At 44.4% G+C, this 144,179-nt stretch overlaps 1 protein-coding gene across 1 annotated transcript; it reads right to left on the reverse strand.

Moving 5' to 3' along the window:
- Positions 1 to 16,318: 16,318 nt before the first annotated feature.
- Positions 16,319 to 86,803, reverse strand: LOC120045045 (zinc finger SWIM domain-containing protein 6-like). Its single transcript, XM_038989872.1, has 14 exons — positions 86,362 to 86,803; positions 54,941 to 55,297; positions 52,998 to 53,146; positions 52,721 to 52,871; positions 45,953 to 46,123; positions 45,222 to 45,419; positions 44,935 to 45,081; positions 39,146 to 39,292; positions 31,335 to 31,595; positions 31,084 to 31,219; positions 28,265 to 28,422; positions 27,965 to 28,128; positions 21,503 to 21,584; positions 16,319 to 21,139 (listed from the first exon to the last, which is right to left on the reverse strand). The coding sequence occupies exons 1-14, from the start codon at positions 86,786 to 86,788 to the stop codon at positions 20,277 to 20,279; spliced, it is 3,411 nt and encodes a 1,136-aa protein (XP_038845800.1). The 5' UTR covers positions 86,789 to 86,803; the 3' UTR covers positions 16,319 to 20,276.
- Between the last annotated feature and the right edge of the window lie 57,376 nt (positions 86,804 to 144,179).

Genomic DNA, 144,179 nt, shown 5'->3' on the forward strand with positions numbered 1-144,179 from the left:
AGGAGTTATAGACCAGGTGGATATTCATATGATCAGGAGTTATAGACCAGGTGGATATTCATATGATCAGGAGTTATAGACCAGGTGGATATTCATATGATCAGGAGTTATAGACCAGGCAGATATTCATATGATAAGGAGTTATAGACCAGGTGGGCACCATACTCAAACCCTCTAGTTCTGCATTCCTGCTGGTTTCTGTCTCGCCCTGGTACTCAATGGAGGTTCCTGATTGGCTGGCCAAGCAGGTAGAAATCAGTAACAGCCATGAAGAATGGTCTCATGCAGAATACATCCATCAACACCCAGAGATGTTGGTAGAGAGAAAGAGAGATTTTGAAAATGCAATCCAATCTCTTTTACTGGTCACAATGCTACAGCACCAAAAAATCTTTGAGCTGGCGATCTTTTGTCCTCCCTCCCTCCCTCCATCCATGGTACTGCGTAAGAGGTGCAGAGGCAGGGACATGTTATAATCAAGCAGATGTAATAAGCAGGCATTAAGACGGTGGTTTTAGGGCCATTAGTCAGAGACTGGGGCACAGTGAGAGGTGGTTTGATTACAACAGTACTGTGGGGTATTTTTCCCTCCAGACCTCACTACTCCTCTTCTTCATTCATATTCTACTCTTTAAACAACCCATTCACCAGTTACCACTGCTGCAGTCCTACACACACTGACAATATGATTCTCTCACACACACATGCACGCACATACGCGCGCTCCTGCACACACACACTCTTAAGAACATACCCATAGTCGCACACACAAATGTGTACAAAAATATAGACTACAAACAAACATATTCACATTTGTATTTCTCATACATACATACACTATATATACAAAAGTATGTGGACACCCCTTCAAATTAGTGGATTCGACTATTTCAGACACACCCGTTGCTGACAGGTGTATAAAACTGAGCACACAGCCATGCAATCTCCACAGACAAACATTGGCAGTAGAATGGCCTTACTGAAGAGCTCAGTGACTTTAAAAGTGTCACCGTCACAGGATGCCACTTTTCCAACAAGTCAGTTTGTCAAATTTCTGCCCTGTTAGAGCTGCCCTGGTCAACTGTAAGTGCTGTAATTGTGAAATGGAAACGTCTAGGAGCAACAACGGCTCATCCGAGAAGTGGTAGGCCACACAAGCTCACAGAAGAGGATCACCGAGAGTTCCAAACTGTCTCTGGAAGCAACGTTAGTACAAGAACTGTTCGTCGGGAGCTTCATGAAATGGGTTTCCATGGCCGAGCAGCCGCACAGAAGCCTAAGATCACCATGCTCAATGCCAAGCGTCGGCTGGAGTGGTGCAAAGCTTGCCGCCATTGGACTCTGGAACAGGGGAACCACGTTCTCTGGAGTGATGAATCTCGCTTCACCATCTGGCAGTCCGACGGATGAATCTGGGTTTGGCAGATGCTAGGAAAACCCTAACTGCCCAAAAGCATAGTGCCAACTGTAAAGTTTGGTGGAGTAGGAATAATGGTCTGGGGCTGTTTTTTATGGTTCGGGCCCCTTAGTTCCAGTGAAGGGAAATATTAACACTACAGCATACAATGACATTCTAGATGATTCTGTGCTTCCAACTTTGTGGCAACAGTTTGGGGAAGACCCTTTCCTGTTTCAGCATGACAATGCCCCCATGTACAAAGCGAGGTCCATACAGAAATGGTTTGTCGAGATCAGTGTGGAAGAACTTGACTGGCCTGCAAAGAGCCCTGACCTCAACCCCATCGAACACCTTTGGGATGAATTGGAACGCCGACTGTGAGTGCCCAACCTTACTAATGCTCTTGTGGCTGAATGGAAGCAAGTCACGGCAGCAATGTTCCAAGATCTAGTGGAAAGCCCAGAAGAGTGGAGGCTGTTATAGCAGCAAAGGGGGGACCAACTCCATATTAATGCCCATGATTTTGGAATGAGATGTTCGACGAGCAGGTGTTCACATTCTTTTGGTCATGTAGTGTACATACATACAAGCACAAAGGGAAACACAAAGCAAGCCTCTTTCCTTCTCCCACCCACCCACACATTGCATAAACATAAACACAGACACTTACACAGCTATTGCACAGAGCTTCTCAAATCCTGGCACACACACATACACTCACACACACACAGCCCTACAGTGAAGCTCTCTTTCTATCTGACTCTTGCTCTCTCTCCCATAGGAATTATAGATACTCTTTTTCACACATGCATACATGTACACAATGCAGATAAACACACACACACACACACACACACACACACACACACACACACACACACACACACACACACACACACACACACACACACACACACACACTCACTCTCGCTCTCTCTTACTACAGTACTGTACCTCTTTCTTTCTCTGTCTGTCACTACTTCTCTCGCTCCACCCTTTCCTTCTTGTGTTTGTGTGTGCCAGCAACTTGAGTAGATGTTTATGTGTCCAAAAGTGCGAGAAACAGAACATATGATATTCCTATGCAAGCTGTGAGAACATACATGCACAAAAAAAAGAGTGTTAGCTAGTGTGAGCCACATAGCTAGCTACGTGTGTGGTTCATTCCTGTTGTCTGGTATGCAGGAGACATTAACATATGCATGATATGTACATGAGGGATGGCTGAACCCTGCAGGGCCTTGCCTGGTGCTGTATTAGTATACATTATGTGTCACACCCCTCATTGACTTCACAAATTGGATTCTGTGGGATGGTGTTGTTGAGCTGTGGCCGCTGTACACACACACACACACACTCTCTCTCATTCCTATGTCTCGTGGTATATAGCCACATTCCCTGAGATGAAAGCAATGTGTGTTAAATGTGTGTATAATATATTATAGTGACTGGAGGTGGCTCAGTGAATAGAAGAGAAGAAAGTGAGGAGAGGAGGAGAAAGGAGAGGAGAAAGGAGAGGAGAAACGAGAGAGCCGAGTGCTTGTTCTGCAGAATGAAAAAGCAAAAGCTCAGACATGAGTGAGCGACAGAAACAGGGACGAAGAAAGAGACAAGGATTGATCTATTCCAAAGCAAACAGTAAAAGTCACAAGGATTAGAGAAGAGGGAGGAGAGGAGGAGAGAGAAGAGGGAAAAGAGGAGGAGAGAGAAGAGGAGAGAGAAGAGGGAAAAGAGGAGGAGAGAGAAGAGGAGAGAGAAGAGGGAGAAGAGGAGGAGAGAGAAGAGGGAAAAGAGGAGGAGAGAGAAGAGGAGAGAGAAGAGGGAGGAGAGGAGGAGAGAGAAGAGAGAGAAGAGGAGGAGAGGGAAGAGAGAGGAGGAGGAGAGAGAAGAGGGAAAAGTGGAGGAGAGAGAAGAGGAGAGAGAAGAGGGAGAAGAGAGAAGAGGGAAAAGAGGAGGAGAGAGAAGGGGGAGGAGAGGAGGAGAGAGAAGAGGGAGGAGAGGAGGAGAGAGAAGAGGGAGGAGAGGAGGAGAGAGAAGAGAGAGAAGAGGAGGAAAGAGAAGGGGAGGAGAGGAGGAGAGAGAAGAGGGAGGAGAGAGAAGAGAGAGAAGAGGAGGAGAGAGAAGAGGGAGGAAAGGAGGAGAGAGAAGAGGGAAAAGAGGAGGAGAGAGAAGAGGGAGGAGAGGAGGAGAGGGAAGAGAGAGGAGGAGAGAGAAGAGGGAGGAGAGGAGGAGAGAGAAGAGGGAGGAGAGGAGGAGAGAGATGAGGGAAAAGAGGAGGAGAGAGAAGAGGGAGGAGAGGAGGAGAGAGACGAGGGAGGAGAGGAGGAGAGAGAAGAGGGAGGAGAGAAGAAGAGAGAAGAGGGAGGAGAGGAGGAGAGAGACGAGGGAGGAGAGGAGGAGAGAGAAGAGGGAGGAGAAGGGAGAAGAGGAGGAGAGAGAAGAGGGAGGAGAGGAGGAGGGAGAAGAGGAGGAGAGGAGGAGAGAGAAGAGGGAGGAGAGGAAGAGAGAGAAGAGGAGGAGAGAGAAGAGGAGGAGAGGAGGAGAGAGAAGGGGGAGGAGAGAAGGAGAGGAGGAGAGAGAAGAGGGAGGAGAGAGAAGAGGGAGGAGAGGAGGAGAGAGAAGAGAGAGAAGAGAGAGGAGAGAGAAGAGGGAGGAAAGGAGGAGAGAGAAGAGGGAAAAGAGGAGGATAGAGAAGAGGGAGGAGAGAAGGAGAGGGAAGAGAGGAGGAGAGAGAAGAGGGTGGTGAGAAGGAGAGAGAAGAGGGAAAAGAGGAGGAGAGAGAAGAGGGAGGAGAGGAGGAGAGAGAAGAGGGAGGAGAGGAGGAGAGAGAAGAGGGAGGAGAGAAGGAGAGAGAAGAGGGAGGAGAGGAGGAGAGAGAAGAGGGAGGAGAGGAGGAGAGAGAAGAGGGAGGAGAGGAGGAGAGAGAAGAGGGATGAGAGGAGGAGAGAGAAGAGGGAGGAGAGGAGGAGAGAGAAGAGGGATGAGAGGAGGAGAGAGAAGAAGAAAAAAATCTGACGTCTCACACTTGATCAGGAATTGTGACTATTGGTCTCCATAGCAACTGAATAGTAGATATGGCTTAATTTGCTCCCTGAAGCTATGAGTATTTGTATTTTTTGCTGTTGTATTTATTATGGATCTCCATTAGTTCCTGCCAAGGCAGCAGCTACTCTTCCTGGGGTCCAGCAAAATGAATGCAGTTTATACAATTTTAAAAACATTACAATACATTCACAGATTTAAACTACCAACGGGACATTCAAAACTGTAAACCATCTTATGCTTCACGGAGACGTGGCTGAACGACGACACTATCAACATACAGCTGGCTGGTTATATGCTGTTTACACCTCCCCCTCTTTTACACCCCTGCTACTCTCTGTTGTCACCATCTATGCATAGTCACTTTAATAACTACCTACATGTACATATTACCTCAACTAACCGGTGCCCCTTCACATTGACTCCGTACCGGTACCCCCTGTATATAGTCTTGTTATTATTATTTTACTGCTGCTCTTTAATTACTTGTTACTTTTATTTCTTATTCTTATCTGTATTTTTTTAAACTGCATTGTTGGTTAGGGGCTTGTAAGTAAGCATTTCACTGTAAGGTCTACACCTGTTGTACTCCTAAGTCCTTTTTTGTGGCACCTGACCACACGGTGAATGAGTACATGCACGTAAGTGTGCTTGTGTGTGTGTGTGTGTGATGTTAGAGGTTCTTTTCAATTCAAAGCTCATTTCAGGAGACGATTCAAAGCAGTGTCGGTGCTGCAACTCACTACAAAGAGTGTTAAAAGTCTGTCTTCATCATGAAGTTTCTCACCCAGTCCACTTCGGTCAAGTTTCCAACAATGATTACTCACCAGTGATTACTGTGTTCCCGTGTTCAAATCAGACGATTGGCCCGTGGCAGGTGCTGACGCTAACGTTGCCTTCTCAAAGCTTCTTGTCTTCTTTCCCTCCTATGACACCGAATGTTACCATGAGCCGCTCGCTCAGAGCAGATGGGCGCTTCCGTCCATCTAGCCAAAATCCCACGTATTTGTCTCTGTGTCGTTGTCACAAAGGATTTAAAACCAAACAGGCATGTCAACATGTGTACCATCAGCAGCACCACTTGTTCCATGGAGAGTGTCATGATTGATCTGAGGTAAACAAAATACTTTAGGGGGCTGGTCAAGGCGCTGCGCACACATACGCTTCAAGCCCCCGAGCCATGCCCGAGCCATGCCCGAGCCATGCCCGAGCCCTCTCTCGGCTCATGACATTCCCATTGCTAATGTGAATAGAAAAGCTTATGTACATATTATGTTAATTGACATTTTGTCCAGATATTTCCACTCCAAGTCTCTTCAATGAGAATAGCGCCTTTCTATCTCACCAGAGGGGAGCCAGGATAGTTTAGTGGTGGTATAATCTAACCTAGAGACATACAGTTTATTATCCCTCCATTAGACACACTAAAATGGTCCTGGATCCCCTCTGGTAGAAAGGGCTCTGCTTTAACTAAGCTTTGTCAATGAACTTATCAATGTATGAATGTCTTTCTCCCTCCATCTGTCAGCGGAGAGGGGGGGTCTAACGGTGTCTGGTGGGGAGTGGTGGGGGGCCATTTTGAATTTAAATCCACCCCTCCTTTCTTTGTGTGAGATAATGAGTTGTAGAGGCCTGATCTGTTAATCATGGTGGCGAGCTGCCTATAGGCTCCTTAGGTTACTTCATAAATGGATGAATGGGGATCAGAAATCATGGGACTGGAGAGATTTGTAATAAGGCATGCTGCAACCCGGCACTAAAGTTATTAATTAGTATTTAATTATAAACCCTTCACTATAAATAACAATAAAAGTGAGGGATTCAGCAGGCTTTCACTGGAATACACTGGGGATGAGAGAGAGATGGGGGAGAGAGAGAGATGGGGATGAGAGAAAGATGGGGATGAGAGAGAGGAAGGAGAGTGGAATAGAAAAATAAATCACAGTTTGTTAAGTGGATTGCCTCATTTGTTTGTAGTAGAATTAGGTTTCATGAATTGAAAAGCAAAGAGGGAAAGTGTTCAGATAAAGCTCAGACAGTACAGTCAATTTGAAAGTCCTTTGTGTCTTTGAGGCAATACATCACTAATAAAATATAAATAAAAGGCTGTATCTCACCTAGGCTACTAACCTAGATAGGCCACCGGTCTCCACAATATTGTATCTCACCTAGGCTACTAACCTAGATAGGCCACCGGTCTCCACCATATTGTATCTCACCTAGGCTACTAACCTAGATAGGCCACCGGTCTCCACAATATTGTATCTCACCTAGGCTACTAACCTAGATAGGCCACCGGTCTCCACAATATTGTATCTCACCTAGGCTACTAACCTAGATAGGCCACCATATTGCTTTCACCCATTTGCTCCAGGATTGACCCTGGCCGTGACCCCACTCTCCGAGGGGGCTGGGATATGCAAAAAATACTTTCCCCATGTGAAATAGGACAAATATAAGCACCCACCAAATGATTACTACTGTTGCTTTCACCCATCACGTTCTCTAAGATCAGTGCCTATGAAGGAGGAGGAGGCAAGGAGAGGATATTTAGCACTCTTGAGGAGGCAGCAGCAGAAGGTACACCACAATCACCCCCACACCTTGTCAACACCCATCAACACTCTGGGAGGCCCTCTCTGTTGCTAGGTAACAGCAGAGGAGAGTTTCCTGCCTCACCCCCAGTTGGGACTCTGATTGGACTGTCATTAGTGTTCCACTGTGGTACACTGATAGAGACACTTTTCCACCATGTTCCATTCATGCTATCCGGAATCCTTGGGACGTCCCAACGTTACCCCATTTAATATGAAATGTAAAATAATTAAGGGTTAGGATAGGTGAGGGTTATGGTTAAGGTTAAGGTAAGGGTAGGAGTTAAGGTTAGGGTTAGGATTTAGGGTAGGGTTGTCCTAAGGATCCCAGATAGCACTAAGCTTTCTACCATCAAAGATAATTCATATTCATTATCACAAGTGCAATTGAAAGAAAAAGGGGGAAATATTTCAAGAGAAAGAGCTGACTTCCATTACTTAGCAGTGCTACTGAGACAAAGGAGCATCTTTATGAAGGACTTTCATAGTTGGCCTCAATCTATGCATCTAAAAACTCTAAATACTTTTGCTTTTAAAGACCTTTTCAAAAATAAAATATTTGCTGTTGCCTATTTCTTTCAAAGTAACATTTATGAAAACTATTGACAGCACTGTTCCAACTTGTGATATTTTAGATTCCATTTATAAATGTGAAATAGAAGGTTTCTGACTTTAGAGGCCAAGGACCCCCTAATGAACATGACAGTGACACCATCCCTTCGAGCCCTGTTGGTTCAGATGAAAGAGGGATGAGAAAGAAAAAAGAAAAGAAAGAGAGAGTGATGGGGCGATTCATCTTTAAGAAGAAGGTCACGAACGGCGTGATAGGCTACACTGCGCGAGATACTGGTGGATGTTAAGGATGTGGCAGAGAGATACTCGCCTGCTGGGGTAACAGCAGATCTGTGGAAAGGTTCAGGATGGATAGGAAAGATTGACACGTTTTAAATCTTTGAAACTTTTAAGCTTGAAGCTTTTTTGCTTGAAACCTGTTTTTCCCTTTCAAGTCCTATTCAATCAACCGAACTGCTAAAGACTTTTCTTGGCGTAGACGTCTGTCTTTCTCCATCTTTGGGAAGAGGATGCTATCTGAGGGATAAGAGATTTGAGGTCTGCTTTGAAGCCTTTTGAGGAGCTTGGGGGGAGATGACATTTCAGATTGCAGGTCGATGGGTGAGTTACATGGGTTCTTGAGATACATTAAGAACCCATGTCCAAAATGGCACCCTATTCCCTATGTAGGACACTGTGTGTGTGAGAGAGTGAGTGTGTGTGTGTGTGTGTGATGGTATGTTAATTCATAGCTATCCCCCCAACCCAGAGGAGGAGCAGGGATTAGGTAGGCCTATCTCCCAAGGACACCCTTTCAGGTGTGCGCGCGTGTGTGACTCTCTCTATTCCCCTTTGCGTTCTTTAATCCTGTGAGGAGCGATAGTCTCATCACCCCGAAACCTCCTCAAACAAACACACAATACAGTTTCTCCTTTGTACAACCCTTTGAATTTACCATCAGATGCCCTTCATTTCCCCCAGCCCTGAGTTGTGTCAGCTACCTTAAAGCGTCCTAAACAATGCTGTTTGAAGACTCTGTTCTCTATCTGTGGGTGAGGATCTGCTGCAGGATGGATCTACTGTGATATTATACAATTACCAAAAATACAATATATACATTGAGTACACCAAACATTAGGAACACCTTCCGATTATTGAGTTGCACCCCTTTTGCCCTCAGAACAGCCTAAATTTCTTTCGAGGCATGGACTCTACAAGGTGTCAAAGCGTTCCACAGGGATGCGGACCCATGTTGACTGCAATGCTTCCCACAGTTGTGTCAAGTTGGCTGGATGTCCTTTGGGTGTTGGACCATTCTTAATACACACAGGAAACTGTTGAGCATGAAAAGCCCAGCAGCATTGCAGTTCTTGACCAAACCGGTGCGCCTGGCACCTACTAACATACCCTGGTAGCCATTATTTTGGCTACCATGGCCATGCCTCATAGGATGACATTGTTCCCATCCATAGAGCACGAGTGGTCACTGAATGGTTTGATGAGCATGAAAACGTGTAAACTATATTCCACGGCCGTCTCAGTCTCCAGATCTCAACCCAATTGAACACTTATTGGAGATTCTGGAGCGGCGTCTGAGACAGTGTTTTCAACCACGGTCAAAAAAACACAAAATTATGGAAATTCTTGTGGAAGAATGGTGTTGCATCCCTCTAATTGAGATCCAGGCATTTGTGGAATCTTTTTTAAAAGCTGTTTTGGCTTGTGGTGGCCCAACATGTTGATGTATTTTGGTAGTTTTATTGTCACATACACCAGATAGGTGCAGTGAAATGTGTTGCTTAACAGGGTCAGCCATATTAGTACGGCACCCCTGGAACAAATTAGGGTAAGTGTCTTGCTCAAAGGCACATCGAAGGATTTTTCACCATCTCGGCAAGGGTATTCGAACCAGTGACCTTTCAGTTACAGGCCAGACGCTCTAACTGATATAATGTAATATTATAGAAGTATCACAGAGACAAAAGAAGAAGAAGGGTTGGTCTGTTAAATGCCACAGAAGCTGGACACTACGGGGCGATTTCGCCAACACATATTACGCCTAATCCAAGACTAAATTGCACTTTTAAACTGGACTAACTGAAACTGAAATGGTTGAAAATAGTCTCAGATCTGCCCTAGTCTAGATTAATCGTCCTTCTGGAAATCAGACTTTTTCAGAGTTAATCTAGATCTATTAAAAGGAAACCTGGCCATCTGTTGGGGCGGTATGCGAATTGGAGTGGGTCTAGGGTGTCCGGAGGATGCTGTTGATGTGAGCCATGACCAGCCTTCAAAGCACTTCATAGCTACCGACGTGAGTGCCACGGGGCGGTAATCATTTAGGCAGGTTACCTTCGCTTCCTTGGGCACAGGGACTATGGCGGTCTGCTTGAAACATGTAGGTATTACAGACTCGGTCAGGGAGAGGTTGAAAATGTCAGTGAAGACACTTGACAGTTGGTCCGCACATGCTTTGAGTACACGTCCTGGTAATCCTTCTGGCCCAGCGGCTTTGTGAATGTTGACATGTTTAAAGGTTTTGTTCACATCGGCTATGGAGAGCGTTATCACACAGTCATCCAGAACAGCTGGTGCTCTCGTGCATGCTTCAGTATTGCTTGCCTCGAAGCGAGCATAAAAGGCATTTAGCTCATCTGATAGGCTCGGTGTAACTGGGCAGCTCATGTCTGGGTTTCCCTTTGTAGTCCGTAATAGTTTTCAAGCCCTGCCACATCCGACGAGCGTCAATCTTGATCCTGTATTGACGCTTTTCTTGTGTGATGGTTCGTCTAAGGGCAGAGCAGGATTTCTTATAAGCGTCCAGATTGGTCTCCCGCTCCTTGAAAGCGGCAGCTCTAGCCTTTAGCTCGATGCGGATGTTGCCTGTAATCCATGGCTTCTGGTTGTGATATGTACGTATAGTCACTGTGGGGACGACGTCATCGATGCACTTATTTATGAAGCCGATGACTGAGGTGGTATACTCCTCAATGCCATTGGATGAATCCCGGAACATATTCCAGTCTGTGTTAGCAAAACAGTACTGTAGTGTAGCATCCGCGTCATCTGACCACTTCCGTATTGAGGAAGTGGTACTTCCTGCTTTAGTTTTTGCTTGTAAGCAGGAATCAGGAGGATAGAATTATGGTCAGATTTGACAAATGGAGGGCGGGGGAGAGCTTTGTATGCATCTCTGTGTGTGGAGTAAAGGTGGTGTAGGATTCTTTCCCCTAGTTGCACATGTGACATGCTGGTAAAAATGTGGTAAAACTGATTTAAGTTTGCCTGCATTAAAGTCCCCGGCCACTAGGAGCGCCACTTCTGGGTGAGCATTTTCTTCTTTGCTTATGGCCTTATGGAGTTGGTTGAGAGCGGTCTTAGAGCCAGCTTCGTTTTGTGGTGATAAATAGACGGTTACGAATAATACAGATGAGAACTCGCTTGGTAGATAGTGTTTCTACATCTTATTATAAGGTACTCTACCTCAGGCGAGAAATACCTCGAGACTTCTTTAATATTAGACGTTGCGCACCAGCTGTTAGACACAAACCCCCACCCCTCATCTTACCAGAGGTAGCGTCTCTGTTCTGCCGGTGCATGGAAAATCCAGCTAGCTCTATGTTGTCCGTGTCTTCGTTCAGCCACATCTCGTTTAAGCCACATCTTAAACATAAGATGTTACAGTTTTTAATGTCCCGTTGGTAGGATAATCTTAATCGTAGAGCATTTTATTGTCAAAAAATGTCACGTTATCGAGAAAAATGGAAAGCAGTGGGAGTGGGAGTTTACTCGATGCCTGAACTTCGACCCCTTTTCCGGCGTCTTTTCTTCACACGAAAGGCGTGGATCTGGGCCTGTTCCAGTGAAAGCAGGATATCCTTCTCGTCGGACTAGCAGGACTCGTTAAAGGAAAAAGTTTCTTCCAGTCCGCAGTGAGTAATCGCTTTTTTGATGTCCAGAAGTTCTTTTTGGTCATAAGAGATGGTAGCAGCAACATTATGGACACAATATGTTTAAAAGTAAGTTACACAAAAAGCAAAAAAAAAAAAAAATAGCACACATTGGTTGGGAGAATGTAAAACATCAGTCATGTTCTTCGGTGCCATCTTCATATACGTTAAACCTTTAAACAGGTCAACATTCACAAGGCCGTAGGGCCAGACGGATTACCAGGACGTGTAGTCCAAGCATGCGCTGACCAACTGACACCTCTCCCTGTCTGAGTCTGTAATACCAACATGTTTTAAGCAGACCACCATAGTCCCTGTGCCCATGAACACTAAGGTAACTTGCTTAAATGACTACCGACCCGTAGCACTCACGTCTGTAGCCATGAAATGCTTTGAAAGGCAGGTCATGGTTCACATCAACACCATTATCCCATAAATCCCCAACAGATCCACAGTTGACGCAAACTCTATTGCTCTCCACACTGCCCTTTCCCACCTGGACTAAAGAAACACTTATGTGAGAATGCTGTTCATTGACTACAGCTCAGTGTTCAACACCATAGAGCCCTCAAAGCTCATCACTAAGCTAAGGATCCTGGGACTAAACACCTCCCTCTGCAACTGGATCCTGGACTTCCTGACGGGCCGCCCCCAGGTGGTAAGGGTAGGTAACAACACTTCTGCCACACTGATCCTCAACATTGGGGCCCCTCAGGTGTGCGTGCTCAGTCCCCTCCTGAATTTCCTGTTCACTCTTTGTTTACATATTGTGTCCCACGGTGAGGTGGGTGTGGATGTGGGTGGGTTTGGGTGTGGGTGAGGGTGTGTGTGTGTCTGTTTGTGTGTGCGTGCGTGTGTCTGTTTCGATAAAGAATTAACACAGCATTGTACCACCACATCTAATGACCTAAATTAGTGTGACGGACATAGTGCATTAGGCCAGTGGGATTGTGAATAGAACTGCGTCGCTTCCAGCTCTGACATGGATTATAAGGAAGGCTGCTGAAACATTACATCTCTCTCTCTATTCAATACATTCACACCAAACAGCAGTATGTACTGTAGACTGCCTCACCATTGATCCAGGGTCAGCTGTTTATCCATCTACCTAATGGTTAAGGTTAGATGTAGGCGAGAGAATCTGACCCTAGATCTGTGGTTAAGGCCAGTGTCGATCTCGAGCCACAGATAATGATGGTACTGAGGACAGGTGTGGTGTTCATTTACAGCCAAAATCAGATTATCAGGACATGATGTATTCCAACGACCTGAGCATGATGGATGCAGTCTAATCCCCTCCAGGTAGACAGGGATGGAGGGATAACTGCAATTATGTACTAAAACTAAACCAATTAAAACTTTGTGTAATTAAGACATCAAAGTCAGTGGGAAATGTCTGTGGACATTTGACTTCCAGGACATATATCTCTAGAATTCCACACCTAACCAGCAACTGATTTTGACAGAGTGACCATTCTTCTGTACCATGACAAGAACTCTTAGAAATGAATGAATAGAGCAAGCTCAAATCTGTCCATAGAAGACATGGAGACATTGTGAGATAAGCGACACATTGATTAGAGAGGAGGACGTGTTGTTGTTGTACGAGGAGAACTGTGGAGGTTAAACTACGCCAGGAACAGAGAAGGAGCTCCACTGTCCACACAAGCATTCAAATGTAGAGTTCACAAGGTTTGTTGGTGGTAGATGAAATCAAATGCAGATCCTTTATACACGCACAGAGGAATCACAAACAGTAGCCAGTCTCTAAAGCGAGTGCATCGATCAGAGAATATTGCTTTAGAATATGGAGGTGAGGGGTAAGGGAATAACAGATGTAGAATCAAAACATTGGGGTCAAGCCAGCTGAGAAAAAGTATATACATTTTAAATTACAAAAGAAAGATCACACATTCACACTTTTGAACAATCAATGGTTATGCTGCTTTGTATGTGTATTTTTTGCAGGCAGGTAAAATTGCTCTCAGCTCCTGGTTGTATACGTACGATTAGAACGGCTTCTCTTTCCTACCTGCAGTATCCTTAGATCTGACATGATCAGAGAATGCCTTAGAACTGTCATGATCAGAGAATGGCTTAGAACTGTCATGATCAGAGAATGCCTTAGAACTGTCATGATCAGAGAATGGCTTAGAACTGTCATGATCAGAGAATGCCTTAGAACTGTCATGATCAGAGAATGGCTTAGAACTGTCATCAGAGAATGCCTTAGAACTGTCATGATCAGAGAATGCCTTAGAACTGTCATGATCAGAGAATGCCTTAGAACTGTCATGATCAGAGAATGGCTTAGAACTGTCATGATCAGAGAATGGCTTAGTTGAGAGGGAATGTTAAAAGGAGAAAATATTCCACAGCCACGATGCACAACCGATAGAATCATACTCAAAAGTCTGAACAAGCAGCACAGCTCCAGTAATGGCAGTAGCAGTCTCACAGTAGGGGCTCCATTCCACCTTTGCTAAACGGCTCTCCGCCTCGTTCTAGAATGTTGTGTTTAGGGGCTGGCTGTCTCCTGATAAAGTATCAAAGCACTGCCGTGAAACAAATCACAAAACAAGACGTGTCTATCAACACCAGACTTTTACAATGGGTCATTTCCTGTCCAGAGAGGAAGTGGAATGCAAACATTCACTAGTGCAGTGGTCGTTAGACTGAAATGGATACGGAGTCTCCTTCCTCTGGAGTCTGGACAGTCTCTGTGGTGATGTAAAGGAGTAGGATAAAGTTGACCCTTGACAGACAGATCAAAGCTCCTCTCTCCTTACCTCTCTGACCAGCTGTTTCTGTAGCAGGAAGGAGACGCATCACCATGAGAGACAGGATGGGAAGTGACTGATGGGTGTGACGGCAGACACAGGATTTGAACCAATTTAAAGAGAGGAGTTAGTGCTGGATCAGAAATGTGTGCACCCTCAGGATCCCCCAGGGATAAATGGAAAAACAGTAGATTATTTGCCAGTGCTGAGTGGTGATATTACATCAGCTATAGTTGCCAGTACTGAGAAGTGATATTACCTTAGCTATAAACACAAACTCAAGGCTGTAACAGTTTGTTCTTCCAGAGGTAATGAGAGAACAGAAATCTGGAGAGAGAAAGACAGATGCAGAGAAAGAACATTGCCGTCCCAGATGGACTGGGAACCATGTGGCATTCCCGGGAACGAGAATGGGATCATGGTCTGGTTCAGCCAGGATGTGTGTGTGTGTCCCAGCTGATCTCTGGTGCCAGATATGGGGTTACAGAAACTCCCCACTGCCTGGCTATTTATACAGGAGATACACTCACTGACGTGGATACTGTAAATAAAATCAAATGTATTTAAAAGCCCTTTTTACATCAGCATGTCACAACGTGCTTATCCATAAACCTAGCCTAAAACCCCAAACAATGAAGACCCCCAGTCTCAGTTTCTCTAACACTTTCTGAGAAGGGGGGGGGGGTCTACAAACCCAAATAGACAGGGAACACTACATCTTGGAGTAAATCTATATAATAGTGCATGTTAGAGTCCTGACAGGGGACAGCGCAGTCCTGACTCTGGTCCTGACTAGTCAGGTGCAGACCTTTCTCCCGGTTTCAGGGACATGAATAAGAGGTCAGTCTTATCTTGCTCTCCCAAATACATAGGAAGGCGGAGATATATAGGCCTAATCTCAACCCCAACCTTTTTTATCTGGTTCCTGTTTAGTAGAGTTCATTGTTAGCTTGGGGATTTACTGTGGCCAGTACTGATACATACAAAACACTTCACAGGTAGTAAATCCAGACAGTGGTGATTGATTTGAATGGAACGACTACTGGGGCGAGGGGGTCAAAACATTGTTAACAATAAGACAAGCCATAAGGCTGCTGAATAACTAATCAAATGGTCACCGGTCTATTACATTGCCTGCCCCCACCATTTGTTTTGTACACTGCTGCTACTCGCTGTTTATTATCTATGCATAGTCACTTCACCCCTACCTACATGTACAAATCACCTCTAACCTGTACCCCCGCACACTGACTCGGTACCGGTACCCCCTGTATATTGCCTTGTTATTGTTATGTTACTTTTTTACTTTAGTTCTTTTGGTAAATATTTTCTTAACTCTTCTTGAACTGCACTGTTGGTTAAGGGCTTGTAAGTAAGCATTTCATGGTAAGGTCTACACTTGTTGTATTCGGCGTATGTGACAAATAAAGTTTGATTTGATATTGTTTGGAGTAATTGGGGCTGTTCCTGTTCCTCCATCCCCCTCCCTTTGTGGTTCCAACTCAAACTTCCTGTACCCTCAACAGCCCCCCTGGATGCTGTTAACGATAAAAGACAGGAAGAGGAAGGAATCTTCCTATCGTCATCTAACCAAGTAAACTAAAGCGTCCAGCCTGTATCACAAAAAATATCTAGGGGAAAGACTACTTTTGAATTCCACAGAATCATCTGGAGTGGAATGTATACATCTCTCTATTAGAAACAGCATGGACTATCAGGAGTGATAAAGAACAGAACACTTGGAATACTCCCCAAATACACCAAACACTTTAAAACACGGTTTCCAGGAAACAAATGAGCAGGAAAAAACCTTGACATCCTTTCTAGTACTACTCTCAGTGGATTCATCATTTCCCAGGAGGTCCAGCGTTTCACTCACTTACATTCTGGCATAAAAGAAAGGAAAACATAGTGTTTCTCCTTTTTCCACTGATGATGCGGTGTGTAAAATAGCAGAACTAGGAACCTTCAGAAATAAATGCAAATAAACACTAAACAAGATTTCCTCTCAAAAAACAAATTTTAATTCAAACAAAAAAGTTCAATTATTAACAAGTTTAAAAAACAGTGATTTAGTTACATAAATAAATTGATATTGGTGTATCAAATCTGAATTTTAACATCATGAGCAATGTTGACACGGTTGAAGAAGTACAATCGTTTACCTATCATAATAAATAAAATGGAACGTGAATGATATGTCTCTGGACAAACCTCTAGAGGAGGAGGGGACAAGAGACACTAGACAATGTTTCTGCACCCAAAAACAAAAACAGAGGAGAAGGGCTTTTTAAAGCACAAAACACAGAACCATTCAGCTAAAAATGAAAGACACTAAAAGTTGTAACCAAAGTTGGTTGGCTTTTTCATTTCAATGAACAAAGTTTGGTAGTCAGAACTCCCGTTTGGTTGTTTTAAAGCGTTAAGACAAGGCAAGAAAGAAGGCTGTTCTCGTTGAATAATTCTAGAGAGATAACTAAAAAGTTAAAAAAGGAGAAACATATAAAAAAGCGTAACAAAACAAAATTGAACAGTCAAGACCAACATAGCAACTTTCTGTCCTGCACAAAGTCAAGGAGTCGACAGAAGAGGCATGTTGTAGGTTCGTTGTAGAGGCATGTACATGTTTTCATTTGTTGTTGTGCATATAATGGAGATTCTTTTTTGTGACTTGAACACTGTGGAAGGAGACATGATGCGTGAACAAACCAAATTTCACCACAGAGTATTACTATGCTAATTATTAGTAAAAAGTCAGGGATTTTGTCGGATCTACATTTCACGGCTTCGTAGGCACTGGGCCGGAGTTCTCCACTTGTAATGCTAAGGCTCACTGATCGGGCTCCTGGGCAGTTTCTCTCTCTTCTCTTTCTCTCCTCTTATACCACGGTGCCCAATACAACTGTGTTCAACTGGAGGATACATATATTTTGCTGGTCCACACAAAATACAACATCCATGTCCTTTTTTGCAAACAGCCGGTTCCTGTCAAGCAGTCCAGTGGATGTCAGTCTGTCTGTCTCTCCGGGGTCGCCCAGCTAACAGTCCTACTGAGATGACCCCTAACCTTTGACCTTTGTCCTGGCCCCTGATGACGCAACGCGACACGTTTTAAAAGTCCTTCTGATATGTTTTGGTTATAAAAACCATGGTACTGCAGCTTCAAGTATTTTGCATTACATAGAATATGATTTAATAAATTAGTTAACGTATACATTTGTTTTCAATATTCAGACATATACTATCATATATACAGTACAATAAAATGCTCTCATTCTCTCTTTTTTATTTTCCTTTGCTTTTTTTGTTGAGAAATCCCTGAGAATGTATGTTGACAGTTGCTAAGTTTCCACAAGCGCAAGCACTATGACAGTATAATTGTGTTTTTCTGCAAGTGTGTGTTTATAGGTTGTTTCTGCAACTGCATGAGTTTGAGTGTGTCCGTTACTATGTGTTTCTATGTGTGTGTGTGTGTGTTTCTGCACGTGTCTAAAGCATCAGGGTAAACAACACTGCAAAGCCACAGCAGACAGTCAGCCTGGAGTTGGTGATCTCTGTTACTAAAGCTACAGCAGACAGTCAGCCTGGAGTTGATGATCTCTGTTACTAAAGCCACAGCAGACAGTCAGCCTGGAGTTGGTGATCTCTGTTACTAAAGCTACAGCAGACAGTCAGCCTGGAGTTGATGATCTCTGTTACTAAAGCCACAGCAGACAGTCAGCCTGGAGTTGGTGATCTCTGTTACTAAAGCCACAGCAGACAGTCAGCCTGGAGTTGGTGATCTCTGTTACTAAAGCTACAGCAGACAGTCAGCCTGGAGTTGATGATCTCTGTTACTAAAGCCACAGCAGACAGTCAGCCTGGAGTTGGTGATCTGTTACTAAAGCCACAGCAGACAGTCAGCCTGGAGTTGGTGATCCCTGTTACTAAAGCCACAGCAGACAGTCAGCCTGGAGTTGGTGATCCCTGTTACTAAAGCCACAGCAGACAGTCAGCCTGGAGTTGATGATCCCTGTTACTAAAGCCACAGCAGACAGTCAGCCTGGAGTTGATGATCTCTGTTACTAAAGCCACAGCAGACAGTCAGCCTGGAGTTGGTGATCCCTGTTACTAAAGCCACAGCAGACAGTCAGCCTGGAGTTGGTGACCCCTGTTACTAAAGCCACAGCAGACAGTCAGCCTGGAGTTGGTGATCTGTTACTAAAGCCACAGTACAGTCAGCCTGGAGTTGATGATCCCTGTTACTAAAGCCACAGCAGACAGTCAGCCTGGAGTTGATGATCCCTGTTACTAAAGCCACAGCAGACAGTCAGCCTGGAGTTGATGATCCCTGTTACTAAAGCCACAGCAGACAGTCAGCCTGGAGTTGGTGATCCCTGTTACTAAAGCCACAGCAGACAGTCAGCCTGGAGTTGATGATCCCTGTTACTAAAGCCACCGCAGACAGTCAGCCTGGAGTTGGTGATCCCTGTTACTAAAGCCACAGCAGACAGTCAGCCTGGAGTTGGTGATCTGTTACTAAAGCCACAGCAGACAGTCAGCCTGGAGTTGATGATCTCTGTTACTAAAGCCACAGCAGACAGTCAGCCTGGAGTTGGTGATCCCTGTTACTAAAGCCACAGCAGACAGTCAGCCTGGAGTTGGTGATCTGTTACTAAAGCCACAGTACAGTCAGCCTGGAGTTGATGATCCCTGTTACTAAAGCCACAGCAGACAGTCAGCCTGGAGTTGATGATCCCTGTTACTAAAGCCACAGCAGACAGTCAGCCTGGAGTTGATGATCCCTGTTACTAAAGCCACCGCAGACAGTCAGCCTGGAGTTGGTGATCCCTGTTACTAAAGCCACAGCAGACAGTCAGCCTGGAGTTGGTGATCTGTTACTAAAGCCACAGCAGACAGTCAGCCTGGAGTTGGTGATCCCTGTTACTAAAGCCACAGCAGACAGTCAGCCTGGAGTTGGTGATCCCTGTTACTAAAGCCACAGCAGACAGTCAGCCTGGAGTTGATGATCTCTGTTACTAAAGCCACAGCAGACAGTCAGCCTGGAGTTGGTGATCCCTGTTACTAAAGCCACAGCAGACAGTCAGCCTGGAGTTGGTGATCCCTGTTACTAAAGCCACAGCAGACAGTCAGCCTGGAGTTGATGATCCCTGTTACTAAAGCCACAGCAGACAGTCAGCCTGGAGTTGATGATCCCTGTTACTAAAGCCACAGCAGATAGTCAGCCTGGAGTTGGTGATCCCTGTTACTAAAGCCACAGCAGACAGTCAGCCTGGAGTTGGTGATCCCTGTTACTAAAGCCACAGCAGACAGTCAGCCTGGAGTTGGTGATCTCTCTTACGAAAGAGAAATAAAACAAGAAATTGTGGACTGAACTGGATAGTGAACTGTTTGTGTTGTTATTTAACTGTTAACACACACTGACTACACTGAGTGGGGGAAGGAGGGGTGAGGAAGGGCTAAGGACAAGGGGGGAATAAAGCTGGGTCCGTATGAGGTACTGGTCACGTCTGATGGAGTTGCTCTGTTTGGTTTTAAGCCTTGTTTGTCTCATTGTCTCTGAGCTGTGAGCATTTAACAGAGGGGGACAGGAGTGCTATGTGGACATCTCGCCACTGGACAACATATACTCAGTGTAAAAAGATTTTATTTTTCTCTTTAGTTCTCTCTCTCTTACACTCTTTCACACTGTCTTTATACATAAAGGGACACACACACACTTCCACAACATGACAATTTTCTTTTTTGTTTGCTTGTTTGTGAACTAAATAGGGTCTATACACATTAATACCGATGTGGCCTTTTGTTGTTTTCAGGTTTCTCTTTCACTTTTTCCGTCACTTTTTAAGTTAAAAGGGATACAAAGGCAGAATCAAGTAAAAGGGGGCGTGATCGCTCTCAATCTCCATCTCAATAGATCCATCGACCAATCACAATAGTTTTTAAGTTTAGTCTTTCGTCAACCGAACCTCTCCCGTACAAGCATCATGAGTTTCTTCTTGCCCTTGTAGATCTGTTTGAGGTTGTCTATGAACTGGGTAAACTGGATGTGTCCGTCCTGGGCCATGAGGAACGTCTCTCTGGCCTTACTGAGGAACTCTATAAACTCGCTGTAGTGGCGCGGGCTGATGTGAGTGAGGCGAGAGTGCGTGGTGTTGATGTAGGCTCCGATGGTGGCGTCCAGCAGTTGCCTGAGTGGAGCCTTGTCCAGCGACATCAGCTTCCCAGAGTTCCTGCGGCTGTGCAGTGCCACCATGCCCGGCGTGGTCAATGTGCACCGTCTCAAAATGTCTGACAGCACAGTGGCGCACTTCACACTTTTCACCACCAGGGGGATGACTGCAGCCAGCTCATTCTTCCCCAGAGAGTGACTCAGAGCACAGGCCCACAGCACGTCGTTGATAGCCGGGTGGGTGTCCTGGTTGTAGCTGAGGTTAAGGTGGGCCATGGCTAGCGTGGCCAGCTTGTATGCCCTCATGGGATATCCTCTGTGCTCCATGTACCTGGCTATCGTAAAGAGCTGTGTGTAGCTCATCCCCGTGACGGCCGCGTCCAGAACGATCTGGTAGGCCGTCTCGAAGGCGATGTGGTCCTTCTCACAGAGGGTGAGTGCGGAGAGGGAACAGTTCTGGGGGTCCTTCATGGCACACTGCAGGGCCAGGGTCCGGGCGGAGGAGGCCAGGTTCTCCTGTTGATGACAGTCCAGGTGCAGGCGGACGATGGTGGTGTTGGACATGACGGTGGTGGCCACGATGCTGGTGGCCTCGGTCGGGGTGAACAGGGTGAACCAACTCTGCATGATGCTGTCCAACGCATACACACCTAGAGCAGTGGAGAGCAGAGGAGAAGCTGGTTAGGTCATGGAAATATGTTCTACACACACACAGTGGGGAAGTCAAGGAGTTTCCTCGTTTAAGTGAGTTAACAGTTTTTCAGAATTTAGCGGGATCACCAGCAGACTCTGTCATAGCAACAAGAAAATACCTAGATTTTGCCTTCTTTATTCCTCCGGTCCATTTATTTCTCAATTGCCTAAAAAGCAGCCAATCAGCTGTTTCACCAGTTTTCCACAGTTGACACCACAGTTGACATTATGCACAATGGAAATGGGAACCAATTCAACAACAGGATACTTATGTTCTGCAGCCACACACACTGGAAAACAGCATTAGAATAGTAACTCACCAACTTCTGTGGCACAGGTGACCAGCCACCGTACCATCTCTCTCCTCCTCCAGTTCAACGTGGACAGAGTCATTCTCATCACCTTCAGGGGAGAAAGGAACAGGTACAGGTTAGAGAGGTGTGTTTGTTTGCTTGCGAATATATATATATATATATAACATAAACGCACCCCAAAAATTATAAAATGTCCCTTTTCAGGACCCTGTCTTTCAAAGATAATTTGTAAAAATCCAAATAACTTCACAGATCTTCATTGTAAAGGGTTTAACTTCTTATGGCTGGGGGCAGTATTGAGTAGCTTGGATGAATAAAGTGCCCAGAGTAAACTGCCTGCTACTCAGGTCAAGTTGCTAATATATGCATATTATTAGTAGATTTGGATGGAAAACACTCTGAAGTTTCTAAAACTGTTTGAATGATGTCTGTGAGAATAACAGAACGTACATGGCAGGCAAAAACCTGAGAAAAAATCCAACCAGGAAGTGGGAAATCTGAGGTTTGTAGGTTTTCAACTCATCGCCTATCGAATATTGCATATTGCACTTCCTAAGGCTTCCACTAGATGTCAACAGTCTTTAGAACCTTGTTTGATGCGTCTACTGTGAAGGAGGGAGGAATGAGGGCTCTTTGAGTCAGTGGTCTGGCAGAGTGCCATGAGCTGACCATGCATGTTCACGTGAGAGAGTTAGCTTGCGTTCCATTGCATTTCTGAAGACAATGGAATTCTCCGGTTGGAACATTATTGAAGATTTATGTTAAAAACATCCTAAAGATTGATTCTATACTTCGTTTGTCACGTTTCTACCAACTGTAATATGACTTTTCGTCTGAACTTTCGCATGGACTTGCCCGCGCGTCGTGAGTTTGGATTGTGTACTGAACACGCGAACAAAAAGGAGGTATTTGGACATAAATTATGGACTTTATGGAACAAATCAAACATTTATTGTGGAACTGGGATTCCTGGGAGTGCATTCTGATGAAGATCATCAAAGGTAAGTGAATATTTATAATGCTATTCTGACATCTGTTGACTCTACAACATGGCAGATATCTTCATTGCTTGTTTGGGCTCTGAGTGCTGTACTCAGATTATAGCATGGTGTGCTTTGTCCGTAAAGTTTTTTTGAAATCTGACACAGCGGTTGCATTAAGGAGAGGTTTATCTAAAGTTCCATGTATAATACTTGTATATTTTATCAATGTTTATTATGAGTACTTCTGTAAATTGATGTGGCTCTCTGCAAAATCAGAGGCAAAACATTACTGAACATAACGCGCCAATGTAAACTGAGATTTTTGGATATAAATATGAACTTTATCAAACAAAACATACACGTATTGTGTAACATGAAGTCATATTAGTGTCATCTGATGAAGATCATCAAAGGTTAGTGATTAATTTTATCTCTATTTCTGCTTTTTGTGACTCCTCTCTTTGGCTGGAAAAATGTGCTGTGTTTTTCTGTGAATAGGTGCTGACCTAACATAATGATATGTTGTGCTTTCGTCGTAAAGCCTTTTTGAAATCGGACACTGTGGTGGGATTAAAAACAAGTTTATCTTTAAAATGGTGTAAAATACTTGTATGTCTGAGGAATTTTAATTATGAGATTTCTGTTGTTTTGAATTTGGCGCCCTGCACTTTCACTGGCTGTTGTCATATCGATCCCGTTAACGGGATCCCAGCCGTAAGAAGTTAAACACTGTTTCCCATGCTTGTTCAAAGAACCATAAACAATTAATGAACATGCACCTCTGGAACGGTCGTCAAAACACTAACAACTTACAGATGGTAAGCAATTAAGGTCACAGTTATGAAAACTTACGACACTAAAGAGGCCTTTCTACTGACTCTGAAAAACACCAAAAGAAAGATGCACAGGGTCCCTGCTCATCTGCGTGAATGTGCCTTAGGCATGCTGCAAGGAGGCATAAGAAATGCAGATGTGGCCAGGGCAATAAATTGCAATATCCATACTGTGAGACGCCTAAGACAGCGCTACAGGGAGACAGGACGGACAGCTGATCGTCCTCACAGTGGCAGACCACGTGTAACATCTGCACAGGATCGGTACATCCGAACATCACACCTGCGGGACAGGTACAGGATGGCAACAACAACTGCCCGAGTTACACCAGGAACGCACAATCCCTCCATCAGTGCTCAGACTGTCCGCAATAGGCTGAGAGAGGCTGGACTGAGGGCTTGTAGGCCTGTTGTAAGGCAGGTCCTCACCAGACATCACCGGCAACAACGTCGCCTATGGGCACAAACCCACCTTCTCTGGACCAGACAGGACTGGCAAACAGTGCTCTTCACTGACGAGTCGCGGTTTTGTCGAAGGAATGAGCGTTACACCGAGGCCTGTACTCTGGAGCGGGATCGATTTGGAGGGTCTGTCATGGTCTGGGGCGGTGTGTTACAGCATCATCGGACTGAGCTTGTTGTCATTGCAGGCAATCTCAACGCTGTGCGTTACAGGGAAGACATCCTCCTCCCTCATGTGGTACCCTTCCTGTCTAGGACCTGTTGGATCGGAGGGTGAGGGTTAGGGCCATTCCCCCCAGAAATGTCCGAGAACTTGCAGGTGCCCTGGTGGAAGAGCGGTGTAACATCTCACAGCAAGAACTGGCAAATCTGGTGCAGTCCATGAGGAGGAGATGTACTGCAGTCCTTAATGCAGCTGGTGGCCACACCAGATACTGACTGTTACTTTTGATTTTGATCCCCCGTCTTTTCAGGGACACATTATTCTATTTATGTTAGTCACATGTCTGTGGAACTTGTTCAGTTTATGTCTCAATTGTTGAATCTTATGTTCATACAAATATTTACTTATTTTGTTAAGTTTGCTGAAAATAAACACAGTTGACAGTGAGAGGATGTTTCTTTTTTGCTGAGCTTATATGCAGTTGAAGTGGGAAGTTTACATACTCTTTTGGCTGGAGTCATGGTTAGAGTCATTAAAAGTCATTTTTCAACCACTTCACAAATTTCTTGTAAACAAACTATAGTTTTGGCAAGAGGGTTAGGACATGTACTTTGTGCATGACAAGTAATTTCCAACAATTGTTTACAGACAGATTATTTCACTGTATCACAATTCCAGTGGGTCAGAAGTTTACATACACTAAGTTGACTGTGCCTTTAAACAGCTTGGAAAATTCCAGAAAATGATGTCATGGCTTTAGAAGCTTCTGATAGGCTAATTGACAACATTTGAGTCAATTGGAGGCGTACCTGTGGATGTATTTCAAGGCCTACCTTCAAACTCAGTGCCTCTTTGCTTGACATCATAGGAAAATCAAAAGAAATCAGCCAAGACCTCAGAAAAAAAATTGTAGACCTCCACAAGTCTGGTTCGTCCTTGGGAGCAATTTCCAAACGGCTGAAGGTACCACGTTCATCTGTACAAACAATAGTATGCAAGTTTAAACACCATGGGACCACGCAGACGTCATACCGCTCTGGAAGGAGACCCGGTCTGTCTCCTAGATATGAACGTACCTCGATGCAAAAAGTGCAAATCAATCCCAGAACAACAGCAAAGGACCTTGTGAAGATGCTGGAGGAAACAGGTACAAAAGTATCTATATCCACAGTAAAATGAGTCCTATATCGACAAACCCTGAAATGCCCCTCAGCAAGGAAGAAGCCACTGCTCCAAAACCTCCATAAAAAACCTAGACTACATTTTGCAACTGCACATCGAAACAAATATCGTACTTTTTGGAGAAATGTCCTCTGGTCTGATGAAACAAAAATAGAACTGTTAGGCCATAATGACCATCGTTATGTTTGGAGGAAAAAGGGGGATGCTTGCAAGCCGAAGAACACCATCCCAACCGTGAAGCACAGGAATGGCAGCATCATGTTGTGGGGGTGCTTTGCTGCAGGAGGGACTGGTGCACTTTACAAAATAGATGGCATCATGAGGCAGGAAAATGATGTGGTTATATTGAAGCAACAGCTCAAGACATCAGTCAGGAAGTTAAAGCTTGGTCGCAAATGGGTCTTCGAAATGGACAATGACCCCAAGCATACTTCCAAAGTTGTGGCAAAATGGCTTAAGGACAACAAAGTCAAGGTATTGGAGTGGCCATCAAAGCCCTGACCTGAATCCTATAGAAAATTTGTGGGCAGAACTGAAAAAGCGTGTGCGAGCAAGGAGGCCTATAAACCTGACTCAGTTACACAAGCTTATTGCACCAACTTATTGTGGGAAGCTTGTGGAAAGCTACCCGAAACATTTGACCCAAGTTAAACAATTTAAAAGGCAATGCTACAAAATACTAATTGAGTACATGCAAACTTCTGACCCACTGGGAATGTAATGAAAGAAATAAAAGCTGAAGTAAATCATTCTCTCTACTATTATTCTGACATTTCACATTCTTAAAATAAAGTGGTGATCCTAACTGACCTAAAACAGGGAATTTGTACTAGGATTAAATGTCAGGAATTGTGAAAAACTGAGTATAAATGTATTTGGCTAAGGTGTATGTAAACTTACGACTTCAACTGTATGTATGTATGTATGTATGTATGTATGTATGTATGTATGTATGTATGTATGTATGTATGTATGTATGTATGTATGTATGTATGTATGTATGTATGTATGTATGTATGTATGTATGTATGTATGTATGTATGTATGTATGTATGTATGTATGTATGTATGTATGTATGTATGTATGTATGTATGTATGTATGTATGTATGTATGTATGTATGTATGTATGTATGTATGTATGTATGTATGTATGTATGTATGTATGTATGTATGTATGTATGTATGTATGTATGTATGTATGTATGTATGTATGTATGTATGTATGTATGTATGTATGTATGTATGTATGTATGTATGTATGTATGTATGTATGTATGTATGTATGTATGTATGTATGTATGTATGTATGTGTACACTACCGGTCAAAAGCTTTAGAACACCTACATTTAAAAATAAATTCACACAGTTTAATGTCTAAACGTTCTCAAATTAAAGCATAGAACAAATAAACAAAAAAATTATAATGTAATCGTTTTGTTTAACAGAACGCAATCTACATTTTTGACTCAAAGTAGCCACCTTTTGCAGACATAATAGCCGAACATACTCGTGGCATTCTTTCTACGATGGAAATCAAATATTGTTCGGAAATTCCTTCCCAACACTGTTGCAGAAGTTCCCACAAATGTGTTGCACTTGTAGGTTGCTTTACTTTCATCCTTCTGCCCAGTTCATCCCAAACCAGCTCGATGGGGTTTAAGTCTGGAGATTGTGCTGGCCATTCCATGATTTGAAGACTACCGTCTTGTTCTTTTCTTCTAGGGTAGTTCTGACATAGCCTGGAGGTATGTTCTGGGTCATAATCTTGCTGTAGGATGAACCCCTGACCAACTAGACGTACACCAGAGGGTATAGCATGGCACTGCAAAATGCTGTGGTAGCCGTTTTGGTTCAGGGTGCCACTCACTCTGTGCAAGTCGCCGACTCTGGAATCAGCAAAAGAGCCCCAAGACCATCACGCTTCCTCCTCCATGTTTGACAGTTGGTGTCACACACTGAGGAATTATCCTTTCGCCTACTCAACGGCATACAAAAACCCTGCATGATGAACCGAAGATGTCTTCAGTCTTCAGTAGTCCACTGGCAGTGCTTCATGGCCCAGGCAAGCCTCTTTTTCATATTTAGCAATGGATTTCTTACCGCCACTCGACCTGTCTAACATTCAGCTCGAAGTCTTCTCTTCACAGTTGAAACTGAGACTTGATTACATCCACCAGTGTTAAGCTGTGCTTGAAGATGTTGTCCTGTGAGTCGCCTATCACCCAAGCTGTTGACTCTAAGAAACGTGTCTTCTGATTCTGTTGTGGCTTTGGGTCTGCCAGACCTCTTCCTGTCAGAGTTTCCTCCAGTTTCCAAGTGCCTTTTGATGGTGTAGGAAACTATACTCACTGACACCTTGGCTTTCTTTGCAATTTATCGAAAGGAAAGACCTACACTTTTAAGGGTTATAATGGTCTGTCTTCCTTTGTTAATTGCATTTGTCTTACCATTATGATAGCAATATACTACTTCCTGTAGTACAATACTGTCCAAATAATGCTTAAGAGGGTGTAGTAACAGTCTGTACCAACACCGCTTTAATACAGACACATGTAGGAATTGTTAGCACCAACTTTCAAAGCTTAATTTACTTCCATCGCTGCAGAACAGCTGTAAGTTGTTAACCCATTACTTGTTCCCTGAAAAAGGCCTTTTTAAATAACTGTGAAATGTACATTATTTTTCCGTTTTTGGTAACCTAAACTTTTTTTTAAACCTCTGGCAGTTTACCGCTTACCTTTGTACCATTTCAGGTTATTCACTGGACTTGAACTGCTTAAATGTCTATAAAAACTGGGAAAATGTGGGTGGCTAAAACATTTGACCGGTAGTGTATATGTTACCTGAAGGCCCAGCTCCAGTGAGACTTTAAGCAGTGTGAGGTCTGGCAGGCTGTCCATCAGAGTAGCGATCTTGAAGGCATCCTGAGCCAGTTTGAAGATGTGAGACGAGGAGTGGATGTTCTTCTGGATGGACTCTAACACCGTTTCTAACTTACGCCCATCGCCTGAGAGACAAAAACCCAATATAAAACCACCTATTTGCAGAAAAGATCGTAAACATTATTGTCTGAGCATGTGTGTATTTTTGTTTTTGTACGGTGTGTGTGTTTGTACATACAGTACGTTTGTTTGTGTACGTACCTTTGGCTGCGGTAAGCATGGTGGAGGCCAGTTCACATTGTTGTGACTCTATGTGAGATAGAGTGAACCAGCGAGGGTAGCGGTTAGGGACCATAGATACTATATGGTGAGGTCTGGATAGATCACCTGATGGAGCTGTGGTTTCCAGGACCGGTAACCTAAAGACACACATTTAATACACTGATGTTTAATATAACTGTTTTGCTTCTAATAAGGAAGCATGGGCCTTAAGGGGTCTTCTAAGGCTTATGGGAAATCCCGGTCTCTCTGCAAGATTCAGTGTTTCTGTTAAAGCAGAGTTCAGAAATAGAAAGTCTTCATGCCACTGATGCTGATATCTGATGCTGATATCTGATGCTGATATCTGATGCTGATTCTAGACTGTGTTGTTGAAAATAAAGATTTAAATATAATACAATTCGGAGGAGTTTAACATGGGCAAAATTAAATAAAGTTGTAAACGTTTCATAAGCCTCTCAATGGTCAGAAAGATACCCAAATGAAAACCCACGTCATAAAATAGTGTACAAAACATTATGGACACCTGCCCTTTCCATGACAGACTGACCAGGTGAATCCAGGTGAAAGCTGGATTACTGATGCCACCTGTTAAATCCACAGTGTAGATGAAAGGGAGGAGACAGGTTAAACAGGGATTTTTATGCTTTGAGACATGGATTGTGTGTATGCCATTCAAATGGTAAATAGGCAAGACAAAAGATTTATGGGCAAGACTAAAGATTTAAGTGCCTTTGAACAAGGTATGGTAGTAGGTGCCAGGCACACCAGTTTGTGTAAAGAACTGCAACGCTGCTGGGTTTTTCACACTCAACAGTTTCCCGTGTGCATCAAGAATGGTCCACAACCTAAAGGACATCCAGCCAGCTTTACACAACTGTAGGAAGCACTGGAGTAAACTTGGGCCAGAATCCCTGTGGAACGCTTCGACACCTTGTAGAGTCCATGCCCCAATGAACTGAGGCTGTTCTGAGGGCAAAATGAGGGGGTGCAACTCAATACTAGGAAAGTGTATTTAATGTTTTCTACACTCAGTGTATATCTCTCTATCAATATAATATAATATATATATATATATATATATATATATATATAGATATATATATATATATACACACATACATACACACACACACACACGCGCATACATACATACACTCAGCAAAAAAAAGAAATGTCCTCTCACTGTCAACTGCGTTTATTTTCAGCAAACTTAACGTGTGTAAATATTTGTATGAACATAACAAGACTTAACTGAGACATAAACTGAACAAGTTCCACAGACATGTGACTAACAGAAATGGAATAACGTGCCACTGAACAAACGGGGGGGTCTAAATCAAAAGTAACAGTCAGTATCTGGTGTGGACACCAGCTGCATTAAGTACTGCAGTGCATCTCCTCCTCATGGACTGCACCAGATTTGCCAGTTTTTGCTGTGAGATGTTACCCCACTCTTCCACCAAGGCACCTGCAAGTTCCCGGACATTTCTGTGGGGAATGTCCCTAGCCCTCACCCTCCGATACAACAGGTCCTAGACGTGCTCAATGGGATTGAGATCTGGGCTCTTCGCTGGCCATGGCAGAACACTGACATTCCTGTCTTGCAAGAAATCATGCACAGAACGAGCAGTATGGCTGGTGGCATTGTCATGCTGAAAGGTCATGTCAGGATGAGCCTGCAGGAAGGGTACCACATGAGGGAGGAGGATGTCTTCCCTGTAACGCACAGTGTTGAGATTGCCTGCAATGACAACAAGCTCAGTCCGATGATGCTGTGACAACGCCCCAGACCATGACGGACCCTTCACCTCCATCACCCCTGGTGAGACAAAACCGCGACTCGTCAGTGAAGAGCACTTTTTGCCAGTCCTTTCTGGTCCAGCGACGGTGGGTTTGTGCCCATAAGCGACTTTGTTGCCGGTGATGTCTGGTGAGGACCTGCCTTACAACAGGCCTACAAGCCCTCAGTCCAGCCTCTCTCAGCCTATTGTGGACAGTCTGAGCACTGATGGAGGGATTATGCGTTCTAGGTGTAACTCGGGCAGTTGTTGTTGCCATCCTGTACCTGTCCCGCAGGTGTGATGTTCGGATGTACCGATCCTGTGCAGGTGTTGTTACACGTGGTCTGCCACTGTGAGGACAATCAGCTGTCCGACCTGTCTCCCTGTAGTGCTGCCTTAGGCATCTCACAGTATGGACATTGCAATGTATTGCCCTTGCCACATCTGCAGTCCTCATGCCTCCTTGCAGCACGCATAAGGCACGTTCACGCAGGTGAGCAGGCACCCTGGGCATCTTTCTTTTGGTGTTTTCCAGAGTCAGTAGAAAGGCCTCTTTAGTGTCCTAAGTTTTCATAAGTGTGACCTTAATTGCCCACCGTCTGTAAGCTGTTAGTGTCCTAACGACCGTTCCACAGGTGCATGTTCATTAATTGTATATGGTTATTTGAACAAGCATGGGACACAGTGTTTAAACCCTTTACAATGAAGATCTGTGAAGATATTTGGATTTTTACGAATTATCTTTGAAAGACAATGGGACGTTGTTTTTTTTTGCTGAGTTGATATATAAATAAAACAGTATTATTCAACCATTCTCCTGAACTCATTTTCAGTGCTGTTTAATTATTTAATAAAGATTCCAGTGAAAGGGAGCTTTGTGATTAAACAGTACCCAGGATAGCTTCCTGTCTCGTCACAGACACACACACAGAATTTGAGACTCAAATGAGGCTGAGCTCCTTTTTCAACTGAAGTGTTATTTTCTGATACAGGTTTGTGTGTGCGTTTTGTACTCACCTCATGGCTCTCAGTGCAATTTTGTACGCCAGTTCAGCGTCGTGAGGTAGTAGGGAGGTGAAGAGATACTTGGCGAAAGTATGCATGGGAACACTCTCTCTGTAGAGCAACTCTCCTAGACCACTGTATGGACCAGCTACAGGAGACAGAATTCAGGGTTAGGGAGTAGAGGTAGAGAGGTAGAGAGAGAGGGTGTGTGTGTGTGTGTGTGTGTGTGTGTGTGTGTGTGTGTGTGTGTATCTCCCCCTCACCCTCTAGCAGGAAGACTGCTTGCTTGCGGAAGATCTTGACCAGGGCATCGTTCAGTTCCACTTCCTGGAGCTTGGCCAATAGCTGCTCTTCGTTGCGACACACCTTCTCCTGGGCGTATAGGCCGTCAGGCATCACCCTCTGCTGCCCTAAGCCAATCAGAGCCGTCTCTACAGCCAGTGCTACGAACGATTGGCCATCGTCCAGGAAGTGTTGTGCTGTGAAGAGGTGGGGCTCCAACCTTTTGGCTGAACTCACAGAGCCTGTAGACAGAAAGAAACAAAAGAACAAAAGAAACCACATTAAAAAACAGCACTTCTTTGAAATGTCACCAAATCTAATAGAGAGAAACAGCAAGGTTGTGGATCAATCTGTCAGATTCAATACAGCAAGGTTGTGGATCAATCTGTCAGATTCAATACAGCAAGGTTGTGGATCAACCCGTCAGATTCAATACAGCAAGGTTGTGGATCAACCCGTCAGATTCAATACAGCAAGGTTGTGGATCAATCTGTCAGATTCAATACAGCAAGGTTGTGGATCAATCTGTCAGATTCAATACAGCAAGGTTGTGGATCAACCCGTCAGATTCAATACAGCAAGGTTGTGGATCAATCTGTCAGATTCAATACAGCAAGGTTGTGGATCAATCTGTCAGATTCAATACAGCAAGGTTGTGGATCAATCTGTCAGATTCAATACAGCAAGGTTGTGGATCAATCTGTCAGATTCAATACAGCAAGGTTGTGGATCAATCTGTCAGATTCAATACAGCAAGGTTGTGGATCAACCCGTCAGATTCAATACAGCAAGGTTGTGGATCAACCCGTCAGATTCAATACAGCAAGGTTGTGGATCAATCTGTCAGATTCAATACAGCAAGGTTGTGGATCAATCTGTCAGATTCAATACAGCAAGGTTGTGGATCAATCTGTCAGATTCAATACAGCAAGGTTGTGGATCAACCCGTCAGATTCAATACAGCAAGGTTGTGGATCAACCCGTCAGATTCAATACAGCAAGGTTGTGGATCAACCCGTCAGATTCAATACAGCAAGGTTGTGGATCAACCCGTCAGATTCAATACAGCAAGGTTGTGGATCAACCCATCAGATTCAATACAGCAAGGTTGTGGATCAATCTGCGTCAGATTCAATACAGCAAGGTTGTGGATCAACCCGTCAGATTCAATACAGCAAGGTTGTGGATCAACCCATCAGATTCAATACAGCAAGGTTGTGGATCAATCTGTCAGATTCAATACAGCAAGGTTGTGGATCAATCTGTCAGATTCAATACAGCAAGGTTGTGGATCAACCCATCAGATTCAATACAGCAAGGTTGTGGATCAACCCGTCAGATTCAATACAGCAAGGTTGTGGATCAACCCGTCAGATTCAATACAGCAAGGTTGTGGATCAATCTGTCAGATTCAATACAGCAAGGTTGTGGATCAATCTGTCAGATTCAATACAGCAAGGTTGTGGATCAATCTGTCAGATTCAATACAGCAAGGTTGTGGATCAACCCATCAGATTCAATACAGCAAGGTTGTGGATCAATCTGTCAGATTCAATACAGCAAGGTTGTGGATCAATCTGTCAGATTCAATACAGCAAGGTTGTGGATCAATCTGTCAGATTCAATACAGCAAGGTTGTGGATCAATCTGTCAGATTCAATACAGCAAGGTTGTGGATCAATCTGTCAGATTCAATACAGCAAGGTTGTGGATCAACCTGTCAGATTCAATACAGCAAGGTTGTGGATCAATCTGTCAGATTCAGTGGATCAATCTGTCAGATTCAATACAGCAAGGTTGTGGATCAATCTGTCAGATTCAATACAGCAAGGTTGTGGATCAATCTGTCAGATTCAATACAGCAAGGTTGTGGATCAATCTGTCAGATTCAATACAGCAAGGTTGTGGATCAATCTGTCAGATTCAGTGGATCAATCTGTCAGATTCAATACAGCAAGGTTGTGGATCAATCTGTCAGATTCAATACAGCAAGGTTGTGGATCAATCTGTCAGATTCAGTGGATCAATCTGTCAGATTCAATACAGCAAGGTTGTGGATCAACCTGTCAGATTCAATACAGCAAGGTTGTGGATCAATCTGTCAGATTCAATACAGCAAGGTTGTGGATCAATCTGTCAGATTCAGTGGATCAATCTGTCAGATTCAATACAGCAAGGTTGTGGATCAATCTGTCAGATTCAATACAGCAAGGTTGTGGATCAATCTGTCAGATTCAATACAGCAAGGTTGTGGATCAATCTGTCAGATTCAATACAGCAAGGTTGTGGATCAACCCATCAGATTCAATACAGCAAGGTTGTGGATCAATCTGTCAGATTCAATACAGCAAGGTTGTGGATCAATCTGTCAGATTCAATACAGCAAGGTTGTGGATCAATCTGCGTCAGATTCAATACAGCAAGGTTGTGGATCAATCTGTCAGATTCAATACAGCAAGGTTGTGGATCAATCTGTCAGATTCAATACAGCAAGGTTGTGGATCAACCCGTCAGATTCAATACAGCAAGGTTGTGGATCAATCTGCGTCAGATTCAATACAGCAAGGTTGTGGATCAATCTGTCAGATTCAATACAGCAAGGTTGTGGATCAATCTGTCAGATTCAATACAGCAAGGTTGTGGATCAATCTGTCAGATTCAATACAGCAAGGTTGTGGATCAATCTGTCAGATTCAATACAGCAAGGTTGTGGATCAACCCGTCAGATTCAATACAGCAAGGTTGTGGATCAATCTGTCAGATTCAATACAGCAAGGTTGTGGATCAATCTGTCAGATTCAATACAGCAAGGTTGTGGATCAACCCGTCAGATTCAATACAGTAAGGTTATTATAGTAAATTAAAACTGAAACTCAACTGAAATATAAATAATTAACAAATCTGTCATTTTTTTAAATAAAAAAACACTATTATTATCTTTGACTCGAAAACAAAATAAAAACCCTCTTGAATTATGTTCAGTTTTAGTTTGCGAGGCAAAAATCGAATGGGGTTGTCAAGCTTTTTTTCTAATGGGGTTTTCAAGCTTCTGAATCTGGCGGGGCACATTGAGATTGACTTTATAATTTACAGATAGACTCATCGAGATAACGAGCAGCCACGCAGAGATTGGGCACATTTGAGTGGCAAGGCTAAAGAAACCAACTGTAGACAAAAGTCAAGGAGTGGAGTCGGGGGAGGTGACTCTGCAACAGCCGGACACTAATGTGGTTTTCTAACAGCAAGGCTCAGATCAACATGGCAGTGTTGCCACTGTTTATAAAATGTTTTTCTATATGATGTCCCACCCCCATATTACACACTGAAAACATAATATTATTATGCATGTACACCTTGCAGAATCAGTTAGAGAGAGCCTCAAATCATATTTATTTGTATATATCCACTGTACACATAAATTAAGGAAAATTGGTCCCTGTTTCAGTCATGTGTTTGGTCACGTTCGTGTGGGTCAAACAAAAACAGCCTAATGATTAGTTGACAATAGAGCCTCCCACCGTGCAGGCGATGGCTGCAGGATGAAGTCTGTGAGGAGCAACTGCAGAAACTTGCAATCGACTGCAGTCAAAACTTCACCTTTGACCACATCATTTTTGTAAAGTTCATGCAGTCGACATGTCTGACAATTTTCCCCCCCAGAATGCAACACACTTTAAAAAGGCACCGACTTGACAAAAGTGATCTGCTCCAATGAGCACGATGCAAGACCGAGTATCTGCGCATATGCACCGGTGGGCTTCACGCTGCTATAACCTGGTAGCTACTGGACCAAAACAGTGAAGAAGTTTAGCTTCGCGCTTCAACGCTCCTGGTTGCTGACCCACTACTAGTGTTTACTTCATGTATCTACGTCATCTCACTGAGTCTACCTTTAAACCTAACCTATGACCTGACCCATCACCTTATACATTACTGCCCCACAGTGGCAAGAAGTGACATCCCCCACAAACAGTGTATTGGATAGGCTTCTTTCTGTCACTAACATAAAAACTAAACAATATAAAAACTAAATACATTTTTCTAAAACTTTAAATAGAGACGAAAAAAGTGGATCTGAAAACAAACTAAAACTAAACTGAATTTCAAATAAAACCTTAAAAACAAATAGAAATAAAAACACAAAACTATAATAACCTAAAATACAGTCACCTCCATTATTATGAAATTAGCTCTGCGCTGTCCCAGAACACTACAACATGCCATTTCAGTGATGCAGAGCTACTGGGTGTCCAGGCACTAGTTTTACCCCCAGCACCAACACACCAGATACAGATATAGTCTACAGTCTGCACCAAAATGACTTATTTCAACCAAGGCCAAAGTCTCTTAGGGCTTCACAATGATCAATGTGCTGGTTCCGTAATTGAGATATATACGCTGATCAAAAATATAAACGCAACATGTAAAGTGTTGGTCCCATGTTTCATGGCTGATATAAAAGATCCCAGAAATGTTCCATACACACAAAAAGCTTATTTCTCTCACATTTTGTGCACAAATTTGTTTACATCCCTGTTAGTGAGTATTTCACCATTGCCAAGATAATCCATCCGACTGACAGGTGTGGCATATCAAGAAGCTGATTAAACAGCACGATCATTACATAGGTGAACCTTGTTCTGGGGACAATAAAAATACACTAAAATGTGCAGTTTTGTCACACAACAATGCCACAGATGTCTCAAGTTGAGGGAGCGTGCATTTGGCATGCTGACTGCAGGAATGTCCACCAGAGCTGTTGCCAGAGGATTGAATGTTAATTTATTTACCATAAGCCACCTCCAACGTCGTTTTAAAGAATTTGGCAGTACGTCCAACCGGCCTCCCAACCGCGTGTATGCCGTTGTGTGGGTGAGCTGTTTGCTGATGTCAACGTTGTGAACAGAGTGCACCATGGTGGCGGTGGGGTTATGGTATGGGCAGGCATAAGCTATGGACAATGAACCCAATTGCATTTTATCAATGGCAATTTGAATGCGCAGAGATACCGTGACGAGATCCTGAGGCCCATTGTCGTTCCATTCATCCGCCGCCATCACCTCATGTTAAGGAATGATAATGCACGGCCCCATGTCGCAAGGATCTGTACACAATTCCTGGAAGCTGAAAAAGTCCCAGTTCTTCCATTGCCTGCATACTCACCAGACATGTAACCCATTGAAAATATTTGGGATGCTCTGGATCGACGTGTATGACAGCGTGTTCCAGTTCCCTCTAATATCCAACAACTTCGCAAAGCCATTGAAGAGGAGTTGGACAACATTCCACAATCAACAGCCTGATCAACTCAATGCGAAGGAGATGTGTTGTACTGCATAAGGTAAATGGTGGTCACACCAGATACGGACTGGTTTTCTGATCAACGCCCCTACATTTTGTTTCAAGGTATTTGTGACCAACAGATGCATATCTGTATTCCCAGTCATGTGAAATCCATAGATTAGGGCCTAATTCATTTATTTCTATTGACCGATTTCCTTTAATGAACTGTAACTCAGTAAAATCTTAAATTGTTGAGTTTATATTTTTGTTCAGTATATATACACACACCTCGTGTTGTGACAAGGTAGGTATACAGGTATACAGAAGATGGTATTTTACCAAATAGGGCTAAGTCCATATTATAGCAAGAACAGTTCAAATAAGCAAATAGAAACGACAGTCCATCATTACTTTAAGACATGAAGGTCAGCCAATCCGGGAAAATGTCAAGAACTTTGAAAGTTTCTTCAAGTGCAGTTGCAAAAACCATCAAGCGCTATGATGAAACTAGCTCTCATGAGGACCGCCGCTGGAAAGGAAGACCCAGAGTTACCTCTGCTGCAGCGGATAAGTTCATTAGAGTTACCAGCCTCAGATATTGCAGCCCAAATAAATGCTTCACAGAGTTCAAGTAACAAGTAAAAGAAACCAGTACTATCAAATCAAATGCATTTACAAAGCCCTTCTTACATCAGCTGATGTCAAAAAGTGCTGTACAGAAACCCAGCCTAAAACCCCAAACAGCAAGCAATGCAGGTGTAGAAGCACGGACATCAATAATAAGAAGAGACTTGCTTGGGCCAAGAAACACGAGCAATGAACATTAGACCGGTGGAAATCTGTCCTTGGTCTGATGAGTCCAAATTTGAGATTTTTGGTTCCAACCGCCATGCCTTTGTGAGACGCATAGTAGGTGAACCGATGAACTCAGCATGTGTGGTTCCCACCGTGAAGCATGGAGGAGGTGGTGTGATGGTTTGGGGTGCTTTACTTTTCCATATGTGTTATTTCATAGTTTTGATGTCTTCTCTATTATTCTACAATGTAGAAAATAGTACAAATAAGGAAAAACCCTGGAATGTGTAGTTATGTCCAAACTTTTGACTGGTACTGTGTGTGTGTGTGTGTGTGTGTGTGTGTGTGTGTGTGTGTGTGTGTGTGTGTGTGTGTGTGTGTGTGTGTGTGTGTGTGTGTGTGTGTGTGTGTGTGTGTGTGTGTGTATATACACTACCGTTCAAACGTTTAGGGTCACTTAGAAATGTCCTTGTTTGTGAAAGAAAAGCACATTTTTGTCCATTAAAATAACTTAATATTTATCAGAAATACAGTGTAGACATTGTTAATGTTGTGTAGACTTTGTTAATGTTGTAAATGACTATTGTAGCTGGAAACGGCAGATTTTTTAAATGGATTATCTACATAGGAATACAGAGGCCCATTATCAGCAACCATCACTCCTGTGTTCCAATGGCACGTTGTGTTAGCTAATCCAACTTTATCATTTTAAAAAGGCTAACTGATCATTAGAAAACCCTTTTGCAATTATGTTAGCACAGCTGAAAACTGCTGTTCTGATTAACCTCTTTTGGGTGGAGGGGCAGTATTTTCACGTCCGGATGAAAAGCGTGCCCAGAGTAAACTGCCTGCTACTCAGGCCCCGATCCTAGGATATGCATATTATTAGTAGATTTGGATAGAAAACACTCTGAAGTTTCTAAAACTGTTTGAATGATGTCTGTGAGTATAACATAAGTCATATGGCAGGCAAAAACCTGAGAACAAATACATTTCTTCTGAAACTCATCGTCTATTATTGTTCTGAGAAATGATGACTATTCCATGTGAGAAATTGCCAAGAAACTGAAGATCTCGACCAACGCTGTGTACTACTCCCTTCACAGAATAGCGCAAACTGGCTCTAACTAGAATAGAAAGAGGAGTGAGAGGCCCTGGTGCACAACTGAGCAAGAGGACAAGTACATGAAAGTGTCTAGTTTGAGAAACAGACGCCTCACAAGTCCTCAACTGGCAGCTTCATTAAATAGTACCCGCAAAACACCATTCTCAACGTCAACAGTGAAGAGGCGACCCCGGGATGCTGGCATTCTAGGCAGAGTTCCTCTGTCCAGTGTCTGTTCTTTTTGCCCATCTTAATCTTTTATTTTTATTGGCCAATCTGAGATATGGCTTTTTCTTAGCAACTCTGCCTCGAAGGCCAGCATCCCGGAGTCGCCTCTTCACTGTTGACGTTGAGACTGATGTTTTGCGGGTACTATTTAATGAAGCACACAAACACAGTGTCTGATCTAGAAGAACAGGAACACTAGAACCCGTCTGACAGAACCAATCACACCCAATCATCATTGATGACATCACTAATTTCTTCCTCAGCCATCCTCCAAATCACAGCTCATGAATAAGAGATGGAGCAGAATAAAAGAAACTGTAGAAATACAATGAATTAAATATGCAGGAAAGAGAGAGTGAGAAAGTGTGTGCCTACGTGTACCTGAGAAGTCTAGGAAGGCGTTGCTCCCCTCCTCGTCTCCTCGTCCCGTGTCCAGTAGGGTGCTGAACAGAGTGCCAATAGGGTCCAGGGGGTGGCCCACCCAGCCCTCCATGTTAGTGACTGACGTCATGCCTTTATGGAGCAGCTCTGGAGAGGACACCGACCACATACTGTTATTACTCTATTTACACAGTTAATACACATTTTACTCTATAGTTACACAGTTAATACACATATTACTCTATAGTTACACAGTTAATACACATATTACTCCAGTTACACAGTTAATACACATATTACTCTAGTTACACAGTTAATACACAGTTATATACTCTACTTACGCAGTTAATACTCTAGTTACACAGTTAATACATGTATTACTCCAGTTACAGTTAATACACAGTTAATACCCTAGCTACGCAGTTAATACCCTGGCTATGCAGTTAATACTCTGGTTGCGCAGTTAATACTCTGGTTGCGCAGTTAATACTCTGGCTGCGCAGTTAATACTCTGGTTGCGCAGTTAATACTCTGGTTGCGCAGTTAATACTCTGGTTGCGCAGTTAATACTCTGGTTGCGCAGTTAATACTCCAGCTATGCGGTTAATACTCCAGTTACACAGTTAATACACACAATACTCTAGTTACACAGGCAATACACTCATTACCCTAGTTACACGGTTAATACCCTAGTTACATGGTCAATACCCGTATTACTCGTTACACGGCCAATACCCGTGTTACACGGCCAATACCCGTGTTACACGGCCAATACCCTAGTTACACGGCCAATACCCTAGTTACACGGCCAATACCCTAGTTACACGGCCAATACCCTAGTTACACGGCCAATACCCTAGTTACACGGCCAATACCCTAGTTACAGTTAATACACGTATTACACAGTTAATACTCTGGTTACACAGTTAATACTCTGGTTACACAGTTAATACTCTGGTTACACAGTTAATACTCTGGTTACACAGTTAATACTCTGGTTACACAGTTAATACTCTGGTTACATAGTTAATACTCTGGTTGCGCAGTTAATACTCTGGTTGCGCAGTTAATACTCTGGTTGCGCAGTTAATACTCTGGTTACGCAGTTAATACTCTGGTTACGCAGTTAATACTCTGGTTACATAGTTAATACTCTGGTTACACAGTTAATACTCTGGTTACGCAGTTAATACTCCAGCTATGCGGTTAATACTCCAGTTACACAGTTAATACACTCATTACCCTAGTTACACGGCCAATACCCTAGTTACGCGGCCAATACCCTAGTTACGCGGCCAATACCCTAGTTACGCGGCCAATACCCTAGTTACGCGGCCAATACCCTAGTTACGCGGCCAATACCCTAGTTACGCGGCCAATACCCTAGTTACGCGGCCAATACCCTAGTTACGCGGCCAATACCCTAGTTACGCGGCCAATACCCTAGTTACGCGGCCAATACCCTAGTTACACGGCCAATACCCTAGTTACACGGCCAATACCCTAGTTACAGTTAATACACGTATTACTCTAGTTGCACGGCTAATACTCTAGCTACACGGTTAACACTCTAGCTACACGGTTAACACTAGCTACACGGTTAATACTCTAGTTACACAGCTAATACACATATTACTCTAGTTATAGTTAATACACGTATTACTCTAGTTACAGTTAATACTCTAGTTACACAATCAATACACACATTACTCTAGTTACGCAGTCAATACACACAATACTCTAGTTACACAGTTTATACTCTAGTTACGCAATAAATACACGCATTACTCTAGTTACACAGTTTATACTCTAGTTACACATATTGCCCTAGTTACGCAGTCAATACACGCATTGCCCTAGTTACGCAGTCAATACACGCATTGCCCTAGTTACGCAGTCAATACACGCATTGCTCTAGTTACGCAGTCAATACACGCATTACTCTAGTTACACATTTTATACTCTAGTTACACAGTTTATACTCTAGTTACACAGTTTATACTCTAGTTACACAGTTTATACTCTAGTTACGCAATAAATACACGCATTACTCTAGTTACACAGTTTATACTCTAGTTACACATATTGCCCTAGTTACACAGATACACATATTGCCCTAGTTACGCAGTCAATACACGCATTGCCCTAGTTACGCGGTCAATACACGCATTGCTCTAGTTACACATTTTATATACTCTAGTTACACAGTTTATACGCTAGTTACGCAATAAATACACGCATTACTCTAGTTACACATATTGCCCTAGTTACGCAGTCAATACACACATTGCCCTAGTTACGCAGTCAATACACGCATTGCCCTAGTTACACAGTCAATACACGCATTGCCCTAGTTACGCAGTCAATACACGCATTGCCCTAGTTACGCAGTCAATACACGCATTGCTCTAGTTACACATTTTATATACTCTAGTTACACAGTTTATACGCTAGTTACGCAATAAATACACGCATTACTCTAGTTACACATATTTCCCTAGTTACGCAGTCAATACACACATTGCCCTAGTTACGCAGTCAATACACGCATTGCCCCAGTTACGCAGTCAATACACGGTCATTGCCCCAGTTACGCAGTCAATACACGGTCATTGCCCCAGTTACGCAGTCAATACACGGCCATTGCCCCAGTTACGCAGTCAATACACGGCCATTACCCCAGTTACGCAGTCAATACACGGCCATTACCCCAGTTACGCAGTCAATACACGGCCATTACCCCAGTTACGCAGTCAATACACGGCCATTACCCCAGTTACGCAGTCAATACACGGCCATTACCCTAGTTACGCAGTCAATACACGGCCATTACCCTAGTTACGCAGTCAATACACGGCCATTACCCTAGTTACGCAGTCAATACACGGCCATTACCCTAGTTACGCAGTCAATACACGGCCATTACCCTAGTTACGCAGTCAATACACGGCCATTACCCTAGTTACGCAGTCAATACACGGCCATTACCCTAGTTACGCAGTCAATACACGGCCATTACCCTAGTTACGCAGTCAATACACGGCCATTACCCTAGTTACGCAGTCAATACACGGCCATTACCCTAGTTACGCAGTCAATACACGGCCATTACCCTAGTTACGCAGTCAATACACGGCCATTACCCTAGTTACGCAGTCAATACACGGTCATTACCCTAGTTACGCAGTCAATACACGGTCATTACCCTAGTTACGCAGTCAATACACGGTCATTACCCTAGTTACGCAGTCAATACACGGTCATTACCCTAGTTACGCAGTCAATACACGGTCATTACCCTAGTTACGCAGTCAATACACGGTCATTACCCTAGTTACGCAGACAATACACGGTCATTACCCTAGTTACGCAGACAATACACGGTCATTACCCTAGTTACGCAGTCAATACACGGTCATTACCCCAGTTACGCAGTCAATACACGGCCATTACCCCAGTTACGCAGTCAATACACGGCCATTACCCCAGTTACGCAGTCAATACACGGCCATTACCCTAGTTACGCAGTCAATACACGGCCATTACCCTAGTTACGCAGTCAATACACGGCCATTACCCTAGTTACGCAGTCAATACACGGCCATTACCCTAGTTACGCAGTCAATACACGGCCATTACCCTAGTTACGCAGTCAATACACGGCCATTACCCTAGTTACGCAGTCAATACACGGCCATTACCCTAGTTACGCAGTCAATACACGGCCATTACCCTAGTTACGCAGTCAATACACGGCCATTACCCTAGTTACGCAGTCAATACACGGCCATTACCCTAGTTACGCAGTCAATACACGGCCATTACCCTAGTTACGCAGTCAATACACGGTCATTACCCTAGTTACGCAGTCAATACACGGTCATTACCCTAGTTACGCAGTCAATACACGGTCATTACCCTAGTTACGCAGTCAATACACGGTCATTACCCTAGTTACGCAGTCAATACACGGTCATTACCCTAGTTACGCAGTCAATACACGGTCATTACCCTAGTTACGCAGTCAATACACGGTCATTACCCTAGTTACGCAGTCAATACACGGTCATTACCCTAGTTACGCAGTCAATACACGGTCATTACCCTAGTTACGCAGACAATACACGGTCATTACCCTAGTTACGCAGTCAATACACGGCCATTACCCCAGTTACGCAGTCAATACACGGCCATTACCCCAGTTACGCAGTCAATACACGGCCATTACCCTAGTTACGCAGTCAATACACGGCCATTACCCTAGTTACGCAGTCAATACACGGCCATTACCCTAGTTACGCAGTCAATACACGGCCATTACCCTAGTTACGCAGTCAATACACGGCCATTACCCTAGTTACGCAGTCAATACACGGCCATTACCCTAGTTACGCAGTCAATACACGGCCATTACCCTAGTTACGCAGTCAATACACGGCCATTACCCTAGTTACGCAGTCAATACACGGCCATTACCCTAGTTACGCAGTCAATACACGGTCATTACCCTAGTTACGCAGTCAATACACGGTCATTACCCTAGTTACGCAGTCAATACACGGTCATTACCCTAGTTACGCAGTCAATACACGGTCATTACCCTAGTTACGCAGTCAATACACGGTCATTACCCTAGTTACGCAGTCAATACACGGTCATTACCCTAGTTACGCAGTCAATACACGGTCATTACCCTAGTTACGCAGACAATACACGGTCATTACCCTAGTTACGCAGACAATACACGGTCATTACCCTAGTTACGCAGACAATACACGGTCATTACCCTAGTTACGCAGTCAATACACAGTCATTACCCTAGTTACGCAGTCAATACACGGTCATTACCCTAGTTACGCAGTCAATACACGGTCATTACCCTAGTTACGCAGTCAATACACGGTCATTACCCTAGTTACGCAGACAATACACGGTCATTACCCTAGTTACGCAGTCAATACACAGTCATTACCCTAGTTACGCAGTCAATACACGGTCATTACCCTAGTTACGCAGTCAATACACGGTCATTACCCTAGTTACGCAGTCAATACACGGTCATTACCCTAGTTACGCAGTCAATACACTGTCATTACCCTAGTTACACAGTTAACACACTATCATTACTCTAGTTACACAGTTAATACACTGTCATTACTCTGTTTACACTGTTATTACTCTAGTTACAGTTAATACACTACTAACTCTATTACCACAGTTAATACAATCAAATGTATTTATAAAGCCCTTTTTATATGTCGGCCGATGTCAAAGTGCTGTACAGAAACCCAGCCCAAAACCCTAAACAGCAATCAATGCAGGTGTAGAAGCACAGTGGCTCGGAAAAACTCCCTAAAAAGGCAAGAACCTAGGAAGAAGCCTAGAGAGGAACCAGGCTATGAGGGGTGGCCAGTCCTCTTCTGGCTGTGCTGGGTGGAGATTATAACAGAACATGGCCAAGATGTTCATAGATGACCTGCAGGGTCAAATAATAATAATCACAGTAGTTGTAGAGGGTACAACAGGTCAGTACATCAGGATTAAAATGTCAGTTGGTTTTTTATAGCCAATCATTCAGAGTTAGAGACAGCAGGTGCGGTACACTTATTACATGGTTTATACACAGCTAATACACTGTTAGTACATTGATATTACAGTTTATATACTGTCCCTACAGTTAGTACACTGGTATTATATTGTTAACATACAGGTACAGACAAAGACAGGAGTGAGAGTGAGGCCGTCCTTTAGTGAAACAGTATAAATGAAACGATGAAGAACTAACTGACCTTTTTTGTGGTTGCGGAGGAGCTGTAGTTGTTTCTGTTGCTGCCGCTTGAGTGTGTTAACAATAGCAATGGCCAATCGCAAGGCTTCTCTGGGATAACCATGTGACCGCAGCGCGTCAACCCTCGCACACGCTGTTGGGACGTGCTCTGCAAGAGGGATGGGAGGGGGGATTTCAACAGACTACCAAAACCAAAGCTACTTCAACTAAATAAAACAAAAAATCCCCAAAATTGTCTTCTAAATCCCTCCCCTCCTTTCGTCATTGTCAACACAAATACACACTCACCGTGCCAGAGGGGCCAGCCGCGGGCGTCAAACAGTGCCCCTCCACTTCCGTGGTTGTCGTGGGGACAGTGTGTGTGTGTGTGCGTGTGTGTGCAGAGGTCATGTGTGATGACGCGCTGCAGATGTGTGTCCTGCCAGTGCAGGTCGCAGGCCTCAATGGCCCTCGTAAACACTGTCCTATGAGGACGAGACAACAAGTCTGGGAGAGAGAGAGGGGTGAGAGAGGGCGATTAGGGAGAGGGGTGAGGGTGGGTAGAAAAGGGGAGCGAAAGAGGACAATGTGAGAATTTTCATTCGAAAACGTTGCTTTGATCAGCCACCTAAAGCTAAAGCTTCCTGGGTGAAAAGCTCATTCACTGCACTGGTCCTACTCAGAAGCCTCATATACATTTTTAAAGGGATTGTATTTTCTCTAATTTAGCTCAGACAGGGACAGGGGCAGCCGTAGCTATAAGACCCCGCTTGGGTTATTGGGTTTATTCCATCAGACAGAGAAACTAATAAGAACAGAACGTAGGGCAGAGACATGGAGAGGGAGAGAGTCGATTAAAAGAGGCATGAGACCGAGCGAGGGATCGACAGAGAGAACATGATGAAAAGAAGGAGGCTTTTCTCACACACGCTCAGTGTGGTTGTCCCACCTGGGTGACAGGGACGCCCTGAGGCAGTGTGTTGGTCAGGTGTGTGTGAGATGTGTGCATGTTTTGTCTGTCTACGTGTGCGTTTTCTCACCTGGGTTGCCGTGCGGTAGTGCGTGTGTGAGGTTGGGTAGTTCGTTGCCATGGTTTCCGTCCTCCCATGGACACACATCGACGCTGTTCCACCGTCTAAGCTGTCTCAGCCACACACACTTCTGCTCCGACTTACAGTGGGGGTTCAGCACAATACACATCCACAGGGTACCTACACACACAAAGGATGTTTCTGTCATTATTATTCATCCTTGAACCATGTCATTTGATTCTGTGAAAAAGGGAAAAATAGATGCCATTAAAAGGTTTTGGACCTTGTGTTTATCTTTTCAATAAACACATGCCTACATGCCTGCCACACACACACTTTGATTACCTGAAGCATGAACTGAAAGGGAGATGGGTAATGGATGAAGGGAGTGAGGGAAGGATAGAGGCAGAGGAAAGAAGAGAGATTTAGAAAGTAAACCGAAGGCATCAAAAATAAGTATGCAGGAAAAAAACTGGGAAAAACTGACAATTATGAAAAATGAACAGAAAAATATGACAAAATGAGACACGAGGAGAGAGAGGTGAAGCTAAAGAACAGGAGGAGAGGGGGATGAGATAGGAAGGAGGGAAGGAAGGGGGGAGGAGTCACTTTATCCTCTGTCTTTGCACGGCATCAAGGACAACAGAAATAAGAGAGAGGAGAGGGGAGAAAACAGAGAGTGGATGAGATGGGAAGGAAAAGTAGGGAGTGAAGAAAATTAAGAGAAAGAATGAAAAGGAGGCAAGATTGCAGAAAGGGAGAGAAGGAAAGAAGACAAAGGGAAGAGGAGAATGTGCATCCATCAAGCAGGAGGAATCTCCAAAACATTAAAAACATGATGATGCATTCAAATGATCCAGAAATAAGAGATGAACTACCCTTAGAACAGAAAGAGAGAAAGAAACCAAAACAGACAAAGGGGGGATAAATAATACACTTCCAACAATCAACTACCATGACAACAGGGTTGTGGTTATGGGATGATGCTAGGGCATGTTACTATTGGATGTTGTTGCGAGGCTAGGGCTGAGTTCTACTGGATCTGGTTACTAGACTAGGGTCTATCTAGACTCTCCCCCGATTAGACACTAACAAGGAATAATTCCTAAAGCCGTCCTGCTTATTGTGAATATGGACAGTGTACAGTTCAGTGTTCACACACAGCTACTTCAGCTGTGGTTCATTATGACAAGAGGAAAGGAGGAGAGAGGGACTACAGAAACACATCCAACACTGTACATCCAGTGGTCTCCTGAACTGGCTGGCACCCACACACACGTCCGCAGTGAGAAATCATGGCTTCTATTTCTCCAACCTAAGCCAGATGAGAACCAGCATCTCAGACTCCGAATGATCCAACACGCACATGCATTAAAACAATATTGGGCTCAGCAAGATGGATTTATCTCCTGACACACACTCACACAGAAATCCACACACACACGCACAGACACACAAGCACACAAACACACGCCATCACACTTCACCCCCTCGCTCCCATCCCCCTTTATTTCCTTGGATGGGTCTAATTTGAGCATTCAGCCCACATTTCATCTGTTCTGTCAAAAGAGGGAAAGAGAGAAAGAAAAATAGAGGGAGACAGAAAGAGAGAGAGCGAACGAGAGAGAGCGAAATACCCAGCTCACAATATCAGAACACATTTTAGGTTGTGAAAAGCATATTTCACAAAACACCTAGCTCACACCCTACAAATACATAACAGACTGACAATACAATACACTCCTGATACATGCAAAACACTACCCATCATGCAATCAGTCGTCATATCACAATGTGCAGAGAGATAGTGCCTTCGGGCGATTTTTTTCTCACCATCTACACACAATAACCCAAAATGACAAAGTGGGAAAATGTTTTTTTTGCACCCAATGAGCACTGACAGAACTAAAAAGTTCCTTGGCTGAGATGGGAGAACAACCGTCTCTGCAGCACACCAATCTGGCCTTTATGGGAGAGCGGCCAGACGGAGTTCATAAAAAAGGCACATGACAGCACACCTGTAGTTTATAAAAAAGGCACATGACAGCACACCTGTAGTTTATAAAAAAGGCAAATGAAAGACTCAGGCAAAAGATTCTGTGGTCTGATGAGATGAAAATGTAACTCTTTGGCCTGAATGCAAAGTGCTATGTCTGGAGAAAACCAGGCACAGCTCATCACACCATCATGCTATGGGGATGCTTTTCAGCGGCAGGGACTGGGAGACTGGTAAGGATAGAGGGAAAGATGAATGGAGCCAAATACAGGCAAATCCTTGATGAGAACCTGCAAACAACCTTAGACTGGTGCAAAGATTTACGTTCCAACAGGACAATGACCCCAAACATACAGCCAAAGCAACACTGGAATGGCTTCAGAACTAGAATGTGAAAGTCATTGAGTGGCCCAGCCAAAGCCCAGACTTGAATCCCATTGAAAAATCTGTGGAAAGACTATGCGTGCTGTTCACCACCACTCCCCATCCAACTTCACCCCCCAGAGTTGATGTCCACGCCTCCGTGGAAATCTAAATAGTATAATAACAACATCCCCATTAAAATCCATCTGTTTAAACTAGAGATGTCATTTCTTTTACATGTGCTGCGTCTCAATCCCCCAAGTCTGCCAATGGCGTCACGGGACGCATCTGAAGTCGGTACCGCCGATCTGTGTCTGTAGTGTTTGTAAGTCGCTCTGGATTTGTAAGTCGCTCTGGATAAGAGCGTCTGCTAAATGACTTAAATGTAAATGTAGTGTCCGAACAGTTTGGGCGACACACTAATATTGTTTTGCTCTAGGACACCCACAAGTCTCACAAGACTCGTCTGAAGGTGGCCCAGTACCAATTTGAAAAATATACAGTACCAGTCAAAGGTTTGGACTAACATACAGTGGGGCAAAAAAGTATTTAGTCAGCCACCAATTGTGCAAGTTCTCCCACTTAAAAAGATGAGAGAGGCCTGTAATTTTCATCATAGGTACACTTCAACTATGACAGACAAAATGAGAAAAAAAATGGCTTCGTAAGAAGCATTTCAAGGTCCTGGAGTGGCCTAGCCAGTCTCAACCCCATAGAAAATCTTTGGAGGGAGTTGAAAGTCCGTGTTGCCCAGCAACAGCCCCAAAACATCACTGCTCTAGAGGAGATCTGCATGGAGGAATGGGCCAAAATACCAGCAACAGTGTGTGAAAACCTTGTGAAGACTTACAGAAAACGTTTGACCTCTGTCATTGCCAACAACGTGTATATAACAAAGTATTGAGATAAACTTTTGTTATTGACCAAATACTTAATTTCCACCATAATTTGCAAATAAATTCATTAAAAATCCTACAATGTGATTTTCTGGATTTTTTTTCTCATTTTGTCTGTCATAGTTGAAGTGTACCTATGATGAAAATTACAGGCCTCTCTCATCTTTTTAAGTGGGAGAACTTGCACAATTGGTGGCTGACTAAATACTTTTTTTCCCCACTGTACTCAATCAGGTTTTTGTTGTTGATATCTTTACAATTTTCTACATTGTAGAATAATAGTGAAGACATCAAAACTATGAAATAACACATATGGAATCATGTAGTAACCAAAAAAGTGTTAAATCAAAATATATTTGAGATTTGAGATTCTTCAAGTAGCCACCCGTTGTCTTGATGACAGCTTTAAACACTCTTGGCATTCTCTCAACCAGCTTTATGAGATAGTCACCTGGAATACATTTCAATTAACAGGTGTATCTTGTTAAAAGTACATTTTTGGAAGTTCTTTCCAACTTAATGAGCTTGAGCCAATCAGTTGTGTTGTGAAAAGGTAGGGGTGGTATACAGAAGATAGCCCTATTTGGTAAAAGACCAAGTCCATATTATGGCAAGAACAGCTCAAACTAAGCAAAGAGAAACGACAGTCCATCACTACTTAAAGACATGAAGGTCAGTCAATCTGGAAAATGTCAAGAACTTTGAAAGTTTCTTCAAGTGCAGTCGCAAAAACCACCAAGCACTACGATGAAACAGGCTCTCCTGAGGACCGCCACAGGAAAGGAAGACCCAGAGTTGCAGAGAATAAGTTCATTAGAGTTAACTGCACCTCAGATTGCAGCCCAAATAAATACTTCACGGAGTTCAAGTAACAGACACATCTCAACATCAACTGTTCAGAGGAGACCGCGTGAATCAGGTCTTCGTGGTCGAATTGCTGCAAAAGAAACCACTAATAAAGAACACCAATAAGAAGAAGAGACTTGCTAGGGCCAAGAAACACAAGCAATGGACATTTGACCGGTGGAAATCTGTCTTTTGGTCTGATGAGTCCAAATGTGAGATTTTTGGTTCCAACCGCCGTGTCTTTGTGAGATGCAGAGTAGGTGAACGGATGATCTCTGCATGTGTGATTCCCACCGTGAGGCATGGAGGATGAGGTGTGATGGTGTAGGGGTGCTTTGCTCGTGACCGTTTGTGACTTATTTAGAATTAAAGTCACACTTAACTTCTCTAGGGTAGGGGGCAGCATTCGGAATTTTGGATGAAATGCATGCCCAAATTAAACTGCCTGCTTCTCGGGCCCAGAAGATATGATATGCATACAACTGGTAGATTTGGATAGAAAACACTCTAAAGTTTCCAAAACTGTTGAAATAGGGTCTGTGAGTATAACAGAACTGATTTGGCAGGCAAAAACCTGAGAAAAATCCATTCAGGAAGTAGTTTTTGTTTGTTTTGTAGTTTTCTATTCAATGCCATTACAATATCCATTGACTTAGGACTCAAATGGCAGTTTCTATGCCTTCCACTTGATGTCAACAGTCTTTAGAAATTGTTTCAGGCTTGTATTCTGAAAAATGAAGAAGTAAGAGCAGTCTGAATGAGTGGACCCAAAAGTGTCACAGAGCTTTTTCATTTGCGAGACCGAGAGATTGCGTTTCTTGTTTACCTTTTAAATTGACGACATTATTGTCCGGTTGAAATATTATCGATTATTTAGGCTAAAAACAACCTGAGGATGGAATATAAACATCGTTTGACATGTTTCTATGAACTTTACGGATACAATTTGTTTTGACTGCGTTTGAGCCTGTGGATTACTGAAGAAAATGCAAACAAAACTGAGGTTTTTGGATATAAAGAGATTTATCGAACAAAAGGAACATTTATTGAGTAAATTAATGTCTGCTGAGTGCAACCATATGAAGATCATCAAAGGTAAGTGATTAATTTTATCTCTATTTCTGACTTGTGTAACTGTTCTACTTGGCTGGTTACTGTTTGTAATGATTTGTCTAGTGGGCTATGTTCTCAAATAATCGTAAGGTATGCTTTCGCCGTAAAGCATTTTTAAAATCTGACACCGTGGTCGGATTCACAAGAAATTAATCTTTAAACCTATGTAAAATATGTTTTGTTTTCTGAATTTTTATAATGAATATTTCTGTATTTGAATTTGGCGCCCAGCAGTTTCACTGGCTGTTGAAGAGGTGGGACGCTAACGTCTCACGTACCCAAGAGAGGTTAACCAGCCTGGCTACCACAGCATTCTGCAGTAATACGCCATCTATCTGGTTTGGCATTAGTGGGACTATCATTTGTTTTTCAACAAGACAATGACCCAACACATCCAGGATGTGTAAGAGCTATTTGACCAACAAGGAGAGTGATGGAGTGCTGTGTCAGATGACCTGGCCTCCACAATCACCCGACCTCAACCCAATTGAGATGGTGTGGGACGAGTTGGACTGCAGAGTGAAGGAAAAGCAGCCAACAAGTGCTCAGCATATGTGGGAACTCCTTCAATACTGTTGGAAAAGCATCCAGGTAAAGCTGGTTGAGAGAATGCCACTTGGCTACTTTGAAGAATTGAAAATCTATTTTGATTTGTTTAACACTTTCTTTGGTTTCTACTTGTTTCCGTATGTGTTATTTCATAGTTTTGATGTCTTCACTATTATTCTACAATGTAGAAAATAGTACAGATAAAGAAAAACCCTGGATTGAGTATGTGTGTCCAAGCGTTTGACTGGTACTGTATATGGAAGTAGTTTAGTGCCATTTTTTGTTCGTTAAATATGAGTTTTTAAAAAACTAAAACATCCTGATCTTTCTTATGTCTCACACTTTAAAACAAACTTCCTTTTGATATTTTTTGCACATGTATGAATCTGTTATTCAATGAGTTTCTATGGGACAATAGCAGTAAGGCCAAATTCAATGTTTCATCAAATAATTGTATGTATATATCTTTTTTTATACCTAAAGGGGTCCTAAAACTCTAAATCAAATAGCTAAATTATCCCTGGTATGACAATCTTAAAACAATTCCATATGTTAGCTTAGTAGAACCCAGCAAAGCTGATACAGACATACCCAAGACGACTCACCTCTGTAAACGTCGCCAAAGGTGCTTCTACAAAGTATTGACTCAGGGGTGTGTATACTTACTGTATGTAAATGAGATATTTCTGCATTTAATTTTCAATAAATGTGCACTAATGTCTAAGAACATGTTTTCACTTTGTCATTATGGGGTAGTGTGTGTAGATGGGTGCAATTTTTATTTATTTAAATCACTTTTGAACTCAGGCTGTAACATAACTAAATGTGGAGTAAGTCAAGGTGTATGAATACATTTTGAAGGCACTGTAGGTCTAACACCACTGACTAACACACACAATCAAACAGTACCAGGTTCACAGCAACACTCATATGTGTGCATGTGTATTCTCTTCAGCACCTAGTTCTTCCAAGTGATGTCGGTCCTTGTGTGTGTGTGTGTGCATTGCCTCTTACCTAGCTCATCCCACAGCTGTCTGTATTTGTCGGTCATGGTGGTTCCCTGTTGTCTCCACAGTGCCAGACGAGGGTCGCCCATAAACTGTTCTGTGATCAGTGTTAACATCCTGGCACCGTTGGAGTCACGCATCTTCAACATCTCTCTCACCTAGAGGAGAGAGGGAGGGAGAGGGGGAGAGAGCGGGAAGGAGAGAGGTCAGCAAAGAGACAAGGGCTGTGTGTGTGTGTGTGTGTGTGTGTGTGTGTGTGTGTGTGTGTGTTTTGTATATGTTACCTTGTTGAACAGCAGGTTGAGTTGTTTCCCAGAGCCGTGGTATCCTCCCTGTGAGAGGAAGAGTTTCACCTGCTCCTGGACCTGCTCCTCATCCAGGTGCCAACAGTTCTCATCATCTACACTGGCCCCTGCCGTGGGGTCTGGGGCTCCTACACACACGGAGACAGACAGAGGTTAGTCTCACACACACAGCTCATTATTTAGATTGAATGAGTTTCCATGTCTCAGCGAAAGCATTGGGCTCTCAGACACAAACAAAAAAAACAAACAAGATGAAAATAGCCCTCATATGACACCAGCTTAAGTAAAGTATCATCACACACACATTAGTGTTGCTCATACGGACAGTGAGGTGATTTGGAGGCCCCAGGCAGAGGCCAGTCTGAGCCCCCCCCCCCCTTTAATGTGCCATGAACAAAACCAGGCATGTCTTCATCAGGTTGTCAAACAATTCACTTCAAAAAGTAGGTTACATTTGCACGTTCATCCAAAACAATTCCAGCATCCGAACAGTGTAATGTGCAGCTGCCAACTTTCCATCAAGTGGCTGAAACCATCTCACCAGAGAAAGCATCCAAGCTAGCGAAACAGTGCCCATCTGTCTTACTATGTGTAGGTCATGTATCTGATGCTGTCTGGCCAAAAAGAGTCCAGACAGCATCAGATACATGGGCTACACATACACTATATATTTACATTAACATTTGAGTAATTTAGCAGACAAGTGACTTAAAGTAGTGAGTACATACATTTTCATACTTTGGGGAATTCGCCCGTGGGAATCGAACCCACAACTCTGGCGTTGCAAGCGCCATGCTCTACCAACTGAGCCACACAGGACTATAAATACAAAAGTATGTGATGTTAGTGGTGTAGAAGCAAGCTCACAGAACGGGATCACCGAGTGCTGAAGGGGGTAGCGCGTAAAAATCGCCTGTCCTTGGCTGCTACACCCACTACCAAATTCCAAACTACCTCTGGAAACAATGCCAGCGCAAGAACTGTTTGTAGGGAGCTTCATGGAATGAGTTTCCATGGCCAAGCAGCCACACACAAGCCTACGATCACCATGCGCAATACAAAGCGTCAGCTGGAGTGGTGTAAAGCTCGCCGCCATTGGATTCTGGAGCAGTGGAAACGCGTTCTCTGGAGTGATGAATCATGCTTCATCATCTGGCAGTCCGACGGACGAATCTGGGTTTGGCGGGTGCCAGGAGAACGCTACCTGCCCCAATGCATATTGCCAACTGTAAAGTTTGGTGGAGGGGGAATACTAGTCTGGCATTCTAGACAATTCTGTGCTTCCAACTTTGTGGCAACAGTTTGGGGAAGGCCCTTTCCTGAACTTGACTGGCCTGCACAGAGCCCTGACCTCAACCCCATCAAACACCTTTGGGATGAATTGGATCGCCGACTGCGAGCCAGGCCTAATCAGTGCCCGACCTCACTAATGCTTGTGGCTGAACGGAAGCAAGTCCCTGCAGCAATGTTCCAACATCTAGTAGAAAGCCTTCCCAGATGAGTGCAAGCTATTATAGCAGCAAAGGGGGAACCAACTCCATATTAATGCCCATGATTTGGGAATGAGATGTTTAACGAGCAGGTGTCCACATAGTGTACATGATCTCTGCCTTGACGATTATCAGCAGCACCTGTCTTTTTACTAAAGGAATGTGTTAACTTAGGTCATTTTTCTGTTACAATTACATCTTTCTTCTTCTCTTCCCTGCCCTGTTCTGAAAGCACCACATTGCTGCAGCTTCATTTCAATGAATGTCAAGTTTGCAATCATATCCGGTAAGGATTCACTGGAGCCAGCCAATCATATCAGCCAGGGGGAAATCTATTCCAGAAAAACACACACACACACACACACACACACACACACACACACACACACACACACACACACACACACACACACACCACCCAACCCCACTCACCATGGACCTGGTTGATCTCAGAGTTTGTTGACAGAATCTCATCAGCTAGTTTCTGAGCAGTGGGCAGCACCTCCGTGTGGTGTACTGTTATCAGGTACTGGACAAATTTCTGCAGCTGGTCTCTGTTCATCTGGAACAGTGTCTCTGAGATGGGCAGGTGCAGTTTGACCTGCTCGGGCTTCCGTACGCGGTACAAGGCCAGTGCTACCACGTGCGCGCAGTAGAAGATGTCCTTGTTGCCACAGCTGCACGTGACCGCGGTGATCTTGCAGCGGTCGAAGCTGACACTCACGCTGCAGACGAGCTCGGATTCCGACGGCGTGGCCGGTTCTGTTACCGTTCCGCTGAGGTGGAACCCTGAGAAAGAAAAGAGGAGAACCATTAGATGATCAGTCAGTCACTCAATCAAGTAGTCAATCAAATTGTATTCATGTAGCCTTATAGTTTTACACAGAAGTGCGTAACAAAGTCATGTTCGGAATATTTGAACACCCCAATGGCATTCATGTTGTTGTCATTAACCTGTGGGTGTGTGGCTCAGCATCCTATACGTGCAGAAGACCCACTGTACCAGCTAGCTACTAGTCAGATTATAATGGTAAGGGGGGAAGGAAGAGAAATAGCAGTCCCTGAAGCGAAGAGAGGGGAACATCGCTCTCTTCTTTCTCTCTCTGGGGAAAAGGTCAAACTGCTGATCTCCAGAGTCCCTCAGTGTGACGAGTGATGCCCTCCTAATGCAATAGAGTTCAGCCGTCACTCACGCACTCATAATCCCCCCCCCCCCCCCCCCCCCCACACACCTATTTTCTATAAACATGAAACATGACATTCTCTGGCTAAGAGGTCACTCATTGGTGATACAGCCCGGGATCGAACCCAGGTCTGTAGTGACACCTCTGGCACTGCGATGCAGTGATTGCTGCGCCACTCAGTCCCTGAAATAGCTACCCGACTAACTATTTAGCAGTCTTTTGGCTTAAGGAGAAAGGGGAAGTCCAAACAAAGGAATCCATTTTATTGTGGGCTTTCTCAAAGTACACACACAGACACCAGGAGGAGTGGTTCTGCTACCCAGTACTGGAGGCTCTGAATCAGGTTCTCCCCACTATGATATGCTAATGTCTCACATTGCTACTTTTCCTGACTGTCTACTGAGAATCCTCTGTGAGCCTGATATTGATGGGCTGAAATGGTGTATCTACACAACATGACCAAAAGTATATGGACACATTCTCGTCGAACATTATTATGGGCATTAATATGGAGTTGGTCCCCCCTTTGCTGCTATTACAGCCTCCACTCTTCTGGGAAGGCTTTCCACTAGATGTGGGAACATTGCTGCAGGGACTGATCTTCCGTTCAGCCACAAGAGCATTAGTGAGGTCGGGCACTGATGTTGGGCGATTAGGCCTGGCTCGCAGTCAGCGTTCCAATTAATCCCAAAGGTGATCGATGGGGTTGAGGTCAGGGGTCTGTGCAGGCCAGTCAAGTTCTTCCACACCGATCGCGACAAACCATTCCAGTATGGACATCGCTTTGTGCATGGGGGCATTGCTTTGTTGAAACAGGAAAGGGCCTTCCCCAAAGTTGGAAGCACAGAATCGTCTAGAATGTCATTGTTTGATGTAGAGTTGAGATTTCCCTTCACTGGCACTAAGTGGCCTAGCCTGAACCATGAAAAATAGCCCCAGACCATTATTCCTCCTCCACCAAACTTTACAGTTGGCACTATGCATTCGTGCGGGTAGTGTTCTCCTGGCATCCGCCAATCCCAGATTCGTCCTTCAGACTGCCAGATGGTGAAGCGTGATTCATCACTCCAGAGAACGCGTTTCCACTGCTCCAGAGTCCAATGAAGGCCAGCTTCACACCACTCCAGTCGACACTTGGTATTGCATTTGGTGATCTTAGGCTTGTGTGCAGCTGCTTGGCCACGGAAACCCATTTCATGAAGCTCCCAACGAACAGTTCTTGTGCTGATGTTGCTTCCAGAGACAGTTTGGAACTCGGTAGTGAGTTGTTTTTTTACACGCTACACGCTTCAGCTGTCCTGTTCTGTGAGCTTGTATGGCCTACCACTTCGCGGCTGAGCTGTTGTTGCACCTAGACAATTCCACTTCACAATAACAGCACTTACAGTGGATCGGGGAAGCTCTAGCAGGGCAGAAATTTGACGAACTGACTTGTTGGAAAGGTGGCATCCTATGACGGTGCCACGTTGAAAGTCACTGAGCTCTTCAGTAAGGCCATTTCGCTGCCAATGTTTGTCTATGGAGATTAATGGCTGTGTACTCGATTTTATACACCTGTCAGAAACGATGTGGATGAAATAGCCAAATCCACTAATTTGAAGCAGCGGTGTCCACATACACTGTATATACAAAATGATAAGACCGAACATCCATAGCTTAGCCTGAAAGCCTCAGATGTCCTAGAGTGTGGGTCAAAGGTCAACTTTGCCCTAAATCTCTTAAGGGTTGATGTAAGGCCTGGATCTGGCTAAGCTGATCCTAAAATCAGTGCTTATTAAGCAGTGGACAAATAGTCCTTTGGTCTGAGATTGATTTTATAAGAACTCAATAACTGTCACAGGGGAGGTTTGGCAGACAGCACACACACACGTTTCGCGACAGGTTTTTGCTCAATCAGAATACAGGAAACTCACACTCAGACGTCACTCAGACGTGACTAACAGAAGACGGGGGAGAGAGAGGGTGAGTGACAAAGAGAGCAGCGAGCTAAGAGACAGAGGTATAGACGAGAGGAGAGAGAAAGAGGGAGAACCCCCTCCCTTTACTCCTCCATTTCCTTCCTAGCAGTCAGCTGACACAACGACACAGGGGATCACCTTTTACACACACACGCTTGCGTAAGTACATCCCCCGGTTGGCAGTTGCTTGCTAATGTACTAGTTCACACACACACTAACACTGAGGGCACTCCCCTGTATTATATGGCCCAACCCGGGTCATGCATGGCCCACAGCTGAACTACTGATGTCAGAGAAGAGGGAGAGGAAGGGAAAGAGAGAGAGGGAGGAGGGAGAAAGAGAAGGGAGAGGCAGAGAGAATTCCAAAACAGGGGAGGAGACCGCTGGGCTGGTGGGAAGCTTGGAAAGCCCTCAGCTGAGTGTGTGAGGAGATATTTGGCTACGTGCCAGAGCCCTGAGCTCAGCATTCTGTAATGCACTTCCCCTCTTCTGCTCTGTAGCTTGCATAATACTGCTTAGCACTGCACGACAACCAGACTTAACCCTTACTTACTTACCAAAACAACGAGACAACCCTTAACTACCACTACCGACCATAATAGTGCCTAGCGCTGAGCGGCTACCAGACTTAACCCTTAACCTCTTAGATGTAATAGCAAAATTGAGATTGCTGCCTAAATAGACATACCCAAAAGTAAATGCTATTCATGTGTAATTGCATGATTTTGACATTCCAAAACTTGGTATATTTGGAAAGATGATATCTGGGAGATTGTGAGGAAATGATCAGAAGATAGGAGTTGCATAGTTCAGAAAACACAAGACCAAGCACACACAAAACAACTTTGTTTTTTATTTATTTTGAAAGTAATCTTTGACTGACAAGTTAAAAGGGAATTATTGAAGCCCAGAGCTGGAAACACAGATGGCTTCCACAACATGTGAACAATATCAGAAAATAAAAATGGGATTGATACACCTAACTAAACTCACCAAAAGAAGAAATGTCCTCTCACTGTCAACTGTGTTAATTTTCATCAAACTTGCCATATGTAAATATTTGTATGAACATAACAAGATTCAACAACTGAGACAAACTGAACAAGTCCCACAGACATGTGACTAACAGAAACGGACTAATGTGTCCCTGAACAAAGGGGGGGGGTCAAAATCAAAAGTAACAGTCAGTATCTGGTGTGGCCACCAGCTGCATTAAGTACTGCAGTGCATCTCCTCCTCATGGACAGCACCAGATTTGCCAGTTCTTGCTGTGAAATGTTACCCCACTCTTCCACCAAGGCACCTGCAAGTTCCCGGATATTTCTGGGGGGGAATGGCCCTAGCCCTCACCCTCCGATCCAACACGTCCCAGATGTGCTCAATGGGATTGAGATCCGGGCTATTCACTGGCCATGGCAGAACGCTGACATTCCTGTCTTGTAAGAAATCACGCACACAACGAGCAGTATGGCTGGTGTCATTGTCATGCTGGATGGAGATTCATGTCAGGATGAGCCTACAGGAAGGGTACCACATGAGAGAGGAGGATGTCTTCCCTGTAACGCACAGCGTTGAGATTGCCTGCAATGACAACAAGCTCAGTCCGACGATGCTGTGACACACCGCCTCAGACCATGACGGACCCTTCACCTCCAAATCAATCCCGCTCCAGAGTACAGGTCTCAGTGTAACGTTCATTCCTTCGACGATAAACACGAATCCGACCACCACCCCTGGTGAGACAAAACCGCGACTCATAAGTGAAGAGCTCTTTTTGCAGTCCTGTCTGGTCCAGCGACGGTGGGTTTGTGCCCATAGGCGACGTTGTTGCGCGTGATGTCTGGTGAGGACCTGCCTTACAACAGACCTACAAGCCCTCAGTCCAGCCTCTCTCAGCCTATTGCGGACAGTGAGCACTGATGGAGGGATTGTGCGTTCCTGGTGTAACTCGGGCAGTTGTTGTTGCCATCCTGTACCTGTCCCGCAGGTGTGATGTCCGGATGTACCGATCCTGTGCAGATGTTGTTCCACGTGGTCTGCCACTGCGAGGACGATCAGCTGTCCGTCCTGTCTCCTTGTAGCGCTGTCTTAGGCGTCTCACAGTAAGGACATTGCAATTTATTGCCCTGGCCACATCTGCAGTCCTCATGCCTCCTTGCAGCATGCCTAGGGAACGTTCACACAGATGAGCAGGGACCCTGGGCATCTTTCTTTTGTGTTTTTCAGAGTCAGTAGAAAGGCCTCTTTAGTGTCCTAAGTTTTCATAAGTGTGACCTTAATTGCCCACCGTCTGTAAGCTGTTAGTGTCCTAACGACCGTTCCACAGGTGCATGTTCATTAATTGTTTATGGTTGTTTGAACAAGCATGGGAAACAGTGTTTAAACCCTTTACAATTAAGATCTGTGAAGTTATTTGGATTTTTACAAATTCTCTTTGAAAGACAGGGTCCTGAAAAATTGACATCTCTTTTTTTTGATGAGTTTAGAAATGGGCAGAGGTTTTAGTAAACGGTGTCAGGTGTGGTCTCGGGATGTTTCCAAGTGTCCCTAAACCTCTCCAAATTGGCATAATGTTTGTAAATTAGATAATTCCAGTGCTATTACAGTTGAAGTCAGAAGTTTAAATACACTTAGGTTGGAGTCATAAAAACTTGTTTTTCAACCACTCCACAAATTTCTTCTTAACAAACGATAGTTTTGGCAAGTCGGTTAGGACATCTAATTTGTGCATGACACAAGTAATTTTTCAAACAATTGTTTACAGACAGATTATTTCACTTATAATTCACTGTATCACAATTCCAGTAGGTCAGAAGTTTACATACACTAAGTTGACTGTGCCTTTCAACAGCTTGGAAAATTCCAGAAAATGATGTCATGGCTTTAGAAGCTTCTGATAGGCTAATTTATATAATTTGAGTCAATTGGAGGTGTACCTGTGGATGTATTTCAAGGCCTACCTTCAAACTCAGTGCCTCTTTGCTTGACATCATGGGAAAATCAAAAGAAATCAGCCAAGACCCCAGAAAAAAATTGTAAACCTCCACAAGTCTGGTTCATCCCTGGGAGCAATTTCAAAACACCTGAAGGTACCACATTCATCTGTACAAACAATAGTACACAAGTATAAACACCATGGGACTACGCAGCCGTTATACCGCTCAGGAAGGAGACGCGTTCTGTTTCCTAGAGATGAACGTACTTTGGTGCGAAAAGTGGAAATCAATCCCAGAACAACAGCAAAGGACCGTGTGAAGATGCTGGAGGAAACAGGTACAAAAGTATCTATATCCACAGTAAAACGAGTCCTATATCGACATAACCTGAAAAGGCCGCTCACTGCTCTAAAACCGCCATAAAAAAGCCAGACTACGGTTTGCAACTGCACATGGGGACAAAGATCATACTTTTTGGAGATATGTCCTCTGGTCTGATGAAACAAAAATAGAACTGTTTGGCCATAATGACCATCGTTATGTTTGGAGGAAAAAGCGGGATGCTTGCAAGCCGAAGAACACCATCCCAACCGTGAAGCACGGCGTGGCAGCATCATGTTGTGGGGGTGCTTTGCTGCAGGAGGGACTAGTGCACTTTACAAAATAGATGGCATCATGAGGCAGGAAAATTATGTGGATATATTGAAGCAACATCTCAAGACATCAGTCAGGAAGTTAAAGCTTGGTCGCAAATGGGTCTTCCAAATGGACAATGACCCCAAGTTTACTTACAAAGTTGTGGCAAAATGGCTTAAGGACAACAAAGTCAAGGTATTGGAGTGGCCATCACAAAGCCCTGACCTCAATCCCATACAAAATATGTAAGCAGAACTGAAAAAAGCATGTGCGAGCAAGGAGGCCTACAAACCTGACTCAGTTACACTAGCTCTGTCAGGAGGAATGGGACAAAATTCACCCAACTTATTGTTGGAAGCTTATGGAAGGCTCCCCAAAACATTTGACCCAAGTTAAACAATTTCAAGGCAATGTTACCAAATACTAATTGAGTGTATGTAAACTTCTGACCCACAGGGAATGTGATGAAAGAAATCAAAGCTGAAATAAATCACTCTCTACTATTATTCTGACATTTCACATTCTTAAAATAAAGTGGTGATCTTAACTGACCTAAGACAGGGAACTTTTACAAGAATTAAAGGTCAGGAATTGTGAAAAACTGAGTTTAAATGTATTTGGCTAAGGTGTATGTAAACTTCAGACCTAAACTGTACATATTTGCAATCCCTAAATGCTATTTGTTCAGTATAAAACACAATTTCTACATATCAACCACACTCAAACATTGTGGTGGTGTTATGGGGTATCCAGTGTACATTCCAGTGTCCTTTCAACCTATCGAATGTATCTGAATGTGGTAATTGCACTGTTCTTGCACACTGGATATGCCTAAAAGTTATAGTTCACTATAAAAAATTTATTTCAACAATACCAACCTCTCTCAAACAATTTGGTGGTGTTGGGTGACATACAGGGGACATCCAAGTGTTTTCATATTTTTCATGTGCAAAGATATGGTCTCTTGGTGGACATTCAATGTTGCCATTAAGTGATACATCATCAGATAACACGCAACAGTCTAGATGTGTTCCTACCAACCTAAGGATTCATTTGATATCCCCCCCCCCCCCCCCCCCCCCATGTAGCTAACGTAAACTCACCCCATTGCGTACAAATGTGCGTAACCGCGACTATCAAACGAGGCTACAAAGAAAACTAAATGGGACTGTAGCGACTGTGTTGACTTCAAAATCGGGGGTGTGAACTAGGTTTCTATTCAAGCGTTGATCGACATGGTAATGCTCTATGGTATTGGAGAAAAGTTGAAAAAAACTGCCCCTCCGTTACATCTTGACGTGTCATGTCGTAACGCACAGCACGCATAAAGCAACTATTTATGTCTTACAATCTCTCCACCTGGTGTAGCACTTCTCTCATCATTTAAAAACAAGAAATGGACAGTGACGGGGGTAAGGGGGGATACCTAGTAATTTTTTGTCATCATCATTGCATGCGATCATCATTCTCAAAGCCGCTGTTTACTTCTAAGATCACTTTAGCACCGCCCTAAAAACCTGATTCAAATTCGACACAAACCTTCAAGTAGGTATGTAATGACACATTCACAACCTAGTTCACACCCCCGATTATGTAATGACACATTACATAAACTCTTTATAGTGTTTTATTTACATTTTAGAGGCGATAAGGTGATAAGTTGGACAGATCGAGTGAAAAAAGCAATTTTCCCACACGACATCTGTCCTTCTCACTCTCACGCATTAGTTTCGCTTCTTTCCGCACTCACCCTGCTTTTGCAGATAGGTACTACCGTTCTCATACCAAACTGAATTGAAAATAGAAAATCAAATAGGGTCCCCAAATATGGGGACTTTACATTTACTTACCAAATCAACCAGACAACCCTTAAGGAAAGTTCTTAGTAGCTAGCTAACTTTTTAGTTTGGATCCAGCGACGCAGTTGGCATCAGTTTGCTGGGACTGCTAGTCTCTATCCAGTGATCCTGCCGACCAAGGACAGGTCTGAGGAACTATTTGGCGTTGCGGCTAGCCTAGCTGCATATCAAGCTAGCAGGGCTTGAACGCAGCCCGCGACACGGTTAGCCTTTGTGGCTGGGACCGCGGATTGCCCCAGGTTTGTGGCTGTCTAGATCCCTGCTGTTTGTTGTTTTCAATCTTCCCTGTGACCTACCCTGTCTAGAACTGTGAGGAGTAACAGTGAAACATACGTTGCTAGCTGCAATGACAAAGACCAAAGCCAGCGGGAGTACCGTTGAGGACAGTGGTGTGTCTCTATCACACGTGAAGGGTCTTTTAAAAGAGCAAAAGAGTTCTACAAGCAGTTGTTACAACAACAAGAAAATAGCTTCAAGTGTTTTGTCCAAATACTGGTGGAGTCAGTTAATAAAAGAATGGACGACTTGACCAGAGAGGTCCAGCACCTGAAGAACAGTATGCAGTTCTCCCAGGGTCAGCTCGATGAATTGAAACAGGAGAACGGCAAGAGGACAACAATCTGTAAGTCATTGAGAGAGGACATCAGTTCTGTGTGTGAATCCATGAAGTCTGATTTATCCGTCATTGTTATCTCAAGGGACAATCAAGGCGGAACAACATGTTGTGAACGGAATTGCAGAATCTCAACGTGAGACCTGGACGGAGTCTGAGGACAACTTGAGGGAAATTATCTCTGAAAAATTGAAGATGGACCACAGGGTGATTGAGGACTATCCTGAAGCTGTGCGCCAGAAGAGGAAAGAACTGATCCCAGCCATGAAAGTTGCCAGAGCGCGTGGGGACATTACTTACATCCGTTATGACAGGCTCATTGTCCACCCTCCCTCCCAGAAGCCTGGAAGGGATGAGAGAGCCAAGCCTATGGGTTTGTAGCTTCTACCCCGCAGCACACACACACCAATTGATTAATGGACTACTGAATGTATATTTTTTTCTCTTGCTTGGTTTGCTCTTTTCAGTATAATGCCCATCTCTGGTAAGCTACCCAGGAAAGGGCTGAAAATATCCCATATTAATATATGTAGCCTTAGAAATAAGGTTCATGAAATCAATCACTTGCTACTGCATTTGATGATACAGCAGTAGCAATACAAGAATATTACATCCATAAAGGAGACAGAAATGCATATGGGGAGGTGCTGCTGTGTGTGTGTATATATATATATATATATATATATATAGGTTCACTTGGCACATCTAAAGCCTTTTCTTTTGGGGTGTTGCTATAGGCCACCAAATGTGAACAGTCAGTATCTAAATAATATGTGTGAAATACTTGATAGTGCATGTGATGTAAACAGAGGTCTACTTTCTTGGGGACCTGAATATTGACTATTTTTCATCAAGCTGTCCGCTCAAGAGGAAGCTTCTTACTGTAACCAGTGCCTGTAATCTGGTTCAGGTTATTAATCAACCTACCAGGGTGTTTACAAACACTACAGGAACAAGATCATCCACATGTATAATCACATTTTTACTAATACTGTAAAACTTTGTTCTAAAGCCGTACCCATTGGATGCAGTGATCACAATATTGTGGCTATACCCAGGAAGGCCAAAGTTCAGACAGTTGGGCCTGAAATAGTGTATAAGAGATCATACAACATATTTAGCTGTGACTCATGTGGATGTTAAAAATATTTGTTGGTCTGATGTGATTAATAAGGTGCATCCAGATGCTGCACTTGGTGAATTTATGAAATTGCTTCTTCCAATTATTGATAAACATGCACCTGTTAAGAGTTCTAACAGTCAGTTTCTTAAGGCTCCATGGATTGATGAGGAATTGAAAAACTGTATAGTTGAAAGAGATGGGGCAAAAGGAGTGGCTAATAAGTCTGGCTGCACATCTGACTGTCTAACTTGCTGCAAATTGAGAAATGATGTGACTAAACTCAACAAGAAAAAATAAGAAACTGTATTATGAAGCCAAGTTCAATGATATAAAGAACGATGGGAAAAAAACGTGAGCACTTTAAATTATAGGCAGAAAGACTAATTCAACTGATCTTTCATCGAATCAGATGGCTTATTCATCACAATCATTTGATGTTGCCAATTATTTATATTTGGAAAACCTTAGGCAGGAAATGCCAATGAACAGTGAGCCATCGTATTCATGCATAAAAAAAATATAATAATGAAGAAGAAAAGCATTGCAAGTTTGAATTTTGGAAAGTTCGTGTGGGAGAGGTGGAAACATTATTGTTATCAATCAATAATGATAAACCCCCTGGCATTGACAACTTAGATGGAAAACTACTGAGGATGACTATGGCCACTCCTATCTGTCATATATTTAATCTGAGCCTAGAGGAAAGTCTTGTCCTCGGGCCTGGAGGGAAGCCAAAGTAATTCCGCTACCTAAAAGTGGTAAAGCGGCCTTTACTGGTTCTAACAGCAGACCTATAAACTTGCTGCCAGCTCTTAGCAAACTGTTGGGAAAAAATTGTGGTTGACCAAATACAATGCTATTTCTCTGTAAACAAATTAACAACAGACTTTCAGCATGCTTATAGAGAAGGGCACTCAGCATGTACTGCACTGACACAAATTACTGATGATTGGTTTAAAGAAATTTAGAATAAGAAGATTATGGGAGCTGTACTGTTAGATTTTAGTGCAGCCTTTGATATTATTGACCATAACCTGTTGGTGAAAAAAAACTTGTGTTATGGCTTTTCAACCCCTGACATATCATGGATTCAGAGCCATCTATCTAATAGAACTGAAAGGGTTATTTTTAATGGAAGCTTCTCTAATGTCAAACATGTAAAGTGTGGTGTACCGCAGGGCAGCTCTCTAGTCTCTACTCTTTTCTATTTTTACCAATGACCTGCCACTGAACAAAGCATGTGTGTCCATGTATGCTGATGATTCAACCATATACGCATCAGCAACGACAGCTAATGAAGTCACTGAAACCCTTTAACAAAGAGTTGCAGTCTGTTTTGGAATTGGTGGCCAGTAATAAACTAAAACTAAGAGCATTGTATTTGGTACAAATCATTCCCTAAGTTCTAGACCTCAGCTAAATCTGGTAATGAATGGTGTGGCTGTTGAACAAGTTGAGGAGACTAAATTACTTGGTGTTACCTTAGATCGTAAACTGTCATGGTCTAAACATATAGATTCAATGGTTTTAAAGATGGGGAGAGGTCTGTCCGTAATAAAGAGATGCTCTGCTTTTTTTTACACCACACTCCAAAAAGCAAGTTCTGCAGGCTCTAGTTTAGTCTAATATTGATTATTGTCCAGTTGTGTGGTCCAGTGCTGCAAGGAAAGATCTAGTTAAGCTGCAGCTGGCCCAGAACAGAGTGGCACAACTTGCTCTTCATTGTATGCGCAATGCGCAGACCAGCTGGCTGGTGTGTTCACAGATATATTCAATCTCTCCCTATCCCAGTCTGTTGTCCCCACATGCTTCAAGATGGCACCATTGCCTTCTTGGGTACAGGGACAAAGGTAACTGAACTAAATGACTATCGTCCTGTAGCACTCACCTGTCATCATGAAGTGCTTTGAGAGACTAGTCAAGGTTAATTTCACTTCCACCTTACCTGCCACCCTAGGCCATCTTCAATTTGCATACCGCCCCAATAGATCCACAAACAATGCAATCACCACCACACTGCCCTGTCCCATCTGGACAAGAGGCATACCTATGTAAGAATGCTGTTCATTGACTACAGCTCAGCAGTCAACACCATAGTACCCTCCAAGCTCATCATCAAGCTCGAGGCCCTGGGTCTGAACCCCGCCCTTTGCAACTGGATCCTGGACTTCCTTGCGGGTCGTCCCCAGGTGGTGAAACAACACCTCGTTGCTGATCCTCAACACTGGGGCCCCACAAGGGTGCGTGCTCAGCCCCCGCCTGTACTCCCCGTTCACCCATGACTGCGTGGCCAAGCATGCCTCCAACTCAATCATCAAGTTTGCAGACGACACAACAGTAGTAGGCTTGATTACCAACAACGATGAGGCAGCCTTCAGGGAGGAGCTGAGGGCTCTGGGAGTGTGGTGCCAGGAAAAATAACCTCTCACTCAACATCAACAAAACAAAGGAGATGATCATGGACTTCAGGAAACAGCAGAGGGAGCACCCCCCTATCCACATTGGTGGGACCGCAGAGGAGAAGGTGGAAAGCTTCAAGTTCCTTGGCGTACACATCACTGACAAACTGAAATGGTCCACAGACAGTGTGGTGAAGAAGGCGCAACAGCACCTCTTCAACCTCAGGAGGCTAAAGAAATGTGGCTTAAAACCTAAAACCCGCAAACTTTTACAGATGCACAATTGAGAGCATCCTGTCGGGCTGTATCACCGCCTGGTACAGCAACTGCACCGCCCACAACCGCAAAGCTCTCCAGAGTGTGGTGCGATCTGCCCAACGCATTACCGGGGACAAACTTCCCGCCCTCCTGGACACCTACAGCACTAAGCCATAGGAATGCCAAAATATCATCAAGGACGTCAACCACCCGAGCCACTGGCTGTTCACCCCACTATCATCCAGAAGGCGAGGTCTGTACAGGTGCACCAAAGCTGGGGCCGAGAGACTGAAAAACAGCTTCTATCTCAAGGCCATCAGACTGCTAAACAGCCATCACTAGCACATCAGGGGCGGCTGCTTATAAACCGATAGGAGTCACTGGCCACTTTTAGAAATGGATCACTAGCCAGTTTAATAATGTTCCGTATCTAGCATTACTCATCTCATATGAATAAACTGCACTCCACACTATCTTAGTAACTTTTAAATTGTGTTTCCATATTGGATCACCCATTTCATATGTATATACTGTAGTGCACTCTATACTACACCACTGACTGTTAAACAGTAATCTCCAGCACATCAGAGGCTGCTGCCTATAGAGATAGATTAGGAATCACTGGCCAATTTAAGGAAATGAAACACTAGCCACTTTAATGTCTCCGTATCATCATTTTTTTCTATTATTGTACCTTTATTTAACTAGGCAAGTCAGTTAAGAACAAATTCTTATTTTCAATGACGCAACAGTGGGTTAACTGCCTCGTTCAATAACATAACGCTAAACACGTGTATGTGACCAATAAAATGTGATTTGATTTGTAATCAGAGGGCTGATATTAATACTATGCATGCCAGTCTCTCTTTGCTAAGAGTTGAGGAGAGACTGACTGCATCACTTCTTTTCATAAGAAACATTGATGTGTTGAAAATCCCAAATTGTTTGCATAGTCAACTTACACACAGCTCTGACACACACACCCACCAGACATGCCACCAGGGGACTTTTCACAGTCCCCAAATCTAGAACAAATTCAAGAAAGTGTACAGTATTATATAGAGCCATTATTGCATGGAACTCTGTTCCATCTCATATTGCTCAAGTGAACAGCAAATCTGGTTTAAAAAAAACAGATGATAAAGCAACACCGTACGGCACAACGCCTCTCCTATTTAACCTAGATAGTTTGTGTGTATGCATTGATATGTAGGCTACGTGTGCCTTTAAAAAAAATGTTTTATGTAGTTCTGTCCTTGAGCTCGTCTATTAATGTTCTGTATTATGTCATGTTTCATGTGGACCCCAGGGGTCGGATTCACAAAACATTACTTATGAAAAAAACATAAGAAGTTTCTTAAGGAACAAAATAGGAAGTTCTTAAGAGTTCGTAAATGCAATTCCTCAAAATGTTCTTAGGAATTTGTAAATATCTTTAAGATCTTCGTAAATATCTTCTTATGTGGCATTGACATTAGTGACGTGCTTGAAACCAATAAATAAACCTGTGACAGGGAAGGTAAAAACATTTTTGCGGTTATTTCGTTATTTTTCACACATTATAGCCATCTGACTAGCTATATCAAAATCAAAAATGCATAAAAAGAGATTGAAGTCATGGTGGAGGAAATAGCAGCCAGGAAAAGGTTGATGTTGGGGAGACTTGATAACTGCGGGGTCACTGCAGAGACCAAAAAGAAAGGCTGGGCGAGAGTGGCCGAGTCGGTCTCTGCCGTCGGGGGTATGGCAAGGGACAGTGACGCCATAAAAAAGAAGTGGTTCGACATCAAGTCGGCTGCTAAGAAGGGAGCTGAGAGACCATTCATGTGGACCAGCTGGAGGAGAAGGTGTCGTCCATCATAGAGATGGTGGTAGAGGGACTGCGCGGCCAGTAAGTTAGTTGGCTACGTTAACTAGCTAACATGTAAAGACATTATAGCCAACATTAGCTAACGTTAATGTCGTTAGCTAAGTCAGCCAAGTTCTTCTTTGCAAATTGACGAGATAGCGCTAGCTGTTTAACACTTCTAGAATATTGTAATATATTGTTAATTACTAGCTAGCTAGATAATGTGTGTGTATAATTTGTATTCTTGCTGTATTTAAATATCCGGTAGCCAACTGTGTCTGTAGCGCAAGACAATGTTCATGGTTACAAAAGTATCCATTTATCTCAAGACGAGTTTAGCTGTCCTAAAGTTAAAGCATTATTTTCAAGAATCCCATTTATTCTTAACTTTTTTCTTAGGAAGAAACTTAGGAAAACCCTTAAGAACATTTCCAATAACTTTATTGAGGAATAGCAACTTTGCTTAACTTTTTTCTTAAGTCTATAGTTAAGGAAAAAAATGGCAGTTAAGAAATTTCTTCTTAAAACTTCTTCGGGGTCGGTGTCCCTTCCACGGGACGGTTGAGCTAATGTAGGTTAATGCGATTAGCATGAGGTTGTAAGTAACAAGAACATTTCCCAGGACATAGACATATCTGATATTGGCAGAAAGCTTAAATTCTTGTTAATCTAACTGCACTGTCCAATTTAAGGTAGCTATTACATTGAAAGAATACCATGATATTGTTTGAGGAAAGTGTACAATTTTGAACATAGAAAGTTATTAATAAACAAATTAGGCATATTTGGCCAGTCTTGACTCAAAATTTTGAACAGAAATGCAATAGTTCATTTGATCAGTCTAAAACTTTTCACATACACTGATGCCATCTAGTGGCCAGAATGTATATTGCACTTGGGCTAGAATAGTACATTGTGGCCTCTCGCATTTCAAAGATGGTACAAAATAAAATACAAAAGAACGGTTGTTTTTTTTCTTTGCATTATCTTTTACCAGATTTGTGTTACATTCTCCTACATTCCTTACACATTTCCACAAACTTCAAAAGTGTTTCCTTTCAAATGGTACCAAGAATATGCATATCCCTGGTTCGGGGCCTGAGCTACAGGCAGTTAGATTTGGGTATGTCATTTCAGGCGAAAATTGGGAAAAAAGGGGCGGATCCTTAAGAGATTGTTAAGAAGGTTTTGTGAATCCGGCCCCAGGAGAGTAGCCGCTGCTATTGCAACAGCTAATGGGGATCCTAATAAAACACAAAAAAATACCAACTACCATTACAGAACATAATACTGCCTAGCAGTGCACGGCAACCAGACTTAACCCTCAACTACCACTACAGACTATATACACACTACCTAGAGCTGCATTAACCCTTAACTGCCTACCACGGCAACTAGACTTAACTACCATTTTAAAGGGTAGACTGTGATATGACGTAGATTCAGAAAGTAATCAGCATAGTGGGTCAATTTCCGCAACAACTAAGAGCAATGAAGCGCAAGGCTCAACCTCTGAAGAGCGTAAAGCGAACCCGTGCACATGCGCAGATGCTGTGTGAGACTGTAAGAGCAAAGTCTTGCATCTCGCTGATCTCAATATCTGCGGTGCTGCTCTGAATTAGAGGAATCAATGTTATCACTCCACATACAATGGAGTCAACGGATGATTAACTATAGGTCCAGTAAATGGAAAACTGAGAAGGGCTTTTAGTGGGGCATAATAAGGGTCAGCCCATCATGGCCTGTGAGAGAGCAGTGGCACCCTATGGGGCGGTCTGTAAGGACCCTGTCATGCCAGAGGCTGTCCAGTTGGTTGCCCGTCGAGACGGCTGGCTAGAGGGGCTATTCTGGTTCTCACAGCACTATGACAAAGACGGCCTTTAACTGTGTAGTTATTAGACAATGGCTAGCTACCCTCCCATTCCTTACCTCTGCCACACAGCCAATAGGAATAGAGCATGCTCTGTAGACAACAACAAGAGGTGTGGGGAGGGTGTGATGGGGAGGGTGTGATGGGGAGGGTGTGATGGGGAGTGCATGAGGGGGGAACAGGGTGTAGGGTGGAGAGGCGTGTGATGGGGAGTGCATGAGGGGGGAACAGGGTGTAGGGTGGAGAGGCGTGTGATGGGGAGTGCATGAGGGGGGAACAGGGTGTAGGGTGGAGAGGCGTGTGATGGGGAGTGCATGAGGGGGGAACAGGGTGTAGGGTGGAGAGGCGTGTGATGGGGAGTGCATGAGGGGGGAACAGGGTGTAGGGTGGAGAGGCGTGTGATGGGGAGTGCATGAGGGGGGAACAGGGTGTAGGGTGGAGAGGCGTGTGTCTGTGTGGAGGAGGATGCTCCACAAAGCTCTGAATTGGGTCAGTGAGGATTTGAGTAAAGTAGGCCAATCTGTGTCCCTCTGAAGACGTCTCCTCATATAGAGCGTCTCCTCACTGTACCAACACACACTCACCAATTAACAGAAGGTTATATCTGACAATGCTGCTGTCGCTACGTGTGGTGCCGTAAAACCAAGGTGCATGAACTGACAAGGTAAACCTTTCAACTCAGAGCTGCCGTCATCCCGTATACGCAATGAAAATGTCAGATTTTGTAATTGATGAGTGCCTAATGCAGTGGCTGTACAGTAACATGCTATACGTTACGTCAGAGCTCAGGTTCTGCGCTATACAGTGCTGTATTGGTTTTGACTGACAGTCGTTCTGAACTTGAGGACCGCGCGCCACAAGAAGATGCCCCCATCCCTCCAGCTAAATTGGGCTACTTTTGCACATTTGTTGTTCTCGAAGTGAGGACAATGCTTTAAATCATGAGGAGTTGATGTGTTCTGAAAGATGAGATTTGTATTTATTATGAATCCCCATTAGTTTCTGCCAAGGCAACAGCTACTCTTCCTGGGGTCCAGCAAAATGAAGGCAGTTTATATAATTTTAAAACATTACAATACATTCACAGATTTCACAACACACTGTGTGCCCTCAGGCCCCTACTCCACCACATATCTACAGTACTAAATCCATGTGTATGTATAGTGTGTATGTTATCCTGTGTGTGTGCGTGCATGTGTCTGTGCCAATGTTTGTGTTGCTTCACAGTCCCCGCTGTTCCATAAGGTGTTTTTTTATTATCTGTTTTTTAAATGTAATTTTACTGCTTGCGTCAGTTACTTGATGTGGAATGGAGTTCCATGTAGTCATGGCTCTATGTAGTACTGTGTGCCTCGCATAGTCTGTTCTGGACTTGGGGATTGTGAAGAGACCTCATGGCATGTCTTGTAGGGTATACATGGGTGTCTGAGCTGTGTGCCAGTAGTTCAAACAGACAGATCTGATGTTGAGGAGTATAATAAATATCACTTTGATGTCATACAAGCAAACCACACACCCATGAGTCTAAACGTGCACTTCACATTTCCATTTCCAGTGTCAACGTTTATGATCTCCACATTGGCAGTAGAATAAAGCTTTCAAATGATGCCCACCTGACACAGATTGCGATTTATAATGGAACTTTTTTGGATTGCGTAAACAGCAACAGTAATTGTGTGATTCTGGGGACGCAAGGCTGTGTTCCAAACAAAAAACTACAAGTGTGTTTGTTTCAGTTCCTCAATGGCAAAGCTAAGAGAGCCCAAAAAAAGCACCTTATCATTGAAGGCTCTTTCCTTGAGTCATAAAGGTGCATTCACATGACGTAGGAACTGTACACAGTTGGAAGAAGTGTGTGACCACTTGGAGACACCAGTTAGATCTCACACTCACTCCCTTCTAATAGTTTCTCCTCATCTTGCACCTTCTCCAAATATTAGTATCATGTTACTGAACGTATCCAGAGTATTCTCACATTTCATTATCAATAAATGCTGTGAAAAGTAAAGTAAATGTAAAACGCACATCAAATCAACAGTGTAATGTTTGGATTCAGCCTTGTGTCAGGTGACCTGTTGTGTCCTCACTGTTTGGTCTGATCATTTCCCCATAATGTCCAAAGTGTAATCTTTTAATTGCTATCATGGTCATGCATATGATTTGTATAGTTCTTCTGTTAGAAACATTTCAATTTGGCCATTTCCACAATGTAAGAGGTTCCCATGTGGCTCAGTTGGTAGAGCATGGCACTTGCAACGCCAGGGTTGTGGGTTCGATTCCCCCAGAGACCAGTACAAACATATATGCACTCACTACTGTAAGTTGCTCTGGATAAGAGTGTCTGCTAAATGACTCAAATGTAAATGTAAGGGGTTACTGACTACAATTCATTGGCCTATTCAATAACTATAAGGATAATTTCTTCTTGAATTTCAATGTATATGTTTTCCTTTACACCACTAAAGCCAGTAGCAGACTGTATACCTCAGAAGAAGAGATTCTTTCCAAACAGACCCTGCAGCTGTCTGAAAACAACATGAATTGACCTCAGGAAAAATGAGGAGACACCCTATACAACAAGAGACTCAAACCCACACATCAATGGTTTATAACTACCTCAGAAAAGGAGAGACCTTGGAAAAAGGAGAGAAAGAAAGGTCCTTAACAACAGTGGAGGAGGTTTAAAGAGTCTGGCAGCTCAGACTGGACACTATTGTAGCTGTGTATTTTATGGCGTCCATTTCACTGGCCACAAAAGGGACCGGTGTGTGTGTGCTGTCACACGTTAAGTTAGCTGGTGTAGGCCGCTCTCTTTTTCTCTGTTTATGGCCTCCAACAGTGACACAGTCACACACGCACACTGATCCACCAATCCACAAAAATGTACTATGCATTGGAGCACGTCTACTTATTTAGTTTCTTTCTTGTTTTGGCTGTATTTTTCTCCATCTTGTATTTCAGTTGAAGTATTCAGAGCAGTCACTGCATTGCAAACAGCACTCATCCCTTTCCTATGCTCACTGAATAAGACTTAAACAGAGAGAAGGGGATGGCGTTTAAAAAGACACTTTAGGGAGGGAGAGAGGGACAGACGGAAAGGGATGAACAGATTTTACAGACAGTACAGAAAGAGCGAATCTGGCTGCTTTTAAGTGAGAGGGGACGCACAGACAATCATAGTACAATATAGTTATCTCAGAGGGGTAAGTTGCTTTTCTATTTTTATTGATCATTAGTAGCAGTTAAGTAGCAATTAGTTGTACTTCTATAACAAACAATTGTATTTATTTCTCATAAGTGTGTGGAAAAATCAAGGAAAAGTGAAAAGGACAGAGAGGGCAAGGGGGAGAGATGAAGAGTTGATTATGATCCACAGCTAACTAACACATTCCCTCTCCTAAGAACAGCACAACACTGTAACCCAGATGTGTCACACACATACACACTAACTACACTGATTACCAGTCCAACTCCTGGAAACAAAGACCAGCTGAGAAATTAAACTGTCAGAGTATCAGGTGGAGGAGGGAAAATAAAAATGGCTGGCATTACATTTGTTCTCGTTTTAATTTCAGTAGCGTTCCCTGACGTATACTGTCCCAAATCATTTATTTAGCCTCACACACACACACACACTGCTGGGAGCACAAATAGTTATCTTTCCCAAAGGTCTCTCGTTCCCACCACTCGGATAAACAACTCCAGACAACAGATCCATTCTGCTGGTGTTGGCAGAGGGAGCATGTTAAAGAAACTAAACTATGTACACAGTTTCAAACTATAACAGATGAATGGCACCTCAGAACAACAGTGTGACCAAACTGTGCTACACAGCCAGGAGGTTTCAATGAGGCTGGGAAACATTTACTCAACAAGGATAGATACCATTCATTACTGAAAATGATGGAATTACATAAAGGTGTGAGAGAGACACAGAGAGAGACAGAGATGGGGAAAGGATCCAGCTCTGGGTTCTATTACAGAGATGTGTTTGCTAAACCCCTCCAGTGTTGAGCTGTGGAACATGATGGAGCTCCCACAGCCTCTCACAGCAGAGCAGCCTTCCAGTGAGCCAAGTTTGGTCAGCTGTTATAATGGCCAGCTGCAGAGCGGTGTGTGTTACCGTCCATAACCTCTGGTTCCGTCCTAATGTTTAAAAAGAGAGTAACACACAAACACACACACCTGCTGCACTGCATTTGGAGGAGGGGGGCACCCACATGACCGTTAACGTTTCAACTCCAACAGTTGCACATAAACAGCCTGGAGAAGCCATCCCAGTGTATGTGACGAGGGCAGCACGTGGTCTTCTACCACCTGTCAGTTGACACAGCACCTTTCCCTTGCCCCGTCACGTACTTCTACCATGCAAGCTCACACATGCTTACTTCAGTGTTAGGGTCTAGCCTCTTCCTCCTCTTTTTGCAACATTACACCAACATCCTGCTTCTGACTGGTAGGGTCCTGTTGTAGCAGAAACCCCCAACCCTAACTAACCCAGCAGGAAATTAATGAGTAACTGATTTATGGCAATGACACACTCTTACCCACAAACATCACACACACACCTTATGCCATGGTACACGACAGAGAGAGGTAGTAACACTCCTTCTGTGACTCAGACTGCTGGTGTGTGTGTGTGTAAGTTAGTGTGTGAAATTGTAAGAGTCTTAGTGTGGGGGTGGGCGTTACTGATAACTGAGGGAGTTGATGTACAGTAATGTTCAGTGGAACAATAACTGCCAGTCAGTTAGATGACATTATAACAGACAGCAGACGTGGAAATCCTTTATGGCTTTTGAGTGTGACTAAGAATAACCGCTTCAACTGTGTGTTTGTCAGGGCCATAGGCTACAGCCCTGCTTGTCTGTTCTGTAAATCAGCAGACCAGCTCAGCACTCCCTCTCCTCACTGCTTTACTCAGCACACGCACCTACTGATACGCTTGCCCCTCTGCTTGCCCCTCCCTGACTCTCTGAACTTTCCCCTACTCTCCATTTCCCTCCCCCTCACCCTGTACCAGTGAACCAGTTTCCCTTCAGGCTGGTCTGGTTTTCTCTGCTTCATTCGTTCCGTTGTATTTGGCCATCACACACACACACACACGACACACACAGAGTACGCGTTCACACAAAACACACAGGAAAGCCAGGTAGGGCATGTGTGAGTCTGTGTAGGACCCAGAGGGGGTGTGTGTGTTAGTAGTCTGGCTGCTATGGTAACCAGAGGGGCCCACTAAAGCTCCTAATCTCTAATTTGTCCGTCATTAGTCAGACACAGAGAGGGAGGAGAGAAAGAACAGGAGAGAGAGCAGGATAGGGGAGCGGGAGAGAGAGAACAGGAGAGAGAGCAGGATAGGGGAGAGGGAGAGAGAGCAGGATAGGGAAGAGAGAGGAGAGAGAGCGGGAGAGAGAACAGGATAGGGGAGAGAGAGAGGAGAGAGAGAACAGGAGAGAGAGCAGGATAGGGGAGAGGGGTAATGTAACCCAACCCAGAGAGTCCCTGAAGGAAGTGGTGCATTAAAGCAGGAAGCAGCAAATGCCTGATAATAGGTGACTGGGGGTTCAGGAGGTCAGTGAGCACACACACAGCCCATTACGTCTCTCTACAGGTTCAGTAGAAGTGTTCTATAAAACAGAGAGCAGGCCAAGGTCCAAACACAGCGTATTATCCTGGGCGCCTACCTAGTACCTACCATCCTGTCTGGCCATCCCTGTCCCTTCCCCAGGATGCTGGCTAAACACGCCGGGCATACGGCTGACACCCTGACGTGTGTGACGCACAACCAGTGTCCCACAGATACACACAGTGAGGTAGAGCTCTTGCACCTCAACATGCCAACACTATTTCTATTCAGAGATGGGATAGGCAAGGAGAAGAGGGGGGGAAATGTGTTGGTCTGTCTGACATGTCATTAAGAAAGGTACGTACAGCACATAGAAGCTCTCATCTGTAGACGAGGTATTTTCCGTCTTCTAAAGACTCTTGGACCAGCTAGGCCTCTCCTCTGCCTTTATCTGACCCACTGAAGAAAAGAAGATTTAGGAAACATGGCAAGTAGCAAAGCAGTGTGTTTTGGGTGTTAGAATGTTCTAGAAGTGTCAAGCATGGTGTGTTTGGAATGTTACAGGCAGGCAGGTAGTTGTTGGCTCGGGGGACTGGTTCCATAGCCTAATAGTTCCATGCTGCCAGAGTTTTGTTGGGTGTTGCGCTGAGCAACAGTAATCCCATGATGCTTTGGGAGCAGCAGGCTTTGACTTGATCAGAGCTCTATGGGTACAAATAATTCTTTACAGACACATCCCCTCTAAGGGAGGCCACTGGGTGTGTGTGTGTGATAGATGTGGTCTGTACGGCTGATAAGAAGAAAGATACAGCCAAATTGTGGTATGTGGCCGTTTGTTTCAAGTTTCATTAGTCGTATGTACGGGATATGCATGGTATACATCGTCCAACAAAATGCTTCTTTCAGGTTACTTCTCGACAATGTAACAACAACAATAAATGTGAGTGAGTGACAGACAGAGAGATAGACTACTTTTGCTCACGTCTGTATTTCTCCTCCTGAATCCAGAGGTAAATTATGTCGTTTGGGAATTTCAGGCAGAACTAGGCAGAACTCCAGGACTTAGAACAACAGGAAAACTAGACAGGATTTACACACGGGACATGAGAAACGACACCAGAGGAAACATTTCACCTCTACCACGGCTACCTCTCTTCCCACCCTTTACCATACCTCTTTAGTTTTCAACTACCACTACTGCAGAACCACTACAATACATTGTACAATCTTATGAAATATTTACCAATCTGTACATCATACTAAGAAAAGCCTAAATAGGCCTACATCCCCACCTCTGCCTATTGATAAAGTATGTCAGACTAACTCTGATATCTCGAAAACGCTTCATATTCATGTGGGCTGTACAGATCTGGACTTCTCTGCTATAATGTGTGTGATGGCCTTTGTGTGGTGCAGTTCTGCCTTGGTTCACTGCCTAGCCATACTGCAGCTCCAATAAAAATGGATAATGTGAGGCAGAAAAAGTCTCCATTTGCTCTCACTTTTATACTGATAAACAACGTCGAGCCCAGTAGAGAGACAGAGTGTGAGTGAGTGCACGCGATCGTTCAGGAGAACGCCGGAACATTGATTGGATTGAGGATAGCAGATGAGATAGCCAGCATTAAAATACGTGCCTAAATCTGGTAGGGCCTTGGGGTTTCACGTGCACTGCAGTGAGTGAGTGTTACAATAGCGTCAGTAAACAAACATTCTATTTGCATTCTGTTCGGTACAATTCTATTGTGCGTGTTCAACACCATCACTTCAGAACCAAACTCCCCCCTCTACCACAGTGGAATTCACCAGCAGGCTGGGCCACATCTCTCACATAACAGACATGAGTCTATAAAGCCTAGCCAGCCACCCCTTAAGGCATTGTCTGGTGTGTAAACCATAACCGGCTGTACAGAACTCTACCATATGTACAGACCCTATATTTTATGGAGAATACATATGAACCTTCACCATCTGACACTTCAAAGCACACGGGTCATGGTGTGTGTGAATATATATATATATATAGAATGTGTGTGTGTCTAACTGAGATGATGATGATGAGAGGGGAAAGGTCAACATTGGTCTTACTGAGCGACAATGGAGGTTATGAATGTGTTATTATTACACAACGTGTCATTATCCTACCATTATTACCCTGAACACTCGTCTGGTATCATGTCGGGCCTGTTCTGCCGTCCTTCGCACAACCTTTACACTTGCTTTGTCTGGAACAAAACCCCGGCCTTCTGGTACACGAGTGAACGTAGCCAGAAGTAGTGTCCTGTGCTGTAGTCTGGTTGTAAATGGTTGTAGCAGAGGGAGGGACATCAAAGCCCTGTGTGAGAGTCTGGTCTGAGGCAGGGTGAGATTTCCCTGCCTCAGATTTCCCTGTCCCCACGCCAGGACCAGACCACAGCCCTCAGCTCCAACCACTGACCAGCAGGATGCACCTGTAATGAGGAAGAAGACTTGCTCTATCACTCTCCTGCGCTCCTCCTCCTTCATGTCTCTGAAACATGAGTAGACAACCAGCTATAAGAGCTCAAGCTTAGATACTGACTTACCCTTAAGTATACCGTCTTCCTTCCCTCCCCTCAGCCCAGTGCCCCTAGAGTCTCTACAACAACAGGCCCATGCCAAGTATTCAATTCTGCACTCTGCATTCTGATGGTGAAAACCTCGGTAACACTAATCTCAGTGATGTTGTAATGAAGTTAGCCTAGGTTAAACAGAAATAGCTTTAAATGGAGGTAAACGGCTGTAAATGGCTATAAATAGAGGTAAACGGCTGTAAATAGAGGTAAACGGCTGTAAATGGAGGTAAACGGCTGTAAATGGAGGTAAACGGCTGTAAATGGAGGTAAACGGCTGTAAATGGAGGTAAACGGCTGTAAATGGAGGTAAACGGCTGTAAATGGAGGTAAATGGCTATAAATAGAGGTAAACGGCTGTAAAATCCAGAATAATAGTGACAGAAGCTCTAAATACAGAAGTAGCCTCCAGAAACACTTGACACACAAACCCTTTGCACCGTGTCCTCTACTTAATCTGTAATGATCTGAAAAGAGTTGGAAGAAAGTGAAAGTAACATGGCGGAAGCACGTCATGGCTGTCTTTCACCTGCTCAACTCTCTCATATCAGCACAGAACGAGGAGAGGAGACATAGGAATGAAGTCACTTCAGAGGACCAGAGAAACAGTTAGGGAGTTAGGCAGTGAAGCCTAGGTTCTGTAGACCTTGGCCCTGATATGCATATTCTGTCATTTCTGGGCCTAAAATGGAAGTGTGCTATTCTGTCATGCATAACTAGCAGTGTGTATGGCCTGCATGGTTATAATGAACTCAGCACACTAAACACTGCTAGGGCTTACACAAAGAAAATAAACATGCCCAGCTCCCTGTCTGATGATAGACTGGGTCTACGTCGCTCACATATCTTATGGCAGACAGTCTTAATGCCAATCATTTCTGGATTAAGTTGCAACCACAACATTCTCCTTCCTGGCCCAGTGTCATATGGTCAGAGGCAACGTTGTTGTACAAACATGACATCAGGTTATACTGGGGTGCTTGTATCTTTATCTAGCAGCATATTCATCTGTTATGTCATGTTAAATGGCCAAACTGTCCTGTCAACACTAGATACTGGTCAGTGAATGACAGAGCAAGACAGTTCACACCAGCTTACATTCTGGTCGACACAAATACACTCCGACTTCCCTCAGTAGAGAGAGTAAAACCTTTGCTGTCTTCTGGTTATGATTATCAAAGATATCATCTCTCCCATCCCCCAAAACAACACGTACAGGCAGACACACATGCATGGATCCACGCGCACACACACCATAACGGCTCACTCAAATCATCCAAAGTCCTGTCTCAGCAATAAGACACTCAAAGCTAATAGGATCAGTGTCGACGAACTCTGACCTCATAGAACAGAGACAGATGGAAACAGACAGACAGGGGGGGAGGAGAGGGTGAGATGGGGTCACCGAGGTAAAGGAGAGGGGGAGGGGTTGAACTTGACCCCGTTGGGGTGCCGTGTGGGGGGTTTAGGAGCTGCTTTACAAGCTGGATCAATGTTGACACGACACGCGCTGCTAGAGGACAGGATAATGCATTTATAAAGGGGATAATGAATACTAACGTCTAATAATGAGGTTATGAATGCATGATACATAATACACAACATTAATAACGTCTGTGAATAGAAAGACATGGTTATAAACGTGTAATAGGCCTACACCATTTATAACCAGTTATTGGAGGATGACAACACATTGCATAATAATAACAACCTTGTAGGCACGTATGAAGACATTGGTTATAAAAAAATATTATAATATTTATTTCCCTTCACTTTCCTACGTCTGCCTTATCACGGTTCTGTATTCCACATGCCCATATGGAAAAGGACTCTGCCTTGCCTGCACCTGCTTGCACAGTGAAATGTGTATTTATCCACACAGAAAGACACACACACTGCAACGTGTCAGTGTTTATAGACCGCTAACAGCAGTGATAGATCCCTGTGAGGGAGAGGAGCGCTAGCCATAGCCCGTCCTGTGTGTGTTTCTCTCTCGTCCAGGCAGTCATGTCCATGACATGTTTACTATGGGCTGGCTATCAGATAAGTAGCTTTCCAATCAGCAGGACCTGAGCAGGCTACATAGGTAGGGCCTCTAATTTGGCCTTGGGATAAAACAGACTGACTGGGATACCTGCCAGTGACAGACAGTTCAGCAGAGACATAAACAACAGTATGTTTTTCATCCAAAACAACATTGAGGAATATGATAAGTAACACTTTACTTAATACCCAGTGTCGTAACACATTCATAACCATGTCATAATAGCTAACGCAACATGGTCATAACACTGCAATGACCCATATTTTTACACCTGCTGTGACATATATTGCGTTATTTTATGACATGTTATGACACCTAAAGTAAAAAATGACATTTATTCTACATTATAGAATAATAGTGAAGACATCAAAACTATGAAATAACAAATATGGAAACAAGTTACCTTTGCTGCAGATGAAAAGTTCATTCGAGTTAACGCAAATAAATGCTTCAGAATTCAAGTAAAAGACACATCTCAACATAAACTGTTCAGAGGAGACTTCATGAGTCAGGCTTTTGTGTGTGAATTGCTGCAAAGAAACCAATACTAAAGTACACCAATAATAAGAAGAGACTTGCTTGGGGCAAGAAACACAAGCAATGGACATTAGACCGGTGGAAATCTGTCCTTTGGTCTGATGAGTCCAAATTTGAGATGTTTGGTTCCAACCGCTGTGTCTTTGTGAGACGCAGAGTAGGTGAACGGATAATCTCAGCATGTGTGGTTCCCACCGTGAAGCTTGGAGGAGGTGTGATGGTGCTTTGCTGGTGAGACTGTCTGATTTATTTAGAATTCAAGGCACACTTAACCAGCATGGCTACCACAGCATTCTGCAGCGATATGCCATCCCATTTGGTTTGCGCTTAATGGGACTATCATTTGTTTTTCAACAGGACAATGACCCAACACACACCCAGGCTGTGTAAGGGCTATTTGACCAAGAAGGAGAGTGATGGAGTGCTGCATCAGATGACCTGGGCTCCACAATCACCCGACCTCAACCCATTTGAGATGGTTTGGGATGAGTTGGACCGCAGAGTGAAGAAAAAGCAGCCAACAAGTTCTCAGCATATGTGGGAACTACTTCAAGACTGTTGGAAAAGCATTCCGTATGAAGCTGGTTGAGAGAATGCCAAGAGTGTGCAAAGCTGTCATCAAGGCAAAGGGTGGCTACTTTGAAGAATCTCAAATATATTTTGATTTGTTTAACACTTTTTTGGTTACTACATGACTCCATGAGTTATTTCATAGTTTCGATGTCTTCACTATTATTCTACAATGTAGAAAATAGTAAAAAATGTAATATATTAAAAAAATGTAATGAGTAGGTGTGACCAAACTTTTGACTGGTTCTGTGTATAGAACTATATCAGAAACATACTGTTGACACGTGGGCTATGGTGTAATGGAATGTTTTGTCTTGTGTGGTAGGTTGACACCTATGTAGATGTCATAACCAGCCATAAAATAAAACAATATATATCACAACAGGTCTAACTATATGTCGGTGTTATGACCATATTATAAAAACAGATTATGTCAGCTGTTATGACATGTTATAACGTGTTATGGGTGTCAAATTGTTATCATATGATTTTGACCGTCAATAAGGTAATAATGATTTGGTTGTTAAGCAGGCAGTTAACCTACACGTCACATATACTGTGTGTTTGTGTACTTCCTGTGTAGAGAGGGTGTGTACTGTATACCACACTGTACATATGCATGTGTGCCAAACAGATCTGTAACGGATCCTCTCCCCCAGGTCTGTTCACAACGAACCCCCCTCTCCTATTCTTCCCCCTCTTGCTGAAGCACGTGTGGGAAGATTGCATGTTTTATTTATCAATTCTTGGCTCCATTCTTCCAGTAAATTCCAGGCTGTGGTGCAAGAAGCCAAGAAACCCTCCCTGGGTTTTTTCTGCTGTCATTCCCCATTGCTAGCATGCAGATTGAGCCCTACGCACACGCTTATACACACACAAAGGAGCGAGGCATGCTCATCTCTGCCAGGAAACCCCCCCCCCCAAAAAATGGGAAAATCGGCAGCAAACCCCGTGGAAAACAAGGAGAAAGGAGAGCCTCTTGATAGAGGAGGAATCATTTATCTTCTTTCTTTCCCAATAAGATCAGAAAGACTAGAGGATATACAGCAGAGGCGGAAATAATTGACACCCTTGATAAAGATGAGCAAAAATTACTGTAAAATAAATAATTTAAATACTGAGCTATAATGTATGCACAAAGGGGGACATTATATTGTATACTAATACAATTTCTCAGAGAAAGAGATTTTATTTAACAAGTCAACAAACAAAAACATTTCTCCAAAAAAGGTAGGGGTCAAAATGATTGACACCTCTGTTTCCAATACCTTTCAATATCTCCCCTTGTGAGGAGAACGGCACTGAGCCTTTCTCTAAAATGTTTGAGGAGTTGACGAACACACTGGGAAAGATCTTAGACCATTCCTCCATACAGAACCCTTCCAGATCCTTGAAATCCTTCATCAGTCCTTATGGACTGCCCTCTTTAATTCAAACCACAGGTTTTCAACGGGTTTCCAGTCCAGAGACTGAGATAGCCATTGCAAAATGTTGAGACCAATTAACCATTTTTGTGGATTTTGATGAGTGCTTGCAGTTATTGTCTTGCTAGAAAATCCACTTGCGGACAAGTTTCAGCCTCCAGGCAGAGGCAACCAGGTCTTTGAATAAAATGTCCTGGTACCTGGTAAAGTTCATGATGTCGTTGACCTTAACAAGGGCCCCAGGACCAGTGGAAGCAAAACAGCCCCATAACATCAAAGATCCACCACCATATTTTACAGTAGGTATGGGTTTATTTTCTGCTTATGCATTCTAATTTCAACATCAAACCCAACACTGGTGTGATTGGCCAAAGAGCTCTATTTTCATGTCATCTAACAAATGTAAAAGCCTGGATATTGCTAAAACGGCATTTTGCACATATTGGAACCAGTGCCTTGGTCAGATTAAATGAAAATAGAGCTCTTTGGCCACACACACCTGTGTTGGGTTTGGTGTAGAAATTGGAATGCATAAGCAGAAAAGAGCCCCATACCTACTGTGAAATATGTTGGTGGATTTTTGGATGAAAGAGGGCAGTCCATAAGGGCAGACGAAGGATATCAAGGATCTGGAAGGATTCTGGATGGATGTGTTTTCCAACTCTTTTAGAAAAAGGGTCAGTGCCATTATCCTCTCAAGGTGTGTATTGAAAATGTATTGAAAACAGGGGAGTCAATAAAAATATTACAAAAAAGTATTTCTCTGAGCAATTGTATTAGTAAAAAATATAATTTCCAAATTATTTTGAGCATACAATAGAGCTCAATATTTTAAATATTTATATTATACAGTAATTTGCTCATCTTTATCAAGGGTGACAATTTCAGACCCGCTGTAGCCGTGCTCTGCCTATAGGCTAGATAAAGACACGGGCCTGGGTCTATAGTATAATGTGTTAGATAGTCAGCAGCCTGGAGCTCTGTTGGCACTGTGGCTAGGGCACAAAGCCCAGCCGATCCACTGCGTTCAGAGGGAGGAGGGGACAGGGAGGGATGGATTGCCATGCAGAAAATTACTTTTGCATATTGTATTACAATTCAGATTAACCACGCAGAGTAATGGGATTAGAACGCTGAACGCTTTCCAAAGGCGGGGGATGGAGAGCTCTAATGAACTCACAACAAAGGTGGCATATGAGTTGGAATATAGAGGGAGCCCCGCAGGTATCTCAGCGTCGGCGGGGGGGTAAATTACGTGACCATGCGTTCATTAGAGTATGTAAGGCTACATTTTGGTAGGCCTGATAATGATTATTACAATGACGTGTCTCAGTTATTTCCATCCTGGCGTCAGAACATTTGCTAAAATAACAAGGAAATAAGCACACTTGACCCAATTAGCAGCAAATTGGTGCATATCAAGGTCCATTTAAAAAAAATAGTCTATGTGGCTTTAAATCGCGATTACTTCCACTCCTTTCCAACATGCAGTGAAAATAAATAAAAATACGCCTTTTTTTACCTTCCTTTTGGAGTGACAGAATGCTGAAAAGACAAATGAACATGAAAATGGGAACAAAGTACCAAGGCTTTCAATGGGAATGCCTCACGGCTGTTCGATATGCGCACTGGGTAGGCTAAAATACGATCCTCGGTCAAAGCTGTGTTACCAAAACTGCTATTTCTCAGTTACTCAAATATAACATGATGTGATTGCATAACATACTCGTCTGTAATCGTTTTAGTCTACATATTTCAAGTGAAGAAACAGGATGGCACGTACGTAGAAAGAACTGTCAATTCAGCTGAGAGCTATGTTCTAGCTGGTTAAACCAGAAAACCTCCCCCATGCCTTTCACTTCGGAAAATAAACAGTCGACAAGGTTCAGCCCTGAACCTTATTACGCGACACACTAACTGCCCAGAAAAGCATCGCCTTTTTCAGTTCAAAGTATGAAAATAGGTTATTAGCCTATTTGTGGCAGGCTAAATGGAAATATGAAACAAATGTTCGAATGCGAGTCAAGTATATGGTCACATTTATTAAATCCCCCATCTACTTCCGTAATGGTTACGCTATTTTTCAACCAAGCAAACAAAAAAATGACTTCAAGCATAGCACATGTAATATGGTACATAGACATAGCCAGCTGTATATTATAATAGCCGTTATATTGTTAGAAAAATATAATTAGGATTTTTGTAAAAAGGACCATCGTATAGCCAACACACATAGCGCAAACGCAGCTCGGCGATTTAACCCTCCCCCCTTTTGTCGCCTCATTCCCCTTTGTTCAAACCTAATTCAACACACTTCCTTTTTCGTTTCTCGCTGCTATAGTAATATATTTCAACCTATGTTGTTTCGTGTTCTAGGTTTGACCATAACTCAAATAAAATATGTTATTTTTTTTCCGCTTGGGTCCTTCTACTCACCGACTTGCAATACGTTGTCCACACAGCCGCTCTCCAATAGAGCGATGCCTCGTCTGAAAGGCAGCCGCGTCTCATCACTATTTTCCCCGCTAGTTCCACTCTCCTCTCCCCCTGTACTGAACGAAGAATACATGCAGATCTCCCGTTCACTCCTTGGGAAAGACCAGTAAACGATCCGTCTCTGTACAGGCTCCGGGATCCGTTCGAAGCGCTCCTCTACCCGTTGAAACGGCCACTTCTCAGCCACTTTCCGGGCCGAGATGTCCAACAGAGACTCCGGGGTCTGGGTTTTGCTCGACCCGCCTTGTGCCGCACCCGAACCGCCACATAACGTACCCCCAGCCCGTTGTCCCTGTCTACAATTCGTGTTATAACCCGGTCTACAGCAGAGCCGTTTTGCTGGGGGCTGCTGAACGCGCTCCGCCATGATAGCACTGCTTTAACATCGACGGCGGAAGTCAACGTACCATATAAACGGGATAAGGAAGGGAAAAGGTTATGCTTGAATCAATTGTGTGCCGTGTATGGGCAAATGGACCTTATTTGGGCATGGTGGGCGGTCCGTTTACAATGTTGTCAAATCCCTTTGTGTTGACAAATTAAGAAAGGGGCGGGGCCTATCCGGTTCTAAAAAGGGAATGAAGGGGCGGAATTCCCGAACGTCGGCAAATCCTTTGTGAGGCCGCTCGTTCAAACGGGACGATTTGGGAAGGGGCCGGGAAACTTGTATATATGTTTTTTAGGTTGTACAGGGCTGGTAATGAAAATGATGGGCGACCATTGACATTTCTCTCGCGATTGACGGACTGAGAAGGCAGTCGTAGCCGCAAAACACGACAAACGGGGGTAAAGGGGGGGTTGGATCCGTTGGGTGGTGATTGTAACTGTCAGTTGGCCTGGCCTCGTGGCTCCGGGAGAGGGGGACGGGCGTGCTGGAATACAGCGACGCCCTATGTGACGTACAGTTCCAAAGGAATGTGGTGGGAATGAAAAGAGGGAAAGGTGGAGTGAGAAAGGAAAAAGAGGGGAGAGAGAGAGTCATGAAAATGGGGTAAAGGTAGAGAGAGAGAGAAAGAGAAGGGTAGAGAGAAATATGCAGAGTGGAGGTTAATTTAATCTGATGTGGGAGTCTCAGTGGTGTTCAGTAAAACCCTGCAGCCTGGAGGCAGGCTTAATTAATTAGAAAATGTGATGTATTATTGCATCTAAAATGGAGAGTGTTGTAATCTTTGGACAATCAATGCAATGTCATTCATTGCAACAGATTCAGACAAGTCAGCTCGTTCCCCCTCTATCTTAGATTTTATTCTCTTTGATTTATTTTCATAATTTTAGTTATTTTAAGAGTATTATTCCTATCCACAACATTGTTATTACACTAGGACAGATCCCCAATGTCACATTTTCTCCCCTTATTGAGAGGAGTAATTACACAGGAACAAGACAGACCAAGTCCCCCCAGCCCAGCTGCTGTCAATGGGCCTTAACGGACTGCCCTGCCTCAATGCTCCCCTGAAGGCAGGCAGGAATCCACTGTGCCAAAGAGGTCATTTCTCAGTGTGATTCATGTCTCGATAGAGTGGCGAGAGAGCCCAGGGGAACCCAGAAGTGTCCTGTTTTTTTCCCAGGGGATAAATAAAGTTGTGTTGAATTGTTTAGGTGTTGGTGACACGGGTCAGCCAAATGAAAGCCATACAGCAAAAACATTTTAAAAAGGGGGAAAGTGATTTTGATATTTTAAAAAGTGTGTGAGCATAAGTGTGTTTGGGTCCAACTCGGCCTCTGAAACAACACCACGGGCTACTGCTGGTGGCTCTGAAACACCACCACGGGTTACTACTGGTTGCTCTGAAACACCACCACGGGTTACTGCTGGTTGCTCTGAAACACCACCACGGGTTACTACTGGTTGCTCTGAAACACCACCACGGGTTACTGCTGGTTGCTCTGAAACACCACCACGGGTTACTGCTGGTGGCTCTGAAACAACACCACGGGTTACTGCTGGTGGCTCTGAAACACCACCACGGGTTACTGCTGGTGGTTCTGAAACACCACCACGGGTTATTGCTGGTTGGCTCTGAAACACTACCACGGGTTACTGCTGGTTGCTCTGAAACACCACCAGGGGTTACTGCTGGTTGCTCTGAAACACCACCACGGGTTACTGCTGTTGGCTCTGAAACACCACCACGGGTTACTGCTGGTGGCTCTGAAACACCACCACGGGTTACTGCTGGTGGCTCTGAAACACCACCACGGGTTACTGCTGGTGGCTCTGAAACACCACCACGGGTTACTGCTGTTGGCTCAAACACCACCACGGGTTACTGCTGGTGGCTCTGAAACACCACCACGGGTTACTGCTGGTGGCTCTGAAACACCACCACGGGTTACTGCTGGTGGCTCTGAAACACCACCACGGGTTACTGCTGGTGGCTCTGAAACACCACCACGGGTTACTGCTGGTGGCTCTGAAACATCACCACGGGTTACTGCTGGTGGCTCTGAAACACCACCACGGGTTGCTGCTGGTGGCTCTGAAACACCACCACGGGTTACTGCTGGTGGCTCTGAAACACCACCACGGGTTGCTGCTGGTGGCTCTGAAACACCACCACGGGTTACTGCTGGTGGCTCTGAAAGACCACCACGGGTTGCTGCTGCCCTAATCAGGTAATTGATCAAATAATCTGAGCAGCGTTGGCCAAAACAAACCCGTCTGATCTGACAAGGCCTGGCAGCATTTAAATGAAGCAGCTGGCAACATCCTCTGAGCTGGCCACTGATGTGCTAAGTGTGTTTGATTTCTTCATTGTTAGAAAGGCAGCCATGTTTGTTTACAGACCCTACCTCTCGGTTTTTCTGTGTCATCTGCCATTTTGACATTCTGTTTGACTTTACTGTCTTACTGGTACTTACTTAAAATCATTTTATTTGACTGAAGTATACCTGGCACAATATGGTCCATAGTGATGCTTATGCAATAGTTATTATCATCAATGTTGGTGTTGGCATACCTCTGGTATATCTTTGTATGTTTCTCTTTCTCCTCTGATCAGCTTAGTTGTTTCTCTTTCTACCGTAGGCAACAATTTCCCGCATATATCCATTTACACTTACATTACCACCTGCCGATGCTTCCCCATCTTCCCCATTCTAATGAACAGTAGTTGCTCCACGCTGGGTGAGTGATATGAGCCTGGTGGCTGAATATGTTTTCCATTGTCTCATCTCACCATGCAGTGACAGGCAGATACAGTCAGGCAGCCTCTGGGATAACTGAGCCTATTCTCTCAGCATGGGAGGAGCAGCGGGGGTCTGGGGAGATGTATACACTGATACACACACACACAGATACATGCAAACACACACACATACAAACACACACACATCACATACACAAACAGTACAGTACACATGTGTTGTCTAATGTATATGCTGTAAATGTATAGTGACACAAATCAAATCTCTTTAGTTCTATTGATTTGTGAAATAAAATAATAGAACCCAACATTGATTGCGAAATATTGGTCCTTTCATGAGTCACATAAATGCAGGCAAAATTACAGTTTCTACTGCAGCTGGAGAAGAAATACTGCCATTCATGTTTTAAATATGATTCTGTATTTCCATGTCATTGTACAGTCTCTCAATTTATATTTTATAACTAATTATAGTAATGTGATTCTTATCATCTATTTTCCACCCTGTATCTTTTCATCAGGCTGAAATCGCATTGAATTAACCATGTTCTCTCTCTCGCTCTCTCTCTCTCTCTCTCTCTCAATTCAATTTAAGGGCTTTATTGGCATGGGAAACATATGTTTACATTGCCAAAGCAAGTGAAATAGACAATAAACAAAAGTGAAATAAACAATATTTTTTTTTACAGTAAACATTTTACTCACAAAAGTTTCAAAAGAATAAAGACATTTCAAATGTCATATTATGTGCAAATAGTTACAGTACAAAAGGGAAAACAAATTAACATAAATATTGGTTGTATTTACAATGGTGTTTGTTCTTCACTGGTTGCTCTTTTCTTGTTGCAACAGGTCACAAATCTTGCTGCTGTGATGGCACACTGTGGTATTCCACCCAATAGATATGGGAGTTTATCAAAATTGGGTTTGTTTTTGAATTCTTTGTGGGTCTGTGTAAACTAAGGGAAATGCGTGTCTCTAATATGGTCATACATTTGGCAGGAGGTTAGGAAGTGCAGCTCAGTTTCCACCTCATTTTGTGGGCAGTGTGCACATAGCCTGTCTTATCTTGAGAGCCAGGTCTGCCTGCGGCGGCCTTTCTCAATAGCAAGGCTATGCTCACTGAGTCTGTACATAGTCAAAGCTTTCCTTAATTTTAGGTCAGTCACAGTGGTCAGGTATTCTGCCACTGTGTACTCTCTGTTTAGGGCCAAACAGCATTCTAGTTTGCTCAGTTTTTTAGTTAATTCTTTCCAATGTGTCAAGTAATTATCTTTTTGTTTTCTCCTGATTTGGTTGGGTCTAATTGTGTTGCTGTCCTGGGGCTCTGTGGGGTCTGTTTGTGATTGTGAACAGAGCCCCAGGACCAGCTTGCTTAGGGGGCTCTTCTCCAGCTTCATCTCTGTGTAGGTGATGGTTTTGTTATGGAAGGTGTGGGAATCACCTCCTTGTAGGTGGTTGTAGAATTTAACGTCTCTTTTATGGATTTGGATAATTAGCAGGTATCGGCCTAATTTTGCTCTGGATGCAATTTTTGGTGTTTTACGTTTTCCCCGGAGCATATTTTTTGCCGAATTCTGCAAAAAGTCTCAATTTGTTGTTTGTGTCACGCACTGACCATTTTTAGCCTGTAATCAAATGCTGATGCTCCAGTGTCACGCACTGACCATAGAGAGCCCTTGGGGTTCTCTATGGTGCAATAGGTCAGAGTGTGACTAGGGGGGGTTCTAGTCTTGAATTTCTATGTTGGTGTGAGTATGGTTCCCAATTGGAGACAGCTGATGATCGTTGCCTCTAATTGGGGATCATACTTAGTGTGGTCCTTTTCCCTCCTGCGTTTGTGGGATATTGTTTCATTTTGGTTTAGTGCTATGTGCGCTACGAACTGCACGTTCGTTTATTCTTTGTTGTTTTTTGAAGGTTCACTTTAATAAATATGTGGAACTCTACTCACGCTGCGCCTTGGTCTGCTCATTATGTATACGACGAACGTGACAGTTTGTCCCATTTTGTGAATTCTTGGTTGGTGAGCGGACCCGAGACCTCACAACCATAAAGGGCAATGGGTTCTATAACTGATTCTAGTATTTTTAGCCAGATTCTAATTGGTATGTCGATTTTTATGTTCCTTTTGATTGCATAGAAGGCCCTTCTTGCCTTTCCTCTCAGATCGTTCACAGCTTTGTGGAAGTTACCTGTGGCACTGATGTTTAGGCCGAGGTATGTATCGTTTTTTTGTGTGCTCTAGGGCAACGGTGTCTAGATGGAATTTGTATTTGTGGTCCTGGCAACTGGACCGTTTTTGGAACACCATTATTTTTGTCTTACTGTGACTTACTGTCAGGGCTCAGGTCTGACAGAATCTGTACCAAAGATCTAGGGGACAGAAGCAACAGATCATCAGCAAACAGTAGACATTTGACTTCAGATTCTAGTAGGGTGAGGCCGAGTGCTGCAGACTGTTCTAGTGCCCTTGCCAATTCGTTAATATATACAGTACCTAAGGAAAGTATTCAGACCCCTTGACTTTTTCCACATTTTGTTAGGTTACAGCCTTATTCAAAAATGTATTAAATAAAATAATTTCCTCAGCAATCTACACACAATACCCCATAGTGACAAAGTGAAAACAGCTTTTTAGAAATGTTTGCAAATTTATTTAAACCAAAAAACAGAAATACCTTATTTACACAAGTATTCAGACCCTTTGCTATGAGACTCGAAATTGAGCTCAGGTGCATCCTGTTTCCATTGATCATCCTTGAGATGTTTCTACAACTTGATTGGAGTCCACCTGTGGTAAATTCAATTGATTGGACATGATTTGGAAAGGCTCACACCTGTCTATATAAGGTCTCACAGTTGACAGTGCGTGTCAGAGCAAAAACCAAGCCATGAGGTCGAAGGAATTGTCCGTAGAGCTCTGAGACAGGATTGTGTTGAGGCATAGATCTGGGGAAGGGTACCAAAACATTTCTGCAGCATTGAAGGTCCCCAAAAACACAGTGGCCTCCATCATTCTTAAATGGAAGAAGTTTAGAAGCACCAAGACACTTCCTAGAGCAATGGGGGGAGAAGGACCTTGGTCAGGGAGGTGACCAAGAACCCAAGAGTCACTCTGACAGAGCTCTAGAAATCCTCTGTGGAGATGGGACACCCTTCCAGAAGGATAACCATCTCTGCAGAACTCCACCAATTAGGCCTTTATGGTAGAGTGGCCAGACGGAAGCCACTCCTCATTAAAAGGCACAAGACAACCCGCTTGGGGTTGCCAAAAGGCACATCAAGACTCTTTAACAACACTCTCTGATCTGATGAAACCAAGATTGAACTCTTTGTCATGAATGCCAAGCGTCAAATCTGGAGGAAACCATGCACCATCCCTACGGTCAAGCATTGTGGTGGTAGCATCATGCTGTGGGGATGTTTTTCAGCAGCAGGGACTGGGAGATTAGTCAGGATAGAGGCAAAGATGAACGGAGCAAAGTACAGAGAGATCCTTCATGAAAACCTGCTCCAAAATGTGATATTTTAATAAATTAGCAAAAAAATAAGTGTTTTCTTTGTCGTAATGGGTTATTGTGTGTAGATTAATGAGGGGGGGGAAACAATTTTATCAATTTTAGAGTAAGGCTGTAACCTAACAAAATGTGGAAAAAATCTAGGGGTCTGAATACTTTCTGAAGGAACCGTATGTTGAAGAGGCTGGGGCTTAAGCTGCATCCCTGTATCCATACCCATTGGATGCAGTGATCACAATATTGTGGCTATACCCAGGAAGGCCAAAGTTCCAAAATCTGGGCCTAAAATAGTATATGAGAGATCATACAAAAGATTTTGCTGTGATTCTTATGTGGATGATGTTTAAAATATTTGTTGGTCTGTTGGAGCATCCAGACGCTCCACTTGATAAACATGCACTTGTTAAGAAACTGACTGTTAGAACTGTTACGGCTCCATGGATTGAAGAGGAAATTAAAAACTGAATGGCTGAAAGAGATGGAGCAAAAGGAGTGGCTAATAAGTCTGGCTGCACATCTGACTGTCTAACTTAATGCAAATTGAGAAATGATGTGACTAAACTCAACAAAAAAGAAGAGACTGTATTATGAAGCCAATATCAATGATATAAAGAATGATGGAAACAACTTTGGAGTACTTTAAATGAAATTATTGCCAGAAAGACAAATTCAACTCCATCTTTTATTGAATCAGATGGCTTATTCATCACAAAACCAGTTGATGTTGCCAATTATTTTAATGATTACTTCATTTACAAAGTGGGCAAACTTAGGCAGGAAATGCCAACAATGAACAGTGAGCCATCGTGTTCATGCATAAAAAAACTAACAATGAAGAAAAGCATTGCAAGTTTGAATTTCGTAAAGTAACATGCTGACCAGATTGCACGAGCGCAAGTTGATTTTGTCCACCCACACCAGATGCGATCAGGACACGCAGGTTGGAATATCAAAGCAAACTCTGAACCAATTATATTAATTTGGGGACAAGTTGAAAAGCATGAAAGATTTATGGCAATTTATCTAGCTAGCTTGCTGTTGCAAGCTAATTTGTCCTGGGATATAAACATTGGGTTGTTATTTTACCTGAAATGCACAAGGTCCTCTACTCCGACAATTACTCCACAGATAAAACGGTCAACCAAGTTTCTTTCTAGTACTCTCTCCTCTTTCCATCAGGCTTCTTCTTTTTCTTTGGACTTTATATGCCGGTTGGCAACCAACTTTAAGGTGCATTACCACAACCGACTGGAGTGTGGACCTCAGTTCATCTTTCAAATCACCCACATGAGTATATGCTCTTAAAAACCAATAAGGAGATGGCAGATGGGTATATGCTCCTAAAAACCAATAAGGAGATGTGAGAGGCAGGACTTGCAGTGCGTCGAACGTCACAAATAGAACCAAGTACTATTTTAGTGCCTGGCTACGTAGACGCTCGCGAGGAGTGTGGATGCAATGATTGAATAACAGGTATGTGTACATTTATTTTGCAATGATCGCGCACGCGACTTGTCTGGTCTGGTCAGCATGTTAGTGTGGGAGAGGTGGAAAAATTATTGTTATCGATCAATAATGATAAACCTGGCATTGACAACTGTGATGGAAAGCTACTGAGGATGGTAGCTGACTCTATAGCCACTCCTATCTGTCATATCTTTAATCTAAGCCTAGAGAAAAATATTTGTCCTCAGGCCTGGAGGGAAGCCAAAGTAATTCTGCTACTTTGTGGTAAAGTGGCCTTTACTGGTTCTAACAGCAGACCTATAAGCTTGCTGCCAGCTCTTAGCAAACTGTTGGAAAAAATTGTGTTTGACCAAATACAATGCTATTTCTCTGTAAACAAATTAACAACAGACTTTCAGCATGCTTATAGAGAAGGGCACTCAGCATGTACTGCACTGACACAAATGACCGATGATTGGTTGAAAGAAATTGATCATAAGAAGATTGTGTGAGCTGTGCTGTTAGATTTCAGTGCAGCCTTTGATATTATTGACCATGACCTGTTGCTGAAAAAACGTATGTGCTATGGCTTTTCAACCTCTGCCATATCATGTATTCAGAGCCATCTATCTACTAGAACTCAAAGGGTTATCTTTAATGGAAGCTTCTCTAATGTCAAACATGTGAAGTGTGGTGTACCGCAGGGCAGCTCTCTAGACTCTCTACTCTTTTCTATTTTTACCAATGACCTGCCACTGAACAAAGCATGTGTGTCCCATGTATGCTGATGATTCAACCATATACGCATCAGCAACGACAGCTAATGAAGTCACTGAAACCCTTAAAGAGTTGCAGTCTGTTTTGGAATTGGTGGCCAGTAATAAACTGGTCCTGAACATCTCTAAAGCTAAGAGCAATGTATTTGGTACAAATCATTCCCTAAGTTCTGGTAATAAATGGTGTGGCTGTTGAACAAGTTGAGGAGACTAAATTACTTGGTGTTACCTTAGATCGTTAACTGTCATGGTCTAAACATATAGATTCAATGGTTGTAAAGATGGGGGGAGGTCTGTCCGTAATAAAGAGATGCTCTGCTTTTTTGACATCACATTCCAAAAAGCAAGTCCTGGTGTCACGTTCCTGACCTGTTTTCTGTTAGTTTTGTATGTGTTAGTTGGTCAGGACGTGAGTTTGGGTGGGCAGTCTATGTTTTGTGTTTCTATGTTGGTTTGATGGGTACCTGATATGGTTCTCAATTAGAGGCAGGTGGTTTTCATCTCCTCTGATTGAGAATCATATTAAGGTAGGTGGTGTCACATTGTTTGTTTGTGGGTGGTTGTCTCCTGTGTCAGTGTCTGTATGTTACGCCACACGGGACTGTTTCGGTATCGTTTGTTCGTTCGTTTTGTATGTAGTCTGTTTCCTGTTCATGCGTTCTTCACGTTATATGTAAGTTCGTGTCCAGGTCTGTTGACTGCGTTTGTTATTTTGTAAATTCTTAAGTGTTTCGTGTTCGTCTATCATTTAAATAAATTCATTATGACTGCATACCTCGATGCGTATTGGTCCGACCCATGGTTCTCCTCTTCAGACGAAGAGGAGGAGAGCAGCCGTTACAGAACCACCCACCAACAAACGATCAAGCAGCGGTGTAACGGGAGAGAGAGACAGCGCACGAAGCAGGATTTCTGGTCTTGGGAGGAAATCATGGAAGGAAAAGGACCATGGGCTAAAGTTGGAGTGAATCGCCGCCCATGGGAACAGCTGGAGGCAGCTCGGAGAGCGGAGGAAACCGGAGAGAGGAACCGGCGTTATGAGGGGATGCGTCTAGCACGGAAGCCCGAAAAGCCAGTGAGTACTACCCAAAAATGTCTTGGGGGGGGGCTAAGAGGTAGTGGGCCAAGGGCAGGTAGGAGACCTGCGCCCACTTCCCAGGCTAACCGTGGAGAGCGGGAGTACGGGCAGACACCGTGTTACGCAGTAGAGCGCACGGTGTCTCCTGTACGTGTTCATAGCCCGGTGCGGGTTATTCCACCTCCCCGCACTGGTAGGGCTAGATTGAGCGTTGAGCCGGATGTCATGAAGCCGGCCCTACATATCTGGCCACCAGTACGTCTCCTCGGGCCGGCTTACATGGCACCAGCCTTACGTATGGTGTCCCCGGTTCGCCTACATAGCCCGGTGCGGGTTATTCCACCTCCCCGCACTGGTCGGGCGACGGGGAGCATTCAACCAGGTAAGGTTGGGCAGGCTCAATGCTCAAGGGAGCCAGTACGCCTGCACGGTCCGGTATTTCCGGCGCCACCTCCCCGCCCCAGCCCAGTACCACCAGTGCCTACTCCACGCACCAGGCTTCCAGTGCGTTTCCAGAGCCCTGTTCCTCCTCCACGCACTCTCCCTATGGTGCGTGTCTCCAGCCCAGTGCCTCCAGTTCCGGCACCACGCACTAAGCCACCTGTGCGTCTCCAGAGCCCTGTACGCACTGTTTCTTCTCCCCGCACTCGCCCTGAGGTGCGTGCCCTTAGCCCGGTACCACCAGTGCCGGTACCACGCACCAGGCCTATAGTGCGCTTCGAGAGGTCAGTGTGCCCTGTCCCTGCTCCCCGCACTAGCCTGAAGGTGCGTGTCCTTAGCCCGGTGCCTCCAGTTCCGGCACCACGCACCAGGCCTACAGTGCGCCTCATCCGGCCTGAGCCATCCGTCTCCCCAGCGCCATCTGAGCCATCCGTCTCCCCAGCGCCATCTGAGCCATCCGTCTCCCCAGCGCCATCTGAGCCATCCGTCTGCCCAGCGCCGTCTGAGCCATCCGTCTGTCCCGAGCCATTAGAGCCGCCCGTCTGTCCCGAGCCGTCAGAGCCGTTAGTCAGTCAGGAGCCGCTAGAGCCATTCGTCAGTCAGGATCTGCCAGAGCCGCCAACCAGACAGGATCTGCCAGAGCCGCCAACCAGACAGGATCTGCCAGAGCCGCCAACCAGACAGGATCTGCCAGAGCCGCCAACCAGACAGGATCTGCCAGAGCCGTCAGCGAGCCATGAGCGTCCAGAGCCGTCAGCTAGCCATGACCGTCCAGAGCCGTCAGCGAGCCATGAGCGTCCAGAGCCGTCAGCCAGCCATGAGCGTCCAGAGCCGTCAGCCAGCCATGAGCGTCCAGAGCCGTCAGCTAGCCATGAGCGTCCAGAGCCGTCAGCGAGCCATGAGCGTCCAGAGCCGTCAGCCAGCCATGAGCGTCCAGAGCCGTCAGCCAGCCATGAGCGTCCAGAGCCGTCAGCCAGCCATGAGCGTCCAGAGCCGTCAGCCAGCCATGAGCTGCCCCTCAGCCCAGAGCTGCCATTAATCCTGAACTGCCCCTCAGTCCAGAGCTGTCTCTCTGTCCGGAGCTGCCCTTCAGCCCGGATTTGCCCCTCTATCCTGAGCTACCTTGTAAAGGCAGTCAATGTTGTTCTCCCCCTTAGACGAGAAGGAGCATGGATAGGACCAAGATGCGGATTGAGGGAAATAAGCCATCTTTTAATGAAAACAGCAAACAAGACACTACAAACTACAAAACAACAAACGTGACTAACCTTCAACTGTCCATGTGTGGACACAGGAACAAACACCCACAAAAACCCCAGTGAAACCCTGGCTGCCTTAGTATGACTCTCAATTAGAGACAAACGATACACACCTGTCTCTAATTGAGAATCATACCAGGCCGAACACAAAAACCAACCTAGAAATACAAAACATAGACTGCCCACCCAAAACACACGCCCTGACCATAAACACATACAAAAACAACATAAAACAGGTCAGGACCGTTACAGAACCCCCCCCTCAAGGTGCGAACGCCGGGCGCACCAGCACAAAGTCCAGGGGAGGGTCTGGGTGGGCAGTTGACCACGGTGGTGGCTCAGGCTCTGGACGCTGTCCCCACACCACCATAGTCACTCCCCGCTTCTGTCTTCCCCTCCCAATGACCACCCTAAAACTAACATCCCCTAAATGGACGGCCAGCACCGGGAGAAGGGGCAGCACCGGGACAAGGGGCAGCACCGGGACAAGGGGCAGCACCGGGATAAGGGGCAGCACCGGGATAAGGGGCGGCAGGTCCTGGCTGAGGGACTCCGGCAGGTCCTGGCTGAGGGACTCCGGCAGGTCCTGGCTGAGGGACTCCGGCAGGTCCTGGCTGAGGGACTCCGGCAGGTCCTGGCTGAGGGACTCCGGCAGGTCCTGGCTGAGGGACTCCGGCAGGTCCTGGCTGAGGGACTCAGGCAGGTCCTGGCTGAGGGACTCCGGCAGGTCCTGGTTTAGGGACTCCGGCAGGTCCTGGTTTAGGGACTCCGGCAGGTCCGGGCTGAGGGACTCCGGCAGGTCCGGGCTGAGGGACTCCGGCAGGTCCTGGCTGGACGGCTCTGGCAGGTCCTGGCTGGCCGGCTCTGGCAGGTCCTGGCTGGACGGCTCTGGCAGGTCCTGGCTGGACGGCTCTGGCAGGTCCTGGCTGGACGGCTCTGGCAGGTCCTGGCTGGACGGCTCTGGCAGGTCATAGCAGGACGGCTCTGGCAGGTCATGGCAGGACGGCTCTGGCAGGTCATGGCAGGACGGCTCTGGCAGGTCATGGCAGGACGGCTCTGGCTGGTCATGGCAGGACGGCTCTGGCTGGTCATGGCAGGACGGCTCTGGCTGGTCATGGCAGGACGGCTCTGGCTGGTCATGGCAGGACGGCTCTGGCTGGTCATGGCAGGACGGCTCTGGCTGGTCATGGCAGGACGGCTCTGGCGCTAGGCAGACGGCAGACTCTGGCCGGCTGAGACGCACTATAGGCCTGGTGCGTGGTACCGGAACTGGAGGTACCGGGCTGAGGGCACGCACCTCAGGGCGAGTGCGGGGAACAGGAACTGGGCACACTGGACTCTCGTGGCGCACTCTAGGCCTGGTGCGTGGTACCGGAACTGGAGGTACCGGGCTGGAGACACGCACCATAGGGAGAGTGCGTGGAAGAGGAACAGGGCTCTGGAGATGCACTGGAAGCCTGGTGCGTGGTGTAGGCACTGGTGGTACTGAGTTGGGGTGGGAAGGTGGCGCCGGATATACCGGACCGTGAAGGAGGACACGTGCTCTTGAGCACCGAGCCTCCCCAACCCTACCAGGTTGAATGGTCCCCGTAGCCCTGCCAGTGCGGCGAGGTGGAATAGCCCGCACTGGGCTATGCAGGCGAACCGGGGACACCACCTGTAAGGCTGGTGCCATGTACGCCGGCCCGAGGAGACGTACTGGAGACCAGATACGTTGGGCCGGCTTCATGGCACTCGGCTCGATGCCCAACCTAGCCCTCCCAGTGCGGCAAGGTGGAATAGCCCGCACTGGGCTAAGCACGCGTACTGGGGACACCGTGCGCTTTACCGCATAACACGGTGTCTGACCAGTACGACGCCCTCTTACTCCAGGCAAGCCCGGAGGGTTGGCTCAGGTATCCCACCCGGCTTCGCCACACTCCCCTTTAGCCCCCCCCCAAGAAATTTTTGGGTGAGCCTCTCGGGCTTCCGGCCTCTCCTATGTGCTGCCTCCTCATACCAGCGCTCCTGGGCTGTGGCTGCCTTCCTCTCCTCCCGAGAGCGGCGATTCTCTCCAACCCTTCCCCAGGGTCCCTTTCCGTCCATGATCTCCCAAGACCATTCCTCCTGTGTCCAGTGCTTTAGTTCCTTTTCTCTCTCCTCAATCCGCTTGGTCCTGTTGTGGTGGGTGTTTCTGTAAAGGCAGTCAATGTTGTTCTCCCCCTTAGACGAGAAGGAGCATGGATAGGACCAAGATGCGGATTGAGGGAAATAAGCCATCTTTTAATGAAAACAGCAAACAAGACACTACAAACTACAAAACAACAAACGTGACTAACCTTCAACTGTCCATGTGTGGACACAGGAACAAACACCCACAAAAACCCCAGTGAAACCCTGGCTGCCTTAGTATGACTCTCAATTAGAGACAAACGATACACACCTGTCTCTAATTGAGAATCATACCAGGCCGAACACAAAAACCAACCTAGAAATACAAAACATAGACTGCCCACCCAAAACACACGCCCTGACCATAAACACATACAAAAACAACATAAAACAGGTCAGGACCGTTACATACCTCTCTATCCTGACCTACCTCTCTGTCCTGAGCTATCTTATCCCGGTGCTGCCCCTTGTCCCGGTGCTGCCCCTTATTTTGATGTTATCCTGTAAATTAAGTGGGTGTAATAGGAGGGTGGTCAGTCGGAGGGGGAGAAGTAAGCTGGGATTGACTATGGTGGGGTGGGGACCTCGCCCAGAGCCTGAGCCACCACCGTGGTCAGATGCCCACCCAGACCCTCCCCTAGACTTTGTGCTGGTGCGCCCGGAGTTCACACCTTAAGGGGGGGGTTATGTCACGTTCCTGACCTGTTTTCTGTTAGTTTTGTATGTGTTAGTTGGTCAGGACGTGAGTTTGGGTGGGCAGTCTATGTTTTGTGTTTCTATGTTGGTTTGATGGGTACCTGATATGGTTCTCAATTAGAGGCAGGTGGTTTTCATCTCCTCTGATTGAGAATCATATTAAGGTAGGTGGTGTCACATTGTTTGTTTGTGGGTGGTTGTCTCCTGTGTCAGTGTCTGTATGTTACGCCACACGGGACTGTTTCGGTATCGTTTGTTCGTTCGTTTTGTATGTAGTCTGTTTCCTGTTCATGCGTTCTTCACGTTATATGTAAGTTCGTGTCCAGGTCTGTCTACATCGTTTATTTGTTTTGTAGTTTATCAAGTGTATTTCGTTTCGTCTTCGTCTTGTTTAATAAATCATTATGTCACATAACCACGCTGCATTTTGGTTGAATCACTACTCCTCCTCTTCGTATGAAGAGGAGGAGGAATTCCGTTACACCTGGAGGCTCTAGTTTTGTCTTATCTTGATTATTGTCCAGTTGTGTGGTCGAGTGCTGCAAGGAAAGACCTAGTTAAGCTGCAGCTGGCCCAGAACAGAGCAGCAAACCTGGTTTCAAAAAACAGATAAAGCAACACCTAACGGCACAACGCCTCTCCCCTATTTGACCCAGATAGTTTGTGTGCATGTGTTGGTATTGATATGTAGGCTACCTGTGCCTACCTGTTTTTATTGATATAGTTCTGTCCTTGAGTTGTTCTCGTCTATTAATTGTATGTATTATGTAATGTTTCATGTTTTGTGTGGACCCCAGGAAGAGTAGCTGCTGCTTTTGCAACTGCTAACGGGTATCCTAATATAATACCAAATTCCCCACAGCCCTGTGGAAAGGAAGTGTGTGTTTTTTTGCACACTTGTTGTTTGTGTACATGGATTTTATAATGTCATATGTTTTTCCCCAACCACCACTTTCCATCAACTTCTATAGCAGACCCTCATGCCAAATTGAGTCAAAAGCTTTTTTGAAATCAACAAAGCATGAGAAGACTTTGCCTTTGTTTTGGTTTGTTTCTTTGTCAGTTAGGGTGTGGAGGGTGAATACGTGGTCTATCGTACTGTAATGTGGTAAAAAGCCAATTTGACATTTGCTCAGTACATTGTTTTCACTGAGGAAATGTATGAGTCTGCTGTTAATAATAATGCAGAGGATTTTCCCGAGGTTGTTGTTGACGCATATCCCACGGGAGTTATTGTGGTCAAATTTGTCTCCACTTTTGTGGATTGGTGTGTTCAGTCCTTGGTTCCAAAATATTGGGGATGATGCCAGAGCTAAGGAGGATGTTAAAGAGTTTAAGTATAGCCAATTGGAATTTGTGGTCTATATATTTAATTATTTCCTTTAGGATACCATCAACACCACAGGTCTATTTGGGATGGAGGGTTTGTATTTTGTCCTGTAGTTCATTCAATGTAATTGGAGAATCCAGTGTGTCCTGGTAGTCTTTAGTAGATGATTCTAATATTTGTTTTTGATCATGTATATGTTTTTGCTGTTTGTTCTTTGTTCTTTGTTATAGGGCCAAAAATATTGGAGAAGTGGTTTACCCATTCATCTCCTTTTTGGATAGATAACTCGTCGTGTTGCTTTTTGTTTTCCAATTTTTCCAGAAGTGATTAGATTCTATGGATTCTTCAATTACATTGAGCTGATTTCTGACTTGCTGTTCCTTCTTTTTCCATAGTGTATTTCTGTAATGTTTTAGTGATTCACCATAGTGAAGGCGTATGTCACGGCCATTGGAAAAAGAGGACAAAGGTGCAACGTGGTGAGCGTACATTTTCTCTTTATTGATAAAAATGACGCCGAACAAAACAACAAACACTACAAAAACAAACCGTGAAGCTACAGGCTATGTGCCCGAAACAAAAGTCAACTTCCCACAAAAACAGGTGGAAAAAAGGGATACCTAAGTATGGTTCTCAATCAGAGACAACGATAGACAGCTGCCTCTGATTGAGAACCACACCCGGCCAAACACAAAGAAATAGAAAACATAGAAATAAAGAAACTAGAATGCCCACCCTCGTCACACCCTGGCCTAACCAAAATAGAGAATTAAAACCTCTCTATGGCCAGGGCGTGACAGCGTAGGCTCAGGTTTTCTGGTTCTCTATGTTTTTGGTTGGATAGGTTTCTCAATTTCTTTCTTAGGTTTTTGCATTCTTCATCAAACCATTTGTCATGGTTGTTAATTTCCGTAGGTTTTCTGCTTCTCTCTCTCTCTCTCTATAAGTTTGATAGACTTAATTGTAGATGGATTCCTATTCCTACCTGACACTGTTGCCCCTTATTGAATAAGGACTTATACAGCATCTTCGATAGAGCATATAAGTATTTTCATCTTATTCAGTCATAAAGGTTCCTCTCAAAGCTACGATAACATGATTTCTATAGCCAGATCTAGCTAACGCAGCAGCTAAGATGGCAACTGAGGAAGATATGGACGACACTGCTGCTAGCACCAGGGGATTTCTCTCTCTCTCACACACACACACACACACACACACACACACACACACACACACACACACACACACACACACACACACACACACACACACACACACACACACACACACACACACACATCCAGAGATCCTGTAATGCCAGGCTCATTTGCATCCTCATCAGTATGCATGAAATTTCAGGCTGAACTGTAATACCCTAACTGCTGCATAATACACTCTAATGAGTATGAAAGTGAGCATGACAATTAAAACTCACATTAATCACTAAACGCTACTCTCAAGGAAGATGGCAGATAGCGAGGGAGAAGGGAGGGATAGTAGAGAAGCAGTAGAGGACAGGAGTAAGGAGGGATAGCAGAGAAGCAGTAGAGGACAGGAGTAAGGAGGGATAATAGAGAAGCAGTAGAGGACAGGAGTAAGGAGGGATAGCAGAGAAGCAGTAGAGGGCAGGAGTAAGGAGGGATAGCAGAGAAGCAGTAGAGAACAGGAGTAAGAAGGGATAATAGAGAAGCAGTAGAGAACAGGAGTAAGGAGGGATAGCAGAGAAACAGTAGAGGACAGGAGTAAGGAGGGATAGCAGAGAAGCAGTAGAGAACAGGAGTAAGGAGGGATAGCAGAGAAGCAGTAGAGAACAGGAGTAAGGAGGGATAGCAGAGAAGCAGTAGAGAACAGGAGTAAGGAGGGATAGCAGAGAAGCAGTAGAGAACAGGAGTAAGGAGGGATAGCAGAGAAACAGTAGAGAACAGGAGTAAGGAGGGATAGCAGAGAAACAGTAGAGAACAGGAGTAAGGAGGGATAGCAGAGAAGCAGTAGAGAACAGGAGTAAGGAGGGATAGCAGAGAAGCAGTAGAGAACAGGAGTAAGGAGGGATAGCAGAGAAACAGTAGAGAACAGGAGTAAGGAGGGATAGCAGAGAAACAGTAGAGAACAGGAGTAAGGAGGGATAGCAGAGAAGCAGTAGAGAACAGGAGTAAGGAGGGATAATAGAGAAACAGTAGAGAACAGGAGTAAGGAGGGATAGCAGAGAAGCAGTAGAGGGCAGGAGTAAGGAGGGATAATAGAGAAGCAGTAGAGAACAGGAGTAAGGAGGGATAGCAGAGAAGCAGTAGAGGGCAGGAGTAAGGAGGGATAGCAGAGAAGCAGTAGAGAACAGGAGTAAGGAGGGATAGCAGAGAAACAGTAGAGAACAGGAGTAAGGAGGGATAGCAGAGAAGCAGTAGAGAACAGGAGTAAGGAGGGATAGCAGAGAAGCAGTAGAGGGCAGGAGTAAGGAGGGATAATAGAGAAACAGTAGAGAACAGGAGTAAGGAGGGATAATAGAGAAGCAGTAGAGAACAGGAGTAAGGAGGGATAGCAGAGAAGCAGTAGAGAACAGGAGTAAGGAGGGATAATAGAGAAACAGTAGAGAACAGGAGTAAGGAGGGATAGCAGAGAAGCAGTAGAGGGCAGGAGTAAGGAGGGATAGCAGAGAAGCAGTAGAGAACAGGAGTAAGGAGGGATAATAGAGAAACAGTAGAGAACAGGAGTAAGGAGGGATAGCAGAGAAGCAGTAGAGGGCAGGAGTAAGGAGGGATAGCAGAGAAGCAGTAGAGAACAGGAGTAAGGAGGGATAGCAGAGAAGCAGTAGAGAACAGGAGTAAGGAGGGATAGCAGAGAAGCAGTAGAGAACAGGAGTAAGGAGGGATAGCAGAGAAGCAGTAGAGAACAGGAGTAAGGAGGGGTAGCAGAGAAGCAGTAGAGAACAGGAGTAAGGAGGGATAGCAGAGAAACAGTAGAGAACAGGAGTAAGGAGGGATAGCAGAGAAGCAGTAGAGAACAGGAGTAAGGAGGGATAATAGAGAAACAGTAGAGAACAGGAGTAAGGAGGGATAGCAGAGAAGCAGTAGAGAACAGGAGTAAGGAGGGATAATAGAGAAACAGTAGAGAACAGGAGTAAGGAGGGATAGCAGAGAAGCAGTAGAGGGCAGGAGTAAGGAGGGATAGCAGAGAAGCAGTAGAGAACAGGAGTAAGGAGGGATAATATAGAAGCAGTAGAGGGCAGGAGTAAGGAGGGATAGCAGAGAAGCAGTAGAGAACAGGAGTAAGGAGGGATAGCAGAGAAGCAGTAGAGGGCAGGAGTAAGGAGGGATAATATAGAAGCAGTAGAGGGCAGGAGTAAGGAGGGATAGCAGAGAAGCAGTAGAGAACAGGAGTAAGGAGGGATAGCAGAGAAGCAGTAGAGGGCAGGAGTAAGGAGGGATAGCAGAGAAGCAGTAGAGAACAGGAGTAAGGAGGGATAGCAGAGAAGCAGTAGAGGGCAGGAGTAAGGAGGGATAATATAGAAGCAGTAGAGGGCAGGAGTAAGGAGGGATAGCAGAGAAGCAGTAGAGAACAGGAGTAAGGAGGGATAATATAGAAGCAGTAGAGGGCAGGAGTAAGGAGGGATAGCAGAGAAGCAGTAGAGAACAGGAGTAAGGAGGGATAGCAGAGAAGCAGTAGAGGGCAGGAGTAAGGAGGGATAGCAGAGAAGCAGTAGAGAACAGGAGTAAGGAGGGATAGCAGAGAAGCAGTAGAGAACAGGAGTAAGGAGGGATAGCAGAGAAGCAGTAGAGAACAGGAGTAAGGAGGGATAGCAGAGAAGCAGTAGAGAACAGGAGTAAGGAGGGATAATAGAGAAGCAGTAGAGAACAGGAGTAAGGAGGGATAGCAGAGAAGCAGTAGAGGGCAGGAGTAAGGAGGGATAGCAGAGAAGCAGTAGAGAACAGGAGTAAGGAGGGATAGCAGAGAAGCAGTAGAGGGCAGGAGTAAGGAGGGATAGCAGAGAAGCAGTAGAGGGCAGGAGTAAGGAGGGATAGCAGAGAAGCAGTAGAGGGCAGGAGTAAGGAGGGATAATAGAGAAGCAGTAGAGAACAGGAGTAAGGAGGGATAGCAGAGAAGCAGTAGAGAACAGGAGTAAGGAGGGATAATAGAGAAGCAGTAGAGAACAGGAGTAAGGAGGGATAGCAGAGAAGCAGTAGAGGGCAGGAGTAAGGAGGGATAATAGAGAAACAGTAGAGAACAGGAGTAAGGAGGGATAGCAGAGAAACAGTAGAGAACAGGAGTAAGGAGGGATAGCAGAGAAGCAGTAGAGAACAGGAGTAAGGAGGGATAGCAGAGAAGCAGTAGAGAACAGGAGTAAGGAGGGATAGCAGAGAAGCAGTAGAGGGCAGGAGTAAGGAGGGATAGCAGAGAAGCAGTAGAGGGCAGGAGTAAGGAGGGATAATAGAGAAGCAGTAGAGAACAGGAGTAAGAAGGGATAGCAGAGAAGCAGTAGAGGGCAGGAGTAAGGAGGGATAATAGAGAAGCAGTAGAGGGCAGGAGTAAGAAGGGATAGCAGAGAAACAGTAGAGGGCAGGAGTAAGGAGGGATAGCAGAGAAACAGTAGAGGGCAGGAGTAAGAAGGGATAGCAGAGAAACAGTAGAGGGCAGGAGTAAGGAGGGATAGCAGAGAAACAGTAGAGGGCAGGAGAGAGGGGGATAGAAGAGGGGTAAAGAGATGGAGGTCAAGGGAGGGTGCTGAGGATAGGGGGATCATGGAACACACTGGAGAGAATGGAGAAAGAGAGGAAGGGGTGGAGGAATAAGATGTAAGGGATGGAGAAGAAGTTAGGTAAGAGAGATCATTAGAAAGATTGATATAGAAATTATTCGAGAGATTGATAGAGAGATTATTAGAGAGATTGATAGAATAAGAAAGTGACAGACATTTTTCATGTATTACATGATTTTCTTTCTTCATAACGCATTCTATACATTTTTTGTGTGCTTCTCACAAATTTACAATAAGCAGTTTGTGTCCTTTTCACAATAATCTGAGATACTGAGTTTGCTCCCCTCCTCCGATCTCTCTTTTTCTTTCCCACTTTCCCCATCCTGTTAAAATAGAAATACCTAAAACAGCACCATTGTGTAATGAAACCATGAAAAGTAGTGCACCTAAGCTGAGATCTGGTGTTCAGAGGCGTATGTGGCAGGGGCTACTAACAATCACGGATTACAAAAAGAAAGCCAGTAATGTTGTGGACACCGCCTACTGGACGAGCTAAAAAACTTTTTATCCCGCTTCGAACATAACGACTCTGAGCTGCCGAGGAGAGCCCCTGAGGACAACGAGGTCTTCACAGAGGACGTATGTAAGTCATTCAACTGTGTTAACCCTTGCGAGGCTGCCGGCACTAGCCGCGGCCTCAGAGCATGTTCAGAGCAGCTAGCTGTTGTGTTTTTCTGACATTTTCAATCTCTCTCTAGTCCAGGCTGTTATTCCCAGCTGGTTCAAGATGTCCACTATCATCCCGTGCCCAAGAAAGGGAAAGTAACTGAACTGAATGTTTACTGACCCGTAGCACTCACTTCCGTCATCATGATGACAAAATCGCCATTGCACTGCACGCAAACCTCACCCACTTGGACAAAAGGAATGCATATGTGAGGATGCAGTTCATCAACTACAACTCGGACTTCAATACCATAGTGCCTTATAAGCTCATCACAAAGCTCACGACCCTGGGACTGAAGTCCTCCCTATGCAACTGGGTCCTGGACAACCTGACGGGCCACCTCCAGGTGGTGAAGGTTGGCAACATTACCTCCTCCACACTGATACTCAACACGGGGTCCCACAAGGGTGCGTCCTCAGTCCCCTCCTGTACTCCCTGTATACCCATGACTGCGTGGCCTCACACAGTTCTATTTGACCTAGATAGTTTGTATGTATGCATTGATATGTAGGCTACGTGTGCCTTTAAAAAAATGATGTAGTGTTCTTGTCTATTGATGTTCTGTATTATGTTATTCTGTATTATGTTTCATGTATTGTGTGGACCCAAGGAAGAGTAGCTGTTGCTTTTGCAACAACTAATGGGGATCCTAATAAAATACCAATACCATCCCCATCATGAGGTTCGCTGATGACACGACAGTAGTAGGCCTGATTACCAACAACAACGAGACGTCCTAGAGAGAGGAAATGGTGGTGCCAGGTAAACAACCCCTCCCTCAAAGTCAGAAAAACAAAGGAGCTGATTGTGGACTTCAGCAGAAACCAGGTTGGGCATGCCCCCATCCTCATCAATAGGGCCGCCGTGGAGACGGTCAAAAACTTCAAGTTCCTCTGTGTATAAATCTCAGATGAGCTGAAATGGTCAAACCACATGGATACCGTGGTGAGGAAGGGCGCGGCAGCGACTCTTCAACCTCATAAGGCTGAAGAAATTCAGTCTGTCCCCGTGGGCGGATCACAGTTTTCTACAGGAGCACCATCAAGAGCATACTATTGGGCTGCATCACAGCCTGGTACAGAAACTCCACCGTCGCTGACCACAAGGCTTTACAAAGGGTGGTACGCTCAGCCGAACGCACCATTGGGTGCTCACACCATCTGCCTGCCCTCTAGGACACCTACAACACCAGGTGTCGCAGGAAGGCCAAGAAGATCCTCAAGGACTTCAGCCACCCGAGCCACGGCCTGTTCTCCCAACTTCCAACACAGACAAGGGAAGTATCGGAGTATCTTGGCAAAAACTGTCAGACTGGCCAATAGCTTCTACCCCCTGACCATCAGATTACAGCTGTAATTATGTATATATTATTATTTTTTATTATTGTTTCATTCACTTCTCACTTCCCCCCCTGCTGCTCCCCCTATGGACATGTTTTACCAAATTGCCACGCGCGCTGCCCAAATTGCGGGCTTCCCAAATAGGCATAGGCCTACACTTGTGATTTGAAACAATCCACAGCTATTTTTTAAAATAAGCTATTGATCCTCTGTGGCTAAATCATACTCTCTGGTGAAGTATTTTGAATGTTTTTATTTAGACACAAGTAACTATATAATTTGGGCACAGCATCCTAACAGTGCACTGTGCACCCGCCAACTTTCCTTTACCATTCACAAGAGGCTGAAACCAGAGATCTGTATATAATGAGGAGATGCTCATGTCTCCGACCTAACAATGGGAGTCATTGTCCAAAAGGCGGGAAGGCAGGCGACAAGCTTAGGTTCTGCATATTATGCCCATAGAAACATTGGGCTTATTCTGGGCAGATTTTGGAGAGAATGAGCCCTCTTGCTTTGAAATTCTCTCACCGGAGAAAGCATCCTAGTGAGCAAAACAGCACCCCTCTGTCTTACTATATGTATCCCATGTATCTGATGCTGTCTGGCCAGAAAGAGTATGACATGCCATACTTTTTTTGTTCAGACATTTTTGTCCAGATAAAGCATGTTTACATGGTTTACACATAGTGAGACAGAGGGGGGCTATTTCACTCGCTCAGATGCTTTATCTGAGATTGATGCGTTTTTCTGTTGGCGCGCGTCTCGTTCAAATAAATGATCAATATTTCAATATTTTCACTCAGGAATATTCACTGTCTTCTTGGTAAGCAACTCCAGTGTAGATTTGGCCTTATGTTTTAGGTTATTGTCCTACTGGAAGGTGAATTCATTTTCCAGTGTCTGGTGGAAAACAGACTGAACCAGGCTTTCCTCTAGGATTTTGCCTGTGCTTGGCTCCATTCCATTTCTTTTTTATCCTGAAAAACTCCCCAGTCCTTAACGATTACAAGCATACCCATGATGCAGCCACCACAATGCTTAAAAATATGGACAGTGGTACTCAGTAATATGTTGTATTGGATTTGCTTTGTATTGATTTGCTTTGTACACTTTGTATTTTGGACAAAAAGTTCATTGCTTTGCCACATTTGTTGCAGTATTACTTTAGTGCCTTGTTGCAAACAGGATGCATGTTTTGGAATATTTTTATTCTGTACAGGCTTCCTTCTTTTCACTCTGTCAATTCGGCTAGTATTGTGGAGTAACTACAATGTTGTTGATCCATTCTCAGTTTCTCCTATCACAGCCATTAAACTGTTTTCTTTCTAACTGTTTTAAAATCACCATTGGCCTCATGGTGAAATCGCTGAGCGGTTTCCTTATTCTCCGGCAACTGAGTTAGGAAGGACGCCTGTATCTTTGTTGTGACTGGGTGCATTGATACACCATCCAAAGTGTAATTCAAATCAAATCAAATGTTTACTAGACACTTACAAGCGCCTAACCAACAATGCAATTTAAAAAATACGAATAAGAACAAGAAATAAAAGTAACAAGTTGTTAAAGAGCAGCAGTAAAATAACAATAGCGAGACTATACACAGGGGGTACCAGTACAGAGTCACTGTGCGGGGGCATCGGTTAGTCGAGGAAATTGAGATAATATGTACATGTAGGTAGAGTTATTAAAGTGACTATGCATAGATAATAACAGAGAGTAGCAGCAGCGTAAAATAGCCATTATGTTCAGGATTCTTATGGCTTGGGGGTAGCTGTTTAGAAGCCTCTTGGACTTAGACTTGGCGCTCCGGTACTGCTTGCCGTGTGGTAGCAGAGAGAACAGTCTTTGATTAGGGTGGCTGGAGTCTTTGACCATTTTTAGGGTCTTCCTCTGACACCGCCTGGTATAGAGGTCCTGAATGGCATGAAGCTTGGCCCCAGTGATGTACTGGGCCGTACGCACCACCCTCTGTCGTGCCTTGCGGTCAAAGGCGAGCAGTTGCCATACCAGGCAGTGATGCAACCAGTGAGGATGCTCTCGATGGTGCAGCTGTAGAACCTTTTGAGGATCTGAGGACCCATACCAAATATTTTTCAGTCTTCTGAGGGGGAATAGGTTTTGTCGTGCCCTCTCTACGACTGTCTTGGTGTGCTTGGACCATAATAGTTTGTTGGCGATGTGGACACCAAGGAACTTGAAGCTCTCAACCTGCTCCCTAGACCCATGTGACATGCTGGTAAAAATGTGGTAAAACTGATTTAAGTTTGCCTGCATTAAAGTCCCCGGCCACTAGGAGCGCCACTTCTGGATGAGCATTTTCTTGTTTGCTTATGGCCTTATAGAGTTGGTTGAGTGCGGTCTTAGTGCCAACACCGGTCTGTGGTGGTAAATAGACGGCTACGAATAATATAGATGAGAACTCTCTTGGTAGATAGTGTGGTCTACGTCTTATAATAATATATTCTACCTCAGGCGAGAAATACCTCAAGACTTCTTTAATATTAGACATTGCGCACCAGCTGTTATTGACAAATAGACACACCCCCCACCCCTCGTCTTACCAGACGTAGCTTCTCTGTTCTGCCGGTGTATGGAAAATCCCTCCAGCTCTATATTATCCATGTCGTCGTTCAGCCACGACTCGGTGAAACATAAGATGTTACAGTTTTTAATGTCCCGTTGGTAGGATAATCTTAATCATAGGTCATCAATTTTATTTTCCAATGATTACACGTTAGCCAATAGTTACCCATTATTACCTAGACAGACTCACAGCTGTAATCGCTGCCAAAGGTGCTTCTACAAAGTATTGACTCAGGGGTGTGATTACTTATGTAAATTAGATATTTCTCTATTAAATTTTCAATAAATTAGTAAAAATGTCTTAAAAACATGCTTTCACTTTTCTATTATGGGGTATTGTGTGTAGATGGGTGAAAAAAACAATAATTTAATCCATTTTGAATTCAGGCTGTAACACAACAAAATGTAGAATAAGTCAAGGGGGATAAACTTTCTGAAGCCACTGTATACCACAATAAACATCAAAGTTGAAATGCTTTTGATCAAGAAGTTGGCGCGAAATCTCCGCTGCTCTCTATCAGCACCATGGACAGCGCCCTACACACTAAAGTTCGATTTTGATAAAAGCCAACCATCTAGATTGTTTCTTAACTTTTCAGAAGAGTTGGAGCCTGCTTGATACTCTGTGGAAATTCTTGATTAATAGATCATTCCTTTTTTTTTTACTCCAAATACAAACTTATAGATAGGAACAACAACTTAGATATGCAGAGAAACAACGACTACATGTTATCTGCCCAGACCCACATGCTCACACTGTCACGGATCCCTCCGGAACTTTCATTACGCACACCTGGCCCTTATTCCCACTGATTAGTAATTGTATAAGTGTGCCCTTGGTTTACCCGTGTCTTGTCGATTATTGTTACGATGTCCGTTGGTGCGTGTGAGTACCTGTGCTGTGTATTTTGGCATTCGTGCCATTGTGGATTGCGCAGATGATTACGGGTCTCGTCCTGTGTGTTAATCATCGTGCGCTTGTGTTATTTTTTCGAGGTACTCCTCGCTCTTTTGTTTGGGTTTCAACCCTGTGTTTTCGTTTGGTGTTTGTTTGGTCTTCGTCCCCGTGCCTTTACACGGGATTGAACCTGTGATCCTCAGAGCCGGAGCTCACCGATGCCCCTAGTGGCAGGTATTGAAGCCCTCTCCCGACATCCTAGGGACCTGGACGGATGTTGAATATTGCATTGGATCTGGAGTAACCTTGCTGGATACAGATAGTCTTTATCTCAGTGTGCAGAGAGAGTGTCAGAGAAGTCAACACATCCACACACACATGCACACACACACACATTCACACTCACACGCACTATTACCATTGCATTACCGTAGTAACGACCATCGTAAAAACGAACATTGTAAAGTCATAAGACCATCATGCTTGATTGAATTAAGTCCAGGCACCACAGAATGAAATTACATTTTTTTGCATCTACTAATCAATTTTTTGTTTTAATGGTATTTTGGACCATGAATATTAGTAATTTTAAAAAGTAAACATAAAAATGTCAAACATTTGATGAAAATGTATAATTTCTTTACTTTATTATACTACCATCATCAAAATGTAATACATTTTCACCACTTTTTAAATGGACACACAGTACCAGTCAAAAGTTTGGAAACACCTACTCATTCAAGGGTTTTTCTTTATTTGTACTATTTTCTACATTGTACAATAATAGTGAAGACATCAAAACTATGAAATAACACATATGGAATAATGTAGTAAGAAAAAAAGTGTTAAACAAATTAAAATATATAGGATGGCGTATCGCTGCAGAATGCTGTGGTAGCCATGCTGGTTAAGTGTGCCTTGAATTCTACATGTAAATAAATCACAGACAGTGTCACCAGCAAAGCAGCCCCACACCATGACACCTCCTTCTCCATGCTTCACGGTGGGAACCACACATGCAGAGATCATCCGTTCACCTACTCTGCGTCTCACAAAGACACAGTGGTTGGAACCAAAAATCTCAAATTTGGACTCATCAGACCAAAGGACAGATTTCCACCGGTCTAATGTCCATTGCTCGTGTTTCTTGGCCCAAGCAAGTCTCCTATTCTTATTGGTGTCCTTTAGTACTGGTTTCTTTGCAGCAATTTGACTATGAAGGCCTGATTGACGCAGTCTCCTCTGAACAGTTGATGTTGATATGTGTCTGTTACTTGAACTCTGAAGCATTTATTTGGGCTGCAATTTCTGAGGCTGGTAACTCTAATGAACGTATTCTCTCCAGCAGAAGTAATTCTGGGTCTTCCTTTCCTGTGGCGGTCCTCATGAGAGCCAGTTTCATCATAGTGCTTGATGGTTTTTGCGACTGAACTTGAAGAAATGTTCAAAGTTCTTGAAATGTTCTGTATTGACTGACCTTCATGTCTTAAAGTAATGATGGACTGTCATTTCTCTTTGCTTATTTGACCTGTTCTTGCCATAATATGGACTTGATATTTCAGAAAATAGGGCTATCTTCTGTATACCACCCCTACCTTTTCATAACACAACGGATTGTCTCAAACGCATTAAGAAGGAAAAAAATCTTCAAATTAACTTTTAACAAGGCACACCTGTTAATTGAAATGCCTACCAGGTGACTACCTCATGAATCTGGTTGAGAGAATGCCAAGAGTGTGCAAAGCTGTCATCAAAGCAAAGGGTGGCTACTTTGAAGAATCTCAAATATAAAATATATTTTGATTTGGTTTACACTTTTTTGGTTACTACATGATTCTATTTGTGTTATTTCATAGTTTTGATGTCTTCACTATTATTCTACAATGTAGAAAATAGTCAAACTAAAGAAAAACCCTTGAATGAGTAGGTGTGTTCAAACTTTTAACTGGTACTGTACAGCCATATTTTAAGATGTCAAAGCTCACAAACATTGAATCCCACATAATTTTAAAGCCCATTTCATAGAAAATGCTACAAACTGAAATATACACTCATTGGCCAGTTTATTAGTTGCGCCCATCTAGTACTGAGTCGGACCCCACTGTAGCCATGGAGGGATGCACCTGGTCAGCAACAATGTTCAGTTATGCTGTGGTGTTGAAACTTTGGTATCAAGGGACCTAACGTGTGCCAGGAAAACATTCCCCACATCATTACACCACCACCAGCCTGTACCGTTGACACCAGGCAGGATGAGGCCATGGACTCACGCTGCTTATGTTTAATCCTGACTCTGCCATCAACGCAACAGGAACTGGGATGTGTCAGACCAGGCAATGTTTTTCCACCCATTAATTGTCCAGTGTTGGTGACTGTGTGTCCACTGGAGCTGCTTCTTCTTGTTTTTAGCTGATAGGAGAGGAACCTGGTGTGGTCGTCTGCTGCAATAGCCCATCCATGACAAGGATCCACGAGTTGTGCATTCTGAGATGCCGTTCTGCACACCACTGTTGTATTGCACTTTTATTTGCCTGTTTGTGGCCCACTTGTAAGCTTACACGATTCTTGCCATTCTCCTTCGACCTCTCTCACCAACGACCTGTTTTCGCCCACAGGACGGTCCCTAGACACTGGACACTGTCCTGCGTGAAAAGCCCAGGAGGCCAGACTTTTCTGAGATACTGGAACCGGCACGCCTGGCAGCAACGATCATGCCACGCTCAAAGTCGCTTAGGTCACTCATTTTGCCCTTTCTAACATTCAATCGAACCGAAACTGAATGTCTCGAGGAATGGGCCAAAATACCAGCAACAGTGTGTGAAAACCTTGTGAAGACTTACAGAAAACGTTTGACCTCTGTCATTGCCAACAAAGTGTATATAACAAAGTATTGAGAAACTTTTGTTATTGACCAAATACTTATTTTCCACCATAATTTGCAAATAAATTCATTAAAAATCCTACAATGTGATTTTCTGGATTTTTTTTTCTCATTTTGTCTGTCATAGTTGAAGTGTACCTATGATGAAAATTACAGGCCTCTCTCATCTTTTTAAGTGGGAGAACTTGCACAATTGGTGGCTGACTAAATACTTTTTTGCCCCACTGTATATTCTCCAGAATTTCACAGAGGCATATGTTGTCAAATTTTTATTATCTTCAGAAAAATGTGCCAAAAAATGCGTTTTACATACGTGTTCAGTATTTTACAGATAGAAAGATGGAAAAAGTTTTTTTCACCAATCTTCTCTGTAAAAGTTTGGTTCTGGAGTGTCCCAACAAAATAAAACCAAAATATTGGTTGAACTTCATCCAGTGTTCAGAAAAATGTATTTGCAGGATATGCAAATATTCACATATTTAATGAGATATCGCCTCATTTGCATATTTTAATACAATATCTCAGAAAAATTGTAATACAAAAAAGTATTGTATTTGTGTCTACATTCAACTGGCAAAAATGTATTCAATCAATTAAGTTGGAATCCCTTCGTTGCTATTGTCTGCATGGTGTGTATGTTACTAATGCCTCATTATACAATTCCACCATGTGTCCGTCAAGACAGAAGCATTTACAGCTCTCTTTGTTTCTCCGCAATATGCCTTGGCACACACACACACACACACACCCTCCTTTGTCCTTCTCTCTCCTCACTACAGATCTGCAATTGCACAGAGGTGTGTGTGTGTGTGTGTGTGTGTGTGTGTGTGTGTGAGTGAGTGAGTGAGTGAGTGAGTGAGTGAGTGAGTGAGTGAGTGAAGGGAGGGAGGGAGGGGTTGGGGCACAATAAAAGCCCCATCTGCATTTCCTTACATCAGAGGGCAAATTTGTCCGGTCCAGCCGAGTGGCCCAAGAGCGAGGCCCCGGGCCTTGTGTGTGTGTGTGTGTGTGTGTGTGTGTGTGTGTGTGTTGACGTATAGGGCCTCATAAGCCAATCATTGTCACAGCAGCCACATGTCATCATAAATTCTGCATGCAGTTTATGTTTTAAACATATTTTCTTCAGATCCTCTTCCTTCCATCCCTCCAGCCCTCTTTCTACCCTGCCCCCCACAAACAGATGGAGACATAGACAGTGCACACAATATGAACACATGCAGATATGCCTACACATTCTGTTCCGTCGTTCTCTTTCTCGACGTCTCTCCTTTCTCTCCTTCTCTATCTTATTCCATCTATCTTTTTCTCTGTGATAAGTGATTGAGGAGTTGATTGCTATGGTGACCTGGCCCGCATGCCGACCCTATCTTTAGATAGATAACAGGTTGGTGCCAAACCAGTCCCACCATGGACTCACCAAACGTAACCATCCACGGACACACACTGTCCATACAACTTCAGCAGGAGGGACAACTGCACAGAGAAGACAATGAAAAACAGAGAGCGAGTGAGAGAAAGTGAGCGAGTGAGAGAAAGAGAGAGAGAGAGAGAGACTGACAGAGAGAGAGAGACCGACAGAGAGAGAGATCGACAGAGAGAGAAAGAGAGCGACAGAGAGAGACACTGAGAGAGAGAGAGACAGAGAGAGACAGAGACAGAGACAGAGACAGAGAGAGAGAGAGAGAGAGAGAGAGAGAGAGAGAGAGAGAGAGAGAGAGAGAGGGGCAGCAACAAAAAGTTTTGTGTTGGAGGCTGATACAGGGAAGGGTAAAGTGCTGCAGAATTCTGCTTAAATTAGTCTGTTAAACATTGATGGAAACCAATCTACTGGGGAAGCAAACAATGTGGATGTGAGGGGGAGAATCTACTGCGAAAGGAAGTAGACAATGTGGAAGTGAGGGGAAGAATCTACTGGGAAAGGAAGTAGACAATGTGGAAGTGACTGGGAGAATCTACTGGGAAAGGAAGTAGACAATGTGGATGTGACTGGGAGAATCTACTGGGAAAGGAAGTAGACAATGTGGATGTGACTGGGAGAATCTACTTGGGAAGGATGTAGACAATGTGGAAGTGACTGGGAGAATCTACTTGGGAAGGATGTAGACTATGTGGAAGTGACTGGGAGAATCTACTTGGGAAGGATGTAGACTATGTGGATGTGACTGGGAGAATCTACTTGGGAAGGATGTAGACTATGTGGATGTGACTGGGAGAATCTACTTGGGAAGGATGTAGACTATGTGGATGTGACTGGGTGTCACGGTTTTCTAAAGTTGAACCCAGAAGCAGACCAGGACAAGGAGAGTAAGACGAAGGTGAGTATTTATTTACAAGTTTGAATGTAGTGATAGAAAAATCCAAGTGACGGAGCGGGCAGCGGAGGTGAGTTGATGGGATTGAATAGGCAGATCCAAGGAAGTAACTGAAGTCACCGACGACCAGGTAGGGATGAGATGAGTGTTCCGGGTGAATGACTGTAGACAGAAAAAACGGAGGTGAGTTCAAGGCAAGCAAAACGTACAAAACAACAAAACAAACTCTATCAAACTGGAGGCTGATACACTGGCACAACATACTGTTCATGGCTAATGATCCGGCAGGGAATGGATGTCAGGTCAGTGCTTATGAAGTGGAGGGGTGATGATCAGGACCAGGTGTGCAGATAGCGGATTGGAAACAGGTGCGGTAAATCAGAGATCTCCCAACCAGCTACGTCGCCCGGCAACCAGACAGGGTGCGTTCCAGGACACCGGAAAAAACACTCCAGGACAGAACACAGGCAAAAACAGACTCAGGAAGCGGGATTCGTGACAGTACCCCCCCTCCGACGAACGCCACCGGGCGTACTACCCGGAGCGCCAGGGTGGAGGCGGTAGAAGTCACGAAGCAGGTCAGCATCAAGGATCTGACGCCGAGGAATCCAACTCCTCTCCTCTGGACCATATCCTTCCCAATCCACGAGATACTGGAACCCTCTACCCCGCCGTCTGGAGTCCATGATGCGGCGCACCGTGTAGACAGGACCACCTCCGATCATCCGAGGAGGAGGAGGACGAGGAGGAGGGGGCAACAGAGGGGCAACAGAGGACTGAGGAGAACCGGCTTGAGGCAGGAGACATGAAAGATGGGGTGTACTCTAAGCGTTGCAGGCAACTTGAGTCGAACCACAACAGGATTAATGATTCTCTCCACCACAAACGGACCACAAACGGACCAATGAACTTCTGTGACAGTTTCCTCGACTCAGTCCGTAGAGGTAGATCCCGTGTAGCCAACCAAACCTTATCTCCGACGGTATAAGCGGGGGCAGGAATACGGCGACGATTCGCCTGGATCTGATACCGGTCAGAAACTCTAAGGAGGGCCTTCCTGGCCCGATGCCAGGTCCGGTGGCAACGACGAATGTGGGCCTGGACAGAGGGAACCGAGAGATCCCTCTCCTGAGAAGGAAACAAGGGAGGTTGGTAACCATACAGGCACTGGAAGGGAGACATCCCAGTGGCAGATGAAGGGAGAGTATTATGGGCATACTCGACCCAGGGTAACTGAGAGGACCAAGAGGTGGGATCAGAGGAGACAAGACAGCGCAGGGACTGGGAGAATCTACTTGGGAAGGATGTAGACAATGTGGATGTGACTGGGAGAATCTACTTGGGAAGGATGTAGACTATGTGGATGTGACTGGGAGAATCTACTTGGGAAGGAAATAGACAATGTGGATGTGAGGGGAACAATCTACTGCACCAACTCTCTCTTATTCTGTGTGTGTGTGTGTGTGTGTGTGTGTGTGTGTGTGTGTGTGTGTGTGTGTGTGTGTGCGTGCGTGCGTGCGTGCGTGCGTGCGTGCGTGCGTGCGTGCGTGCGTGCGTGCGTGCGTGCGCATACATGTGGGCGTGTGTAAGTGGAAAAGTCCTCTTGCACAGTAACTTATCCACACAATACTATTTCACTTTTTTCATCCTTTTGAGTAATTTCTGTCAACTTTTAAAAATCTTTAATTGCAAGGCCAGAAAATATTGACAGGAGAAACTATTGTATTTAAATTCTGAGAATGTAATGAAACATAAATGTATAATGCATCTGGCTGGGCGACACTAGTGTAGTGTGAATAATTAACAATGTTATATTATACTGCTGTTAGAAACTCCTCAGCTATACTACTTTAAAATGCTGCTGCTCATTTCATTGCGGATCTGTTTTTTTCATTAAACCATCAGGAAAATAATTGAAAGGATTGTGTATCCCTACATTTTTCATTTTCACTTCTTCTGCTTCCTCCTCTTCCTCCCTAAGTTTCACAGTGTGAATTATGGTGTTTGCACCCAAACAAGGGGTGTGATGTGAAATGTTCTGCCAGTTAAATAATTAAGTCAGAGTGTTTGGGCGGGGGGCCTAGCAGACAAACTAATCTGAGATGATAGGGTACAGAGAGAGAGGCAGGTCTGGGAGGGACATTAGAAATGTATTATTTTATCATCTCTTATACAGTATATCATTTACATAGAGAGCACCCATTAGGATTCATAGACAAAGGCACTCTGGGGCAAGAGGCAAGAAGGGAGGTGAGACATAAACCTTGATTATCCCTGGTGCAAACGTCTCCTTTGTCCTTATCTTGTCCACATTCTGATTGTGCCCACATTTCAAGACATGCGTCTACACATGGTATCCGTCCACTGTGTCTGCATAGTGACCAGATATCATGGTTCCTCCCTGTATGCACATTATTTGACAGATATTCTTTAAAAATAATATTGAATGATCTATTTTAAGAAACATTAACATTAACAGCATAAGTCAATGGTGCATCCTGTCAATGATTTTCAACGGCCATATAATTATGATTGAAATGTTTTTTCTGTCCAGATCCCTCTACACTTGTAAGATATCCAGACAAAATGTGTCAGGAAGATCTGATCACAATGTGTCTTTTAATCATCTACACCTGTCTAGAAATGTGGGCACAGTCAGAATATGTGGACGCATGTTAGAAATAGTTAGAAACGGGACTAGAGAGTAGAGGGGAGAGAAAGAGGAATGGAGGGAAAGATGGAGGGAGGGAGGGAGAGAGTAGAGGAGAGAGATAGAGGGATGCAGGGAGAGAAGGAGGGAGAGATTAGAGGGGAGAGAAAGAGGGATGCAGGGAGAGAGGGAGGGAGGAAGAGAGTAGAGGGGACAGAAAGAGTGGATGCAGGGAGAGAGGGAGGGAGGAAGAGAGTAGAGGGGAGAGAAAGAGGGATGCAGGGAGAGAGGGAGGGAGGAAGAGAGTAGAGGGGAGAGAAAGAGGGATCCAGGGAGAGAGGGAGGGAGGAAGAGAGTAGAGGGGAGAGAAAGAGGGATCCAGGGAGAGAGGGAGGGAGGAAGAGAGTAGAGGGGAGAGAAAGAGGGATCCAGGGAGAGAGCCCTGCAGACATATGGGTCAGAAACCATACTTCACTCCTTTCGAAGTTCAAACTGGCAGAAAGATAGAAACATTATTTGTAGTAGCATCAGCAGCAGTACAGTGGCAAGCAAAAACTCCCTAGAAGGAAGAAATCTCAAGAGGAATCAGACACAGGGGGGCTGAGAAGTGGAGGAGGGAACAGATTTAGGAGGGAGGGAAGCAGAGAAAGATGGAAAGATCTCCCCTCTCCCTTATGCCCCTCTCCTCTGTGTCCACCTCCCTGGTCCCCCCTCTCTGTCAGCTAGTCTGGCCTGGCAGGCAGACAGAGTTGATGGCCCTTATGAAAATATGATCAATTCAATCGGGCTGCAAATTTTATGAGCCGGCCGTGTCAAAACAATCTCTTCTGTGACGTCTGACACAGCATGGCGGGCACTGAATCAGAAAATATGACGAGCAATGACCTAGCCTGAAACCCTCTCCTCCTCACTAATATTATGTATGACCGCCTCTCATGCTTATTGAACACCCCCTCATCCTTCTCACATCCTCACATTCTCACCCCCTCACACCCCTCATCCCCTCACACCCCTCATCCCCCTCACATCCTCACACCCCTCATCCCCTCACACCCCTCAAATCCTCACCCCTCACACCCCTCACCTCCTCACATCCTGATCCCCTCACACCCCTCATCCCCTCTCCTCCTCTATTCTGTAGTGATGTTGCTAGGCCAGTGCAGATAAACTACTACGTCTGCCCGACATCATTCTATTATCACTACCCCCACTTTCTATAATTACATTTCTATATTCAATACAGAGTCCAGCAGAGAGAACTCCGTTTTTAATTTACGCCCTTATCTCGTTGCAGGGCACACTGGGTAATGGGACTAGATATGCCTGGATGGGGAGGAGAGGGGGAGGGGAGGGTTTCTAGTACCTAGCTGTCTGGGTTTCTAGTACCTAGCTGTCTGGGTTTCTAGTACCTAGCTGTCTGGGTTTCTAGTACCTAGCTGTCTGGGTTTCTAGGACCTAGCTGTCTGGGTTTCTAGGACCTAGCTGTCTGGGTTTCTAGGACCTAGCTGTCTGGGTTTCTAGGACCTAGCTGTCTGGGTTTCTAGGACCTAGCTGTCTGGGTTTCTAGGACCTAGCTGTCTGGGTTTCTAGTACCTAGCTGTCTGGGTTTCTAGTACCTAGCTGTCTGGGTTTCTAGTACCTAGCTGTCTGGGTATCTAGTACCTAGTTGTCTGGGTTTCTAGTACCTAGCTGTCTGGGTTTCTAGTACCTAGCTGTCTGTGTATCTAGTACTTAGATGTATGTGTTTCTAGTGCCTAGCTGTCTGGGTTTCTAGTACCTAGTTGTCTGGGTTTCTAGTGCCTAGTTGTCTGGGTTTCTAGTGCCTAGTTGTCTGGGTTTCTAGTACCTAGTTGTCTGGGTTTCTAGTGCCTAGTTGTCTGGGTTTCTAGTACCTAGTTGTCTGGGTTTCTAGTACCTAGCTGTCTGGGTTTCTAGTGCCTAGTTGTTTGGGTATCTAGTACCTAGCTGTCTGGGTATCTAGTACCTAGCTGTCTGGGTTTCTAGTACCTAGCTGTCTGGGTTTCTAGTACCTAGCTGTCTGGGTTTCTAGTACCTAGCTGTCTGGGTTTCTAGTACCTAGCTGTCTGGGTTTCTAGTACCTAGCTGTCTGGGTTTCTAGTACCTAGCTGTCTGGGTTTCTAGTACCTAGCTGTCTGGGTTTCTAGTACCTAGCTGTCTGGGTATCTAGTACCTAGCTGTCTGGGTTTCTAGTAGCTAGCTGTCTGGGTTTCTAGTACCTAGCTGTCTGGGTATCTAGTACCTAGCTGTCTGTGTATCTAGTACTTAGATGTATGTGTTTCTAGTACCTAGCTGTCTGTGTATCTAGTACTTAGATGTATGTGTTTCTAGTACCTAGCTGTCTGTGTATCTAGTACTTAGATGTATGTGTTTCTAGTACCTAGCTTTCTGGGTTTCTAGGACCTAGCTGTCTGGGTTTCTAGTACCTAGCTGTCTGGGTATCTAGTACCTAGCTGTCTGGGTTTCTAGTACTTAGCTGTCTGGGTTTCTAGTACTTAGCTGTCTGGGTATCTAGTACCTAGCTGTCTGGGTTTCTAGTACCTAGCTGTCTGGGTTTCTAGTACCTAGCTGTCTGGGTTTCTAGTACCTAGCTGTCTGGGTTAGTACCTAGCTGTCTGGGTTTCTAGTACCTAGCTGTCTGGGTTTCTAGTACCTAGCTGTCTGGGTTTCTAGTACCTAGCTGTCTGGGTTTCTAGGACCTAGCTGTCTGGGTTTCTAGGACCTAGCTGTCTGGGTTTCTAGGACCTAGCTGTCTGGGTTTCTAGGACCTAGCTGTCTGGGTTTCTAGGACCTAGCTGTCTGGGTTTCTAGGACCTAGCTGTCTGGGTTTCTAGGACCTAGCTGTCTGGGTTTCTAGGACCTAGCTGTCTGGGTTTCTAGTACCTAGCTGTCTGGGTTTCTAGTACCTAGCTGTCTGGGTTTCTAGTACCTAGCTGTCTGGGTTTCTAGTACCTAGCTGTCTGGGTATCTAGTACCTAGTTGTCTGGGTTTCTAGTACCTAGCTGTCTGGGTTTCTAGTACCTAGCTGTCTGTGTATCTAGTACTTAGATGTATGTGTTTCTAGTGCCTAGCTGTCTGGGTTTCTAGTACCTAGTTGTCTGGGTTTCTAGTGCCTAGTTGTCTGGGTTTCTAGTGCCTAGTTGTCTGGGTTTCTAGTACCTAGTTGTCTGGGTTTCTAGTGCCTAGTTGTCTGGGTTTCTAGTACCTAGTTGTCTGGGTTTCTAGTACCTAGCTGTCTGGGTTTCTAGTGCCTAGTTGTTTGGGTATCTAGTACCTAGCTGTCTGGGTATCTAGTACCTAGCTGTCTGGGTTTCTAGTACCTAGCTGTCTGGGTTTCTAGTACCTAGCTGTCTGGGTTTCTAGTACCTAGCTGTCTGGGTATCTAGTACCTAGCTGTCTGTGTATCTAGTACTTAGATGTATGTGTTTCTAGTACCTAGCTGTCTGTGTATCTAGTACTTAGATGTATGTGTTTCTAGTACCTAGCTGTCTGTGTATCTAGTACTTAGATGTATGTGTTTCTAGTACCTAGCTTTCTGGGTTTCTAGGACCTAGCTGTCTGGGTTTCTAGTACCTAGCTGTCTGGGTATCTAGTACCTAGCTGTCTGGGTTTCTAGTATTTAGCTGTCTGGGTTTCTAGTACCTAGCTGTCTGGGTTTCTAGTACCTAGCTGTCTGGGTATCTAGTACCTAGCTGTCTGGGTATCTAGTACCTAGCTGTCTGGGTTTCTAGTAGCTAGCTGTCTGGGTTTCTAGTACCTAGCTGTCTGGGTATCTAGTACCTAGCTGTCTGTGTATCTAGTACTTAGATGTATGTGTTTCTAGTACCTAGCTGTCTGTGTATCTAGTACTTAGATGTATGTGTTTCTAGTACCTAGCTGTCTGTGTATCTAGTACTTAGATGTATGTGTTTCTAGTACCTAGCTTTCTGGGTTTCTAGGACCTAGCTGTCTGGGTTTCTAGTACCTAGCTGTCTGGGTATCTAGTACCTAGCTGTCTGGGTTTCTAGTACTTAGCTGTCTGGGTTTCTAGTACTTAGCTGTCTGGGTATCTAGTACCTAGCTGTCTGGGTTTCTAGTACCTAGCTGTCTGGGTTTCTAGTACCTAGCTGTCTGGGTTTCTAGTACCTAGCTGTCTGGGTTAGTACCTAGCTGTCTGGGTTTCTAGTACCTAGCTGTCTGGGTTTCTAGTACCTAGCTGTCTGGGTTTCTAGTACCTAGCTGTCTGGGTTTCTAGGACCTAGCTGTCTGGGTTTCTAGGACCTAGCTGTCTGGGTTTCTAGGACCTAGCTGTCTGGGTTTCTAGGACCTAGCTGTCTGGGTTTCTAGGACCTAGCTGTCTGGGTTTCTAGGACCTAGCTGTCTGGGTTTCTAGGACCTAGCTGTCTGGGTTTCTAGGACCTAGCTGTCTGGGTTTCTAGTACCTAGCTGTCTGGGTTTCTAGTACCTAGCTGTCTGGGTTTCTAGTACCTAGCTGTCTGGGTTTCTAGTACCTAGCTGTCTGGGTATCTAGTACCTAGTTGTCTGGGTTTCTAGTACCTAGCTGTCTGGGTTTCTAGTACCTAGCTGTCTGTGTATCTAGTACTTAGATGTATGTGTTTCTAGTGCCTAGCTGTCTGGGTTTCTAGTACCTAGTTGTCTGGGTTTCTAGTGCCTAGTTGTCTGGGTTTCTAGTGCCTAGTTGTCTGGGTTTCTAGTACCTAGTTGTCTGGGTTTCTAGTGCCTAGTTGTCTGGGTTTCTAGTACCTAGTTGTCTGGGTTTCTAGTACCTAGCTGTCTGGGTTTCTAGTGCCTAGTTGTTTGGGTATCTAGTACCTAGCTGTCTGGGTATCTAGTACCTAGCTGTCTGGGTTTCTAGTACCTAGCTGTCTGGGTTTCTAGTACCTAGCTGTCTGGGTTTCTAGTACCTAGCTGTCTGGGTATCTAGTACCTAGCTGTCTGTGTATCTAGTACTTAGATGTATGTGTTTCTAGTACCTAGCTGTCTGTGTATCTAGTACTTAGATGTATGTGTTTCTAGTACCTAGCTGTCTGTGTATCTAGTACTTAGATGTATGTGTTTCTAGTACCTAGCTTTCTGGGTTTCTAGGACCTAGCTGTCTGGGTTTCTAGTACCTAGCTGTCTGGGTATCTAGTACCTAGCTGTCTGGGTTTCTAGTATTTAGCTGTCTGGGTTTCTAGTACCTAGCTGTCTGGGTTTCTAGTACCTAGCTGTCTGGGTATCTAGTACCTAGCTGTCTGGGTTTCTAGTACTTAGCTGTCTGGGTATCTAGTACCTAGCTGTCTGTGTTTCTAGTACCTAGCTGTCTGGGTATCTAGTACCTAGCTGTCTGGGTATCTAGTACCTAGCTGTCTGGGTATCTAGTACCTAGCTGTCTGGGTATCTAGTACCTAGCTGTCTGGGTATCTAGTACTTAGCTGTCTGTGTTTCTAAGGGGAGAAAAAAATTACATCAGGAATGTTGAAATTGCACAAATGAAAATACATAATTACAAAATAATAATGACAAAATAGCTCTGTTATTCTCATGAGAACAGGTGAAGAGGATTTACATGATTATCACAGAGGCAGACTATAAAAATGTCACTATGTTCAGGTCTGAGCTTGTTCTCTTTACCTGTGGAACCCCTCCGTATTCTCTCAGTAGTCACACTGCAGTGACGACAGTGGAGTAGTATGGGGAATATAGACCAGAGGAGGAGTGGAAGAGGGCGGTCAAAGGGGGAGAGGGAAAGGTAGAGGAGGTGACAGAAGGGGTCAGATCCTCAGCGACCCAGCAGGTTATGATGGGTTCGGGTCTCAGAGACCCAGAGCGACCAAAACTCTCCTGATAAACACTCAGTCATGACCAGAGGGCAGAGGAGAGGAGTGAGAAGCTTGTGTGTGTGTGTGTGTGTGTGTGTGTGTGTGTGTGTGTGTGTGTGTGTGTGTGTGTGTGTGTGTGTGTGTGTGTGTGTGTGTGTGTGTGTGTGTGTGTGTGTGTGTGTGTGTGTGTGTGTGTGTGTGTGTGTGTGTGTGCATTATGCGTATTCTGTAGCTGTAGGCATACTACAGGTTTTACATATTGATGTCGTCTTATTGTAGCTTGGCCTTAGAGAGTTATACCATTTTTATGAGATTTTTATACACAACCATACATCACCAAACTCAAACTTTCCATAAACAAGTTAGAGATTGACTGATGCAGCATATTGCTGAATGGTGGAATTTCCCCCCCTATAATCATACTAGTTTTGGCACCGAGGTGAAAGCTACTTGTCCTTAATTTTACCCAAGGGGCCGAGCTGCAGCTGACAGAGTCTGTCTCTTTGTATATTTCCTTTCTGAGTGTGTGTGTGCGTGTGTGTGTGTGTGTGTGTGTGTGTGTGTGTGTGTGTGTGTGTGTGTGTGTGTGTGTGTGTGTGTGTGTGTGTGTGTGTGTGTCTGTGCGTGCGGTGACAGTCAGCCATCTGTTGTTGTGTGGAAAACAAACATTCGGTCCTATTCTCTGGCTGCAGACACAACTGAGAGGAAACAATTCAAATTGTTTTAAAATAATAAGTTCTGCTCATATCTGTTGTAAATAAATATACATATCTCTGTGTCTATAGCTGTTATCTTCTTTTTTAGAATAATAAAATATAATGCTTTGATTTTCAGACATTAAATGGACAACACATATTCTACAGCAGGGCTCTCCAACCCTGTATAAGGGCTCAGGGCCAGACCCAGATGCAGACACGGGAGGAAGATGGTTTGAGTGTTTGATATTTATTAGTACCAAAAGGGGAAGGCAAGAGAATGGTCATGGACAGGCAAAATATCAAAACCAGATCAGAGTCCAGGAGGTACAGAGGGGCAGGCAGACTGGTCAGGCAGGCTCGAGGTCAGGGCAGGCAGACTGGTCAGGGCAGGCAGACTGGTCAGGGCAGGCAGACTGGTCAGGGCAGGCAGACTGGTCAGGGCAGGCAGACTGGTCAGGCAGGCAGACTGGTCAGGGCAGGCAGACTGGTCAGGCAGGCAGACTGGTCAGGCAGGCTCGAGGTCAGGGCAGGCAGACTGGTCAGGGCAGGCAGACTGGTCAGGCAGGCTCGAGGTCGAGGGCAGGCAGACTGGTCAGGCAGGCTCGAGGTCGAGGGCAGGCAGACTGGTCAGGCAGGCGGGTACGGAGTCCAGAAAACAGGCAAGGGTCAAACCAGAAGGACTAGCAAAAGAGAGAATAGCAAAGCAGGAGCACAGGAAAAACACACTGGTTGACTTGAAACAGACAAGACGAACTTACACAGAGAGACAGGAAACACAGGGATAAATACACTGGGGAAAATAAGCGACACCTGGAGGGGGTGGAGACAATCACAAGGACAGGTGAAACAGATCAGGGCGTGACACCCTGATCCTGGAGAGATCCCTTCCTGTAGGTTTTTGCTCCATCCCCAGTTGTAACTACCTTGATTCAGCTTATCAACCAACTAATTATTAGAATCAGGTGCGCTAAATTAGGGTTGGAGTGAAAACCTACAGGATGGTATCTCTCCAGGAACAGGGTTGGAGAGCCTTGTTCTTCATCACACAGTGTGGCTAGACGTTATACGACTCACGGTTCACTGGGAGAGAATGGTGAACACCGCCCCTAGTGGCAAAGGCTGCAACTGCAGTAACTCTAGACAAAGGCCAGCCTGGGTAGCTTTGACCCATGTTACACTGTTGCCTTGCCAACAACAAGCTGGCGACAGCACAGAAAGGTGGCAGTCTATACAGACACAAAAGTCTAACAAAAGCTTGTATAAAGTTTACAGAAAACTCTGCAACTGGATCCTGGACTTCCTGGCGGCCAGACCCAGATGGTGATGGTAGGCAACAACACCTCCGCCAAGCTGATCCTCAACATGGGGGCCCTTCAGATGTCTGTGCTTTGTCCCCTCCTGTACTCCCTGTTAACCCATGACTGGGTGGCCACGCATGACTCCAACACCATCATCAAGTTTGCTGACGACATGACGGTGGTAGGCCTGATCACCAATGGCAATGAGACAGCCTACAGGAAGGAGGCCGGAGACTTAGCAGTGTGGTGCCAGGACAACAGCCTCTCCCTCAACATCAGTAAGACCAAGGAGCTGATTGTGGACTATTGGAGAAAGAGGGGAGAGCACGCCCCCATCCACGTCGACAAGGCTGTAGTGGAGCGGGCCGAGTGCTTCAAGTTCCTTGGCGTCCACATCACTAAGGACTTAACATGGTCGACACACACCCGCACAGTCGTGAAGAGGACACGACAGTACCTCCTCTCCCTCAGGAGGATGAAAGGATTTGGCATTGGCCCTCGGATCCTCAAAAAGTTCTACAGCTGCACCATTAAGAGAATCTCGACTGCAAAGCTCTATAGAGGGTGGTGCAGACAGCCCAATACATCACTGCGGCAGAGCTCCCTGCCGTCCAGGATCTCTATATCAGGAGGTGTCAGAGGAAGGACCAAAAAATTGCCAAAGTCTTCAACCACCCGAGCCATAGACTGTTCGCTCTGCTACAGTCCGGCAAACGGTACCAGAGCATCGGCTCTCGGACCAACAGGTTCTGAGACAGCTTCTACCCGAAGCCATAAGACTGCTAAATAGTTAATTAAATGGTTACCTGGACTATGTGCATTAACCATATCTTGCACTGACTTTATGCACACTCACAAGACTGTATATACACACTATGCCTTCAGAAAGTATTCACACTCCTTTAACTGTTCCACATGTTGTTGTTACAGATTGAATTTATAATGGATTAAATTGAGATTTTGCGTCACTGATCTACACACAGTACCCCATAATGTCAGTGGAATTTTGTTTGTAAATATTTTTTTATTAATAATGTAACACAACAAAATGTGGAATATGTCAAGGTGCACAAATTATTTCTGAAGGTACTGTACACACACACACTCACTCACAAACACTACACTGACACACAAAAAAACACACACATTGACATACACTACATACGTACACACACACACACATTCAGGCTCATATGCTGCAACTACTCTGTTCTTTATTTGACTCTTATTACTATCTATCCTGATGCAGTCACTTTACCCCGCCTTCATGTGCATATCTACCTCAGATACTGTACCTTGTACCCTGCACATTGATCTGCTACTGGTACTCTTGTGTATTTTATTCCTCTTATTTTACAATTCTTTTACTCTGCATCGTTGGGAAGGGCTCGTTAGCAAGCATTTCATGATAAAGTCTACACCTGTTGTATTCGACACGTGTGACCATACAATTGAATTTGAAAACAATTATCTGCAGTATCCCCCCCACAAAAAAAAGTTGTATGCAAAAAACAAATCATCATACTCAGAAAAATAAAACTTGTTTTTCACTGAGAGAAAGGAAAACTTCTGCTCTCCTCCTCCCATGTGACTGACTGACTGACTGACACACACACACGTAACAGTATAACTTTAAACCGTCCCCTCGCCCCGACACGGGCGCGAACCAGGGACCCTCTGCACACATCAACAACAGTCACCCACGAAGCGTCGTTACCCATCGCTCCACAAAAGCCACGGCCCTTGCAGAGCAAGGGGCAACACTACTTCTAGGTTTCAGAGCAAGTGACGTAACTGATTGAAACGCTACTAGCGCGTACCCGCTAACTAGCTAGCCATTTCACATCCGTTACACTCACCCCCCTTTCAACCTCCTCCTTTTCCGCAGCAACCAGTGATCCGGGTCAACAGCATCAATGTAACAGTATAACTTTAGTACGTCCCCTCGCCCCGACCTCGGGCGCGAACCAGGGACCCTCTGCACACATCAACAACTGACACCCACGAAGCATCGTTACCCATCGCTCCACAAAGGCCGCGGCCCTTGCAGAGCAAGGGGCAACACTACTTCTAGGTTTCAGAGCAAGTGACGTAACTGATTGAAATGCTACTAGCGCGTACCCGCTAACTAGCTAGCCATTTCACATCCGTTACACACACACACACACACACACACACACACACACACACACACACACACACACACACACACACACACACACACACACACACACACACACACACACACACACACACACACTACAGGTTATGACTCCCAGTTTGTCTGGGTCGCGTGGGGACAGAGTGCTTCATTATTGAAGAGGACACACAGACAGAGACAGGGTCCTTGAACGTCCTGCTGAAATAACTTCCATCAGAAAATGTTCCCACACACTTTTATTTCTCAAGTCTCTCACACACAGTTATGCCTTCAATGGTTCAATGGTCTAAAGGTATTCCAGTTCATTCGTGGGTAGATCAATTTTCACACATTTCACTGCACCTTAAGTGCCTTCAGAAAATATTCACACCCCTTAACTTAATAACCCCTTAACTTTCTCCACATGTTGTTGTGTTACAGCCTGAAAGTATAATGGATTAAATGTAGATGTTGTCACTGATCCCCCACAATGTCAAAGTGGAATTATGTTTTTCGAAATTTGGACAAATTCATTCAAAATTAAAAGCTGAAATGTCTTGAATCAATAAATATTCAACCCCTTTGTTATGGCAAGCCTAAATAAGTTCAGGAGTCATGGACTCAATAATACTGTTTATCATGATTTTTTTATGACTACCTCATCTCTGCACCCCACACATACAATTAACTAACTGCAAGGTCCCTCTGTCTGTGAAGCAAATTTCAAACACAGATTTAACTCGAAGACCAGGGAGGTTTTCCAACGACTCACAAAGGCACCTATTGGTAGATGGTTAAAAATGTAATAAAAATCAGGCATTGAAAATCCCTTTGAGCATGGTGGAGTTATTCATTACACTTTGGATGGTGTATCAATACACCCACCCACTACAAAGATAAAGGCGTCCTTCCTAACTCAGTTGCCAGAGAGGAAGGAAACCGCTAAGGGATTTCACCATGACGTCAATGGCGACTTTAAAACAGTTACAGAGTTGAATGGCTGTGATAAGAGTAAACTGTGATAGGAAGACACTAAAATATATTCCGAAACATGCATCGTGTTGGCAACAAGGCACTAAAGCAATAATGCAAAAAAATTGAATACAAAGTGTTATGTTTGGGGCAAGCTCTTCGAGGCTTACCCAGGAAGACTCACAGCTGTAATCACTGCCAAATGTGATTCTAACATGTACTGCATACTTATCTAATCAATATACACTGCTCAAAAAAATAAAGGGAACACTAAAATAACACATCCTAGATCTGAATGAATGAAATATTCTTATTAAATACTTTTTTCTTTACATAGTTGAATGTGCTGACAACAAAATCACACAAAAATTATCAATGGAAATCAAATTTATCAACCCATGGAAGTCTGGATTTGGAGTCACACTCAAAATTAAAGTGGAAAACCACACTACAGGCTGATCCAACTTTGATGTAATGTCCTTAAAACAAGTCAAAATGAGGCTCAGTAGTGTGTGTGGCCTCCACGTGCCTGTATGACCTCCCTACAACGCCTGGGCATGCTCCTGATGAGGTGGCGGATGGTCTCCTGAGGGATCTCCTCCCAGACCTGGACTAAAGCATCCGCCAACTCCTGGACAGTCTGTGGTGCAACGTGGCGTTGGTGGATGGAGCGAGACATGATGTCCCAGATGTGCTCAATTGGATTCAGGTCTGGGGAACGGGCGGGCCAGTCCATAGCATCAATGCCTTCCTCTTGCAGGAACTGCTGACACACTCCAGCCACATGAGGTCTAGCATTGTCTTGCATTAGGAGGAACCCAGGGCCAACCGCACCAGCATATGGTCTCACAAGGGGTCTGAGGATCTCATCTCGGTACCTAATGGCAGTCAGGCTACCTCCACATGGAGGGCTGTGCGGCCCCCCAAAGAAATGCCACCCCACACCATGACTGACCCACCGCCAAACCGGTCATGCTGGAGGATGTTGCAGGCAGCAGAACGTTCTCCACGGCGTCTCCAGACTCTGTCACGTCTGTCACGTGCTCAGTGTGAACCTGCTTTCATCTGTGAAGAGCACAGGGCGCCAGTGGCGAATTTGCCAATCTTGGTGTTCTCTGGCAAATGCCAAACGTCCTGCACAGTTACAGTTGGGCTGTAAGCACAACCCCCACCTGTGGACGTCGGGCCCTCATACCACCTTCATGGAGTCTGTTTCTGACCGTTTGAGCAGACACATGCACATTTGTGGCCTGCTGGAGGTCATTTTGCAGGGCTCTGGCAGTGCTCCTCCTGCTCCTCCTTGCACAAAGGCGGAGGTAGCGGTCCTGCTGCTAGGTTGTTGCCCTCCTACGGCCTCCTCCACGTCTCCTGATGTATTGGCCTGTCTCCTGGTAGCGCCTCCATGCTCTGGACACTACGCTGACAGACACAGCAAACCTTCTTGCCACAGCTCGCATTGATGTGCCATCCTGGATGAGCTGCACTACCTGAGCCACTTGTGTGGGTTGGAGACTCCGTCTCATGCTACCACTAGAGTGAAAGCACCGCCAGCATTCAAAAGTAACCAAAACGTCAGCCAGGAAGCATAGGAACTGAGAAGTGGTCTGTGGTCACCACCTGCAGAACTACTCCTTTATTGGGAGTGTCTTGCTAATTGCCTATAATTTCCACCTGTTGTCTATTCCATTTGCACAACAGCATGTGAAATTTATTATCAATCAGTGTTGCTTCCTAAGTGGACAGTTTGATTTCATAGAAGTGTGATTGACTTGGAGTTACATTGTGTTGTGTAAGTGTTCCCTTTATTTTTTTGAGCAGTGTATATTAACTAGCAACAGAAAGCATTTATATACTGGCTATCTCTGAACCTCACTTAGATTATTATTTTGATGATACAGTGGTAGCAATATATGGTTATAACATCTACAGAAGAGACAGGAATGCCAATGGAGAAGGTATTGCTGTTTATATTCAGATTCATATTCCTGTAAAGCATAGAGAGGATCTCATGTCAAATGCTGTAGAATTAATATGGCTACAGGTTCACCTGCCTCACCTAAAGCATATTCTTGTGGGAAGTTGCTATAGTCCACCAAGTGCTAACAGTCAATATCTGGATAATATGTGTGAAATGCTTGATAATGTATGTGACATCAACAGAGAGGTATATTTTCTGGGTGACCTTAATATTGACTGGCTATCATCAAGCTGTTCACTCAAGAAAAAGCTTCAAACTGTAACTAGTGCCTGTAACCTGGTTCAGGTTATCAGTCAAAATGGCAGGGTATTTACAAACAGAACAGGAACTAAATCGTCCACTTGTATTGACCACATCTTTACTAATGCTGCAGAAATATGCTCTAAAGCAGTATCCACACCCATCGGATGTAGTGATCATATTATAATAGCCAAAACTGAAAGCACGAACCACGGCAAGGTGACTGGGAATATGGTCAAATACGAACAGTGTAGTTATTCCCTCTGAAAGGCAATCAAACAGGCAGAACATCAGAACAAAAACAAAGTGGAGTCGCAATTCAACAGCTCAGACATGAGACGTATGTGGCAGGGTCTACAGACAACCACGGATTACAAAGGGAAAACCAGCCATTTTGCGGACACCAACGCATTGATCCCGGACAAGCTAAACACCTTCTTCGCCCGCTTTGAGAATAACACAGTGCCACTGACGCAACCCGCTCCCAAGGACTGTGGGCTCTCGTTCTCCTTGGCTGAAGTGTGTAAGACATTTAAGCGTGTTAACCCTCGCAAGGCTGCCAGCCCAGATGTTATTCCTAGCCGCGCCCTTAGAGTATGCGCAGACCAGCTGGCTGGAGAGTTTACGGACATATTCAATCTCTCTCTATCCTAGTCTACTGTCCCCACTTGCTTCAAGATGTCCACCATTGTTCCTGTAACCGAGAAAGTAAAGGTAACTGAACTAAATGGCTATCGCCCCGAAGCACTCACTTCTGTCATCATGAAGTTCTTTGAAAGAATAGTTAAGGATCATATCACCTCTACCTTACCTGACACCATAGACCCAACTTCAATTTACATACCGCCCCAATAGATCCACAGACGATGCAATTGCCATCGCACTGCACACTGCTCTATCCCATCTGGACAAGAGGAATACCTATGTAAGAATGCTGTTCATTAACTATAGCTCAGCCTTCAACACCATAGTACCCTCCAAGCTCATCATTAAGCTCAGGGCCCTGGGTCTCAACCCCGCCCTGTGCAACTGGGTCCTGGACTTCCTGACGGACGCCCCCAGGTGGTGAAGGTGTGAAACAACACCTCTACTACGCTGATCCTCAACACAGGGGCCCCACAAGGGTGCGTGCTCAGCCCCCTCCTGTACTCCCTGTTCACCTATGACTGCTTGGCTACGCACACCTCCAACGCAATCATCAAGTTTGCGGACGACACAGCAGTAATAGGCCTGATTACCACAGCGAGGAGGTAAGGGACCTGGCGGAAAATATACCTTTCCCTCAACGTCAACAAAACAAAGGAGTTGATCGTGGACTGATGTGGATAGGGAGCACGCCCCTATCCACATCGGATGGACCGCTGCGGGAGAAGGTGAAAAGCTTCAAGTTTCTCGGTGTACACATCACTGACAAACTGAAATGGTCCACCACACAGACAGTGGATGCTGAAGACATTTGGGTGACACATAGGATGAAGATGTTAAAGAGTACCGGTGCCAGCACACACCTCTGCCTCACACCGATGCTTACTCCAAAGGGCACTGACTCCTGCCTTCCTATGGCCACCCGAGCCACCATCCCATCATGGAACTGGCAAAGGATGTTGACAAATTTGCCTGGACAGCTAAATTTTGTAGAATGCCCCATAGTAGTTTCCAATTTAGCTTGGCCCCTAAGACCCTCACAAACCTTTACAGATGCACAATTGAAAGCATCCTGTCGGGCTGTATCACCGCCTGGTACGGTAACTGCACCGTCCACAACCACAGGGCTCTCCAGAGGGTGGTGGGTCTGCCCAAAGCATCACCAGGGGCAGACTGCCTGCCCTCCAGTACACCTACAGCACCCGATGTCACAGGAAGGCCAAAAAGATCATCAAGGACATCAACCACCGAGCCTGTTCAACCCGTTATCATCCAGAAGGCATAGTCAGTACAGGTGCATCAAAGCTGGGACCGAGAGACCGAAAAACAGCTTCTATCTCAAGGCCATCTGACTGTTAAATAGCCCTCACTAGCCGGCTACCACCCGGTTACTCAACCCTGCACCTTAGAGGCTGCTGCCCTATGTACATAGATATGGAATCACTGGTCACTTTAATAATGTTTACATATTGCTTTACTCATTTCATATGTACATACTGTATTCTACTGTATTTCAGTCAATGCCACTCCGACATTGCTCGTCCTAATATTTATACATCTCTTAATTCCATTATTTTACTTTTAGATTTGTGTGTATTGTTGTGAATTGTTAAATACTACTGCACTGTTGCAGCTAGGAACACAAGCATTTCGCTACACCCGCAATAACATCTGCTAAATATGTGGATGTGAACAATACCATTTAATTTAATTTGATATTTAGGAAAACCATAGTTCCAAAGACTGGACCTAAAATAGTGTTGAAGCGATCATACAAGAGGTTTTGCAATGATTCCTACAGTATGTTGAAGAAGTGAAAACTATTTGTTGGTCTGTGTAATGAGGAACATCCTGACGCTGCACTTGAAACATTTATGAAATTGCTTCTTCAGGTTCCTGACAAGCATGCGCCCACACAGAAACTGACTGTTAAAACTGCCAAATCCCCCTAACCGAGTGGCGCAATGGTCTAAGGCACTGCATCACAGTGCTTTAGATGTCAGTACAGACCCGGGTTCGACCCCAGGCTGTGTCACAGACCCATGAGGCGGCGCACAATTGGCCCAGCGTCGTCGTCCGGGTTAGGGGAGGTTTTGGCCCAGCATCGTCTGGGTTAGGCCCAGCATCGTCCAGGTTAGGGAAGAGTTTGGCCGGCTGGGATTTCCTTGTCCCATAGCGCTCTAGCAGCTCCTTGTGGTGGGCCATGCGCCTGCAAGCTGACTTTGGTTGCCAATTGGACGGTGTTTCCTCCGACACATTGGTGCGGCTGGCTTCTGGGTTAAGCGAGCAGTGTGTCAAGAAGCAGTCCGGCTTGGCAGGGTCATGTTTTGGAGGATGCTTCGCCTCTCCCGAGTCCATAGGGGAGTTGCAGCGATGGGACAAGACTGTAAGTTTGGCAACACAGCAGATTGGCAAACATACAGAAATCACATAACTAAACTAAACAAAAAGAAGGAGAAATTATATTATGGAACAAAGATAAATGATACAAAGCATGATAGTAAAAAGCTCTGGAGTACTTTAAATGAAGTTCTAGGCAGAAAAGCGAACTCAGCTCCATCCTTCACTGAGGCTGATTGCTCATTCATAACAAAAGCCTTTGATATTGTCAACCACTTAAATACATTTTTTGTTGACAAGATTAGCAAACTTAGGCATGACATGCAAACAACAAATGTTGAGCCTTCAAATTCATGCATAACGAACCAGGCGAGGCAGTCATTTGAAAAACCAAGGCTGTTGAGTCTGCCGATAAGATTGCGGTGATTGACAGAGTCGAAAGCCTTGGCCAGGTCGATGAAGATGGCTTCACAGTATTGTCTTTTATCGATGGCGGTTATATCTTTTAGGACTGAGGTGCAGGTGCACCCATGACCAGCTCGGAAACCAGATTGCATAGCAGAGAAGGTACGGTTGGATTTGAAATGGATGGTGATTTGTTTGTTAACTTAGCTTTCTAAGACCTTGGAAAGACAGGGTAGGACAGATATAGGTCTGTAACAGTTTGGGTCTAGAGTGTCACCCCCTTTGAAGAGGGGGAGGACCGCGTCAGCTTTCCAATCTTTGGGGATCTCAGACGATACGAAAGAAAGTTTGAACAGGCTAGTAATAGGGGTTGTAACAATAGCGGAGGATAATTTAAAAAAGAGAGGGTCCAGATTGTCTAGCCCAGCTCATTTGTAGGGGTCCCAATTTTGCAGCTCTTTCAGAACATCAGCTATCTGGATTTGGGTGAAGGAGAAATGGGGGAGGCTTGGGCAAGTTGCTGTGGGGGGTGCAGAGCTGTTGACCAGGGTTGGAGTTGCCAGGTGGAAAGCATGGCCAGATGTAGAAAAATTCTTATTGAAATTCTTGATTATCATAGATTTATCAGTGGTGACAGTGTTTCCTAGCCTCAGTGTAGTGGGCAGCTGGGAGGAGGTGCTCTTAGTCTCCATGGACTTTACAGTGTCCCAGAACTTTTGAGTTTGTGCTACAGGATGCAAATTTCTGTTTGAAAAAGCTAGCCTTGCTTTCCTAACTGCCTGTGTATATTGGATTCAGAGATTAACAGAGAGCCTATGAAAACTAGACTATTTTTTCCATCTGATCAACTGCAGGCTACTAATAATAGCAGCTGCATACAGTCTGTGCGCCCTGTCCATCTGGTCAGGGTAAACTAATTGGTAACGTTATGTCTTTATAGTCCATTTGTGTGTCAGGAGAAAATTTGAATTTGATCAAATTTAGATTATATTCAAAATTGGGCTGGTTAGGCTGCCTATACGTTTTTAATCCAAAATTATGACATGGAATGAATCAATCAACATAATAGTGATGGCAGATGTAAGTAATGTTTTTTACAAGGCCTGCATGATGCAAACATGCATAAAGCAAGCTCGGCCCTGTGAGTTCTATTGTCTATCACTTGTTGTCTGTGTCTGGGTAGAGGAAACCCAACCTAATCTAGTGTAAATATAATTGATATGAACAAGTATAAGGTAGCTGCAGTTTGACAGGGTTTCATCCCCCCAGGGCCAGGAGGTTTTTTCAGGAGTTTTTTAAAAACCATGTGACTTGATTAGGACAAACTGGTCCCATCATAGCCCTTATAAAACCTTTTACAACTGATGAATCACTGTCATACCTTATAGGGTCCAGAGTTTTCCTAGTTAGGTTAACATATAAGGAAAAACTCCAGGCCCCAGGGGGTAAACATTGCCCTGCCGCTCTGGGACCTATGGTGCCACTAGTCTGCTTGCAGTTGTCAGTTATCATCAGGTATGTGGATGATCAGGGCTTTATTCAGGAACGTTTCTTGGGCTACTTTGATGTGTCAAGTGGGCGAGATGCGCAGTCTGTGTTTGACTTTATGAATTTTGAGATGTCTGAGTTTAACTTCATAGAGAAGCTCATTGTTCAAACCTACGATGGCGCAGCTGTAATGGAATGTATCTGCTAATGGTATTTACAGCTAAGTCCCCTCATGTTCCCTGATTAAGAGGTGACGACTACTCCACTCCACTAACATTGTCAACTTTCTCCTGACATGAACTGAAGCCACGACGTCTCATGTGCCCTCTCATCCACTGACACATTGAATGTTTCCCCTCCAAGCACTGTGAATACCCCTATCAATTTTCTCTCATTACTGTATGTAGAGTCAATCACATACACAATCACATTATTACACATCAAAGATTTTACTCCTTGCTTAGACTAACTCATTCTTAGCTCTTTTGTCTAACTCTGTAGTGTCTTGTGTTATTGTTTCTTGTCTTCCCAGTAAAATCCTGTCCTCCACTGGTGAAGCCTCTGAACACCTCAACTCATGCCTCATATCCTCATTCAATCACTGCTGTGATCCCTTCCCAACACTGTGTAAGTAGCCCTCTCATTCCCATTCCCCATAATATTGTACTATAAATGTCTTTATTAAATGCTTTAGATCAAATTAATTAGTCTTTTGATGATTTTTGAAACACACTTTGTGGCCTCCGTGCGTTCCGCGCCTATACCGTGGGTCTCCCATCCACCTCAATTTTCAAGTCACCAGCCTCCACTGGAATACACAAGCAATGGGTTGCTCTGGATGGGAGCATCTACTAAATGGCTAAATTGTACTGTAAATATAGTGCTATGTAAGTATATTTATGTACATTATATTATGTATTTTATTTGTGTTTCCTGTTCGGACCCCAGGAAGATTAGCTGCTGCCTCGGTTTTATTTTTCATACATATTTTACAAGTGTTAGAAATGTTTTTCTCCACTTTGACATTAGAGAGTATTTTGTGAAAACCGTTGTCAAAAAAGGACGATGAAATCCATTTTAATCGCACTTTGTTACACAACAGAATTTTGGAAAAATCAAGGGGTGTGAATACTTTCTGATGGCACTGTATCCCTTGTGTTAAAAAAACAAAACATTCCCAGCCAGTGCAATGGGATTATACCCCGTACCCAACAGAGGGCAGCAATGGTGTACAGAAGATGAAGATGACTTCTCACTAAATCACTATAGAGTACGACTGACTGCTGAGGGGCGGGTGTGTTTATGTGTAGTTTCTACATGAAGCCTTTACAGTAAGCAAGAGTTAGACAGTAAGAGAATGAAAGGCAGTGTGACTAAGCATAAAATAGCCTGGTCAAAGTTTTGTTGTATCAGGAGTCATGACAAATAGCAAAGTTAACCATTAACAATGCAAGAGCTCGACATGAGTTCACCTTTTAGCTTGATAGTGGAGAAGGGCTAGCTAGAGGACAATGAGATCATTGTTCAATGGAGAGATTAAGGAAATTAAGCTTTGACTACCTGCAGAGTCAGTGAACATAGCCTTGCTATTGAGAAAGGCCGCCGTAGGCAGACCTGGCTCTCAAAAGAAGACAGGCTATGTGCACACTGCCATCAAAATGAAGACAGGCTATGTGCACACTGCCATCAAAATGAAGACAGGCTATGTGCACACTGCCATCAAAATGAGGTGGAATCTGTGCTGCCCTTCCTAACCTCCTGCCAAATGTATGACCATATTAGAGACACATATTTCCCTGACATTACACAGACCCACAAGGAATTAGAAAACGAATCTAATTTTGATAAACTCCCATATCTATTGGGTGAAATACCACAGTGTGCCATCACAGCAGAAATATTTGTGACCTGTTGCCACCATGTAAATACAATACAATATGTAAATATTTATGTTTATTTATTTTCCCTTTTGTACTTGAACTATTTTCAAATCGTTACAACACTGTATATATGCATAATGACATTTGAAATTCCTTTATTATCTTGTGTGTAAAGTTAACTGTTCATTTCACTTTTGTTTATTATTTATTTCACTTGCTTTGTCAATATAAACATATGTTTCCCATGCCAATAAAGCCCCTGAAATTGAAATTGAATTGAGAGAGAGAGGACCGAACTCTCCAGAGAGACATTTTATCAGCCAACCAGGGGGCAGCATTAACACAGACCTGTTTGAGAAGAAAGTTGAGGAGTTAACAGTTGCTCATCATGAGTGAAACATTGACATGCAGTTAGTTAACATAGTTATAAGAGCTTATACATGGTCATAAGGACTCATAAGGAGTTAATGCATGTTCGTAAGACATTCATGAATCATAGGGCTATATGTTTGTCAAACATTCAAGGTTTACTTCATCGTAAAACAGCATTAGACTTTTCCTTCCTCAAGAGGGTCAAGATAGTATCTCTACCCCCCCTCCTCCTCCTGTACTCAACCTCTGTCCAAACACTCCTCTTCCCTCTCGCTCTATCTACAAACAGCTAATAACTCCTCAGATTTCATAAACCACTTTTCTCCCAGAACTAACAGAACAGAAGTCACTTGTTTTTAAGAGGCTACTTCCACTCTCTCTCTCTTCCCCTCTCTCTCTCTCTTCACCTCTCTCTCTCTTTCACTCTCTCTCTTTCACTCTCTCTGTCTTCCCCTTTCTCCCTCTCTCTTCCACCCACTCTCTCTTTCACTCTCTCTCCACTCTCTCTCTCTCCACTATCACTCTCTCTCACTATCACTCTCTCTCACTATCACTCTCTCTCTCTTCCACTCTCTCTCTCTCTTCCACTCTCTCTCTCTCTTCCACTCTCTCTCTCTCTTCCACTCTCTCTCTCTCTCTCTCTCTTCCACTCTCTCTCTCTCTCTTCCACTCTCTCTCTCTCTCTCTCTTCCACTCTCTCTCTCTCTCTCTCTTCCACTCTCTCTCTCTCTCTTCCACTCTCTCTCTCTTCCCCTTTGTCTCTCTCTTCCCCTTTGTCTCTCTCTTTCCGCTCTCTCTCCGACTGACAGAGAATCAGATTCCTTGCGTGAGACCATGGCATGAGGTCCAGTTGATTGTGATATAAAATGTCTCTATTTTCCTTTAAATGAATCCCTCATTCAGCCAGACCAATGGAGCTGCTCTATGGGGACAGGTAAGGTTACAGTCCAGGATTTACACTCACGCTTCAAAACATGCATCTCTTTTGGCACATTTTCCACCACAGAAGATTCCTGGTTTAGTGTTCCATCAGGTGACTGCTCATTTAGTCAGAACTCATTGGTAGTTTTAACCCAGAGGAAACTTCTCAACATAACTGTACTGTACTGCAGTTCTGATAAATGTAAGCTACGAGAAATCAAAATGAAAGCTTAATGTAAGAAATACAGAAAAAAGGAAAGAAATGAAGACACAGAAAGAAAACAAACAAACAAGAGAAAGAAAGAAAACAAGGAAAAAATAAATAACAGACCGAATCACATGGCTCTCTAGACCAAGGGGGTAGACTAGAGGACGAGTTTTTTAACAAACTGATCTAACTCCATTTGACATCCAGTAACATTAACCAAATATATTTGACTTGTTTTACATTCTAGTTATTTTTCCATTTGATTGTCAAACTTTGGAGAATTTGAACCTGATCCTGTATGGAGTTAGGTAGATCCAAGTGGATTTCAATACTTAACTTCTAAGGAGGACCCCACTGAACCAAAACCTCCTCTTAACTACTAACCAAACTTCTAAACTAAAACATGAAGCTGCAACCTGAACTCCAGGGCTAGAAGTAACATAGTAAATCCGGGACACTCCAGTTAGTATGATATGTTACGTTTCGTATGGTAGGTATCAATTTATGGATGTCCATCATCCATTTCATATGATATGTTAAGAATTGCAATTCGTACAATATATTAGGAATTTGCAAAACTTGTGATATGTTACTAATTACAATTTGTTGTGGCTAACGTTAGCTAGGTGGCCAACGCTAACATTAGCTAGGTGGCTAATTTTAGCTAGGCTAGGGGTCAGGGGTTAAGGTTTGGGTTAGGAGTTAGGTTAAAAGGGTTAGGGCAGGGTATTCCCAAACTTTTTTGACCCATGACTCCATTTTGATATCTGCATTTTTTATTTGGGGCTATGGCAGTCAATTCAAAAACATTCTAACGGTATTTTTGATTGTCTTCTCAACTCACCATCACATACTTTTAATGTGGGTCTATGACAGTCAATTGAAAATTAGTCTGACATAACGTCTCTTATCTCAACACCACTAATGAGATTGGTGTGCTTGATGCATGTTGGGTTGGAGCTTCTCAAAGTCAGGGGGCGTGGTAGACAGTATCTCTGCTGTCACATCCAACCTGGATTGATATTTGGTTTTAATGCAGACGAGAGCACTGAATCCAGCTTCACACAGATGTGCTTTCAAGACACCTGGGAACTTAGAAAAATACAAGGTCAAATCATGACATCAGGGATCTTTAGGTCGGAAAGTCTGAGCTATAGAAAGAGCCCTGAGTTCTCGAGTTAGAATTCAGAGTCTGATAACTGTTCAAAATGATTTTTCCCATTCGGAGTTTGTTTCTTTCCGAGTTCCCAGTTCCCAGTTCCGAGTTCCCAGTTGTTCTGAATGCGACATTAATGCTCAGAGGGAGACGTCAGAAACCAAAACTACTCTGTAGAGACCCGTGAATGCGCTGTCTGCAGCATTCGGTCACATGACAGCTCAATCAGCTGTTAGATTTCACTTACCAGCATATAAACTGAGCCAGGATCACAGTCAAACGGATTAGGAAGTAGGTCCCAAAATTGGAGGTGAGCAGTCATCACTCGTGTGGGACACTTACTGATGCTGTTTCCTGTTATTTTCTTTTCATTACACAGAGTCAACAAAGTCAGTTTTTTTTTTACATCCATTGAGAATGACAACAGTTCCTCTCTTAATTCGAAAAATCTTTCCAACACTAGGCACCAAAGCCTCAGTGTAAATCCACAGTTTTGAGAACAGGCATGCACGCCGTGAACTTTTTTGATGTAGTTTACAATCGAAGTTACCTGCTGTAGTGTATCTCAGTTCTGTGCTCATCTCTTTTGCCGCCAGTTGCTCTCAGTGTATGATACAATGGGAGGGGGAGACACATTCAAAACTAGAGTGCAGAGGCCTGCCCGCCGTCCCGCCATAGATGGAGCTCCATCTGTGCAAAAGCCCACCGTTCGATCCCATGGAATCTGTTCTTCATCAATATAGCCATGCAGCACACTGAACATCCCCTGTGCCTTTTCATGCTCGGGAATCGTGAGAGAGATCAATATGTCCTTGTGAATAGCATCTCTCGACATGTATAGTAAACAAAAGTCAATGCATCTCGGCCCTCACAGCTAAAGTCCATTTGGTGAGTATAAGCTGAGGAGTTTTTGAGTCGTTCAATCAAAGCATGAATTCTTCGTTTAACAGTGTTATCTGAAAAAAGCTATTGATGTGACTTTCTTGTGCCTCTGCTTCCCCACACATTGTTTTCACCGTATCAATTGCGGCCAGTAATATCAAAGTCTCTGCAATAGTGTGAGGTTTCATAGCGTACTGGGCCTAAACATTCACTGTGGGAATAATTCAAGTGCAACGGTCAAGTGCGGCCAATTCCCATGATCTAAGGGCGCTATCTTGTTGAATTTGATCTTTCAGATTTGAATAATTTAAATGTTTAAGGTTAACCACATTACAATGCTTTTGAGACACAAAGACGGTATTATAATATATATATAACGTTACACTAC

The sequence above is a fragment of the Salvelinus namaycush genome, chromosome 3 (assembly GCF_016432855.1).
Source record: "Salvelinus namaycush isolate Seneca chromosome 3, SaNama_1.0, whole genome shotgun sequence".
In the NCBI taxonomy this organism is placed as follows: domain Eukaryota; kingdom Metazoa; phylum Chordata; class Actinopteri; order Salmoniformes; family Salmonidae; genus Salvelinus; species Salvelinus namaycush.

Excerpts from the sequence above, each read along its gene's own strand:
- LOC120045045 (XM_038989872.1), bottom strand. The coding sequence starts at position 86,788 with ATGGCGGAGCGCGTTCAGCAGCCCCCAGCAAAACGGCTCTGCTGTAGA. Across the intron at positions 31,220-31,334 it reads AGCAGTCTTCCTGCTAGAGG|CTGGTCCATACAGTGGTCTA; the intron begins GTGAGGGGGAGA and ends TGTCTCCTGTAG. Across the intron at positions 21,585-27,964 it reads CACTGGAGCTGGGCCTTCAG|GTGATGAGAATGACTCTGTC; the intron begins GTAACATATACA and ends TCTCCCCTGAAG.